Source organism: Nymphaea colorata, chromosome 1 (genome assembly GCF_008831285.2).
Source record: "Nymphaea colorata isolate Beijing-Zhang1983 chromosome 1, ASM883128v2, whole genome shotgun sequence".
In the NCBI taxonomy this organism is placed as follows: domain Eukaryota; kingdom Viridiplantae; phylum Streptophyta; class Magnoliopsida; order Nymphaeales; family Nymphaeaceae; genus Nymphaea; species Nymphaea colorata.
In genome coordinates, this window is record NC_045138.2 from 19,387,468 (window position 1) to 19,503,077 (window position 115,610).

The 115,610-nt window shown below is 37.4% G+C and overlaps 8 protein-coding genes across 12 annotated transcripts; 3 read left to right on the forward strand and 5 right to left on the reverse strand.

The window, feature by feature from the left end:
• Positions 1-4,447: 4,447 nt before the first annotated feature.
• LOC116255416 (myosin-12) lies at positions 4,448-15,907 on the forward strand. 2 transcript variants are annotated; one of them, XM_031631221.2, is made up of 40 exons: positions 4,448-4,575; positions 4,662-4,790; positions 5,950-6,093; positions 6,231-6,376; positions 6,460-6,616; positions 6,733-6,791; positions 6,879-7,038; positions 7,201-7,350; positions 7,477-7,613; positions 7,701-7,847; positions 8,210-8,311; positions 8,394-8,451; positions 8,534-8,635; positions 8,743-8,780; positions 8,918-9,044; positions 9,195-9,365; positions 9,468-9,599; positions 9,706-9,812; positions 9,928-9,988; positions 10,183-10,360; positions 10,449-10,654; positions 10,833-10,952; positions 11,041-11,139; positions 11,223-11,438; positions 11,686-11,825; positions 11,893-11,994; positions 12,109-12,232; positions 12,312-12,368; positions 12,467-12,526; positions 12,627-12,800; positions 12,916-13,071; positions 13,156-13,362; positions 13,539-13,685; positions 13,832-13,902; positions 14,053-14,152; positions 14,356-14,412; positions 14,496-14,552; positions 14,660-14,740; positions 14,864-14,946; positions 15,524-15,907. In XM_031631221.2, the coding sequence occupies exons 1-40, from the start codon at positions 4,573-4,575 to the stop codon at positions 15,645-15,647; spliced, it is 4,689 nt and encodes a 1,562-aa protein (XP_031487081.1). In that variant the 5' UTR covers positions 4,448-4,572; the 3' UTR covers positions 15,648-15,907. The 2 variants fall into 2 exon arrangements, with proteins under 2 accessions (XP_031487081.1, XP_031487089.1); XM_031631229.2 differs by lacking the exons at positions 4,448-4,575; positions 4,662-4,790; positions 5,950-6,093; ... (2 more) ...; positions 6,733-6,791; positions 6,879-7,038 and having other exon boundaries at positions 7,238-7,367; positions 15,524-15,906.
• Positions 15,908-20,498: 4,591 nt separating this feature from the next.
• On the reverse strand, positions 20,499-29,783 carry LOC116262145 (casein kinase 1-like protein HD16). Of its 4 annotated transcripts, none has more exons than XM_031641281.2 (19): positions 29,449-29,783; positions 28,920-28,962; positions 28,648-28,706; positions 28,177-28,514; positions 26,177-26,302; positions 26,033-26,106; positions 25,870-25,939; positions 25,734-25,789; positions 25,585-25,656; positions 25,378-25,472; positions 25,087-25,153; positions 24,877-25,006; positions 24,570-24,788; positions 24,278-24,408; positions 23,030-23,204; positions 22,858-22,948; positions 22,511-22,668; positions 21,288-21,476; positions 20,499-20,806 (listed from the first exon to the last, which is right to left on the reverse strand). In XM_031641281.2, the coding sequence occupies exons 3-19, from the start codon at positions 28,661-28,663 to the stop codon at positions 20,747-20,749; spliced, it is 2,067 nt and encodes a 688-aa protein (XP_031497141.1). In that variant the 5' UTR covers positions 28,664-28,706; positions 28,920-28,962; positions 29,449-29,783; the 3' UTR covers positions 20,499-20,746. The 4 variants fall into 4 exon arrangements, with proteins under 4 accessions (XP_031497141.1, XP_031497149.1, XP_031497123.1 ...); XM_031641289.2 differs by having other exon boundaries at positions 29,390-29,783; XM_031641263.2 differs by having other exon boundaries at positions 28,177-28,706.
• Positions 29,784-35,811: 6,028 nt separating this feature from the next.
• On the reverse strand, positions 35,812-40,359 carry LOC116245953 (protein MET1, chloroplastic). Its single transcript, XM_031617591.2, has 7 exons — positions 39,858-40,359; positions 39,379-39,485; positions 39,058-39,149; positions 38,626-38,702; positions 37,464-37,584; positions 36,437-36,496; positions 35,812-36,356 (listed from the first exon to the last, which is right to left on the reverse strand). The coding sequence occupies exons 1-7, from the start codon at positions 40,223-40,225 to the stop codon at positions 36,213-36,215; spliced, it is 969 nt and encodes a 322-aa protein (XP_031473451.1). The 5' UTR covers positions 40,226-40,359; the 3' UTR covers positions 35,812-36,212.
• Positions 40,360-43,920: 3,561 nt separating this feature from the next.
• LOC116245690 (uncharacterized) lies at positions 43,921-51,764 on the reverse strand. The gene is made up of 6 exons (XM_031617200.2): positions 51,527-51,764; positions 48,737-51,003; positions 48,460-48,622; positions 45,089-45,252; positions 44,700-44,958; positions 43,921-44,596 (listed from the first exon to the last, which is right to left on the reverse strand). Exons 2-6 carry the CDS (start codon positions 50,785-50,787, stop codon positions 44,477-44,479), a joined length of 2,757 nt encoding a protein of 918 aa, XP_031473060.1. The 5' UTR covers positions 50,788-51,003; positions 51,527-51,764; the 3' UTR covers positions 43,921-44,476.
• A 7,009-nt stretch (positions 51,765-58,773) lies between these two features.
• LOC116263543 (protein transport protein SEC13 homolog B-like) lies at positions 58,774-63,503 on the reverse strand. The gene is made up of 2 exons (XM_031643284.2): positions 63,305-63,503; positions 58,774-59,966 (listed from the first exon to the last, which is right to left on the reverse strand). Exon 2 carries the CDS (start codon positions 59,922-59,924, stop codon positions 59,001-59,003), a length of 924 nt encoding a protein of 307 aa, XP_031499144.1. The 5' UTR covers positions 59,925-59,966; positions 63,305-63,503; the 3' UTR covers positions 58,774-59,000.
• Positions 63,504-63,581: 78 nt separating this feature from the next.
• LOC116263550 (NADH dehydrogenase [ubiquinone] 1 beta subcomplex subunit 8, mitochondrial) lies at positions 63,582-69,973 on the forward strand. Its single transcript, XM_031643291.2, has 5 exons — positions 63,582-63,730; positions 65,813-65,970; positions 66,102-66,188; positions 66,528-66,623; positions 69,656-69,973. The coding sequence occupies exons 2-5, from the start codon at positions 65,830-65,832 to the stop codon at positions 69,710-69,712; spliced, it is 381 nt and encodes a 126-aa protein (XP_031499151.1). The 5' UTR covers positions 63,582-63,730; positions 65,813-65,829; the 3' UTR covers positions 69,713-69,973.
• A 24,515-nt stretch (positions 69,974-94,488) lies between these two features.
• Positions 94,489-96,014, forward strand: LOC116261200 (probable WRKY transcription factor 2). Its single transcript, XM_031639842.2, has 3 exons — positions 94,489-94,630; positions 95,099-95,236; positions 95,532-96,014. The coding sequence occupies exons 2-3, from the start codon at positions 95,103-95,105 to the stop codon at positions 95,764-95,766; spliced, it is 369 nt and encodes a 122-aa protein (XP_031495702.1). The 5' UTR covers positions 94,489-94,630; positions 95,099-95,102; the 3' UTR covers positions 95,767-96,014.
• Positions 96,015-102,284: 6,270 nt separating this feature from the next.
• LOC116261179 (probable serine/threonine-protein kinase PBL16) lies at positions 102,285-106,418 on the reverse strand. The gene is made up of 6 exons (XM_031639814.2): positions 105,903-106,418; positions 104,958-105,268; positions 104,735-104,870; positions 104,134-104,270; positions 103,896-104,019; positions 102,285-102,970 (listed from the first exon to the last, which is right to left on the reverse strand). The coding sequence occupies exons 1-6, from the start codon at positions 105,964-105,966 to the stop codon at positions 102,603-102,605; spliced, it is 1,140 nt and encodes a 379-aa protein (XP_031495674.1). The 5' UTR covers positions 105,967-106,418; the 3' UTR covers positions 102,285-102,602.
• Positions 106,419-115,610: the final 9,192 nt, after the last annotated feature.

A 115,610-nucleotide genomic window follows, 5' to 3' on the forward strand; every position in this document is an offset into this window, starting at 1 on the left:
CTTATATTTTTAGATTAAATTCATATTGGAATCTAAGTATGAAGTTCAAAAATCAGATTCAAGTTAAGGAATTGGATTTTAGATTTGGATTCATATGTATCTTTTTTTTATTTGCATTGAATATAAACTTCAATATATTCGAACATCAAAAATCTGAAAAAACGGATACAGTCATGAATACAAAGAACTCGAATGGGATCAAGTAAACACGCCTATTTGGTGGCAAAACATTTTCTTCGTACTGAGACTAGCAGGAGAAAACAACCGATTGTACGCAGAATTTTTTTCTTTTTAATCAAAATGTTGATGCTATGTGGGTCATTCATTTTTTATTATTATATAAACATTATTAAAGTCTTAACAAATGATCAACTAAATACATGTTCTGCATAAATATACTCTTAAGATCATAGCAAATATCAATAAGGCTGGATTGCAAAAAGAACATTTTAACGTTTGATTTCAGATCTCATATAACTACGTCAGAAATAAAAACTAGACCCATTAAGTTATTTGCTAATGAATTCCCTAGTACAAATATCCTAATATGTTTACAAAGAACTAAGTTAATATAAACCATGCTTTAATTTAAGTCGTTTATTGAAAACAGTTTATCTTTCTATTACAATCTTGATGTTAATAGGAGTCATTCAGTTTTTGTTATTATAAATAAAAACATCATTAAACTTAAAACATGATATAAACACCCTTTCACCTTTCTAACTCAGTTTGGTAAACATTAAAATTTTTAATGAGTTTTTAAAGTTTTGTTTTGTTTTTTTTGTTAAGATGACGCATTGAAAACTGGTTTTTAAATAACTTAAAAGGGACGAGGTTTTTCACTATCTTTTACAAAACTATGTTTTGTCAAAACTGAGTTTTAAAAAAAACTCAGTTTTGATGGCACCCAAACACTCCAAAATCTTGTTTTGTAAATGTCAGCCAAATGCCCCCTAATGTGTTTGTTTCACTGCGGACCTGAGATACACGGTGGTGATTATGGATTTAAGGTCCTAAACTTCTCCTCCACCCCTCAAATCCGACCTTAAATTCAGGGTTTTTAACATGTTACAATCCTTCATTTATTTAATGAGGATCTCTCAAAACACACCTTTTAATGTATCCTATCACACATAACTTTATTGTACATTATATAGCTGATTCAAACCGGGGATTGGCACATCTAACTTTATTGTACATTATATTCCTCCTTCTCCCTGCTTCCTTCTCCCACTTTGCCTTTTTCTTCCTCCCTCCTTCCCTTCTTCCTCTCCGTTCCTTCTTCCTCCCCAACGGTAAAAAAAAAAAAAAAACGGAAAAACTGTATGAGAACCTATGACCTACTGCTTACTAGCCTAAACTCTTAACGGTGCACTGACGTCAATGATTTCTACTTATCATGCATCAACTCCACAAACTTATTAATCAGCTCCAAAATCACATACTTCTCTTCAAATATCTAAAATTATACGTCAATGAACTTTTGCACAATTAATTTTTGGATTGTCACATAATTTAATTGGCATAACAAAGGTCATGATTCAGGAATACAGCTTCATATTCTTTCTAAGCACGTAAAGGCATGTTTTTGTGGCTAACTTTATACACAAAGAAAAAAAAAAAAAGCTCTGGTCAAATCCATTTAAAGTAGGATTTGGAATATATAAGCGGTGATGTAAATGTCACAAACTCAAACACAACTCAATTCCCTACAAGTCGAGTCACAATCAAAGTGGTACCATAGTACAAGGGAAAAAGGAAACCAAGTGTAAGGGAGAAAGAGAGAAAAAGAGAAAGAAAAAGAGCCCTGATGCTCCAATTGGATTACCGCTTGGTAGGCTATTATTGGCTGGTTCAAATCTCATAAGTACTTAGCGGTGAACATTTAAATAATCGAGTTGGGTTCGAGCTCAACATATAACTACCGAGTCGAACTCAAGCTTTAATCGAGTTTGTCGAGCTTTAATGAAGTCGATATATTCAAACGAGTTTACCAGTTTGTCAAGCCTTAATCGAGTCGATCTCAAGTTCGACACGTAACTATGAATATCAATTCCATTCAAATGAGTTTGTAGAGCCTTAATCGAGTCAAACTCGAGCTCAACATGCAAATATGAATATCAATTCTATTCAAACGAGGTTGTCGAGCCTTAGTCGAGTCGAGCTTGAGCTACTTCCGTCGAGCTATTCTCGAGTCGAGTTTGAGGTTTCATTAGTCAAACCGAGCTGACTGAAATCGAGCTCGACTCAGCTCGTGTGCACCCCTATAAGTACCTGCCAATCACCGGTTATTTTCTTTAAAATCAAATAGTGGTTGGTAAGCAGTCATTCGGGTGAGAGGGAGACTGATTGTATCACTCGAATGAAGGTCGAAGCCTTTCTCCTGCCTCATTCTCCCATAATAAAGGACTGCTTTAGATGTCTCAAGATGAAAATTTGGTAGGCAGTCATTGGGTGATTCAAATTTCATAAGTGTCTCCGATTATTTTCTCTAGTGTGTCAGGCTGCCATTGCAATGCCAAGAGGTTAGCATGATCAGAGATCTGGTATTACTTAACCAGTTATCCAATGTGGGAACCCAACCCGACCCGCTTTGATATCATTACCGGCCAGGTAGAACTTCGAATTGGGACCCGGTCCATTAAGAGCCGTGGGACCCACGCAGGACGGAAAAAGCAAGGCTTGAGAAAACATATAGTGAATAAAAAAATTCTCAAATAACAAAAAGAATGCTTGGTCGGCAAGGCTGGCTTTTTCCAGCCACCCACCACTTATAAAATGGACCGGGTAGACCCCCAAGTGGGCCGGGTCCTGGCCGCTCATTTGGACCGGCTTGGCCGGGCCATGGTTTAGGCAGCTGATCGGGTCAAAACCGGCACTGCCCATTTGGGGACCCAATCTGCTTTAGGACTATGTTTCCACTGACGTAAACACTTTGGATTCATTGCCTCCTTGCGCTCGGAGTCACATCTCGTAATCGGATTTGGTTTCAGCTACTGAATTTGGATCTGATTCAGAATTCATGAAAAAAACCGGGTTTTAAAATTTCTCCTCTATTGACACCTCATGATGCCAAATCCAATTACGCACGATTACAAAATTCCTACATCCAGCCCATTGCTTTCGTATATTTGTCGTGTTCCTAGTGCAGTTAGTCGAGCAAGGGTCAAATGAGGTGCATTTTTTGTTCGATTCTTGTGAGTATTATTCTTTTGCGTGACATTGAGATACCTCCCACCCCATCTGAGATCCAAATCCAGGCTTCTCAATTTGATTTTAATTCAAATCTGAGTCTAATCCAACTAAAGAATGGAGATTCTGGCTGACCTCGATCCGGATCTTGCAAATCTGAAAAACCTGTGGCTGGAATGGTCAGCCGGATCCTAATCATCAGATCCATCCACCACCTCCCCCCACCGCCCCATACAAAGTTTAAAGATGAAAAAGCAGTGAGACGTAGGGTCCATTTTCACACCGCCCACGTCCGACTCCTACCTTTCCAACTCTTCGAGTTTTGACTCTTTGAAATGACCGAAATACCCTTAAATCCGATTCTTAATCTCTGATCAATGAGTTCGGTAGGTTTACGCGAAAGCGAGTTAAATTGGATAAACCTGACCACATATGGGAGAAACCTGGCCAATTGGGCTCGAGTTGACCTTCTTCGGGCTCGCTTAAGCTCGGCCCAAGGTTCAAAAACCACAGCTTAGGTCAAAACGAGGCTGAACTCGGCTCGAGTCCTGAAGACTTATTTTCTACTGAAGTGAAGGGCAGTAGTGTAAATTACTCCTTTTAAGTTTCCATGAACGCTAATGATGCGTATCATTACAGAAATTCATAGGTTTTAGGGGTTTTCGAGAGGTTTGGTGTAATAACTAAAATTTTGTATTTTACAATTAAGAGAGGACACCCTTTACAGAGAGACAGAGTTCTCTTAGCTCTTGTTTCAGAAACCACCTAAATATTTTTAAAATTACGAACCCACGACTCAGAGTTGTAAATTTTGTTATTAAATTCAACTACTTGGATGTGATGCAAATCGAATATCCAAAATTTATATATATTTTTCAAAAATAATATAAAATTCACGTATTTATTTTTCGTAAATGGGTTCCTAAAACCTATAACGTTATTAAGAAAACTACGGATATATGAAAAAGGAAAATCTTGAATGTAATAAAAGAAGGAGCAAAAATGAAACAGTGAAAAAAGGGAGCGCTTTCCTGAAATATTCGTCCTAAAACCTTATGCTGCAAGAGGGCGATAAATTATGTGCCAAGTAAAAAATGTGCCATCTTGAAGCGCCAGGTCAGCGTCCTATGTGGACACCGAAAAGTTGGCAGCCCGCCTTTAACTTTTTTTTTTTTTTTTTTTTTAGTTAACCACCTGTGGTTCCTCCGCTTTTCTGAAAAATACTATATTCTTTCTTTATAGCTTCCTTTCCAGCAATACAGCAAGACAGGATACCTCCATTTCCCGTCTGCAAGCGCTCTCCTTCAACCATTTCACGCCTCAGGCCTTCCCCCGCTGATGATCGCCGGTCTGACTCGTCGTTGAAGCCCGTTTCCGATCATGGTAGCTCTGATCGCCTGAAACAGTTGCCTCAGCCATACTGTAACTGTCAGCCAACTACTAACTGTCGGATGTTTTTCTTGAAACAGGGAACTTCTGTTAACATAATTGTTGGGTCGCATGTCTGGACGGAGGATCCAGAAGAGGCATGGATCGAAGGAGAAGTCGTTGAAATCAAAGGCGAAGACGCCACGATCGTCACTACGGATGGGAAGACGGTAAGCTCAACTCTGTAACGAGATAAACAGAATTGCTTCTTGGTTGAATATGGATCCACTTAAAGTGACTACAGTTGGTTTCATCATGAAATGGAATCAGATGAATCTTCAGTCTGATCATATATATGTAAAATAACAAAGCAACTCAGTTTGAAATTGATGATAAATTGAATCAGTTCCATTCTATAAAGAGAAAATATTTCCAGAGATTCAGATGGAAATTAGACTGTTTATGTTTTACTAGCTGGTGCTGATAAACTATATATATATATATATGAGATAATCATGATCAGGAAAAGCTATATGATTATACAGGAATTAGAAACAAAAGCTTGTGGAAGTAGACTCTGGTTGAAAAGATCGAGGAGGAAATTTATCTCTCTCTCTCTCTCTATGTGTGTGTGTGTGTGGGTGTGTGAGTGTGCGCCTGTGTGCGAGTGTCCGTGGGGAGAAAGACAGAGAAAGTACATGTAGACAATATCCTTGCAGTTACAGATGGAAATAAAAAATTGGTGGTTGTTCTGGTTGGCAAAATTCTTACTGTACTATGAACGAATATGTGCTCAAATTGCTCCGACAAACGAATATGGCTAATGGGAATAAGAAAAATATGTAATCCCTGTAGAAATAGAGGATGAAAAATGTTGCTGTGTGTGAGTGTGAAGATTTCTGCCCAAAATGTGCGCGATTTGCTCTTACCAGCAACATTCTTCCCATCTTCAGTGAAAAAAACAGCCATCTGAATTAATAATTTTATAAGGGTGATTGCAAACACTGAAAACTAGAGAAGAAGAATAATGCTTGGTCCAAGGAAAGCTCGTGTCCATCAGCTTCCTGGAATCAAAGAATAATTCACTTTCTCTGCAGGAGTAATGCACGCTGTTGAATCAATTATTGCTAAAATTCTCCGAGATCGAGATGTAAACCGAGCCATGAGAGAGGGAGAGAGAGAGCATGTTTGACATCTTAAGTTATCGCAACAAAAATGAAGCACGTCGTGATAGACGGCTTCTTCTCCTTTCAGACATTTTTCGCTGAATTTTTGTGGTTCTGAAAAAATGATGCGTTGATTTAGTGTTACAGTGTCTTTCAAGAGTGTTAAGTCTTAACAAAAGATTTAAACAAGCATCTGAAGAAAACTGTACTTTATGTCTTCCAGATTGTTGCTAAAGTATCAGGCATTTACCCTAAAGACACGGAGGCACCACCAGCTGGAGTAGATGATATGACTAAGTTGGCCTATCTTCATGAACCTGGAGTTCTGCAAAACCTCTCAGCTCGATTTGCGCTAAATGAGATTTATGTGAGTGCAAAGGGATAATAGAAGCTTAAGATGCTCAACTACGGCATTATTTACACAAGGTTTTTCATGTGGTCGATGCTGAGTCTGGGAAATAATCTAAAACATGACTTGATTTTGTTTCTCTCCGTCATCTGCAGACGTACACAGGAAACATTCTAATAGCAGTCAATCCTTTTCGAAGATTGCCACACTTGTATGATGTTCATATGATGGAACAGTATAAAGGAGCTGCATTTGGGGAGCTCAGTCCACATCTTTTTGCAGTTGCAGATACTTCATATAGGTTTGCAAAGAAGAGGAAATAATGGCCCTCGTCTTGTGGATGAAGCAGTCACTTATATGTGATTTTATTTTCTGCGCTTTCAGAGCAATGATAAATGAAGAATTAAGCCAGTCCATACTGGTTAGTGGTGAAAGTGGAGCTGGAAAAACAGAAACAACGAAGATGCTTATGAGATATCTTGCATTCATGGGTGGGCGGTCTGGTACAGAAGGAAGAACAGTAGAACAGCAAGTTCTGGAGGTGAGTGAATTCACCTATAATAGTCTTTTTTGGAGGAATCTTTGTAAAAACCATACCAAAGCTGCATGATATAGTCATCATGCATTGACGTTTAACAATTATAACCCTGTTTTCAGTCGAATCCTGTGTTAGAAGCATTTGGAAATTCCAAGACAGTAAAGAACAACAATTCAAGGTGAATACCTTTCCTGAATTTTATTTATAGTAAAAGCATGAAATAGGCACCAAAATTCAGAGAGATCGTGTCCTACTCTTTACTCAGTCGCTTTGGTAAATTCGTGGAGATCCAATTTGACAAATATGGAAAGATTTCCGGAGCAGCAGTTCGCACATACCTTCTTGAGCGCTCTCGTGTCTGTCAGGTGTCCGACCCTGAGAGAAATTATCATTGCTTTTACATGCTCTGTGCTGCGCCACCTGAGGTATGATATTTCCTGATCTTTTCTTGAATACTTGAGCTAGTCTTTTGACTTTTGAGGCAGTTGTCCTGTATCATTCGAAGAAGATGTCGCTGGCATCTCAATGAAGACTTCTGTACGAACTACATAGATGACCGTTCAAACTAAGCTAAAATTTGTTCTCAGGATGCCAAGAAATTCAAAGTTGCAGACCCAAGAACATTCCATTATCTGAATCAAAGTAACTGCTACGAAGTAGCAAATGTGAATGATGCCAGAGAATATCTAGAGACAAGAAATGCTATGGATGTTGTTGGAATAAGTCAAGAGGAGCAGGTAAGCATCCAATGAGTGTAAGTTTAGTTCTTTCTGTTTGAGTTCTTTTTCCAGTTTGAATATGAATTTTTACTGATCGTCTCGACCCTCAATCACCAAGCAGAAAATTAATATTTAAATTTACAGGATGCTATATTCCAAGTTGTGGCAGCAATACTTCACCTTGGAAATGTTGAATTCAAAAAAGGGAAGGAGGCTGATTCTTCTGAACTGAAAGATGATAAAGCAAAATACCACCTTCAAACTGCTGCAGAGCTTCTTATGTATGTTGATGAGTAAATTTTGTCATCCTCTTCATTGTGATTACGTCATTTAATTTCATTGAAATCAAAATGAGCTATTCTTATCAGGTGTAATGTCAAGCCTCTTGAGGACTCCTTGTGTAAACGTGTGATTGTCACACCGGATGGAAATATAACAAAACTTCTCGATCCAGATTCAGCAGCCCTAAGTCGAGATGCCTTGGCAAAGACAATCTACTCTAGGCTGTTTGACTGGTAAGTGCTAATTTCAGCTTCAGTTATAAGTTGCACTGAGATGTAAGACAAAAGCAAGACCTTTTCTAGAAGACATACTTCAGAATACCTGAGCTTTATTTACTTTCCTGAAGCATCATGAAATTCAAGACTGTTAGGCTACGAAGCAAAAGAATGTCTATTTCGCTGCATTGCTACAGAAAGTAGAAAAAATCAACCACTGTAATGTTTCTCCCAATAGCTGAATCCCTTAGTTTCTATCAAGCAACTGTCTTCCAGTTTCTTTCCTATTTCTCCTTAAAACTTCCTTTGGTGAACATCTTCAATCGTAGAATATAATTTTGCATAGTGATATAATAGGTTTTGCATGTAAAACAATGCAGGATTGTGGACAAGATCAACAGTTCCATAGGACAGGATCCTAATGCAGTCAATATCATTGGAGTACTTGACATTTATGGATTTGAAAGTTTCAAGGTCAATAGGTAGGCGTTGCAAAGTTTCACTGTTTTACCCAAAAAATTGTATCCAAGTGGTAGTTTAACACCTTGCTAGTCTATTTGGTAGTTTTGAGCAGTTATGTATAAACCTTACAAATGAGAAACTGCAACAGCATTTCAATCAGGTATTTTCATAATTCTTCCACCCTCTCCCTTGAGAGCACGTTTTATGCATGCCAATCTATGTTGACAAATTATCTGCTGCAGCATGTATTTAAGATGGAGCAGGAAGAGTACACAAGGGAGGAGATTAATTGGAGTTACGTTGAGTTTGTCGACAATCAAGATGTACTAGACCTTATTGAGAAGGTACATGAATGCTGAATGTTGAATCTATGATTTTAAATACAATATATATGTTCTTTAACTTTGTCAAAACTACAAAAGGTTAATCGTATGTTGTGTGTAAAATGCAGAAGCCAGGAGGAATAATCGCACTGCTAGATGAAGCATGGTACGCCTTTCACGTGTCTCGCATCTAAAAATGCTAATTTTTGGCAAATAGACGTTGTTTTTTTTCCAGAGGTTATATATAATGTCTTACAACCTGAATACTGGAACTGACTTAACACCGTCATATATTTGTTGCAGTATGTTCCCAAAGTCAACTCATGAAACATTTGCACAGAAGATGTATCAAACATATAAGAATCATAAGCGCTTCAGCAAGCCAAAACTTTCACGCACTGACTTCACAATAAATCATTACGCTGGTGATGTAAGTTTCCAAATATGATACTTCCCCTGAGTAATGTCCAAATAACAATTATTTATGCAACGGTTGCTATGCTGGTGAACCGCTGTCAGGATTTCCTTAGACCCTCCAAATCTCATGCAACGTTAACAATTGGCATATATGTTTCTTCAGGTCACTTACCAGGCAGATCAGTTCCTTGACAAGAATAAGGATTACGTCGTTGCAGAGCATCAAGCCCTACTAAATAACTCAGACTGCCCTTTTGTTGCGACCCTTTTTCCCCCTTTGTCTGAGGAAACTTCAAAATCATCCAAGTTCTCCTCCATTGGTACCCGCTTCAAGGTAAATATATCCGTTAAGAACATGACACTAATTATACATTTTTGTCATTCTATCTATCCTTGATTTTCGCCCTCATCTCTCTCTTGCCTTTAACTCACGCAGCAACAACTGCAAGCTCTTATGGAGACCCTCAGTACTACTGAGCCTCATTACATCAGATGTGTCAAACCAAATACTGTTCTGAAGCCGGGCATCTTTGAAAACTTCAATGTTTTAAACCAACTACGATGTGGGGTAGGTGAAACTTGGTGCCCCTGCATCTCTTGCTAACTGCAGCTGTGCGCAATCTTGTTATACCTCCAGAAATCTTCTCACTAAAATAACTCTGACATGCCGCCAGGGAGTGCTAGAAGCAATTAGGATCAGCTGTGCAGGTTATCCAACCAAAAGAACATTTGATGAGTTCATCTATCGCTTTGGAATGCTCACTCCAGATGTTTTAGATGGGTATAATTCTTTCAACACAAGATGCTTGCTTTCTTTGTGAACAAGTTGTGTATTTTAGTTGTATATTGCTGCTTAATGGTCGTCCGATCTAATTCTTTACCTTGCTACGTACCAGCTCTGATGAGAAAACAGCATCCGCAGCCATTTGCGACAGGATGGGATTAAAGGGCTACCAGGTTAGAAGAAACCGACATTTTCTGGCTCCAACATCGAATCAAAATTCAGAACGCCATACATAGTCGACTGTGGCACTGGCCTTTCTCAAAAAGCTGCTTTCTGCCGCAGTTCCCCTTGCAATTTTTCTTGAGAATTTTGTCAATAATAAAATTTTATGACTATTATGATTCTGACTGCCATTCCGTATATACAGATTGGCAAGACGAAGGTGTTCCTACGAGCAGGGCAGATGGCCGAACTCGACGCTAGAAGAATTGAAGTCTTGGCGAACGCTGCCAAACGCATCCAGAGACAAATAAGAACACATCTTACGCGGAGAGAGTTTATTGCCTTGCGGAAGGCATCAATTAATTTGCAGAAACTCTGGAGAGGTTTGCTTTTTCCATCTTCTCCACTGTGCCTTGTCCTAACCTTTCTGACATTCAAACTGAAGTCTTCCCACTTGAACCTTCTTTACAGCACAGCTTGCTCGGAAGCTTTATCAGTGCATGAGAGAAGAGGCAGCTTCTATTCGCATGCAGAAGCATGTGCGTGCATATATAGACAGAAAAGCTTACAAAGACCTGCAGGCGTCAGCCATTGTAATGCAAACTGGTATGCGTGCATTAGCTGCCAAGAATGAATACAGGTATAGGAGGAGAACACGCGCATCAATTGCAATACAGGTAACTAAAATGTACCTCCGAAGGGTACTTTTGTTCTATAGTAGCTTTTGACAGTTCAAAATTCAAATTTCACAAAACATCACTTCGTCCACAATAAAAAGTTCAAAATCCAAATAACTTGGTAAGGAAATTTCTCATATTTCAAGGGGCTCACTATTACATTTCTTCTTCTGTACAGACACATTGGCGCAGATTCAGCGCCCTTTCCAGTTATAAGCAGCAAAAGAAGGCCACCATTAATCTCCAGTGTCTCTGGCGAGCACGAGTGGCAAGGAGAGAGCTTAGGAAACTCAGATTGGTCAGTTGGTCTTTCTGCTTTCAAGTGTATAACTTAGTTTCATTCTCATGTTCAGTCCAAACTCTTTGCTGCTTCGTGTTTTACGTAGGCTGCTAGAGAAACAGGAGCTCTTAAGGAAGCCAAGGACAAGCTGGAAAAGCGCGTAGAGGAGCTTACGTGGAGATTGGAGTTTGAAAAGCACGTGCGGGTAAGCTTATTCAACCTTGAAAACATGATAAACAGTTTTGGCTGTTCGAGTTGGAAGATTAACTTAACGTGTGACCCATTCAGCTTGACCTTGAAGAGGCAAAGGCGCAGGAGATTGCAAAGCTGCAGTCTTCTCTCAGTGAAATGCAGGTTCAGCTAGATGAAGCCAATGCTGCAATAATCAAGGAGAGGGAAGCTGCCAAGATAGCAATAGCGCAGGCACCCCCAGTCATCAAAGAAGTGCCCGTCGAAGATAACACAAGAATAGAGGCATTAACTCATCGTAATGAAGAGCTCGAGGTACTTATGTCAAACATTACATTAAAATCTCCAGATAAAGCTGTACATAAAACATTGATTAACAATACCTCGGAAGAGTTTCAGCCACTATCAAGCTATTGAAAGAATGCAAGTACCAACTAGATTGTTGTCCTAGGTGGTACCAACTGGCAACTGCTGCAGTCTATAAAGTATAGATGATAGCTCAGTTTTACTTTTTACCATCATCATCATCTTTCCCATAATACCCTATAACGCAACTCTGCAGAATGAACTGGCAAATGTTAGAGCCAAGGCAGAGGAATTTGAGAAAAGATATTGTGAAGCCCAAAATGTAAGTGAAGAAAGGCTTGTGACCATCGAGGAAATACAGGCAAAACTTCATCAGTTCCAAGAGAATGTACAGAGGTACCAAATTAGTGTGTTTCTGCGACTTGCTTTGCTGAATCTATCCTAATTCTTATGTTTTCTTCAGACTTGAAGCTGACTTGTCTAACATGGAGTCTGAAAACCAGATTCTACGTCAGGAAGCATTGGTTGCATCAACAAACAAGGATCTCTCAGATGAAATCAAGATGTAAACTACTTTATAACTAGTATACGCAAGTTTCATCAACCAATAAGAAGGAGCTGATCAGTAAAGTGATACATAAGTTACACACTAAAATGTTTCAAAAATTTTTCCTTTCAGCCTCGAGGAAAAGATAGCAAAACTGGAGCAAGAAAACAAGCTGCTTCATGAACAAACAACAACTATGCCAGCAACAATTCCCACTCCACAGCCAGAGATATCCGCTTCGCTGACTGTGACCAAGGTACATCCATTACATCCTCTTAATCTGCTTTGTAAGTGAATCTGAGTATCTGACACTTCTTCTTCTTTTCTTGCTGAAGAGGGATCAGAACTTAGAAAATGGGCATCAAGTCAAAGAAGACCACAAAGTACAAGAGGTATGTAGTTTTTCTAGTCTTAGGGTTGAGAAAAAGCATGTATGCCTGTCAGCTCTATGTCAACTTTTACAATATCTTATTGTAAGCCACACTTTCAGGAGTTGTCACTAGCATTGCTTCGATTAAGCAAACAAAAGTCGCTCACTGACAGGCAACAAGTACGTACATCAAGGGGTTACTGAACAGTTCTAGCTTCTATATAAGATTTTGTTCAACGTACTAGCATTTACCACTTTTATTCTGTCTCTGCATAACCAGGAAAACCATGACTTGCTTATCAAATGTCTCATAGAAGATAAGAGATTTGATAAGAAGAGACCAGCTGCTGCTTGCATCATTTACAAATCATTAATTCAGTGGCGAAGCTTTGAAGCTGATAAAACCAACATATTTGACCGGATTATTCACACGATACGCTCATCTGTCGAAGCGGTAAGCATGAGACTTCCAAGTACATGCCCATTCTTCCTTACCACATTGCAAACATTGAAGTAAAGGTGACAAAAGGTTCCTGATTTTTGGTATCCAACTATGCTTTGACTTACAGAGTCAAAATAGCATCGGTGAACTCAGTTACTGGCTTTCAATGACATCCACATTGCTATTCCTTCTGCAAAATACACTGAAAGCAAACAAGGCGCCCAGTAGGGCTTCACGTAGAGGAAAGCTAGCATCAGCTACCTTATTTGGACGAATGGCGCAGGTCAGTTACTTAACTAGTGAAAATCTTCTGCCTACAATATCATTTATAGGAAACAGTTTGTGATCAATCTAATTATGTCTTTAGGACTTCCGGTCCACACAGGCTGGAATTGGCCTCTCCAGTGGGTACAGTGGAATTGAAGGGGAACCAGAAAACATATCCAGGGTAGATGCAAAATACCCCGCTCTGTTGTTCAAGCAGCAACTTACAGCATATGTTGAGAAAATCTATGGCATGATCCGGGACAGTCTAAAGAAGGAAATCGCTCCATTTCTTAATACTTGCATTCAGGTAAAGTTCTTGAAGAAAAATTTCTGCCGCTGAAAACTGACATGGGACTCAAGCATGATGAAAATGCATTCCCGAGTCCTGACGCCACCAAAGCTGTCTGCTCTTGCGGCTTGAATTTATATTAGGAAAAGAACTATCGTATTAGTCTGCTATCATTTACAAGTTTTAATTCACAGGCACCTAAAGCTTCAAGGTCTAGACCAGCACGAGGGTCATCTAAAAGCATCCTTTCAATTACAGTAGCAAAACAAGCATCCATGGTACATTGGCAAAGTATAGTGACGTGTCTGGACAGCACCTTGGGCATCATGTGTGAGAACCACGTACGTACAGCTCTAACTTCACTTCCTAAATTGGAGCTGAGGCCCCACGTAGTGGGCCTTTAACAAAAAAGTCATTTTTGGCCTGAAATTGTATGTATGTCTTTCATCGTCATACTGCTTCATAAGTAAATGTAAACAATCTGCAGGTACCTCCAATGATCATAAGGAAGACATTCAATCAGGTCTTCTCATTCGTCAATGTGCAGCTTTTCAACAGGTGAGAGGTTTCATCCAATTAATACCACGGTTTATGCATCAGCTTTCCTAGAAAAGCTTTTGGCTGCCCACTTAAAATAACTTTGTCAATGAGCCATTCAGATAAATATATGACTTCTAACATTTGGTATTACTTCTTCCTGTTTTCAAGTTTATTATTACGACGCGAATGCTGCTCATTCAGCAATGCGGAGTATGTCAAAGCAGGCCTACAGGAACTGGAGCTGTGGTGCTCTAAAGCCACAGAAGAGGTAAACTAGCCATAATCTTACATACCAAAAGCGCAAAAAGTTTTTTAACAGAGGAAACTCCAAGTAGTTTCAATCCAGAACAGTAAATCCATATTGGACACCTAGCCTTGAAATTTACTTTTCCATTTATAGTTTGCTATATCACTTTTATGAGCTCTCTTGCTTTCTTTCCCCTATCTAACTCTTATGGTCTAATATTGCAGTTTTCTGGTACATCCTGGGATGAGCTCCAACATATTCGGCAGGCTGTGGCCTTCTTGGTAATTGGTCGAAGAAATCGAAATGAAAATTCCATCTTTCAGGCAACATGTGACCAACCTAAATTTGTCTTAATTAAATGTAGGTCCTCCTCCAGAAGCCAACCAGATCCTTGCATGAGATCACCGACGAGCTGTGCCCGGTAAGTGAAGCGAAGGGAACTCCTTCAGCAGTCATTTGAACATGATAAAAATGAATTAGTCATTCACGTAATCTGTTCTTGTACAAATTTCCATGCCTTTTTTTCAGGTCTTAAGTGTGCCACAGATATACAGAATTGGGACCATGTTCTGGGATGACAAGTACGGCACACAGGGTCTATCACAAGAAGTAAGACGCCAACATGTTTTTATTTTCCATTTTATTGGTTACTGCAGGACCAATTCTTGAGAAACTATAGATATCCATGAATATGAACTTGTGGTTCTAAATTCGAAGATAAATGTCTTTCAGGTTATTAGCAAGATGAGAGTGCTGATGACAGAGGATTCTATCAGCATGCCTAACAATTCTTTCCTGCTTGATGATGATTCAAGGTAAAGATTTGGACATATTTGAGAATGGAAATATAATGGACGAAAACATGATCTATACAGGAAGAAAGGTTTTGTTGTCTTTAAAAGTACCCCGCTCTGGTACGACCAACTGATGATGGTCAACAAATTGATGGGGTTCAAGGATTTGAAACTATAATTGATGTCTCTTGGCACAAGATCAGATCAACATGTGCAATGGTCAGGGGACTCTCAAGAGTTTTTCCAGTGTTTTTGTCCAATGGTCACTTAGATCGTACGTTTACCTAGTCATACTATCCCGTATAGTCATTATCTCGATTGTTTTTCACAATATTTTCACAACTGCTTTAGTGTTTTTCGATGAGAAAAGGAAAAAATGTCTAAAATTTATGAAGCAAATTGAGCGCACTTCCTATAAGTAAAGCTTTACGGTGCTCTCATGAAAGCTTGAGACTGAATTTTTCCTTTCAGCTATTCAGAAAAAAAACGTTGTTCCAATACATTTTTGTTAAAGAATTCAAACTTAGATCTGAGCTCATCATGCGCTTGTGTATCATTGTACTTGTACTTAAGTTTTTGGAAATATGGCGTGTTGCAGCATACCCTTCTCTCTGGACGACATAGCAAGATCTGCAATGGACATACACCTCTGTGATGTTGAACCGCCTCCCCTTCTCAGGCAGAACTCGGAGTTCCATTTCTTGCTGCAACGTGCAGAGTGAAATGGCAATTTTGCTAGTATTGCATAGCAAGCGTGTGGAATTTTCCTTTCACCATGTAAAAATTCATAGTTGGTCATCTTTTTTTTTTTTTTTTATTGAATCCCATTGATTTTTTCTTCTTTTGGGGTCATTATTTTAATCTTCAATCTCCTTGTATTTGAGGTTGTGCCCTTTACTAAATAGGTCCGTGAGTGTGAATGAGATTTTACATGGACGTGTAACTGATCGTGTATTGAATTCTTTTTCTCCAATACAATAAAGGGAAAAAAGAAGTGGTTTGATTTCTGATATATTGCTGCTTTTGATCAATGAGGCGTTTGGTTTGGTGCAGCTGGGGGTTGCCCAATGCACATCGGCTTAATTTTTTTAATAAAAAAAATTGAAAGTGATGAAAAATAAATATTGGCCAAACATTGCTTTCGGGGATCGATAAATACAATCCTAGATGATATGTGATTGAGTTCATTTTCAATCGTTCCAAGAATGGAGGGATTTGGACAGCAAGCAAAGAAAATTAATAAAGAATATCTCGAACTGGTACCAACTATAGGACTAAATGACTTATATGCCCTCATTAAACTGGTAAAATCCGGCAGCTCTTCCTCCCTAGATAGAGCAGCTGCTCTCCATGCACGTGTCGTCTGCTCCAGCTCTTCTCTCTACACATCCTTCCTTCGGTTAGGAGGGCAACAGCGCGGCCATGGCTATTGGCTGCTGCCTGCCTTCACAGTAGAGGCTAAGGGCATCCTCTCTAGTGGGGAGAGACACGGTACCATCAAGTGCCTATGCGTGCAATTTCTTAGGTGAAGGTGGTTGTATATGCCACTTTAATATATGACAAAAAGCCCATGTTTAATACAATTTTTTTTTTGTAGAGATAAGAATGAAAACTACAAAAAAAAGATTCGGATATTTGATAAATGTAAAATTTATCAGTCTCAATATGCATATAGTTATGACCAATATAAGGTAAAAAAAAGTTGTCATTTTTTGTGTCAATTATAGCGTTATCTCATTATCTCATACATATTTTATTATCTCATAAATATTATTTCATACTTATATTTAGTATTATCTGATACCTCCATCTATTATCTCATTATTTCATATATATTTTATTATTTCATACTTGTGTTTAGCGTTATCTCATGCATATGTCTGTTATTTTATTATCTCATAAATTTTTTGTTATCTCATAAACATTATCTCATTCTTATGTTTTAGAAAACTTAATAACTTAAGTGCTTCAGGCCTTTATGTTTTGGGTTGGATAAGAGTGAGTTGGGTGCGCTCTCAGTGCATGCAACACAAGTATGCCAAAGGATAAAAAGGAAGCATTTTTGAAATTATTAAGGAATGTTTTTTTTTTTACTTTTTTTTTAAATTTTTCTTTTTGACTTGACAAAAAAGTTTTTTTTATTAAATAGGAGCAATTTTGTCATTAATCATTATGACATAAGAAATTTTCGTGCACCAATACGGTGTACATATACTGTTACGGGGTTGGATGCTTATTGGGGCATCGAGCCATTTGAGACCAAGTTAAGCCCTTTCCAATTCACTGCGCCATGGGACACCGAGTGAGGATCTAAATCCATTTTTTTTATTTTTATTTCATTTTGATTATATGCTCACAATAGAAATTTATCCTCCTGAACATTGAGATTAACGATTATTTTAGTATGTGATTGATGCCTATAATTGTTTTTTTTTTTTGTGGATTTTTATATCTATTTGGACTTGGTTTTGGATCTCAGTCCAATATATGATATTCATTTTAGTTATGTATTACCTATAGAAGCTTATTATGAAAGTTCAGACTAATGGTCATTGCCTACAACTATTTTTGTGGGCCTTCTATATTTATTTGGACATGGTTCTGGATCTAGTCTAATATGTGATACTTCACTTTATTTATGTTTTAACTATAGAAGCTTATTCTAGAAACTGAGATTAATGACCATTTCTGGTGCTGCTGATATTTCTACAGCCCTCGCAAGTCCTTAATTGCTATTTATATATATATATATAATCCAGACCACTTAAAATGCTTTCTAAGTCTCTTAAACATGACGTCAACATACCAGTTTGATTGCGACTACTATCTTAGTAGAAAACAAGCTTTAATGTATGATGATTTAAAAAAAACTTGATTTTTCGCTACTAAAATTTTGGTGTCCTAAGAGCTATTAATATTAATTTTTTCTTTTAGTGTTTTGAAAACAAACTTCAACTTGAAAAAAAATACTGAATCAATTTTAAGATCACACCTACAATGCAAAAAAATAAAATACTTTACATTACAGTTTGTACAATTTTAAGTGGTATGACCTCTCTCTCTCTCTCTCTCTCTCTCATATATAAATCAAATCAATGATTGGATGGTTTTCTTACTTCATTTGACAAAAATCATCGGAAAAGGTGCATTTATCGCTATAAATTGTAGCCAAACAACTAGCCTCCGGCCCCGCCACCACTACATCTTTCACGATGATTTTTAAAGGCAAAAAATTAAAAAAAAATTGACCATAGCTGACTAATTACAATTCCTATGTAAATAAATAAATAAATAAATAAACAAATAAATTATATATATATATGTGTGTGTTAAATATTGCCGGATAGTTAAAACTAAAAGTTTGTTGTCAAAAAGCGGTCGTTAAATTGGCGTTAGCCAAGATTTCTGATGCATCGATGGTTTATAGTAAATTTAGAGACGAATTATAGTTTTTAAATTGTAATTTTAATTATCTACAACTATTTGACACAGACGCTTAAACTAGGCCCAATAAAATTAATTATTAAGGTTTTTTTTACAATCTAACCTTATAGAAACCTAAATTGAGTTAATTATTCTTATTTTAATAATGTCTTCTTTAAGGGCACCAGGCCAGCTGGACTGGGGCCGGGCTCAAAAAAATGGCACTAGGACAGCTCGTGTGGGCTCGATAATAGTTTTTTAATATATATTTTATTATATATATATATATAATTTTAATATTATATTATGATTTTTAATATTTATATATTATTTTTAGTTAAAATATACATTTTATAATTTAATTGGGCCGGGCTCAGGCCCGCGTTTCGGATGTTGGGCCCGGCCGGGCTCAAGCGCTGGTTTCGGGTGTCGGGCCAGCCCGAGCCCGACTTTTTATCGGGCTAGGCCGAACCGGTAGATGCCTAGGCTTATTATTTACCAATTAGTATATATATATATATATATATACACCAAAAGCTGTTCAATGGTGAGTCGTATCAGGCAAGCAAACGATGATCTGATGATGGTGTTCTCGTTCTCTGATCATATAATCGGAAGTTTACCTACCATATGAATTCTCAATAAAGGGCTAAATTCAATTATCATGTGGAAGGATCAAGTTAATTAATGCCCCACTGTGTCCGGAACTAGCGTGGGCCCGAACTCTCTGTCTGACCGTCTTCTAGATTTTGTTGGTGTCGGATAAATACCGTGTGGAACGGAACAATATGGGCCCGATCCTGATCCATTAGCAGATCTCATTCGGAAAAAGACAAGGTCGTGCGTGCCCCGTAGCTCTCACCCATTTTTGGTACCTTAGATTAGGTAAATGATAATCCAGATCTGTGGTTGGGTCCCCCGACATGACATACAGGAGATTGACATGTCATGTGTACAACACGTGAATGATCCAACGGTCAGAACTCGCAGTTGTTGGATCACAAGATGAAGATCCTGATCATTGGATGGACAGGGATAATTTTTAAAGTGGGTCAGGGTCTGATCCGAAGCATGGGTACCACCTATAATGTAGGAGTACCCAGATCTATGGTCCAAGTCCACCTCAATGACCCGTTTGACAAAACAGGCACCAACTGCCATTAATTTTGGAGGTGGGGATGTCAATGGATCAATTGTACCGTCTACCATGTCCAGACAAGTGAATAGTTTGCATACTTCAGATTTGTAACTGAATTTGAATGAAGAAAAAATCAGGCCACATCTGAATCTGATTCTTAAAACTGCAACCAAATTCCAGAACTTTCGTGGTGGATTCGATGCATCCAAAACCCAATCATGCTTTTTGACAATAAAATTGAGATATGATTTCAAATGTTGAATTGGAGATGGACACTTAACGTCGTTTCCGGAATCTAAATCTGATCTGGCTTTCCATTTGGATTTGAAAACTTTTTCTATATACAGTTACTTTAATATCTTTCCATTGGATATTTAATCTGAATCAATCGAACCCTAGACCAGGAAAAAGGGCTTCTTATGAAACTCATATCTGTTTAGGGAGAGGAATCTTGTTGAGGAGTCCGCGTTACAGATATATCCGGTAGGTTCGACATGCACCCATTTATAGAGGCGCAATGTGCTTTTAGTACTAGATAAAGTTCGCCCTTAGACCGAGAGATTGTGAAAATTTTAATATAATGCAGTGTAAGCATAAATGCTTTAGAAGCGATGTTACAATATTTCGAATACACTCGAATACCTATCCATTAAGTCAACGAACATAAAATATCAAGGTCTAGACAAGGACGACTGGAAAAAACACCTAGCTATGTAACTTGCATAGTCAACATAAATGACAATGTTCATCACATAATGCTAATGAGATCATGGAAGAGGACATGACTTCAGCATTGGAAGTCTTCCTGGGTAAACCTAATACAGAAACTTATCGGACCAAGTATGTTCTTTGGTAAGCACCTTTTTTTTCGGGCATCATACAGTTTTTTTTTTCCTTTTGGGTTTACTTATCACTCAGTAGGGCCGCACCCACGTTAAACGAAGCGGTTGGTCGCCTGGTGGCATGGATTCCTGCAAGTCACACAATTCAATAGCTTTGTCTTACAAAAGAATTGGCCCGGGCCATGCCCAATTTTGAGCAGGTATTTTCAGAAATTCCATTAAGACATATACGGCGAAATTAGGCCACATTTACAGATTTCAGGTCCCCTAAACGGGAACAAGCATGCAGCAAATACTTTACACTTACTTTTCCTTCTGACATCTCTCTCTCTCTCTTTTCCCTATATATATTTATATACCAAAGAAAAATATCGAAAATTTTTTCTTAAAGATACCCACCGAACCAGCTCATCAAACATCAACTGACGGTTCTCCCATAGCATATGGATGAGATATAAAGGTTCTTTGACCATTTATCCTGCGCAAAAAGACAGGCTTATGAGTACAGGAAAAGAAAAAGAATAGCCAAAAACCAGTCCACGCACACAAAACAATAATATAATCCTTGGTGAAAAGTAACTCAAATGCAATCCTCAACTGAATGCATTGGATATAGTCGTGATTATGAGGAGGGCATGCACGTTTATGGGTGTCTATGTCTATGACTCTATACATAACAACTGAGAGTTCTAGTCATTTAACTCAAACACTAGATGTGCAAAAGGCTTAATTTGAGAGTGCACAAAGCAGATTGTTTTTCTTTGTTTGGCCAACTATTTCATTGACGGTCTAAGACCAACCCAAGCTAATTATTCAATTTGGGACGATGATTATCTTAACTAAGCATCAATTTAAATGAATCAAAATATATAAGGCCTCTGAAATTCATTAGAAAAACTTGTTCTTTTTACCATGTCAAATCTGCAAGATCCTGTGTTGGAGATATTGAGAATATATACCTTAACATGGGAACTTGGAAATGCAGATGTTCTAAGAGTTTCTTGTGTTTCATCTGCTATTCTACGCCTACTTGAACTCAATATGAAGGCCGCTTGATCGGATGTTGCTGCAATTGAGGTTATCCGATATCCGTTCTCCCACCGCCTGTGAATTCCTTCACTTGGATAGAGAAAGTCAAGTTCCACAACCTATGATCATTATAATCTTATATCAGATAACAGAAGAATTTGTGATTTAGAAGAGGTAAAGGTTCAATGCAGCGTCAACAATGAAGAGAGAAAAAGAAAAATAAAGTTTAATGTTGGATTTTGTTCTCGCGGGTTGCGTTTCAGCAGTAGCAGTTCATCAAATTATGGGTATGTCTGTTATAGGAGAACCTCGCTTCCAAGAGATTCTTGGTCAGTATAGAAGACTAACAATTACACACCAGGTGTCAAAGTACCTTAGCAGCATGTCGTTAGTCTTTATTTTCATTTGAAAAGAACATGTTCAAAAACAGATTATGTATCCAATTGCAAACACCATTGTGCCCCTCTCTCCCAGCAAGAACTGCTTGAAGTCCATAAAGATGATATGAAAAAGAATGCTATTACATATGGTGAGAATTACACAGTAAAAACTGTAGTTTAGATCTCAGTAACTCCTACTAAGTATTAACCATATGTTACCACTATGTCATCATTCAACAGCTATGGTCATTTATGATTAGCAATGAGGAGAAATTAATTGCTTCAACCTTTGCTTCCAGATCATTAACCAGATAGTTGTGTTTGATGACACAATGAAAGAAACGACGTTTTGTTTGGATGACAAAATAAAACGCATCGTTCATTTTTCCCTGTAAATAACTCAAATGAGGCCAATAATTCTTGTCCCAGGGAAAGCACCCCTTTTGTCAAAACTGGATTTTTCATAAAACATTCAGAACTGGATTTTTCATGAACATAGTTTTGACCATACTCAAACACACACTAATTTTTCAGACCTTTGGTTAGTCTGACAAATGGAATAAATTTGTAACTGCTGAACAACTTTGCCCAAAAGTTGAGAAAAATTCATAAAACGCTTTTAAAGTATTCCATTTACCAAGCGAACATTTAAGGTCAAGTTGGTAGTACATAGCTTAAGAACTATGTTTAAGAGCATCACCCACCTAGCCTCAAGTGCATTGTGCATGATACAATCATTCCAATGAAAAATAAGTACAAGAAAAAAGATGTACCTGATCAGAAAACCCAGAGTTTCTTGACATAACTACACACCATTTGCTGCAGGAGGTAGCCATGGATGTGACATGAAAACCCTCTTTCCACTTCTTGCTTATCCATTTGAAAGGGAATGTGTCGCTCACTTTGTACGACTGTTGGTTATAAGGGGTTCCTTCAACAACATTCACAGCATAATTTAAGAAACTCATCATTTAAAACAGTTGAATACATGGATAATAAATTAAGGGTGAAATTGTTAAGAGATTAACAATGATTTTTAAAGTTGCATGGTTTTAGGTGCTACCATGGACTGAACAGAAGAAAATAAAATTCATAAAGCATCTAAAGATTAGGGTCCAACCCTTGGACATCACCACCAAGGAACTCCCATTGGTTGCACCAGCAACGGCAGTTATGTAGTAGTTCTTTTCCCATTGCTCCATTATCCATTCCTGCGGAAAAGAAAGGTTACATTGTCAAGAAGTCATTAACATGTAAAAGGAGAAACAATTAGAATGTCCTGCAATGCAAACCTTGCGTAAGAAGGATGCTGAAATCTCATAAACCTGGGCACTAAAGTTGGTTCCTGCATCCATGATAAGAGCCCATAGATTTGCGCAGGATGCCACCGAGCTGATGAATAGACCATCTTGATTACCTTTGTGCACATGCTGAAGCAGTCTTGAATCTACAACATTGAAATGATATCTACAGAATGATGTGAAGCAGAGTTATCCATGTATGACTGGCATCCTTTGCAATATTGGCAAACAGAAACTTAAAGTTCATCATATATAGTTCTATCGTGTTGTGAAAGACTGAGAAGGAGAACTAGGTGCAGCTAGGCAGGAATAGGTGCATTAAGCAGCCATGCGCCCCATAATGTTAATTTCTAAAATTAAACAAAAGTATTTCTTTCTCAATGAAAAGGCTATTATTATCAACTTCTAACAACAAAACAATTAAAATGCACAACAAAAATCATATTAAACATTCCATAATATGATAACAAGCATAACTAAAAATTTCAAAGTTTGAAAAACAAACTCAGTAAATTTGAACAATTACGTTTAAAGGTTATATAGCATAAAAAAAGCAAGCCTAGTCATGCTTTTAATAACATAGCAATAGCCTTCAATGCAAGAGAAGGAAGGGCAATAAGTGATCAAACAGAAAAAAGAAATCCTAATAGTTTATTTTTCCAGTACCAAAATCAGGAAATTGCTTGCCACAAATGTGTGCAATGGAACCATCTCTTAGTTAATGTGGGAGCCAGTTTCAAAGAACTTGAGCAATTTATTGAAGGACCACTATCTATTCCTCGCACACATATGTTTTTGTCCAATTTATTTAAATTCAAAAATATTTCCAAAGATCCTCAAAGAAAAAAAAGTATTCTAAATCATTTTCAATTGATCCCTAGCTGAGAAAATCAGGAAACTGATATTTCTACCTATGCTTCATCCTTATGTTATGATCCTTCCTTACCACATAACTACAGGCTTTTTTTGGCAAGCAAAGCGTGTTTCACAAGCTTTAAATGGTTCCACAAGAAACCTTTTCAAGCCTTACCATCACACTGGAACTCTGATTTAGGAATAAACCACATGACCCAAGGTAGCATTTTAAACTACGAGCTCTCAAAGCCCAGACATGGAGAAAATCTAACCACATGATTGAAAATAATTATGAAAAGTAAATTCCATGACAAAATGTAAAAGGGACAAAAATCACATACAAATTAGCATGTATAAGCCAGAAAGATGCATGTATTGTTATACCTTTGTTTCATGGGTCTGCGTGCATTGTAAACTGAAATCCACTGCGTTGCAGGGTTTCCTAAACGGACCTTTTTTCTAGGTTGATCTTCATCTTCCAGGTTAACCAAAAGTCTTCCTCTTTTTTGCCCAACCTGAAACACAAAGAAAGACCTGAGATACAAGAGCCAACAAAGTAAAAAATACCAAAAAGTTCCCTGAATAAATTATGAATAGGTAAGATACTAAATCATCTACAGCTATGGTACATTGACTACATTCACCAACATCAGAAAAGAACAGTCCATGAACCAACCTTCAAAGCTCCATCAATCCTGACCGGTCTTGAGACTGCGCATGGTTCAATGAGACAATCAAACAGGCTAATCAATTTAGCATAGTTTGGCTCATCATCAAACTTCATATTAGTTACAACATCAAGAAACTGCTTAAAGGGGACTGGGCAAAAACAACAAAGCATCTCTGTAGAAGTTGCCATCTTTTTTTTGCAGACAAGGAATGACTTGTTGTCTCCCTGAAGCAACATAATAAACCATGATAATGAACAGCCTGAGTGCCTCAATAACAGAATTCTAAGACAAGGTGTTGATGCAACAAACTACCTGATATCCTTGCCAAGGAAGCCTTCCTTTTACAAGAAATATAAGTGTGTAGGCCAGCGATTCCAGGTCATCCCTTCTGCTTCCTGTCCTGCCCAGATGTGCATGGACACTTGCATAACGGATTGTCCCTCTGATGAAAGCACGAAAAGTCAGAAGCATTCCATGTAAAATGGAAATGCAACCATGACAAAGATCTTGCTGTTCCCAAACCTGAAAATGTCAGGCCTCTGGTCATAGTCTACATGATTGCCAGATGATGCGTCCTTCCACCTAGATGCTGAAAATAGCACAGGGTCAATTTCATTAGCAACATCAATCAAGGGACTGGAACTCAATCCACAAAATAGAGAACAAAAAACCATATCCTGACCACAAAAATTTCTTTATTAGAAATTCAGCAATTCCAGACCTGATCAACTAAATTACAAAGATATCCACGCAATTCTTTGATCTTTGTGTATATAATATGAAGTTAAGCTCAAATAACAAACCAAAACATACCCAAACCAAGATCAATAAGGTATAGCTTCTTCTCGTTTGGAGTTCCAGGCTGACCAAGGAGAAAGTTCTCTGGTTTAACATCTCCATGCACAAAACTGAGTCACAGTAGAAACTTTCAAAGGTCAGCAATAATGGCATAGCAATGGAACACAACATGGGTATAACTTCTTCATGATTACAATCAAAGAAGGGCTATAGAATCAATACCCTCTTAAATGAAGTTTCTCAAGAATCGAAATTGCTTCCACGGCAATGCAAGCGACCATATTTGGAGACATCCTGATTGAAGTCAACATTTTCAGAGACCGAATATATTAAACAATAGCATAAGAAAAAGAAGAAGTATGTTTTCGTACAGTTGGCCTGAGTTGTTCCAAAGGTCCCATAAACTTGGCCCAAGCATATCCATAACCTGAACATTGATGTTTTTGACCACCTCTCAGCAACCATAAATAAGGTATTTCATGGCCATTAAGGCACAAAATAACTTACCATGATATAGTAGTCTCCTAGCCGGCCCTTATGATGAACCAAAGGCAGCCCATAACATCCATTTAGAGTGCTGAAGTTGACAAGCCAGACAGAAAATCAGAATTTCAAACCAAAAATATGTTTCCTAATTTCAATTATACAAACCATCAAATATTATTCTTACTTGTAAACTTGCCATTCATAAGGAGGTCCAAAGTTACAGCCTTTACTGCTGCGATGCTCAAACTTCAAGGCCACCTATCACATTAAAAGGCAATAAAGAATTATTTTTATCTTCTTAACAAGAACACAGAATATCAAATACTACCTCCATTGCATCAGGCCCACCACGGTCCAAACCACCATTCAGTCGCCTACCAACATAAACCTGGCCAAAACCGCCTTTCCCTAATCTCCTCTCTACCTTGTATATAGGGGAATTTCCAACCTGAACCTGTGAGCAGATAGAATGTGAACAGGGTCAAAAGAAGAAAACAATAATGATATGCTGCTAAATCCAATAAGAAGCTGTTAAATTAAAAGAAAGAACAAGATCATGGATTCAAAAGCATTATTTCATTTACTATCATATTCTCTAACAGATATTTCCAGCAAATTTGAATGGGTTGGCAAATAACATGACATGCCAGTTCAGACTCCAACAAGTTGGTTGGCTAGATAAGGTATTTCATGCTTGCCTGCCTTAGAAAAGCAACCAAGTACTGCCCGTTTCAGACAATTCTGCAACTATTTAGCACCATCTTCACTAGTGCAGTGAATTGCTTTCTAGAGTAGAAATCAATTGTATAAACAAAGTTTTAGGTGATTTTAGAAATAACTCACTAGTTGAAAATTAAACAGTAATGTGATAAAATAAGCACAAATTATGCACATAGGAACAATGAAAAGCAAAAAACATCAAAGATTGTTTCATAAGCAAATTTTATGTGAAATCTACCAACATATTGATAAAGCACATACATGCAAAAGTCTCTTTATTCACTTCTACAAAAATAGAAATCCAACATATGCCGTATCAAATGGTAAATTCCCAAAATGCATCTCACCATCTTTCTCACATGGACACTGTTGCACGCATCTCACAATCTTTCTCACATGGACACTCTTGGTAGAGCATCGTACCCTTGTCGACACAGCTCAACACAGGTGTGGGTATGGGACATGGCTTTGACACCAGTGACTCACACACACACACACACACACACACACACACACATATATATATATTCATTTCCTGCACCCAAGAGTTTTTAAATTGCTTTGCACAAGTGTCTGCATGGCATAGCCACAGCCATGTGACCAAGCTCAAAATCCATGAGGAAATAAAGAATTTGGTCTTAAGTACAGTAAATTTCAGAACTACTCTATGTGACCTTCCAAAAGAGAGGAAGATGCCAATCTATAATTTTTTCAAAAATAAATTTTTTCTTTATCTGATTGCACTTACAAAATGACTTATAATCATAAAAAAGGCCCTGATCATTATCTATAGCCAAAAAAACCAATAATTCTTTTCAAATCTTCCACACAACAGAAAACATGTAGGGGAACTTTTATTTTATTGACATGCAACTAGACACATGCTCATGCCCCAGTAGTTCCAAATGTATGTATCATGTGCACATGTATTTGCATGTCAACATGCTGGTTTACTTTCTACAATCACACAGAAACCAAATTCCATGCCCAACGAACAAAAACATGAAATTCCAGAGAATCACTGGGTTGTGAACTGCAGAAGCCATGAACCAAGTTTCAAACTTTCATCTGTCCACATTGTTATTACTAACATTGCTCGATATTTAGAGTTCATGGGTGTCAACCACGAACATTCACCACTTGGAGAATAGATAAAGACCTAGAAAGGTCAAAAACCAGAAAAGAAGTTTGGCTCCAGGCAATAAATAGTTTCTCAAGAGATAATTCATGTATAAAGACACCACATAGACAGATCAGGAAATGAAGACAAGAATTGAATAACCCTACAGAAATAAGACACAACTCTCAAACGTAGTGAATGAAAAAGGTCCTAGTCTCCTAGTTGACATAAGCGTCAGAATTATTCCAGTAGGATGAGGAATGCTAACTGTCATGCTCAGAAAAAACAGATGAACTTGTAAACAAGCATTATCTAATGGAGAAACATGTTCTTGCTGATCTTTTCTGGTTGAAAAGCCTATGAAAATTTTTCTAGTAAGTTTCCAATGGACTCAGTAAGGTGTAAGCCAATGGCGATTAGTATATGCAATTCTCGTAATGTAATTCAAAAGATTCACGTACGAATACAACGAACAAAAGGAAAGCTACCGTTTCAGGAATTGGAGCCGTGCTCCCTTCTTCGTCAGCAGCTGCCACCAACTTATCACCACTTCCAATCTCGATTGGCATATCTTTATCAGCACCTTCTTCAGGAGCAGCTTGCCTGAAACCCAGATCCTGCGCACCCCTTAGAGCAACTGGAGTATAATCACACGGCTGCTCTGGATCAATCTCTATCAACACGATTCCCCGACCCCTACCACCAGCAGTAGGCCTGCTGTTCATCAACCGCCCATTCATGTCAGGCGAAGCATTGCGAGCCTTCCCCCTTCCAGCACCACCTCTTGCTGCTCTATTTGCAGGAACAGCTACTGCAGCATTAGGACCTGTCAAATCAACAGGTGGAGAAGCTGCATGAAGTTCATCTAATCTTCTTGATCTCAGTCGAGGCTGCCGGGCTCGGGTTCGGGGCTCTGGCATCCTCTCCCCATGCAATTCAAACTGACAATAATATCTCACCTCTCCTTCTCAACATCAACACCCTGACTCGCTACCGGTACTATCAATCTCTTTCCGCACTGATCAACCAATCAAAGTAAGAAGATAGGATTTCAGTATCTTCGTTCATTGTTCCACAATGCACCATAAACCGCAAAATTGATCCAACAGGTCACAATGAACAAAATGCAAATAAATTAGGTTCACTTTTCTAATTTCTTCGTCCTTAAACGAAAAAGAGAAGTTTTAATGCAATGATGCAATCAAACAGATTACTAGTCACCATATTATACCTTTGCAACACGCGATAATCATCAGAATTTGTTCCTTTTTCACCTGAAAAAGGAAACAATAGGAATGAGATTTAAAAGAAAAAACTCAAAGGACGATTCAGTTTATTAAAAAGAGAGTTCGATGATCGAATCAATTCCACAGTTTAGTAAAAACTAAAAGGAATGAAAAGGAACTAGTTCGAGAAAAATCCTTCAATCAAAATCCAGGAAAGCAATCGTCACTCTGTATACCGACAATCATCCAGCCAAGAAGCTCGAACAGATGCCACACGGCTGAAAATCCATTAAAAACATCCGAGGACAGCCGCGAATTCACGGAACCGCCACTCTACTCGACAAACAACAATAAAGAACCGGCGGTTTCCAGTCTCGAGGAACCAATCGGCGAACGATCGACGACTTTCCACGCGGAATTCAACGAAAAGAACGGGAAAAAACAAAAAAGAAGCCTTCGGAGGAACGTTACGAACAACAAACTCAGGGGGCCGAAATCTTCACGATGATCGGACGATCGGAACGAAAAACTCACGGTTTCTCACGCCCAGAAGACGATCGGATTCGGGAAAAAAGCCGCGATTCCCACCGACATTGCGCGATTCCCGAAGGCAAGGAGAGGGAGGCAGAGAGAGTCGTCCTTTTTCTTTCCTCTTCCGATTGAGCGAAGGATGAAGCGTTGAAGGATTCAGGTGGCGGAAGGAGACGATTTACAGGTGAACGAAAAAATAAAAGGAAAATAAAGATGTGAAAAGGGAGAAAAAATAGGTGAGGAAGATGATCCAGAAGGGAAGGGAGGTGTGTGCTGTAGCAGAGGGAGTCGATATTGAGCGCTCGCTCGGTCTCTCTCTCCTTCTTGCATATGCAAGCCTCAGCATGCAATTGTGCTCGTGAAATTACCACCTTGCGTGCATCACTTTTAGTTAATTACCAACTTCAAAAGGATTGCTCTGGCCGTCATGGCGATATTTTGAAAATACCGCGTGAAAATTGGATCCGAGCTGTTGTACCATCGCTACTTTGCTTTGTTTTCCAATTAATCTCGTGCCGTCCTTTTTTAAATCGCCATAATAAATGATATTCTTTTTTTATTCTTTTCAAAAGTACTCGATTTTAATTGGAATTGGACTGTCATTTTAAAATTCAACGACAAAATTACCAATATTACGCGAATATATCTCCAACAGCCAATGTACAACACTGCAGCTTTTATCATGTGAAAATAATAACGTACTTACCGCGATAAATTTCCTGCCGGTAAATTGCTATTCACCACGTTTTTATCTCTATCTAATTTAACTTTGCCATTCAATAGCAATAAACCGAAGATTTACCGAGCAAGCCTTCTTGGTGCCAACTCGAAATCAGGTACGCGAACCGACCTGATACGGACCGGGTCCTCCTAACCCGAGATTCAATGCGGGCACCCCTGATTCTGGATCTGGAGCATAATGCGCCAGTGAATTGGTAAAAGAAATAAAGAAGCATTTTAATTGTAAAAAATGCCAACAGAAAAGCTAAAACAACAAATTCAGATTTTGAAGTATGTAGCCAAGAGTCTTGTCCTCCCCAATTTGGATCTCAATTTAATTTGGATACATCATATCTAGGGATGTTAATGGATTGAATTTGAATCAGACTTTCGACGAACCTGCTTCAAAAATATTGGACATAAAAAATTTAATACATTATTAAGAATTTAATAAGATCAGATTCAGATTTTGGAAATGACATGGGGTTAGATTGAGTTTTAAGTAAATATTTGATGAGACTCAAATTTGAACTCCAATCACTTTTACATAAATATCTTATATCCAATATCCGTGCATCGGTTTTTAAAATATTGTAATATAATTTGGATAAGAGGCCGGGCTGGGATTTTTTTTTTATTTCCATTTTATTGAATGCATCCAAAGAGACAGCTAGGATTTGTTTATTGGAAAGGCTGAATTAAGGAGCCAAAATGTAATTTTTCAATTTTTTTTATATAAACAAGCAACATTTTATTAATCTGAAAATTTGACCAGATCTGAGTTTGGATTCAGTTATCTACTTAAAAGTTGGAATAGCTTCAGATGTGAGAGAATAAAAGTCGAATTCATATCATATTTTAATTGTCAGTTTAGAAAGAATTCAGATATGGCATTACACTTTTCTTTATGTGTATTTGAATCCAAATTCTAAGTAATCATGTGTAATAAAAAAGTATTTGTGATTCAAACTTGATCCATTGACATCTTTAATTATCTATATCTACTAAACAGAATAAATAAATGGGATCAATATTTAATTGATTTTCATCTGCTTTTCTCTTCTCAATTTTTATCTTCGGATTCCAATTATTTTTTTTCTCAATTAATTTTTCAACAAGGTGTTTTAGAAACCGAATCACCTTTTGTGCATACCACAGCAAAAAATGTATCTATTTCTGTAAGATCTAGTTATTATATTTGTTCATTAAATAAGTAAAATGTGATGATCAAACTAAATAAATTTGTGAAACCACATCAAAGCACTAAATGGATTGCACTTTGTACCCGTGTGGTCCAGATCCGTATATAGCAAGGCGTTACGGGCTACAATAATGGCCCCTTTAATAAATACCGGTTCAGGTAAAGCTAGGTAGTTGACATAAGATCCAAATCTCGATATGAAGTTATCTGTTATTCTTGGTTTCAGATATTTACATTGGATCAAACATGGGTTCAATTTGTGTTTGGATTTGCGGACTTGGGTTTGAGTTCATATTTCAGATATACTCTAATATGCTAATTTGCTAAGTAATGCTTTCCATATGCTAAGTAATGTTTTCCATTTTTTAAAGTTTGAAAATACGTCTCAACCAGTGTTATCAAATTCTGAATGAATCGGTATGAATTGGTAGCAAACCGGTTCATTTATGTGGCCAATACAAGAGCCCCAAGTGTTGAGTTAAACTATTTAATATTAAAAAAATATTTTTAAAAAAAATCTTATTTTTTTTTTTGTGGATAGAAGATTCTGACAACATTGTATTCAACTACTAAGCCCTACAGCAAAAAGCTCATACAAGAAACGAAACAAATTGAGACTTTACCAAAGAAAAACATTGGAACTTATAATGTAGTTTGGTAGCATGAACAATAACACAACATTCACTGAATCTATCAGAAAGATTAGGGCATATTCAGAAGCACCATAATTCAGTGTTATGAATTTATCTCATTTTTAAAAATTAAAACAGATTCATAGAACATTGTGTTGCCAAATGCCCCTAAGTGGTCGTTTAATAACAATAACATATTGTTACCATTTCATGAATATGTAAGCATATCCATAAAACACTATAATAAATGTTCCATGAATTTGCTGTATTTTTTGGAGTATATTCATGGATAGTAATAGCATGTTACTGACTTATTGTTGGCAAACGATTCGTGCGAGACCGTTTGGTATTAAACACACCTTGTGAGTGTTCCATAAATCTTCTCCAAATTTGAGGTAGATTTATCTTCATAAAACATTTGAATAAGTGTTGTGTGAATCTATCTCTACCGAAGATTAAAAGCACACTTACATGTTGTTGACAATATCAAACGGCCCCTAAGGTGCTTTCCTTGACGCCCTTCTTATTATCCTTGTTCCCATGTGACATGTAGTAATATATTGAAAATGTGAATTTTTTAATAAAACATAGGGAAATATCTGTATAATTTCATTTACAACTGCTTTTTTACCAAGATTCCAAGAATAGAAGTGACACTTATGATCATAGATGCAACTAGCAAAGTATCTCATTGCGCCTCAAGCCAATCAATATGCCTACGCAATGAAAAGACGACGGACTTATTCCTCCAACAAATTAAAGTAGCAAAAAGTATGCGTTCGTGACTCGCAGCTAGCGCCTCAATCAATTGGTCCATTCTAATATCCACACACAACGAATTTGACGAACATAAATTAAGCCACCAAAGGTGTTTGTGTCGTGGGTGGGGCTCCAAGTATCACAAAAAGCAGTCCAAGTCCAAAACTTGTGAAAATTACTAGCAAAAAGGTTTATGCTGCCAAGAATGTCGCAAACTCTCTCAATGCAGTATTGTCATACAAAAATGAAATTAAGAATGTGAAGATTCGCGAAAACGAAGTAGCTTTTGTGAGGAATTAATTTCGGCTAGTTTTTGAGTTGCCTTTATTGGTTTAAATTTAAATCTAGAGTGATAAAAAAGAGTTTGGCGTAGCTGGTTGCGCCAACGTCTAGCAAGTGGTAATTGTTAGTTCGATTTTCACGAGTGTCAACCTTCAGTATAAATCAAAGTATAGAAAGTGGAAAGTCTCTCGTCCTAACTGCGGTTTCCTCTACTTTAGCAATCAACTGACATCAATGGACGGTACGTTCCATTGAATGATAGATAAAGAAGTTTGTCATGACAATTAATCTACTCTCTGCACCGTAGATTAAACATGTCTATTTCGGATGGGGATATTGGAGACAGTTTGGGTGGAGGTCCACGTGAACCTGCATGTGGGCACCGGTGGATATTTGATGCCAAAATGGATGGACCGCGTCCATTGACAGCTCTTGGTCCAAGTCAATCTTCAAAGGAGTTCTGCGCGTGAAAGCGGTTCCGATATGGAATGGATTTTGTAAGAACCAGATCCAACCTTGATCTACAAATCCATGATCAGGCCTGATTCCAAGGTAGAGATTAATCCAAGTAAAGCACGATCAAGTATGTTGAGTTCATATCGGTTTTAGGTGATAATACTGATGCAAGCAAAAATTTGAGTTCAAAGAACTTGCATTAAAATTGGAGTAAATTCATAAAACACTCAATTTTTCTGTAAATATATGAATCTAACTGTTTCATTTGCCAAATGGGCCCAAAATGTTCAAGTTGAAAGCCACTGCTATTATTACAAACTGGGGCAATATTGTAAGATCCGTATGGGAATTTATTGTATCAGATCATGGGTTCAATTGATTCAAATTCATTTGTGGATATAGTTCTTAATGAAGTTACTTATGATGTGAGATTCCTTGGGGGCATCTTAAATCCATGATTCCAATAAACTCCAGATTTGAAATCTATGTACATAATATAAGAGAAACCATTAACCCCTCAATCGATAAATCTCTCTCTCTCTCTCTCTCTCTACATATATATATATATATATATATATATATATATATATATATATATATATATATATAAACTAAAGAGAGAGAGAGAGAGGGAGGGAGGCGTGTCCAACATGAAATGCGTGGATTAAAGAGGCAAAGGTTGCAAATTCGATCTGTAACATGCGTCATTCATGTATGTTGACCGAGATGTGCCGATTTTAATGACTCTTGAGTGCGTCCACTACGCAATGTTATGCATGGAATAAGCAATCTAATTGATTTGGAAGAACACGGAATGCTGCACTGTGCGAGATTGTAGGTGTTTCGGGGAATCAACCAAAACCCTAGAGCACATTTGCTTGCAGGAGACGACAATAGGTGTGTGGGCGTTCCACTTATTTTATAAGCTTCGTCTTATAAACCTTATGATATAAATGAATGTAGATTATATAAAGACGTGGGAATTAAAAACTTGCGATTCCGATACCTAAATCGAATTATATGGGCCAGGAAAGTGTTGCTTTAGAAAGTCTTTTGAAATTTGAATTGAATGTAGATTATATGGCTCTCCGGAAACAAAATTTCCGGAATCAGCTCCTAATTTCAGAAACAAAAATGCCCCGTTTGTTTCAATACTTGTAATTTCTTGAGCATTTTGACTCTAAAATTCTACGATTCCGGATGCATCAAAATGAACAAGAAGAAAAGAAGCAAAACGCAACAAGCTTAGGATTCTGGTGAATAACCAAATGCAAAATTCCACCAACCGTCTGGGAGCAGCTTTCAGTAAAACTGGCCTACACAGTAAGCCCAGATTCCTCTTGCTTTAGAAGCAGCAAGTTCCATGTATTCTCTTAAACTAAGTCACATGGGTATGAGCACGGATTAAGTATGAATGTGTAGGCGCGGATACAATAACTTTAGAAAATGTGGGTATGGTGTATGACAGGGTATGTATATATGCAAACCAAAAAGCTCAAAACTAGAGCGATATTTAGGTAAAAATAAAGTAATTTAAAAAAAAATAACTCTTAAAAACAAAAAGAAGAGTGAATAAGAAATAAGTTAAATCAAGTAAAAGTAAGTAGTTTGGATCAGTTTGAATCTAAAAAGTATTCACCTGTGTATAAATGCTATGTCGGTATTACGACAGAGATACATGTCGCTATTACGACACAGATACATGAATCTTATTGAAGTATCCACATGACCTAGCTGTTTTTGACAAAAAAACATGGGAAAACTTAGATCTCCAACGCTTTTATCTCCAACTCAGTCCAAAAAACTAAGCCGAACCAATTCAGATGTAATATTTTAAGTGAGGAATCCGGTGCCTACTGAACCGGCTACTTATGAGCTTCAACCCTCAGGCGGCAAGAGGAATAAAAGATCTAGAGGTACAGGATGATTGTGACTAATAAAGCATCTGTTTGCCATGGAAATGCCCCTCCGTGTATGGTCGAGAATGGGCCGCCACCAACGTAAACCACCTCGCCCTAGTATTAACACGCCTCCTGTATGCCGATTGATGATATTGAGACCGACAGTTTGTCCTTAAAGCAGAAGATCAGACCTGCAACTGATGAGGGCCTTGAAAAACCCAATCGGCTTATGAAGGCCGTGAAAATTGGGGGTCGAAAGTAATGTCCTTAGATGATGGGATTTGGGAAAGCAGAAGCAGGAAGTGCAAGAAAGCTCGAGGAAGCAAATCCTGAAAAAGAGAAGTGGGGATATCTCTTCGTCAAAAGTCCAAGACAAAACGAAAGAAAGTTTTGAGACTTGGTGAAGAGGATGGCATGAGTCAAAGTTCAGAACCAATAAATTGTCCCTTTGTTGAGTAGTTTCCATCAAAACAAAATGCGAACAGAAAAAAGAAAGGGATCCGATGATAACTGTTCCACAGAACAGTTGTTACATAACAATCATAATTGATATTGGAAAGGCAAAACGGGGAGCAAGGAAGCTGAAGCGCCAGTTAGATCACCTGGGTGATGTAATCAAAGGAAAATGGTGAAAGAAGTTCTGTTCTTGTAGTTGCTCTTTACAGAACAGATGTACATGCCAGATGATGGCCTGAATTATACAGCCGAACGTGGTTGCTGAATCCACCACCAACAATTCCCAAACTTGGCTTGGTCCAAGTTTTGCAGAATTCTGATATATCTGTGTTTGAATATCATGTCGGTGCAAGTAGAATTTCATTTATTGCCAAATATGCCAAATAGGGACTTGATGGCCTTTACTGCATTCTGATTGATGAAGGATTCATCAAATTTCTCCATTAGCCCCTCGAATTCTTCTGTATCTCTTATAGTTGCAAGGTCAGGATCTGAACGGATGGCCTGCAAAAATACAGACATTAATATGAGTTATACACCACCAATTAATAAACAAGGTCACTTGCAAGTGATTAAATTAGTACCTTGAAATCTTCATAACCCGCTTTTAGGGCATCCTCAAGTGCAGATAGACCAGCTTGTACCTGTGAAAATTTACAGCGTTTGACCATCTGTCATGCATGATTATCACATTTTTTCACAATATTGAATCTTGAGTTGAAGGCTTACATTGCATGCTTTTCATTTACAGAACTAGAATAGCTTCTTGTCGGAAGCTTGTTTCTGTATGATGAGTCCTTGTTTGTTAGTAACCTCTTAATTCCGGAGAAGCATTTTCAAGCCAGATATCGACTAATGACGACTAATACCATCCTATAATGTGAAGATCATGATGGACACATCGTCACTGGAACAGATAGGGCCAGACCAAGCCCAAACATGTGGATGATTCGAGCAGCCTCAGCTTCTAGCTGATTCTTCTAGATAATGGCTACACTAGAAAAACATGTAGCCTGACTAGAATAAATTGGGGCATATTTATGTTCCTATCTCGCGCTTACAAATATGAGTTTTCAACTACGTCATAACTCATACGGGACTATGCCATATACAAGCTTCATCATATTTTTGAAATCATCACTCGTGCATTAGCTGATATCTCTACATCCATTGCCACGTTACACAGGCTTTGATATGTTTAAGTGTTTAAGTTGAATATTGTTACTAATGTGATGTTCTGCATCACGCTGTATATATTCGGAACTATTTGATTCTAAGCAAAAAAGTGTACCTTTGGCAAGATATTGCACAATAACCTGATTAGCCAAACATATCATGTACACATCTTGCTAGAGAAGCTCACTTTGCCTTAAACAGGAAAAACATTTGACCTCCCTAAGGAGGATAAAAATTTTTTGTCCAAACTTTTTCCTTTCGGCAACAATCAAGCAGGCCTTCATTGTAATAACCCCAGATGAGGAGAAAATAAGAATAATAGTATGAAAGCCAAATCTACAAAGAAGGAAAGAACAAAGAAAAGAAGCTATAAATCCTATCCAAACGACACCATTCATACAAATGAAGCAGTTTCTCTCTTCTCTTTTACCATACCTGTTTAAGCTTAGAATAACAGCAGGCAACATTGTAACATGCAATGGAAGCTTCTCTAGGTTCAGGCTTGGACCCCAAAACGGACTCGAATTTTATCAATGCTTCTTCATATTTCGCATCCCTGTTCAAATAAAATATTGCACTAGTAAAACTCCTGGGATGCAAAAAAAATCATTCCCATAACCTCACTACCAAAAATGAACCTCATCAATACTGCTACTTTATGTTGCGTCTTAATCTATAATAAACAAAAGAAAAAAGTTATGAAGAATACTGAAGCATTATATGAGCCTTAGGTTCTCAAGCATCCAAAGCTTGGTTCAAGAAAGAGCTGGGATGAGTTTGACGACATTCCCAACATAGTCTATTTGTAGCATCAGCTGAGCCCAGTTTTTATGTTACAGCTGTCATTCCACAAGATATGAGCCTATTTTCATGGAAAACAATACTGTGGTGAGGATAGTGAAAAGAAAATTTGCCTAATCAAGCCAGTAACTACAACTTCAAAGGTCCCCGTCATTAGAATCAGAGGAAAGCTCCAGGTCAAGACAGCAGTACGTGTTTTAATGAAACACTGTTTGGAAGCCTATGATCAAACTCAGTGCTACACTCCACAATTATTATGCTGCTCCTACTTTCATCTCTCGCCACCCATTTCCAAGGGCCTTATTTGACGGTTTTCAAAACATACAAACAGAAGCTACAGGTCACATATCTTTAAGGAAGATAGTTCTTTAAACATGAGCAGATTGGTTTTATTAGAAAGAAATATGAAGATAGTTCTTTAAACATGAGCAGATTGGTTTTATTAGAAAGAAATATTTCATGGACAACCATAAGAAAAACCAAACAAATAAAAGGTTCTGCATCTAGAAGCCTAAAGTATTCACATGTGGGAGTCACATACTACAGGTTTCCCACTGTGGTCCAAGCTTCCAAATGTTTATTGCCTTAAGGAAGTGTCTTAAATAGTGAACGACTGAAAACTCTTCTTAAGTCTACACCAGCGTATGAGGCCTCTAAAGCTACAATTTTAGATAGTAATTTTTGAAGGTAAAAGATACAACCCTGAAAAACAACATGACCAAAACAGCACATTTTTTCCTTAACATTATAGCTACAGATGAGAAATTACAGAACAAGACTAAGGATCCGGGTTTACTTGTAAAGCCTTAAACCCTCCCGAAGTTCCCTTTCTCTGCGCTCCTTTTGTTCCATCAACCTTAGGTAGTTTTGCATCTGAACGTTCATTGAAGATACACAAATTGAATGAGTAAATATTTAATATTCTAGGTATCTCAAACAGATTTGGGATCCCACCCTTCTAAAGAATTAGATGGTAGAACAAAATGCATCAAGACAAAAGGAAAATCAGGAAACTGTGGGATAAAATTGCCAGACAACATGGTCAATAATCCTCCAGCCTCCTAAAAATATGGAAACATAGACCACATAATTATAATAAATCAGAAGCACAGAAGAAGCGTGTCAAGGGACTAGCAGAATCGTGCCGAAGACTAACACCACAAAAGCCAAAGAAAAAGAAAAGCAAATGAGATTTAAAGGGAATAAAGAGTTTGCCAATAGTACTTACTTGGATCTCCCTAACTCTGTCGCTGATAAAACCTGAGTTTCTTTCAGCTCTAATGATTTCTTTCTCTGTAAGTTCAACAAACTCAACCTTCCCTAGGAACACAAAAGCACAAGAGTGTGGAATTTCAGAAGCTTAGACGGAGAGAGAGGCATTCTACACGTCTCTTGAATGAAACTTTGGAAGGAAAAAGACATTTTTGGACCTTAGACAGGAAACTGTATTGAAAAGCTTTCACGGTAAAACCAATTTGAGGTAACAACTAACAACATAGCCAATTAGAAAGAGCAAGCAAAAGCGGTAAAATCTTAACTCTGAACTAACCATATCTTTTTTGCATTTTCATCAGCAAAGGCCCAATCCTCTGGCGGATTGTGTACATTGTGCGCCCATATTCAGCAGCAGGCCATATCTCAGGCCCAAACACAGCACTGTGGAACGCATTTGAAGTCTAGTTAGAACTGAAGTAGCAGCACGACCACTGTATGCATGAAATTTTTTTTATTTCTCATAGTTTCGATCTATTTTCATATTCGACATTGTTCCACCCTGATACATAATTACATAAAAGTAACTTCCGATAGTCAACACTAGAAATCATCATTCAACGTCTACAGGGTCGAAAAACTACATATGATCTACACCACACTCAACATAGAAATCACCTCATAAACAAAAATCCTGGCATTTCCTACATCATCCGACTAAAGAAAACAATCCAAAGAAAGCATGTTAAACTCCAGACAGGATTTGACACCACAAACGGAAGAGGAACAATCAACAAAAAGGAGACAGTACCCAACCTGGTCGCAAGCACCTTGTCTCCGACTGTGAACAACCCCGACTTATCGGCGGATCCACCAGGAGCGATGGCGTCAATGTAGGTCCCTCCATCCGAGCCCTTGAAGAACCTCAACCCATAAGGCTTATCCAATTCGACCTCATATTCTTCGAATTCCTCCTCGGTGGCTGGCTCAGCATCGGTGGCAGCTGCCCGGACGACCGGAACCGGGCGTTGGGCGAGATGGGTAGTCAAGAAAACTGGAGAGGACCTCAGGATAGAAGGAAATCTCTGTTGGGGATCGAAGGGGAGAGACGGGTGTTGCTTGCTGTGCCTGGAAAGGGTGGAGGAAGGGGAGCATAGAGAGGAGGCAGAAAGGGAGAGGGACATGGCGGTGGACTCTGAGACTCGATAGCAGGGGACTGCTGTTTCGACTAAGAGTGACGATGGAAAGGAAGGGTGCGGAGGGACGGAAGGGTCTTCTCGTTGCAGATGACATCTTTTGGGGGTAGCTCCTGTGGCTCTACTTCATCTGCCGTGGCGTGCGGCTGAGCGTGGTCTTATATGGAGCATATTCGGTCCACACACGCGATTCTCCCCAAAAGCCGCACAGCAACGCCCGCGTGGCTTTCGCTAGGGATTCTGGGAATCCTACGTGGGAGTGTTTGGTCCTCTCTCTCTCCTCCAGGCAATCTTTTTCTCGCGCCGAGGTACAGAAGCTTCTTTCTCTCTCTCTCTCTCTCTCTCTCTTACGTGAGAGTATTTTTGTCGTTCATTCAGGATGAACTTCTTTGCTCTCCCTTTACAAACTCAACTTTATGAATGAATGTGCACTTTTTGAGTACTTATTAAAACCTTTTGAACTAAATCATATTTTGGCACTACTGTTAAAATTTGTTTAAATCAACCCAAGTGAGCCACGCGTCACACACTACCCATCATTCTTGTTAAGTCTTTGAATTACTTTCATATTTTGTTTCTTCAAGATCTATCTAATTATTTATGTTTGTTAAATCGCTGTCCCGTTCTACGGTTCATTAAATAGCAGCTCGACCAATTTGTAACAAGTTGGATGTTATGGCATTCCGCTTACAATCGTGAAATGTCTCAACCGCTTGACTGAATGCGGCGGATTTTGACCTGTGGTGTCATGATAGAATGCATGCACCGGACCAATTTGATTTAATTCTGGATTTTAATGACATTCAATTGGTTACCCATTCTCTCTCTCTCTCTTTATATATATATATATATAGAGAGAGAGAGAGAGAATGGGTAACCAATTCAATGTCATTAATATATATATATATAGTGTGTGTGTACGTGGGTTTGTCTGGGTATTAGAATTCCTAAGATCAGGTCAATCTTAAAAAGAAAAATCTCAAATTCCAAATTTGAAAGAATCAAAGTTGGAGTCCTCCTAAATCGTTCGTAAGTCGTATCTTAATTGTCTCTATAAGATTAACGACTTTTGACATTTTTTATTGTATTTTACCAATCCCAAAAATTTGGCAACCTAAGTTTTCTACTTTGACAGTCTGTGAGAAGCAAAACCACCCTTTTCTTCTTACTACTCTCAAGGAAGGCTATTTTGTGTGTCGCATATGTCACTGTTTGCAGTTCAGAAAAGTAACATCCATGAGAATAAAAAAAAAAGATGCATCATCAATATCAGGCCGACGCCCCTTGGAGCAATATGGCTTCTAAAGTCAAAAATGACATTTTTATATTAATTTCTAGGCCTTTTAATTATGGGATCAGTGAGATTCATACAACAACATTAGAGCATGGGTCTCAACTGAGAAGTAAAAAAAAAAAAAAGAGTACAACAAGGTTCTTTGTTTCTATTCTGGATCTATTTGGAACCTAAGTGTGAATCTATTTGGTGGTGTTCCTATAATCAATCCCTAGTCAGTACTTACATTGACCTAAAAGCAGGTGTCCCAAAAACTTGAGTTGGTGGCTCATGGAGACTGCTGGTATGCAGGCCCAGCTAAGTTCATGTTCCACCACTCTATTTCACCAAATATTGGCGCTTCAACAACTCCATAAAACCATAAACCTAACTCTTTTCAGAATCATACTTTTTATCATCCTAGATCAACCAAAACTTATTCAGCACTTTTTTTTAGGTGTTTGATGGTGAGGGAAACAACCAAGTTTTTTTAAGAGTGTTAGGACCTGCTTTCCTAAGAGATCCATGTAGAACAGTTCCAGTTTTGGCTACAATGTAGAATCCTCGAGAAACACAACACTCAATCACTGTTCTGTGAATGCATGACAATTGACAAGGACACCCACAAGCAGACACGCGGACGTTGCAAGCTACGGTTTAGCGTTACAATCGACGAAAATATTGTATATAAGAAGGCAGTAAACATATGAATACGGCGTGGTATAGTTTATGTTTACAAACATCAAATTGAAGTTTAAGCAAAAGTGTCTCAAGGGTAAGGGTTTCAACATAGTAGAGGTCAGTCATTGATTCTATTCCCATGGGCATACACCCTTTTCATTAAATCATAAGGGCAGAAGTATTAGTATTCGGGCTTTGTGCTACTATGCTTGCCCAAAGTTTGGCAAGTGGGCCACAGGTGAGGCTCGAAGAGGTATGACATAGCTGGTTGGACCGATGACGGTTAAAAAGTCGTTTCATAGCTCAATTTTCATAGGCATCAACTCCTTACCCAAAGCCAATGCAGCCCTGGAGCCTAGAGGCAAGAGAATTTGGGGGGAGGGGAGCGAGGTTGGGGCGACCCTTGGCTTGCTTCTTGTCCCTTACTGGAGGATGGGATCTAATATTTGACTTGAATTTCGCTTCCCCAGGTTGGACGCTTTAAAACAGACAATACACAAATGTCTATAACGGAGTTTTGGAAAAACCTAATCAAGCACCATTTTCATCTGGGTTTCGATTTGACTCCAAATCTTTCAACAGATATCTGATTCAATTAAGGTGCAAGTGGTCCTTTCTGTGGATACAAATGGTCCAGTCCCAGGATTGCTAAGTCAATTGGATTTCAAACAAAACTGAACCATTTATATGGATCATTGTTAAATTAACATGGGTTGTTAATGGCTTCAAGGGGCATAGCATAGTTGGTCAGGCTAGGGGCACATGTCTCTAGTTTGATTCTCATGGGCATTATGCTCATGTGTCTTAAGGTGGTAGGGCGCAACATCCCAGTTAAAGGGTGCACCGTTGCTATCAGTGACACCGACACAACTCAGGACCCCAAAGGCAGGGAGAATGGGAGGCCTTCGGGCCTCGTTTCGGGCGGTGGGATGAACCGCTTAATGGATTTATTTTCTTAACAATCTGGATCGAAATTTTCTTTTTACTCCAAAAGTACTTCTATGGATCTTCTTTATGACAAATTAAGATGCTTGGCTGTTTAATATAATTCAACACATCAGTTAGGTGCACTTTCCATTTCAGTCCAAATTAGGCTTTTTGAAGTTAATAGTGGTTCCAAATGACCGATCCAAACATGATATTATAATCTTTGGAGTGGAGGTGGTATGCAAGTATTATACTCGCAATATACGGGCGCCCTTATGTGAGCAAGACCTAAATTTTAAATTCGGATCTCTAAATTCAGAAACTTGATCCGTGAAATTGTTGACCATGTGGCATCTCCCATTGGCCTTTCTTTGGAAAAAAGCTTTTTAAATTTATTTTGAGATTTTTAATTATGAAGCATATGCTTGCGAGTTATTTTATGAACTTCGGGAGTAAAAGGTTAATCCTTTAAACATTAAACAATTCTTTGTCAGTATAACACAAATTGAGCAATTTACATACGTTTCTGTTTTATTTTAAAACGAAAAATCCAACAATGAGGACATAAAACAAATTTATTATCATTTAATTTTAAGGTGGAAGTCAGAAAAATGGTCATTTCATGGGTCATACTCAATATGATCAGTTTGGAACCTACATGATCAGTTTGGAACCTTTCTCTTATTATCGCCAATTTTATGCTTGTTCCTGAAAATTTCCCTTAATTTTTTTAAGCAACATGATACACAAAGACAAGAAAGGCTATTGTTAATCGCAAGATATAAAATCTAAGAAGACATCGTACACCGTAAGCATGAGATGTTGTCATTGCACATAGAAAAAAGTATACAAGAAAAGTCTAGGTACAATATAGCAGCATTCCTTCTAGTAACAACTACCAACTATTAACACAAGTCACCTACTCCCTGTTCCTGCAAACCTGAGAAAGCCCTCCAAACAGCTTCACTTGGACAACACTCCCATAATTTACCATACACAAGTCCCAGGTTAACTTATTGAGAAACAAGTTTTTGCAGGCATAGTAACTTTCTGCCTCTACTTACAAAAGCTTTCTTCAACCTTTGCCAATGCTCCAAAATGTTCTACAAGCAAGCCCTTTTCATCTGCAGCAAAAAACCTCCTACCTCCTCGCTTCAATGATCTAGCAATGCATTTGATATTTCACAAGTAAAAGATAAACAAAACACAAAAAGAAAAAAAAGCCGATGTTTCTTCTTTATTACACTTCACATGGTCTTCTGAACTGCAAAACTGGACTTAAAAAGTACTAGCTGCATCCATGAACACCAAAAATCCATCACCAGATGCTCCTGGTGTGAAGCAACGGTCAAACCAACCTATGATATTTTATTGGTCTTCAAGCTGGTACAGGAAAGGATCCTTTTCCCATAAGGGCTACTCCTCAGAGCCGGAGCATGAGGCTTTATAGCATTTACAAGGGCAGCATGAATGGGGCCCTGGAGAAAACAAAGAACAAAGAATTTAGGTAATCAATGTACCGCAGGCTCAATTTAGGTTGGAATAACAAGCATGCAAAAGAGAATCTGATTTATCAAGAACCTTGGAATTGTTCAATGCTGACTGAACAACATAGTTTGCATAAGGATCTTGCAAAAGTTGCGGAAAGCGGGAATCAGCCATAAGTTCTGGAATAATACGGGCTGAAGCCTCCTCTGCAGCACACTTGAAACATTTCTCGACCACATTACTGCTAAATTTCTGTATGGACAAACATGCAAAATTTCCTTCCAGTTGGTCCATGACATGCGAATTTGCCCAAGGAAGATCAAGATCAAATACAAATTGCACCACATAGTTCCTGTAGAAAGTTTCAAAGAGAAACTCCATAAACAAATGCCTCGCAAGAAGAATGTAAATTTAACATGATATTATTCTTAAGAAATAACAATGCATGTTTCCAAGGCAAAATAGACTCCATGTATGCTTACCCAAATTGATCCTGTGACAGCATTAGTGCATGCACACCAATCTCACAAACTAAACGACGCCTTGGTTCACCATCAGAAAAGGTGAGGCATTTTTGCATCACACAACAACCGTGGCGATGAGTAGAAATTTCAACACAGTTGGCTACCGCAGCATCAAAGAGAAACTGTCAATCATAAATTTCAAGTTAGTAGTGATTGTCTGTCATTGATGCGCTATCATGGAATAATTTATAGTCAGAAGCAAATATAAAACGTTATAGATTATCGGTACAAAAGACAACACATTAACATAGAATCATGGACAATCAGTATGAATACACTGAACAATCATGTTACTCCCATCATAGGACATAACCATAGAGCTTCTAGTAGGAAAATTCAAAGAAATTAGAAAAAAGCCTACGAAAATTTGTTCAGAAAAAAATTGCTAGAATTTGCTTCATTTTTTACTTATGTAAGTGGTCACATCAAAATGGTAATGTGTTCCCCCCACAACCAGGTTTGCATCACAATGTTGAACTGCCCAGAAAAAACATCACATGATGAGTCTAGGAATCTTTAAGCTAAAACCAGTTTAATATGAACTTCTATTATCATTCACCCTCACAAAGGAAGAGTTACATATTTAATGAATAGTCTTTTGAAAAAAACATATATTTTTCCTGAGCACGTATAGAAACTGTAAATGTTTTACATTGATACTGTCAAAGGTAACACTTTAACAGGAACTTGCTTGTCTTTGTTATTGTACAAAAATTACTACCGGTTACAAGAAAAAATAAGAAGGCATTTCATCATGATGAAATTATATAAGCTAAAAAAATTGCAAAGTCAGCCCAATTCTGACTTCTAGTAAAAGGCTTTAATTTTTCAACCTTCAGCATGCTTATTATATTACATAGAAATTTCAGGGCACATAAGTGAAAACGGAATTTAATTTTAACTTTTTAACAACTAGCAAGAGTTAATTAATATTAAATAATCATATCATTTATTAAGGGGACAAAATAATTTAATTTTCTTTACTTCTTCCCAGTAATAGTCAAATCTGCAGTCTCCACTGCACACATGCATATTTTTCAGTTCATATTATAACATTTTTAACATTTCATCTTGATTTTTTTCTTGTCATGCTAAAGCCTTGACTAATGCAATTATGGAGGAACGTCAGCACAATGGTTAAAGTGAAAAAAGAACTAAGCAGGACAGTTCGCCAAAACAACCACATAAACCCTGCCCTCAGTATATCTCAACTGTCAAGAGAATACAGCAAGCTAGCATTCATACGGATTTAAAGAGAAAAAAAGAATTGAGTCAAACATTTTCCTCTTGCTTATGATAATATTTTGGTGCAGACAAGGTTTAGTACTTTAGTTAGCGCAAGCAAGATATGAGTTAACAGAATTCCATCAGATGACAAAGTCATTCATGCACATTCTATAATTTGCTGACTTTGTTTTCAAGGCCTCAAGCCTATTCATCTAAAAAGTAACAAAGCACAGAGAGACATTCAGAAATATAGGCTATCGAGCAAAATATATCAACAAAATACAAGATACCCTGATGTCATTAACTAAAATATTGGACCTTGCTGCAGCATCATGACTTGAAAAATCCGTACCCTAAATCAGGCAGATGCTGCTTCAGGATCAGTTTCATCCTCCACCAAGCCGATATGAAGCATCACACACAGCTCACTTATGTGTGTTTCTGTTTGCATGTGTTTAATTTTAGACATGTCCAATTTTTTTTGACTTAATTTTAAGTATATGAAATGTACAACTAAGAAATGTGCATACAAACTGCTCTAGCACATATTTACCACATGCAAGTCCATGACTGCTGTATCCTTACTGGTTCAAGCAAATGTGATTACTTATTCAGGATTTTAAATCAAAAGTCTGGCATACATTCATAAAGAATACAACTGAGACAAGGTTTGGAGAGATTGTTTGAAGCTCAGTAATTATTTCTTAATTAATGCTAGTTACCTTTTGATATCATTCCATTTAGCATTTTACATTTTTATGTAAAGATAGCTAAAGTTAACCAAAAAAATCTCATGATACACTTCATAAAAGCTGACACTAGCCAAGGCCAATTATACCAACCGTACAATCACATTTAACAAAAAGGGTACCTTCATGGCACATTAATCAACTTAAAACCATGTTAATACAGCCAAATAAGACTGGAAGGTGGCACTAAGCCCAGACCAACTAGACAATCATATAATTATTAAGAAGGCATCCACTTTTAGAAACATAGGATGGTCAATATTCCAATGTGACCTATTATTAAGAAACTTTTTGACAGTCTAATTCTCTCTGAAACTTGAAGAGTTATGGAGCACAAAAACCACACAGACTGGCTGAACTGCCTTTACCTGAAAAGTAATCTAGCTATGCAAAGGAAAAAACATATTAATTGTTGACAGTATATAAACCCATTACTTGAACATTGTGATGAAATGCCAAAATTCATGGAATGTTTATTTAATGGAAAACAAATCACTAAGTTTTCTATAAATGCAATGACTGGTTGAAATGGACCTCAATTGTCATGTCCATTCTTGGAAAGCTCTAAGGACAATAGGATAGAAAGGGGGTGGGATGGGGAGGGAACTTAGGATTGATCTAGCTCAGAAGGTCACAGCAATCGATGAACTGAGTGTATGCTCACCTGCTGCTGCTGATGAAAGTCATCCCACTGAAAGAAGTAGAATAAGTGCCCAAGGGCGCATCAAACCCAAAATCTCTGAAAGCCAATGAAGTTGCAACTCTATAAACTAGAAAATAGTTGCATCAATTTGTTTAGCCTCTAGTCATACATGTAGGCACAGACTACTATGCTTCACAATTCATTTTACATCAAACTGATAAAACGAAGGCGCTGAACTACCAACTAGCACACTGTGTTCAGGTTATTGATCTAAAATGGATTCTCTGCCTGAACGGTTTACAAACATGGGCTACCAAGGAAAAAGGCTTAGCATTCTAAATTTTTAAAAAAGAAACAAAAATGCATTTGCCTTTGGATATATAAACAGATGCAACTTTGCCAGTTTAAGAGCAGAAATGAAGGTCATATGAATAAGCAACATGCACCTTGAAAAGAGCCCATACAAAGCCAACCTGAATAGAGTAAACCACACATAAACCAAAGATTGCTATATCATCAAAAGCAAACACAAAAAATCATGGAGGAGTTCAGGTAATAAAGGCAGTTACAAGCAAATAACAAACACAATTTGGTGACTGAGTTGATAATGGAAAAAAAAGGCCTCTGCTAACCATGACATTTTACTGCTGTAATTATGACAACATGACCAAGACTCACATATGAAAATAACCATTAGCAGGCAAATTTACCTCATTGTACTTGTTGTCGAAGTATTGCAAGCAACGCTGGGCCACATGATTTCCATTTAAATCCTTCATTAATTTAACTACACCATCCTTAAGAGATGACACAACCATTACAATTTGCTCTGGGGTGTCAACAGTTTCTATGACTTTTTGCACAGCTCGAGTCCTACAGTTTGAAAGAGAAAACAGACAAGTCAGACAAGACACTAAGAAAGAGTATATTATACATCTAAGATTAATATTACTAGTATATTCATTGGTCTTGGGAAAAGAAACATACCCATGCATGTCAAGGGAGATTTGTGCGAGATCCCCAGGTGTTTTGGTAACAGCACGAACTACTTCCATCCTTTGGTTGGCAGTGCATACATCCAAGAGCTTCTGGACTAAATAATTTCCAAAAGGATCAGTCATCAGTTCAACTATGTGATCTATTATCTCAACAAAGATCTTCCGTGCATCTTCTCGGGTGCCATATTGGAACATATCTTGCAAGAACCGACAACCATGCTGATCCTTTGCGTAAGTGTAGATCTTTCCTTTAATTTCATCCAGTGAATTAATTTTCAGGAGCTGCCGTGACCTTGCTTCATGCAACTCCGACTTATCAGGGGAAGATCCTCCAGAGTTTTGGCCAGATAGTGGAAATGAGCCTGCAGTTCTAATAGATGAATTACGGTGGCAGTGGCCATTTGACAGAATCCTTCCATTTGAATGGGCATGGCATAAAGCTAGGTTATTGGGTGAAACTGAGCGGGGCTTCAAGCTATTCAATGGCTTTGCTCCATGAGACCTAGTCAGTATTTTTTCTGGGTAGATTGGCTTTGCTTCTTTTGCCAATACATCATAATCTTTCAAATCATTTGGTGAGCAGGGCATGCCACTCCTGAGTATCTGGTTCTGCCCATGAATGAATGGACAACTCTCTCCCCTACCACAGAAACCTTGAGCATAGTACCGGCAATGACTTCCACCTAGTAGCATAAGATTGGACTGGTTAAATCCTTGAGGAAGGGCATTGTCTCTCCAATACAAAGTTTGAGAGGGCTGTTCAACATGAGGAACAGGAAGTTCATAGTAAGTTTGACTGCAATTTTTGCTCAGAGATCCAATGGCTCCATTAGAAGGTGCTCGAAGCTGATTGTGAGACACAGTTCCTAGGTTCCGAAGCTGATGCAAGTAGGCACACTGCTGTTGCATTGCTCTGTGCCTATTTTCATCTACATGCTGCCATGGCATATGAGTGCCATTCAGATGTTGCACAGGCGTGTGTGAATGTCCATATTCTTGTGACTGCACAAATGGGGAACCCTGGGCATCCACAAAATACTGTTGCTGATATGCAGCACCAGGAAACTCAACCCCTGAGACAGGCACTCTTGGAAAAACTGGAAACGAGTGGATGCCTTTAGACATTTGAACTGGTCCTGAATATATGGGAAGATTATGTCTCTGCTCCCTAAAATTATTTGAAAATTCTTCAACTGGCAAACGGGGATCCACCTTATGCTTCTTTATATCATGGATATTGAGTTTCAAAAGCTTAGCATTTTCTTCCCTGTTTGCCTCTGCATTGAATTTATCCATGGAGTTCATATTTGTTAGGGAAGGAAACCTCATTCCATATGTATTGAACATCTCCAGGGGGTCTAATGTAGAATTTACAAAATTAACAGAGTTTACTCTATTGGGTGATGGAGGAACAGCTCCACCAAGTACTTCAAGGCCGGACTGTGACTTTTCAATTTGATCAGAAAATTGTCCTTCCATCGAAAATCCAGAATAAGGAAAGCCTTTATAGAGTACTGATGGTTCCATGTTTGGAATGTTATTGGCCCCGGCATTCAAGCTTAAATTAGCCAATGCAGATGTCAAAGACTGATCATCCGGTAAAGTAGACTCAATGATAAGGCTGCTAGCTTCCTGACCAACGCCTTCAGCTGGTGTTTGATGCCCTTTCTTAACAATGTCATTGGCGCCATTAAAAGTCTCTTCATTTTGTGTTTTTTGATTGAATGTGGTCTTCTGATTCAGTGCACCGTAAAAGCAAGGGAAAGAGCCAGACGAAACAGGTGAAACAAAAACAGGGGATACCGATACTGCATTAGCACCATGCTTAGATGATTGTGAAGCATGGTAGGAGTTAGTGAATGCATCAGAATGTGAGGTTTTTCGTATCGCTTGATCATTTAAAGGAGCCACAATGAAACTTGGTGATGAACTGATAATGCCAGATTCGTCTGAGTGAAGATTTCCGGCAGAAGTAGCAGTTGGAATCTCTCCCAAAAGCATCTCGAATTCTTCATCATCTTGTTCATTACCACCCCTCATCTTGTGCAATATAATGGATTACTAAATTCTCTAAAACGAATTTGCAGAGCCAGCTCTATCAATCCCCAATGCAGATCGACTCACTCAGCCTTAAACCCCTCCAAAAACCAAACTCAGAAATCTTAAAACCGTGCTGTAATTGAGAACCTAAAAAATCCTGACGTCTTCTTGTGATCAGAAATCACGCTGCTCAAGGGAGGCCAATACTTCTTCGTGCTGGAAAAAAAGAATAAAAAAATGAGAAATTCAGGACCACCTCAACCACTGCATTCAACCCAAAAAAAGCGGCAGAACAGAACAATAATCACAAGAACAACAAAACAACAATCAACTGCTCAAAAACAGTTATTATAGGCGAGAAAGCAATCGAAACACAATCAGAGTCATCGGAACCCGATCCCCACCAAGAAATTCAATAAGAAATAAGCACCAAGAAATCATAAATTGATCGCCCGAAATTTCTGCAACCAGTATTCAGAAAGTCCAATCGGACCAGCAAAAACCCAATTAACGGATTACAATCAAAATGCACCACGCATCAATAACCCCCTAAAGAAACGATCATCATCGTCAAAAACGAGAAAACAAGCGCAACCAGCAAAAGTAAAGACAACGCAACGGAAAAACCCGTTCTAGAGAACAATCGGCAGCGTCACAAAAGATTTAGATGGATTAAAAGCAAGATAGAATACAGAAGACAAATAAGAAAAAGTGCGTTTTAGATTACTACTGTTAGTACCTCCATTAGATAAGCATTTCAGGGTCCTAAGAGGCATTGAAGAGTGAGGCCCAAATAGAAAGAGACACACACAGAGACAGAAAGAGGGAGAAGGAGAGGTTTTTGTGTGACTTAATGAGCAATGCAAAGGGAATGAATGGTGGGATAGGTGAGGGTCATGAGAAGGGCGGCGTATGAGAGAAGAGGAAGGAGAGAGGATTCAAAGGAAGAGAGAGAGAGAGAGAGAGAGCGTGCATGAGTTTGGTAACTTTTGGTTTGATATTGCTTTGTCATTGGAATATAACGGCAAAATTAAATATTTAATTTCTATTTCTTCTCTGTTTCAATTTCATATATATAAACAAACGCGGACGCGTAAAAGTATCGACACATTAAAAGTACAAGAAGAAACTTAGAAACTGCCATTTTCTATCATTCGCAGAGAATACCAAATGTAAATACAGAGTTTTAAAAGACGAATTTAGAAGGTGATAAGCTCTCCAAAATTATCTCTCCCAGTCAGTTACAATTAAAAAGATTTCACAGATAAATCAAATCCAAACTACTCAACTGAACGATTTCTAATTTCCTTTTCTTTATCATTCGTTCTATATAAAATTCCAGAAAATAACGGTGGACCTAAACCTTGACGAACCCCCACATCTCAAACTCGACGAGTCTTATGCTTGTTCATTCCAAAACAATAAACAAACGCAAAAAAAAAATACTGATTTTTCATTTGGGGACTTCCGGCTTCTACCAAAAGGAATAGAACAAGTCATCTTCTTTCTAAAAATTGTGAAGATACTCTTTTTTTTACCTCTCCTTTTTCCTTTTCATGATTGATATGATAGTTTAAACCATAGGGAAATTACTCCCTTTCTCCAACAAGCTACCAATAAGCCACTTTGCTTCATTCATCCATTCATTCATGCATGCATGCACAAGAACACAGCCATTACATTGTTGTTGGTTTGGTTTATTTTCAGAAGTCCTCTTGATTTGACTGTACCTCAATTTTAACTTAAACTAATATCAAATTTGAATCATGTTGTTTCGCCGTCACAGCAACATGACCGACTCTTTTGAAAGGAAAACTCTAGGTGAGCCTTCACCGCCATGCAAACCCACCCTTGAACTTGATTTTGGTTTAGTGGAGGGAATCGAGTGATCTGTTCTTTAGTCCTGAAGTCCAAAGCTGCTTCAAAACCTTGTTCACCGTTTGCTACTGTCCTACTCTTAGTTTCACTCTTAAAAGGTTATAAATTACCTGCTTCATGTTTCACTTTCACCCCCCGCGCCAACAAACTAGGGATAAAAAATCTCATTGGGAAACTTTAAATGTACGAGGGCGTTTGATGCGTGTTGCAGTCCGAGTAGAACAAACGACGGTGTTCGTTCCGAGGGCACTGAGGAACGCACTCTCGCTAGTCTACCAAAGGGGCTGAACGAAGGAACAAAACAGATTGTCCCGTGCACATGGTGTTCTGTTCTTCGCATCAAACATCCTCATATTAGGTGTTCCCCTGCAAGAAACAACCAAAACAGTGGGGACTCCGTGGTTCATGTGCGCGTGTAACACCATGAAAGACAATGGAGTTGATGCAGAGAATTTTACGTAGAAGACAAACATGAAATATTCACTCAAACATTATGTCGGACGGACACGGACACGACACAAAAATGATGTGTAATTGTCAGTAAAATGGGATGTGAACAGATTTTTTCCTTTTTTGGGATTTAACACACTGATATATAGTGCTAAAAATGTGTTTGTATAAAATATTTTCCTTTTTTAAGTAGATTAAAATTGGTATTAAGTTCTAAAAAGTAACATGAATAAATTATCGTGCCCCTGTGATCCGGGATGGGTTGTCCGTCCGAGCCGGTCTTAAATTTGACCGAGGCATTCTGGGTCTGTTCCCACATCTTTCATAGTTAATCAGGAAATGTTCAGAAAAAATCAGCTGTTTGGAAGATGTCATGCTTTTGAAAATGATATATGCTTTTAATGCAATATCTAACGCCCTCATAATTTAAACATTACTTGTTCTTTATTTATATATTGGTGATGTCTCAGAAAGGCTTTAAAAACGTGCCGAAATTTTCATTGGAAATTTTTCGTGAGGTGAGAATGAGAGGTTTGACAATGATGTGGGTCAATTTGGATCTGGATCTGCTTCAAACCAAAGTGAGTCTGGATTTGGAACAGATATCTTTGGCTGGGGTCTTAGAGATCCTGTCAATGACGTACCCGAACCCAGTGGGATAACGTTCTCCAGCCGCTGCAGGATTTTGGTTGGAGTGATATCCAGATCCAGATCCAGACAAAAACTAAATCTGGATCTACCAAGCATTGGTTTTATATGTGTAACTTGACTTGTAGTATATTGGCCGACGCAGAAATCCATACTCACTGCGTGCTGCGTTCAAATCCACTTACTGACAGGATCTTATTGCTTGTGCGTGGAAATCCCACGCACTTGCTTTGGATTTTGATTAGATCTCAGATCATGATCTGAACCGTTTACATCACTAAGTCGGTAGTTCCGGATCTACCCCTTCTGTTGATGCCACTGGCTGTGGACCAGAATACAGTTGACGAGGATCCAATGAAGCGGATCCAAAGTATTTGTCAGAATGAAGCACTGAAAATGTCCAGGTCCATTTTAATTCCATACGTAATCACATCTGAAATATTAGCATCGTTCTCCCATGGGCGATATTGGGGTCTGAAGGGATCCAAAGTGACAGTCCGTGAAATTTGGATCTGGATCCAGGCCAAAATAGATCCATGACCATTTGTACTCAATATGTCATGCCCAAATCCATAAAACAGAGGCACATGATATGGATCTATTCATGACCCAGACCGGCGTTTCTTATCCACACTAAGGCCCAAACTTCAGTTCAAAGATTTAAAGTTCTCTTGCACTCTCCTGCCCAAAGTCACTAGGTCCAAACAGACTAACTGTAACCCAACTAACATGCTCCATTTTGGGCCTATTTCTGGACCCAGTCCTGGTCATCCATACTCCTGAATTGGGTCCTAGACTTAGAGTCAGTTTTGAACTTAAGACTGTGAGGATCTTGGATTTGGGCATAATCTCAGACCGATAAGTGCAGTCCAAACATAAGATTTTGTTTCATTCTTCTATTATCAAGAACAGAATCCAACTTGAAATGCCTGTTAGTCTCGCATCCTGAATCCAAAATCAAATTTTAGACTGAGAACTGTGACAGTTATTCCGATACAAAATCATAAAACCAATGGTAGATTCATATCCAGGGAAGCCAATGGGCCATATTTGATCCAAAAACTGATCCAAACCTACCCGCTAGTTAGATGCAGCAAATCAAATCGGATCGGACCATTATTACCAACAAACGGACAAACATCCCCCATTAGAACATCGATCCAGATCCCAATCTCAATTGGATGGGAACGGTCGGATCCGATCTATTTAGATCCGACGCAAGTCAAATTGAGATCACAGATCCGACCCGTTCAAATTGCCGAACTACACTATAGAGCCGTTATAAATGGCATGACTTGGTGCTCGTACCGCACAACTCGAACGGTCCAACAACCTCACTAATTACCGGGAACGGAACTCCATAAATTGTGTTGAAAACTGGAAAAATAAAAAGAAAGAAAAAAAATGCAGGAGTTTTTCGTTGCATTTATTAATTTTTTCTATTATTAAGTTTCTAGCCAAATAATTAAATGCTCATAAATGGCCCTTTTCTCTCTCGCAGAATTCGAACGGCTCAGTCACATTAGGAAATAATTCCTTCCCATTACATAGACATTTCTCTAAATTTCTTCATGATGTATTGATTTTAGCCGTTCGTTAAATGTGATCAAATGATACACAAACAAGGAGATGACACTTTTTATAACTACATGGTGGCTTTAGAGGGGAAGCATTGATTATTGATGTCAATACATTTTATTTGGATTTGATATCTGACTGAATTGCTTAAAAAAGATCGGATACATAACAAAAGTAACGTTCAATTGGATTTGGATTGGAGAAATGACATCTATTCAGCAACATCTCTCTCTCTCTCTCTTTCTCTCTACCTTCAGTAGCTCTCTCATTCTTTTTATATTTTTCCAAATGATCCAATTAACTAGTGAATGATCATAGACATAATGAAATCATTGAATTATAAAAGAAAAACATAGCATGTAGCATGTTATATATATATATATATATATATATATAAAGAGAGAGAGAAAGAGAAAGAGAAAGAGTAAACGAATCACCAGGTCAGCTGATTCTCGACCAATTCAAATGAGTCTAAGAGGAGTCTTGGCTTAGACCTGAGCACTGAGCCGGGCCCAACATAGTTGGTAAACTTGAAAATCAGACTCGAAACGTCTGTTAATCGGGTCAGCATGTCAGTGGGTGGGCTTGGACTCGGTGGATCAAGTATTTGGACTCAGACCAACAATGCAACTGAGTCACCGGGTCCCAAACTATTGGCAACATCTCTCTCACTACCCTCAGCTCATTCTTTTTATTTTTTCCCAAATAATCCAATTAACTACTGAATGATCAGACATAATGAAATCACTGAATTATATGTATATATATATATATATATATATATATATATATATATATATATATATATATATATATATATATATATATAATTGTGACCTAAAAAGTAAAAACCTACCTAATAAAAATGGAAATACTCGTCTACGAAGTAGGAAAGAAGGTAGGCCAATGGGCTTCGACTAACTGCCCAGTTACGACAAGTGACTACGTTGAAAACAGAAGGCGTAGAAAAAAGTTACTTTTTCCTTTTACTCATTCTTTTGTTTTCTTTTTCTTTTGTGGAAGGAAGGAGCATTTCTCACAACTTACAATGATGAATAAGGTTTGAAAGTCACATAATTTGACGTCTTGCAACATGCCGAGATTTGACTTGCCATTTATGTTTGCCGAAAGTGAGGCTCATATCAGAAAAAAGAAAAAATGTGAAGTTCATTTTTGGATTTATGCCCTCGAAAGTGGGACCTGAGCTGGAAATGTCTCTGACTGCCTTTTTATTAGTTACTCCTTCAAGGCATAACTGTCCTTCTACTTGTTCTTAATAACTACCATTAGGACCCGCTTGATTGCCTAGATAAATTATCTCGAGCGCCCGATATCTTGAACCCTAGCACACTAGTGGCACAACCAGGATTTTTTTTCACTAAAAAGCACTTGAGTTGGGGACATAAGTTAAATTTGGTGTCAGCATAGCATGTAATTTTTGAGTCATGAAAATGAGACCTTGGGACGCTTTAATAAGATTTTTATTGGGTTGATATGGGCAATTGCCCACACCAGCCAACAAGTGGCTCGGCCATTAAAGCACACCATACCCACTCAAAGTTTGAAAATCCTTGAAACTTTTTTCAAACTAAGCTGCCTTTTTTGTTTTTTGCAATCAAACACGTCCTTAGAATGAGAATTATGAGATGGGTGTTTACGTGGATTCTTTTTGCAACCATTAGCAAAGTAAAACAACCAATTCGCAGTGGCCGGTTATTGTTAAGCTACTGTTTTCAGGATTCTTTTACAAACCATTAACAAAGAAAAAGAAATACAGTAATCGGCAATAATCGAATGGTGCAAGCATCATTTCGTAATATGAACCGTAAACGTACATCACATTGAAAATAAGGTAATATTACATGTCATTTGCATTTGTTGGATCGAGTTCAAGATCGTCAAGTTTCATGCCGAATTGGGATTGAATTTTAGTAAAAGAAGGAAAAGGAACTGATGATCCTCATAAAAAATAAATAGACGATCATCCTTGCTCTCTTCAAACCGAACAAACAGTGACAGATAGAGTCGAACCCATTCCCCAAAAATCCTTCTGGATATTCCCAAATGTCTTGGTTATTCCTGGAACGTGAAAAAGCAGAAGAATAATCATTTGTTTCAAAAAAAATCGATGAATTTCTGGGGAATCCTACAAAAAACAATTGGTTGCAGGAATGAAACTTGGATACGATTCAGATCCGACACACTTGGATTTAATATGACTGTTATTATTTGGATTCATAACCTAATTTCAAAGAAGCCGAAACCCTTCCCCTTGGCCTAAGGGTCCAAGGCTGATTTGGGTTATAGTTGAACTCATGGGTACTCTCTTCAATTTAGTGTGCTACTCTCTTCAATTCTGTGAATAGCACTTGTCACCATTTGTATCGTAGAGGAGTAGTGTTCATGGGAATCGAAACTGATGACTAGTCTTTCATGAGCTCATCAACCCGACCAACTATGCTCTTCTCCTTCCGGCATTCACAACTTAATTTGAAGGAGTGGTTTTGTAAAACTTGATCTGATCCGAGGTTGACTAACTTGAGATCAGACACGCTAAATTGAAGTTTTGTTAGGTTTTGGAGTCGGTTCAAACTCAAATTTCAACGTCGAAGTCCACAATGCGTCAAGAGCAAACCGTAATTGGGTCCCATATTCTTTGCCAAATCCTGCTACTGGCGTTCAGATTTTGATCAATAACTGGTAGGATGTGGAAGAAAAACTGGTATCACCGGTGCATTCCATTCATTGACTGAAAAGTTAGGTGCATTCTGTTAGAAAAACAGGTAACAGCGACGCATCACATTCATTGTCTGCAAATTTAGGTGCCTTATGAAGCAGCAGATAAGAAAAAAAAAAACGAAGAAAACTCTCATTTCCGTTCCTTCTCTAGGGCGGGTTGCATGTTTTACTGTTTTTGTCATTTTCCAAAATCCATTGGATACTTTGGTTATTTTCTAAAATATCACTTTCATTTTTCTTTCGTTGTTTTGTGGAGAGAAGTCCTCCTTTCGAGTACAATATCATTTGTAATTTTGAGCTCTTACCATGCAGATCCTGGCTCAAAAATATAAACTTCTCAGCCGATTCTCTGGGTCTGATTCAAAGTAGCAATACCTCTAGCGGCTACAGTTCATTTGCTAATGGTTATTATATACTAAATATAAAAGATTAAACCAAAAAGTATAAAGTATATGATACTTCACATTAAAATGTTCCCACCTGCTGACCAGATCAGCAAGAGTTACTCGACTTTAGCGTGTCGGTTAGCAAGAAATTTATTTCAGGCAGATCTTTTTTGTCTGTACGGTCGTTGAAAATTTTAAGACAAATAGTGACGCCCCGACTTTGTTTTACTGGAATTTTCAAGGCAACAGTGTGACGCGTGAAAAAATTCACGTGGAAGGGTAAAAGTTCATCTGTGGAAGGGTCACATGATTCCTAATTCTCATCATCTTCCAAATGGTGAGTAAACGTATAATTTCAATACTGAACTAAGCCACAAAACAAACAGTTAGTCCAGCAAGCGCAGTGTCAAGAGAAACTAATTAGGCAAAGCCAGCCATCCGCAACTTACCAACGACAGCAAGAAGAAAAAGGAGAAGACAGTAGCAGAAGAAAAAGAATCGGAAAAAGAAGCACTCGAAGAAAATTAGCTATTTCTATGGCTCCACTGTCGTAACCTGCTGCCATTGACCATCTACTGCTTCTTTCCACAGTGAGACTTCATTATTTCCGTTAGCAACGGCCAATATATTCCCAGTCAGTGACCAAGACACCCTCCAAACCGGTGTTTTGAAATCCTTCAGAACCTTGCCCTCCCACTGGTCACCTTCCTTTCCCGCAGTCCATATCACCACTGAGCCATCTTGAGAAGCACTAGCAATTGTCGACTTTGGGAGCCCAAGGTTAGGTGCCCAAGCTACATCTCTGACCCAATCCGAGTGCTTTTGGAGTGCAGGAAAACAATCCATCTTCCACGCCCCATTGTACAACTTCCATATCTTAACAGTATTGTCACAACCCCCAGATGCTAGTTTATGCACTAGATCCAGAGGACTGGAGCCAACCAGTGTGCCTGGAGCTGTGGCAGGAGCCCATGAAACAGAAGTGACACCAACAGCATGTGCTTGATCAATCCTGGCAGTATCCCAGCCACCATCTGCACGAGCAGTGAAGATGGAGATATTTCCATCAGAAGAACCACAAGCCAAACAGAGGCCTAGCTCATGGGGTGCCCACGAGATGGAATTAACAGAGGCCTTATGGTCCGTAAAAACATGAGCTTGTACCCATTCATTCTGTTGAGTTGCTTCCTTCCAGATGATAACACGGCCATCATAAGAGCAAGATGCAAGAATAGGTCCGAACTTTGGGTGTGCCCAGGCAACTTGCCAAACGGGGCCCTGGTGGCCACTAAGTGTTGCCAAGAGCTGCTGAGAGGAGGTAGAACCGGAACTGCTGCTCAGGCCAAAGATTTTGATGGTAGTATCTGAAGATGCAGTTGCTAATCGCTTGCCATAGTAATCCATGGCAACGTCATGCACAACATCCTTGTGACCAGATTCAATCTTCTGAGAAGACATCTTTACTTCAACCAACGTATCAACGAATCAAAATTACTGTTTCTGAAAAAGCACACAAACAAGTGGATGATCAATAAAAAAGAAGCATTGCAAAGAAAAAAAAAAGATTGTACATTAAAGTTTTTAAGAAAGAAATGAAGGAGGTATTAAACAAATTTAAACTAAATTAAAAAAATGTAACAAATGTGATCGAACTTCACGCTACCAACACACAAGACAGAAGGATCATCCACATAATTCTGATAGAAAACTATTTATTAGATCAGATATAAAGTTACATGGTAAACGACAAACGGGAATTTATGAAACTACCTAAACCTTGCAAGAGGAAGTTCTTTCTTTTGAATTCTAAAAGGAAAAATTATGAAAACATACTTCTAATTTCCTTTGCAATGAACACCAAGGACAACAATAACAGAAAAATTGATTTTATTATTATATGTCAAGAATGAGATGAAGGCGAATAAAATTCCACATAACTCACATGTTGGAAATTAACTAGATAAGAAAAAGACAAAAAGAAAATCATGAGTCTGCATCTTGAGAAAATTCTTTTGTTATATAAATACATCTATATACTCATTAGGTTTTTCTATGAGAATGAGGAGATGGCTCCCTTCCTTCACTAAAATCAATTGAAGAATGAGGAATACAACAAACGAAAATTATTTATATCTGACCAGGGAACAATCCTGCAAGCAATGCAAGGATCTCATTCATTCCCCAAGTTTTCTAGCTGGAAGCCCTAAGTTTTGGAAACTGCAGGTCCATCCTGATCCACCAGATCACCAATCTATTTCATTCTCTCTCCTTCTTCTGCATGTCAATATCGTGCTAAGAAACCACCAACCTTGAGAAAAATTCCTGATGTACCTGCTATAATCATTGGTTGTGGCACTCCAGGTAGGCATTAACAGAAATGAAAAGGTCTGCCCTTTCTCCAAAAGCCTTCTAATAGATGGGCAAGAACACAAAGGATTTCAGCTGGTAAAGCCACCCTCAACAAAGGATTTGAGCTGTAAAGCCACCCTCAACGGGTAAGTTACCATAGGAAAACCATCACAGCAGGAACTAAACCTTAAGCATTACTTGACAAGATGAAACTATTAATTATCATGTCACTTACATGTAACTATGTAAGTGTAGTTTCCAGAGAACTATGGCTTTTCACCTAAAATTGGTGCCATGAATACTTTGAAAGGTTTGCTTTTGGGACAAAAATGTTTAAGGTTTATTCACTATGCTGCTCCCCATCCGCTAACACTTCCAATCTTGTAAGGTGGTGTTTCTAACCCTTGTCTCTGACTTGGTAGCACACTTAACCTGATTCACCAGCTTACTTAAATATAACCATATATTTCAATAGATTCCTCATTCTGACCAGTCCTTTTTGCACCTTCAGTTCACCTGCCCAAGAAATTAGTGATGGAAATTCTTACGCGACACATACTTAGTCAAAAAGATAACAGGTATGCCAGGTCAAAACTGAAAGGCAAGACTAACACCCTATGTATATGGAAGGACGTGAAGACATTCCTATATCAAAGATTTTGAGAAATCTTTAGTGCCTTATATAACTGTGTGTCATACTGCTGATGGTCCTTTTAGGTGCGAAAAAAAGCTGGCTATGGGGCAGGTTGGAATCAGCCAATCCAAACATTGGAGTCAGTTTTAGATCGTGTCACTATAATTGTCTAATCGATATCAAGGCGAAGTTCAACATCCAGATTTGGGTCCCACATGCACAGACACTTGTGACATAAGGAGTAAGGACTTGAAAATAGTCCTGCTTAGAAAATTCTAACAAATCCTCATGCGCTTAAACCATACTATGAAGTGTTCTAAAAAGAGTGACATGACGTGACCGCTTTCAGCTTCTTAGCGAAGAGGCGGAGTCAATAACGCCTATAGGTCAATAAATAAGGAACTTATCAAGCTACAAGTGCACCATGAAGTGAGGTGCTTACATATCCATTTATTGCAGTGATTCTATATTCTCTGTAAACTCCACTTTTCATCTACTTTTGTGCTTTAATCAGTTTGTAGTTTGTACCATGTCATTTTTTCCTTTTCTAACTCATTTTTTCTGTACATTTTTTATTAATTTTGTGGTATGCTCCCCGTACATTCTTTGTGGCTAATACTCCTAAATATTGGCATAAAAAAATAATACAGTAGTAATGGAAAAAATAAATGAAAATGATGAGTCGCATTGCTAGGAGATGGACTAAGAAGTAAGAACAGTTTTTCTTGTCCTTAGTCGCTATAGTTGTGCATGTAGTTATTGTATTCAACGAGTATACATAGCAGCCAGCACTGGCTGTTCCCCAATGAGGTCAGAATTCTAAAAATGAAGAAAATAAATATTGAAATTCAAATTCCAAAACAAGATTATTTCTGTATTTAGCATTGATTTTTATACTTAAACCCTCATTTCAAATGAATGGAGCACGTTTATGTTAACCACTAGATCCGGTCATTTTACATAGTCAAGCGAAAATGATGGGAACAATAATACATAGGAAAGTTAAAATGACATGAAATGGAAACAAGCATGACATCTTAGCACATGGATATTATCTTTGAGAAGAATCAATTTGCAATAACACAGCTGAAAAATCAGTGCCATCTGAATACAGAAGAAGCGGGAAAAGAGGATTAATTGTACAAAGTTAATTTTGCACATTCTCAAGTCTTGCAGTTAATCAGTCCAAGAACCACAGAAGAACTAAGAACTTCACAGATTACAGAATCTCCGAAGGCCAGCTAAGAAAGACTAGAAAACATCAACATGGATATACAGCAGAGATCGAGAGGAAGAAGAGAAAGCAAAACAGAACTGACTGAAAAAAAAAAAGACGAGAAAAAGAAGCAAGTCTGGAAAAAAATCAATACTCCAACACCCCAATCCCCAAATCTTGCAGTAGCTACCAAGATCTGCAAATCGACTGAATTTCATTATGTGAATGTTCAATATACTTTCTCGTTTCAATATACATTCACATAATGAAATTCAAATTATGTCAACCAAATTATTTTCCAGATCTGCAAATCGACTGAATTTCCACAGTTTCCTCACCAGCCATAAGCATGACGAGGAAACACGAAGTGCCGCTCTAAATCAAATCAACAACCGATTTCCCGACAATCTATCAGTTAGAAACAGAAAATGACCTACATACAACATTTTAGATACACAATCATGAAAAATACCGACCGCCCACGGCTTGTATTCAATTTACGAAAGATCAAAAGCCAGGGCCTATCCAGGACCAAAAACAAAAATGCAAAGCACATGCACAAACACAACACAAAAACGCGAAAAAAATTGCAGTATATAGATCAAATATCAAGTGATCCGAGCAGGAGAGAGAGAGTACCCGTCTGTGATAGGAAGGTATCGGAGAGGCTGGATGGCCGAGAAGATTTGAGAGAGAGTACCCGCCTTTGATAGGAAGATGCGGAGAGATGGCCGGATTCCCGCGACGATTTTTTGGGGGAGAGAGAGGGAGAGAGAGAGAGAGAGAGCAAAAGGGGAGAGTCGGAGAACGGAGACGCACGCCGGGCCTGTTGGCAGGGTCAAATGGGTCGGGTCATATATCTGGATTTGGGTATGAGTGGAACAGGTAGACACAAATCGGATCCGATCAAAAGCTCTTGTCGAGGCCAGGGGCCAGAGGGACGTGAAACGGTCCGGGTCGGTTGGATTCAAGTCCTGACCCGTATCATTACCTCGATATGGAGCCTGCTCCCTTCAGCGTTCACTCGCTCGTTCGTCGGCCCTCTCTCTCTACTTGCCGGCAGAGGTATCTCTCTCACTCTCTCCCCCCCTCTATCTGACGCGATTGATTTCTTTAAGTCAGTTCCGAAACGGTAGCGTTTAACCAGGGATTGCCACGCTTAGTGTTTGATAGACATGCTTCTTTCAGTTTATGTTTGTGATTTGGGGATTAGGGCGTCGTTTCGAATCTGATTTCATTTCATGAGCTGTGGCTATGGAAAACGTATGTTTTATCACTTTGATCTGGTTTCGTTAAAAGGAGCGGGCGCCAGTTTCTGGTAACTTGTTAATCATGTGCTTACTCTTTACACACTTTGATTCTAGCTGGTGATCGTTTGTGTGGTGTAGGCAGGGTAATGCCGTCTGCATTTACAGTGTTTCTGATGTCAATTGTGGGAAAAGATCCGTATTGGCGCCATAAGATGGGAAAGATGAGCAAAAGGAAATGAGAAATGATTATATATCAGACCGACTAGAAAAACTGCCCCTTCCCTGTACATGGGCACATTTGAAAATCTTCGCACGATTATGAACAATCAAGGATTATGGTGAAAAGAAAACGAAAAAATTGGAGAAACGTAGTCCCGTTAAGTGTATGGGAAATGCTGCTCGCGGAAGTTGGTCTAAAAAGCAAAGAAACTCTTATTCAGCCGTCCTGTGATGTGCTCCACTCTGATTTTAGCTTTTTTTTTCTTTGATATATTTTACTTATTTTGTTATTATATTTTGTAAATTTGAATTTCATTATGTGAATGTTCAATATACTTTTTATTGTTCTGGTTTTTAAATTTTTTACTTGACTAGATGTTCCTGATATTATCTATAACTTATTCCGAAAGCTACATTATCATGAAATTTCACTTCGTGGAGGCATAACCCAGATTGATTTCCCGAGGACCTTTATTTTATCCGCTATTCTGGCTGATTTTCCAATCCTTTTGAGTAACAACTGCATTGTCACATAAAAAGTGTATTATTAAAAAAAAAACGCGTATAGTACCGCAATAAGTCAGCCATATAAAACGACAATTAGACGTGCCTTTTTTTTACAAAATGCCAGAAAATAAAAAACGTGAAAGAACACAATATATGCGTTTTTTTGTATTTTTCCATATTTTCATTATTTTTTATTTTTTATAATTTACAGGATTTGTTATATATTTTAATTTTTTTTTAAAAAATTTGCCAAGATTTTCTCGAGATATTCCCGAGATATACAATTTTGCAGCATTATACTCCATAAATTCCTCGCCGTATAATACCCATATACAATATATGTGACAATGGTAACAAGTGGATGCATAAACCGATTCGTTTAACTACATTGTGGTTATTGCAGGACCAACTTTCATTTCTGAACATATAGTAATGATCTTGTTGTTGTGTCACATTTTTGGGAGTTTTACTGTTGTTTTCTTCTGACTTAAATTGAATTTAAGTTCACTTGGACTGTCTGTCTAAATATTTTTAAAACCTAATTTAAATTCATGGAAGTTGATTTATAAACAATTATTCCGACTATGTTTCCCCTTTTCATATTTTTCCATTTTCGTTTCTGTTTAATATTCAACTGCTTTTTTCCAGATTCTGTTTGGAAACATTTTTTAGTTAGTCTTGTTGGAACTTGGAAATGATTAAATTTGTTTTGATTCTGCATAATTTGTCAGTAAATTTTAATTGGATAATGATTTTAGTTACATTGGAGGGCATCACGTAGCTAACTTGTTTCTGAGATTGATCATGCTTGTCTGAACTCTGAACATGTTTGAAGTCTAGTTTTATGTAGCGTTTAAATTCTTTTCCGTTTTATATGCAGCTAATGTCTCGGTGACATGAATTTTTTTTCTCCAGCACTCATTTTCTCTCTGTTATCTAGAACCAGGTTATGTTAGATGAACTGCTATCACTGCTATTCACCTTTTTACTGGCTACATGTTTATTTCCTGATAAAAGCCAAGTATATTATTTCTTAGTTTTTTCAAATGGAAAACTTATGTAGTTTTGACTTGTTTGCCATCAACATCTCTCTCTCTCTCTCTCCCTACACCCCCCCCCCCCTGTGCTACACACATATTATTTATGTCTATTTTATATGTGTTTCTTGCAGATTATTCTCTCCCAAAAATGGCTGGGAAACTGTGTAATATGGCTACACGGATCATGGGTGGCAGTAGTCTGGTTGGGCGGTCGTTGTCCTCATCTTCTCTGCATTTTCGTTCTGGCATGGGTCTGCCCGTTGGGAAACACATAGTTCCTGATAAGCCTGTACGTTTGATTAATGAAGATTAGACAAACCTGTCCGTTATATCTTATATGTGTTTTGGCCTTTTAAGGCCTTACTGTGTATTCATGTTTGTCTTCTTTGATTTCCTTTTTCTTTATCCATTTTGTTTCAGCTTCCGGTGAATGATGAGCTAATTTGGGACAACGGAACCCCATTCCCAGAACCTTGCATAGATCGTATTGCCCCCACAGTTGGAAAGGTAAAATCTTGGTTTGCTTCTATAAGACATAATTGTTGAAAAGTGGACCGTTCACCGGTTACTACAGCCCTTGTTGCACATTTAGACCCTTTCAACTCTTGTTGTGTTTGAGTTTGACATTAGGACATTCAATGGACATGTGAACCTCTCAATTGAACCTATGATATTCCTTCTCTTTCTTCTATTTCCTTTATCCTTGGCTGAGGTCCTCTGTCTTTTTGAATTTATCAGTAGATTTGCTTGCGTGTTTTTGAAATTACAATTATACTTTATATTTATATATTTATTTCTGAATTTTCACTTTTTGTTTTTTTTTAATTGTTTGATAATCTTCATCAGTACGAGGCTTTGGCTTGGATGTGTGGAGGTTTAGGCTTTTTTGCAGGCCTTGCACTGTTAGCTGTCTGGAATGACAAGGCTTCAAAAATACCCTTTGTAAGTTTGGTTGTTCCTCAATTTTTAGTTTGTGTTGTGTCATCTGTTTTGTGCTTGTGGAGTTGGCTGTTTTTCTCTAATTTTACATCATCTATATGTGAGATAGTAACACCAATTCTACGGGATGTTAGCTGTTTGTTTAAAACATTAGTGTGATGCATATAGGTGTTTGTTTATGGGATAAATGCAGCTTATATGAGTTTTCCTGGTGAAGCAGGAATCTGCTTTTTCACCGAACAAACACATGTATGGGTGACATACTATTTCTATTATTTGGTAGAGAGCTTGTCATGCTGTTCTTTATAGACTTTATTATTATTAAGTTGAAACGTGTGAATGACAGAGGGACTACAACTGCTGTTTTATCAGATTTGGGGTGATTGGTTAGATGTTCGTCGGCGAAGCTGGTTAAGCTAGCCTTGTAAATGGATTACATTAGTTGATGCCTGGTAATTACAAGTGGCCTATCGAAGACTAACTTCCCAACTTGGTTGACAATAGCATCTCAAAATGATTGTTTCATGCTTTTAATATACAAATATATGTTATGTATAGTAATGGTGGACAATATTGTGTGAATTATGTTTTAAAAACTGCAGCTTCTTTTGCAAGTGTATGAATGTAGGCCACGCATGCCTTGAGGGGCATAGGGTAGCTGGTCGGGCTGGTGGACGGGTTAGAGCCTGATTGTCAACTCATTTCCCATGGATGCTGCTCCTTTAGACTGAAAATAGTGGAATCATGACATTAAAGTTGATGAGTGTACTGTATGTCTTGAAGCAGCCTTGGATCCTGGGAACAGGGTGAAGAGAGGAGCGCTTTGGCCCTTCTTTAGGCAGCTCCAACTTACCTGAATGTAGGCTGGGTATGAAAATTAAGGAGCCTGTTGTACTGGAGCCTCTTTGTACCCAACTTTTTCTTTACTGGTGCCAGAAATGGTCACACTGAGTGGATCTGTAAATCAAATTTTTAGACTAAATTAAGTTTCCATGCTTGAATATAAGAAACTGTCTTTAGATTTCATCATACATCACAGTGACAATTTGAACTAATTCGTATAGATGAACCCACAAATCAAAAGGAGCCCTCTCTCCTTTTTCAGAGTATTGTTTTTCTATAAGAGTACTTAACCTGTTGACTTTCTTTCTTTCTGGGTTTACACATGTCTCTCCATCCGATGATTGAAAACTAGTTGATATACTTGACACTATTAAATGGTTAGCACAATTTACATACTCTCTCTCTCTCTCTATTATATATATATATAAAGATTCATTGATTCAGCACCTCACTTTGTATTGGTGTCCGATTAGCTTTCTGAAATCTGACTTAGATATGAACTTAGAATGTCAAAATCTATAGGTTTGAAAAGAAATGTATTAGATGCACATATTGGGCATTCTAGTTTTTTTAGAATGGCTTTAAGTTTGTCAGAGATTGAGAGGTTATATCTGTTCATGGGATATCAATGGTCCTTGTTCTTTCTTTACCAATAAGTTTTCAAGTTCATGGGTGGAGTCAGATTTCAAAAAATTTGCCAAAATCTTCCTGAAATGGCAGGATTACAAAAACCAGATACATGCTGAATATACATATATATATGATATAGGATGTGGATTTTTCTTTCTGTCCAGATGCTCTGGCCTGTGACACACACAGCCCAATGCATTGCATGACTGTGTGTGAGAGGGTGGAACATCATATATATATATATATATAGTCAGTGAACAACGACTCTTGTAGATAGACGGTTGAGAAAAAAAGCAAGGAGATAAAGGTGTAAACTAATGTTAGATTACAAAAATGCCCGTCACTTTTTTTCCTTTTTTTTTTCTCTTAACCGTCCATCATGTTGGATCGGGCAGTGCATATTAGATGGTGGGGTGACTCTAAAAAGCTAGAGTCACCATTTACCTATATATATATATATAATATAATATGGACGGTTGTCTATGGCTGAATGGTGACTATGCCTGAAAAATCCAACCTTGTAGAATGTTCAAAAATTTATATGCATAAGAAAAATGTTGAGTTCCAACTTGTGGATGTGATTCTGTGACCCTTCAATTGCAACCAATATAAGCCAGTGATTTTGATTTATTATAAAATCTGATCTATTTTTGGATGACTTTATATGCATATAGATTTGGGACTTTTACATCCATTCATACAATTGGATTTCATAGAAACCTGCTAATGAATGGCCATGGCCACTAAGGGTAGACAACTGAATTCATTTATCTCTCTCTCTCTCTCTCTCTCTCGCACACACACACACACACACACATGTTATAACGTTGCTATGGTGCTCTTTGCTCCTTGTTTGATAACCACATCCATTCTGGGTCCCATCTCAAAACTTGAGTGTAATCTTGGTTCGAGTAGCATTAGTTATATTGGTAAGTTGTCAAAATAGAAAGTTGAGCCTTGGTCGTTCCAGATCATAAAAAGAGTTGGTCCAAATCAGTCCAATTTAACTGACTAAAAGTAAATAAAAATATGTATACAGAAACAGATACAAAGTTGACACACTCTCATATGTATATAATATGCACACACAAAGAATGCCTATGTTTCAGGAAGTAGTTGGCTGACAGACGGCTAGGTTGACTAGTAGACTAGTCTGACCAACTAGTTGTTCGTTTGACCACACAATTTGGTTGACAACCGATACAACTGACTAAGTCAATATCTTAACTAAAAGCTTTCGGGTTACTTGGGAGATTACTCTTGCAGCATCCCGCCTACATTAATCCTCCTTTCTGTTTTAAGTAGGTCACTTTGCAATTTGTCTGTTTTCCTGTTGGATCCTCTTTGGTCTGATGTATCAGATAGTTTACTTTTTCCATAGGAAACACATTCTCCTTTGGAACTGAAGTAGTTGATGGATTTACCTTTTCCTTCAAAAACTGTGCGTTGTTTAAATGTTAATCATGATTACTGTGAGCATCTTGCTGAATGTGGACTAAATAGCCAAGCAAGTTTTTCCATCATCAGCTACTGAGGTGCTGTTTGTAATTTTCTACATGCAGACACCAAAAGTCTATCCATTCGACAATCTACGGGTGGAGCTTGGAGGCGAACCATGAGCTTTTAGTTTTGAATCCACAATTTCGCAGATGATATCTTAGTTCATTTGAATTTCTTCTGAACTGATGCAGGTGAAAGAATATAGCAATCCGATCAGCTTTATTATGTGTTTTTTTTTTTTTTCTCTTTGGTTGATTCAGGTTCGACTGGACAAGGGTTGTTTCCAAAAGTTCTTTGCTTGTTAAAAGATACGAAGATCCTGATTGTGAATAATGAAAACGGAGTTTAATAAAGGGATGCTGGTCTCTGATGTTGCTCTAGGATCTGTGTTGGACGGAAACTTGTATTCAAATTTATATTTGGATAGGTATTACTATTACCCAGTCAGGTCTGGGACTTCTATGCCATCTTTCTTTTCATATCTCTTCTCAGTGGACTGCTCTGAGGGCGAGAGATAGCAAATAATTCTTTTTATCTTTTCCAGACCATAATCTATAGTTTAACAACTTGGTTGCGTTGGATGGCCATTCATCTTTGAAATTTATGCAATCTAACCGTGATGGTTATATGCGGTTCCGTCCCATAGTTGAGTGGGGAAAGTAGTCCTCACTTTGAGCTGATCCCCACTCAGGCATCGTTTAACTCACTTTCCAAGGAGCTCCAGTGACAGTAGTGTAATTGAGAACTTAAAGCTGAAAAAAGTTTGAATTCGCCTGTAATTTCTCTGTGCTTAGGACTTGGAAGGGATCTTTTTATCCTTACCAACTTGATCTTGTCCCCCCCTACTCACGCATCGTTTAACTCACTTTCCAAGGAGCTCCAGTGACAGTAGTGTAATTGAGAACTTAAAGCTGAAAAAAGTTTGAATTCGCCTGTACTTTCCCTGTGTTTGCATGGGCGAGCCGCATTACGGAAAGGTTCTTCATCCATGAAACCTTTTTGGCTACTGTCTGTTTTTGTTATCCTTTCATGAGCCTCTAGGAGGAAATCTGGACATCCGTGGTTTTCACTTTATTTATTCGAATATAAATAGGTAGCTAATATTTTTGGATTTGGCTTTTCTGGGTGTACTGAATTTGATCTAGTCCAACTCTTCTTTCATGATTTGAATTACCTAAGTTCGAACTGTTTACGTCCTCAAATTATGCCTACCGAGATCATCATTGCTTCATAGTATATATGACCATGCTGATAGCAAACAGCTCTACGGGACCAAACTATCTACGGGACCAAACTATCATATAATGTAATGCTCGAAAAAGTAAAAGAGAAATAATGAGTAAGTTCCATAAAAACGGAGAAATAGTATGAAGGTGGGAGAAAGGAATAGGATGACCGCCTGAGCATCTGATAATTTTCCTTGTCATGTTCTATATTACTATTGTTTCCAATTTTCTGCTGAAAATCTTTGCTGACTCCATACATGACATATGTGGAGTGAAACAGTAATAGTAGCTCAAGCGGGACGATTGGAACTTGTTATGCACCACGTCTCCAGTTCGGCCTAGCAGAGCCAGAAAAATTTGTTGGAGGGGCACTTGTTTAAAAACTCAAATCTGGTGGGGGCATTTATATATACATATAAGAATAAATTAAGATTCTCATTTAAAAATAAAAAACATTTAAGAGAGTCAATGTGGCTATGCCACTGACCTATGGGAGGCTGAAGCGTCTCCAGTTTGACCTATGGGAGGCTACGCTTTTTGTACCATAAAAAATGAGTAGGTCTCTACCTGCAAGTTGAAGTACATGAAGATGTGACCCCTTGGTATCAATGGATCTTGGAGGCAAGGAAAAAGGGTAAGGAGGCTTTCAACTCTTGCTTAGGCAGTGGGATTAATCTTCATGATCACCTGAATTACATAGGTTTGCTTTCTTTGGCCTGGGCATTGATTTGTTCTTATGTTACGAAGAAATATTTCTCAATCAATTCTGTTGTCTCAGACCAGCGTGCTATGGTAGCTGTTTAGTTTACGGCGCCTCCCGGCAGCACAGCTTGGTCTATACTTGTTGATCTGCTAAGAAAAGGAAGAATGCAGAATCGCAGATCAACTACTTCAGTATGTGGGGTCTTTTGATGACCACCCCCTTCCTCCTGGCTCGTGCTTGCAATCAGACCTAGCTTACCTATGAGCAAACCTTGTTTGGGCGTGGCTCGTGAACTATTCAATGACACAAGGACTAGAGCTTGAACTCAGACCAAGCTGGAGGTTGCAAGGTTGCGAATCCGTTGCAGCTCACAAAATGAAATAAGCTCAACATGAAGTTGAACGTGAAGCTAAATTCATAGATGACGAAATTCCAGGGTGTACCCCTTAAAGGCCGGATCCTTTTTACAGCGGCTGTTCAAGATTTACCGTTCAGTTTTTTACATGGCAGGGTCGATTCATTCTGAACTTAATTTAAAAGTCATTTTTCGACCTCGATGTTTATGTGGTGCCTCCAATAACCAACTAATGGCAAATGTTTTTTTCTTGTACAACTTCATTGCACGTAGTAATAATATCATATATAAGGCTGGGCATTGGGCCAGGTACCCGTCGGGTACCATCGGGATAGGTACTAGATGCGCACCCAATACCCAGTCCTATCTGATCCCGAATTGGGCTTGAAAAGAGCGTATCGGGCAGGTTCGATAACTTATCGAGCCGAGCCCAGGTTGGCTCGATGGGGTTTGATATGTTTTTTGTAATATTATTTTTATTTTTATAATGCTATATATATATATATATATATGTTATTACGATTAATTATATTTATATATTGTTTTATATTTAATTTTTTTTATTGTGAATAAATGTTTTTTCCTTGTGAAGAATAGCAAGCAAATTACAACTTTAGTATACTACAATTGGAGAATTGGTCATTCTCACAAACCTGCTTCAAAATTGGCTTGGTTGCAAGAAGTAGAAACGATGTTGCACCACCACTTAGCTTACTAAGAGCTGGGTTTCTTTTTAGGTTGGGCTTCAAGTACGTGCATTTTTCACATTGAAGATATACATAACTTCTCACTTTTTGGGGATGATTAGATCCAACAAAAGGAGGTATGTGGCTAACCAATATTGCAATTCTTTTCATGCCAGCTGGTCACAAATATATATGACCAACTGAGGCATTGGTCATTTTTTGACAGATACTATATTGAATATTACAAATCAATTTTTTTTTATTATTTATTGGTGAAGATGTTGTTTTTAAGACCCTCAAGAAATCATGACTTTGAATACAACCCCGTGCTCAAGCGACTTCAGCTTAGCTGCGTCGAGATTGAAAAGCAGAGTGTAAAATATTTATGCATACATAATAAGCTAAGCTTGTGCGATACTCATTGGACATGATTATAGAAAACATGCATTATTTCATTTTATGTTGTTATATTTTATTTTTAGAGCATGTTAGCTTCGGTTTAAGTCAGGTGGTAGTCGAGATCATCAACCAGACCCGACAAGGGCATTATGGTAAACTCGTACCTTTTCTAACTACCAGCAGTTTTCACGGCACTGGACACATTTGCATTTGTGGGTCCCGGTGTAGAGCTCCGCCACGTGTCCCATCGAGTTGGCGGAGGTGACTGGTCACCCAACCAAAGCTCTTAAGTTCTTAACCACAGGTAGGTGCAAATCTTACCATAGGTATGATTTATTGTATCCAATTTATTGAATATTTACGCATTCAATTCAAATGCGAATAAAAAAAGTTCATATATATATATATATATATATATATATATATATATATATATATATATATATATATATATATATATATATATATATATATATATATGAAATCTGAATATGTGAATATTTATTTTAACATACTAGTTTGTATTTGAGTTCCAAATACAAAACTGAATTTGCGAGCATCATAATGTATTAAAAGCCAGCTTTCATAATGCATGGTATTAATTTAATAGCATATTTATTTGAAACTGAATATGAATCTGAATTCGTTTGGGTTCTAACTTAAAAAATTAATTTGATTGGATCTCATTTCTTAAATCCAGATTCAATCTCAATTTTTAGTTGATTTTTTTTTTTTGTTTTTCATGTTAGACTTTTTTGAAACTTGATCGGATATCTTAACCGAATCCAATCGACGTCCTTAGATATGTCAGTTGAGCATTTCAGAACACGAATAAAGAAATAAGTTTTTTTTTTTTTCGTTCGAAATCATTTGATAAAACTGGATGAGTGGGGAGACATGTGACATCGATATGGTGAAGACGAGGGACATGGTATTTAAACTAACACTAATTAATATTCTGTTGTAAAATAAACATTGTATGTCCGTAAAATGGGGCTGCATGAGACAAGTTCCTCAATATCAAGTTCATTTTTATTCTCTTTTGTTCAGTGACAAGAAACTAGTGGACTAAAGGTAACTACTATTTTGTAAACCAAGATGATTGCAGATAGAAAAGGTACTACTTGCATTCGTGATCACTTGCAGCCAATAAAGACCGCCTATGGACAAAGAAGATGCATTTGGTTCTCCTTTGAACAGGGCCTTCTCCAATGAGAAAACCTTCACATGTTCCGCTATGTCATTGATAAGTGAACTATGGGCCTTCTCCAATGAGGAAACCTTCACATGTCCTGCTATGTCATTGATAAGTGAACTATCTGGAGGAAGGTTTTTCAAGAGAACCTGCATCAAATTATGTACATAAGATAGCATACAAAAAGTCCACGTCCTAATAATATTTTTTAACTTTTTTTATTGGTCGTTTCCTCTTGTTAATAATATTTTATAATTTTTCTCTTTTTATTTTTAAGCTTTCCCTTTAGCCTCCCATCCTTTCATCTTTTCTCTTTTTGGGCTCCTCTCTTCACCTGATCAGCTCTCTAGTCTCCCTATTTTCTCCCTTTCAGACCTAATATTCATGTACGTACATTCTTCCTCGCTTACCTTATTTCCTCTCATTCTATCCCCTTTAGGTAAGTTTCATTCAGTCCCCTCTTATCTCTCTTTCCCTCTCTCTAACTCAACTCCTAAAAACCCTCCACCTAAACCCTCTGCGTTGAGGCTTAGGGTCTCTACAAACCCTTCGCCTCAGGGCTGAGGGTCGAGGAAACCCTCTGCAAAATTCCGGCGATGTTCGGGAGGCTGTTTGGCATTGAGATCACTCGCCAGAGAAGGGTAAGCCACCGTATCACCCGATTGCAAGCAGTCCCTATCTCAGAGAGACTTCGAGTCTCATACGCTCTTCCACTATCGGACTAGATGATACTTTTGTAGCAGAGCACAATGCCATATGAATGAGCCTCAGCGTGCTAAGAATCTCAGATGTGTGATAAGAAAGTCATGGTAGTACCCTTATACGACCTTCTTTTCCCTTTTTTTTTTTTTCATGCGAGATGCGACTGCTCTCTACCCAAAGCCTTACCTCCCCCGTCTAGCTTTATAAATATTACTGCATGCTTATTTTGTTTTTGCATTTCATCTCATTATGTCGACTATTCGGCGATTTTTTGCTCCATCATTCTCCAAGCCGCTGGAGCAAAAACTTATAATTCTTTTATCACTTTGCCATGGTAACACATGTGATCCAATTTTTTCTATTTTTCTACTCCATTAGATATGCTGCACAATGGTTTTTTTACTATATGGGAGGCATTGAGTTCTGTGCCAAAAAAGAAAGGAGCACTGCGTGTGAACTTTTGTCGTATTGATCCTATCAATTCTATGAGACTGTGTTTTTTTTTAATGAAATTTATTGTTTTGTTTTGTGTAAACGGGTGTAGGTAATAATTGGTATACCTTTGTTGTTGAACTTATGACTGTGTTTTTAAAGCATTTAACTAAAATATTAAAATATATGAAAAATATAATAGATAATATGAAAGAAGAGCACCGTCAACATCAAGAAGAGCACAGTCAACATCAAGAGCACAGGGAACATCAAGAGCCCAAACCCCCAATTGAAGAATCCACTTGAATAAGAGGAAGAAAAAGAGACGCTATTTGGGAGGCTGTTTGGCATAGAGATCGCTCGCCGAAGAAGGCAAGACACCACCACGATGCTACCCGATTGCAAGCAGTCCCTATCCCTAAGCGGGTTCGCGTCTCATACGCTTTCCCATTATCAGAACAGGTGGTACTTTTGTAGAAGAGCACGATGCTTATGAACAATTGTCCACTCGTGCTTAGAATCTACGCATGCTAAAAACAACACAGTGGTACCCTGATACGACCTTCTTTTCTCTTTTTTCCATGCAAGATGCGATTGCTCTCTCCACCTTTCGTCCGTCTTTATAAATATTACTGCATGCTTATTTGTTTTTGCCTTTATCTCATCATGCTACTTATTCGGTGATTTTTTGTTCTGTCCCTCTTCTCCAAGCTTCTGGAGTAGAAACTTATAATTGTTTATAAGTTTGCCATGGTAATACATGCGATCTCATTTTTTCTATCTTTCCACTTTATTGAATATGTGCACATGTGTTATTGGTTTTCTCTACTGTTTGGAGGACATTGAGTTATGCGCCAAAAAATTATGCAATAGTGTGTATAAACTTTTGTCATACTGATCTTATCAATTCTACGAGAGCTTTGGTTTTTTTAATAAAATTTAATATTTTTTTTTTGTGTTAACGGGTCTAGGTAATAATTGGTATGCCTTTGTGGTTGAATTTATGACTGTGCTTTTAAAGCATTTAGCTAAAGTATTAGAATATATGAAAGATATGAAAGATAATATAAAAGAAAAATACAATTAACATGAAGAGTACAATGAACATCTAGAGCCTAAACTCCCAAACAAAGAATCTCCTTTACTACAAAGAAGAAGAGGAAAAGTTATTTGAGAGGCTATCTGACGTGGAGATCGCTTGCTGAAGAAGGGCAAGCCACCACTACGGTACAAGACCATTGCGAGCAATCCCCATTCCTGAGAGGCTTTGAGTGTCATACACTCTTCCACTACTGGACCGGATGACACTTTCGCAATAGAGCACTATGCCGTATGAACGATTGCCTAACATGTTAAGAATCTCCGATGCATGATAAGAACGGCATGGTGGTACCCTCATAGGACCTTGTTTTCCCTTTTTTCTATGAGAGATGCGATTGCTCTATCCCTAAACCCATACCTCCCGTCTGTCATTATAAATATTAATGCATGCTTATTTTGTTTTTGCATTTTATCTCATCATGTCGATTATTCGGTGATTTTTTGTTCCGTCATTCTTCTCCAAGCCATTGAAGGAGAAACTTATAATTGTTCATCAGTTTGCCATGGTAATATATGTGATTTCATTTTTTCTGTCTTTCTATGCCATTGGATATGGTGTACAGGTGTTACTAATTTTTTCTACTTTTTGTTGGGCATTGAGTTTTATGCTAAAAAAAGAAGGAACTTTGAATGTGAACTTTTGTCCTACTGATCATATCAATTCTATGAGTGCTTTGGTTTTTTTAATGAAATTTATAATTTTGTTTTGTGTAAATGGGTGTAGGTAATGTTTTGGTATACCTTTGTTGTTGAATTTATGACTGTGCTTTTAAAGCATTTAGTTAAAATATTAGAATATATTTAGTTAAAATATTAGAATATATGAAGGATATGAAAAATATTATGAAAGAAGAGCAGGGTCAACATCAAGAAGAGCATTGTCAACATCAAGAACTCAGTGAACATCAAGAGCCTAAACCTCCAAGTGAAGAATCCACTTGAATAAGAGGAAGAGGAGGAGAAGCTATTTGGGAGGCTGTCTCGCGTAGAGATCACCTACCAAAGAAGGGCAAGCCACCACCACGATACGACCTGATTGCAAGCAGTCCCTATCACTGAGAAGCTTCGCTTCTCATATGCTCTTCCATTACCGAAACAGATGATACTTTTGTAGAAGAGCACGATGCCGTACGAACAATTGTCTAAGCGTGCTAAGAATCTCCAATGCGTGCTAAAACCAACGTAGTGGTACCATGATACGACCTACTTTTCCCTTTTTCCCATGCGAGATGCGATTGCTCTCTCCCCAAACCCTTTCCTTCTGTCCGTCTTTATAAATATTACTGCATGCTTATTTGTTTTTGCATTTTATCTCATAATGCCGATTATTCGGTGATTTTTTGCTTCGTCCTTCTTCTCCAAGCTTTTGGAGTAGAACCTTATAATTGTTCATCAGTTTGCCATGGTAATGCATGCGATTCCATTTCTTCTATCTTTCCATTCTATTGGATATGCTGCACAGGTGTTATTGGTTTTTTCTACTGTTTGGAGGGCGTTGAGTTATGCACCAAAAAATGATGGGGCACTATATATAAACTTCTTCATATTGATCCTATCAATTCTGCGAGAGCTTTGGTTTTATTTAGTGAAATTTATTATTTTGTTTTTTATTAACTGGTCTAGGTAATAATTGGTATACCTTTTTTGTTGAATTTATGACTGTGCTTTGAAAACATTTAGTTAAAGTATTATAATATATGAAAGGGATGAAATATAATATGGAAGAAGAGCACGGTCAACATCAATAGCACATGGAACATCAAGAGCTTAAACCCCCAAGCAAAGAATCTACTTGAATAAAAGGAAGAAGGAGAAGTTATTTGGGAGGCTGTCTAGTTGGAGATCGCTCGCCGAAGAAGGGCAAGCCACCACCATGGTACCAGCCAATTGCGAGCAATCCCTATTCCTAAGAGGCTTCAAATGTCATACGCTCTTCCACTATTGGACCGTATGACACTTTTGCAACAAAGCACGATGATGTATGAACAATTGCTTAGCGTGCTAAGAATCTCCGACGCATGCTAAGAACGGCGTGGTGGTACCCTGATACGACCTCCTTTTTTTCCTTTTTCCATGAGAGATGCGATTGCTCTATCCCCAAACCCTTACGTCCTGTCTGTCTTTATAAATATTACTGCATGCTTATTTTGTTTCATGTCATCTCATCATGTCGATTATTCGGTGATTTTTGCTCCATCATTATTCTCCAAGCCGTTGGAGGAGAGACTTGTAATTGTTCATCAGTTTGCCATGGTAATACAAGTGATTCTATTTTTTTTGTTTTTTTATGCCATTGGATATGCTGCACAAGTGTTACTGATTTTTTCTGGCATTGAGTTATATGACAAAAAAGGAAGGAGCACTGAGTGTTAACTTTTGTTGTACTGATCCTCTCAATTCTATGAGAGCTTTTGTTTTCTTAATGAAATTTATAATTTTGTTTTGTATAAACGGGTGTAGATAATGTTTCGTATACCTTTGTTTTTTAGTTTATGACTGTGCTTTTAAATCAATTAGTTAAAATATTAGAATATATGAAAGATATGAAAGATATTATAAAAGAAAGCATGATCAACATCAAGAAAAGCACGATCAATATCCAGAGCGCAATGAACATCAAAAGTCTAAATGCCCAAACAAAGGATCCACTTGAATAAGAGGAAGAAGAGGAGAAGCTATTTGGGAGGCCGTCTGGCATGGAGATTGCTCATCGAAAAAGGGCAAACCGCCACCACGGTACTACCCGATTGCAAGCAGTCCCTATCCCTAAGAAGCTTCTCGTCTCATACGCTCTTCCATTACTGGAACGAAAGGTACTTTTGTAAAAGAGCACGAAGCCGTTTGAACAATTGTCTAAATGAGCTAAGAATCTATGATATGTGCTAAAAACGGCGTAGTGGTACCCTGATACGACCTCTTTTTTCCATGCGAGATAAGATTGCTCTCCCCTCAAACCCATACCTTCCGTCCATCTTTATAAATATTAATGCATGCTTATTTGTTTTTGCATTTTACCTTATCATGCCGATTATTTGATGATTTTTTGCTCTGTCTTTTTTCTCCAAGCTTCTGGAGCAGAAACTTATAATTGTTTATCAGTTTGCCATGGTAATACATGCGATCTTATTTTTTGTCTTTCCACTCAATTGGATATGCTGCACAGGTGTTATTGGTTTTTTTTACTGTTTGGAAGACGTTGAGTTATGCGCCAAAAAACGATGGGGCACTGCGTGTGAACTTTTGTCATACTGATTCTATCAATTCTACGAGGGCTTTGTTTTCTTTAAAGAAATTTATTTTTTGTTTTGTGTTAACAGGTTTAGGTAATAATTGGTATATCTTTGTTGTTGAATTTATGATTGTGCTTTTAAAACATTTAGCTAAAGTATTAGAATATATGAAAGATATAGAAGATAATATGAAAGAAGAGCACAGTGAACATCAAGAAAAGCATAATGAACATCAAGAGCACAGTGAACATCAAGAGCCTAAACCCCCAAGCAAAGAATCTACTTAAATAAAAGGAAGAAGATGAGAAGTTATTTGGGAGGCTGTCTGGTGTGGAGATCGCTCACCGAAGAAAGGCAAGCCACCGCCACGGTACCAGCCGATTGCAAGCATTCCCTAATCCTGGGAGGCTTCGAGTGTCATACGCTCTTTCACTTGCAGACCGAATGACACTTTTGCAACAGAGCTCGATGCCATATGAATGATTGCCTTGTGTGTTAAGAATCTCCAACGCATGCTAAGAATGACATGGTAGTACCCTGATACGACCTCCTTTTCCCTTTTTTTGTATGAGAGATGCGATTGCTCTATCCCCAAACCCTTACCTCCCGTCCGTTTTTATAAATATTACTGCATGCTTATTTTGTTTTTGCATTTCATCTGATCATGTCGATTATTTGGCGATTTTTTGCTTCGTCATTATTATCCAAGCTACTGGAGGAGAGAATTATAATTGTTCAACAATTTACCATGATAATACATGTGATTCCATTTTTTCTAATTTTATATGCCATTGGATATGCTGCACAAGTGTTACTGATTTTTGCTACTTTTTCGACGGCATTGAGTTCTACGCCAAAAAAGCTTGGTGCACTGAGTGTGAACTTTTGTCTTACTGATCCTATCAAGTATACGAGAGATTTGGTTTTTTTATGAAATTTATTGTTTTGTTTTGTGTAAACGGGTCTAGGTAATAATTGGTATACCTTTGTTGTTGAATTTATGACTATTCTTTTAGAGCTTTTAACTAAAATATTAGAATATATGAAAGATAATACGAAAGAAAAGTACGGTCAACATCAAGAAGAGCACGACAACATCAAGAGCTTGGTGAATTTCAAAAGCCTAAACCCCCAAGTGAAGAATCTATTTGAATAAAAGGAAGAAGAGTAGAAGTTATTTGGGAGACTATCTGATGTAGAGATCGCTCGTCGGAGAATGGCATGCCATCACCACGGTACCAACCGATTGCAAGCAGTTCCTATCCCTGTGAGGCTTCGAGTCTCATACACTCTTCCACTACCGGACTGAATGGTACTTTTGTAGCATAACACGATGCCATATGAACCTTTGCCTAAGCGTGCTAAGAACGTCATGGTGATACCCTGATACGACATTCTTTTCGGTTTTTTTCCATGTGAGATGCGATTGCTCTATCCCCAAACCCTTACCTCCCGTCCGTTTTTATAAATATTACTGCATGCTTATTTTGTTTTTGCATTTCATCTCATCATGTCCATTATTCGACAATTTTTTGTTTTGTCATTCTTCTTCAAGCTGCTAAAGCATAAACTTATAATTGGTCATCAGTCTGTCATGGTAATACATGTGATCTAATTTTTTATGTCTTTCTAGTCCGTTGAATATGCTGCACTGGTGTTACTGGTTTTTCTATTGTGTGGAGGGCGTTGAGTTCTGCTAAAAAAGGATGCAAAATTGAGTGTGAACTTTTGTCGATCTTGTCAATTCTGCGAGACCTTTATTTTTTAAATGAAATTTATTATTTGTTTTGTGTTAACGGAAGTAGGTAATAACTGATATACATTTGTTGTTGAATTTATGACTGTACTTTTAAAACATTTAGCTAAAATATTAGAATATATAATAGATATGAAAGATAATATGGAAGAAGAGTACAATAACATCAAGAGCACAGTGAACATCAAAAGCCCAAACCTCCAAGTAAAGAATCCACTTAAATTAAAGAAGAGGAAAAAGAAGGGGAGCTATTTGGAAAGGTTTATGTTTGCTTTTAGTTTGTTTTGTTTTTTTGTTTGTAATAGATTTTGTTGTTTTGTTTTTATGTAATAGATTTTGTTGTTAATGAACTGGCCTTTCTAATCTCTGTCTCTCTTTTGATTACTGATCCGCTGTAATTACTGCATCTCATAGATCATGGGCATGCTTTTGACGTTCAAGTGTAATTTTTATGTTTGCATGATATTCTTTAATATATCCGCACACCTTTAAGATACTTACTAAAAGGAAACCTGATCCTTGGAAACCCGAAAGAGAGACTTTCAAGAAATCAAGCCATGGTGTTGGTTTGCACTCTCTCGCATGGGAAAATATTTTGGAGGAAAAGATTTACCAAGGGAACTTTCCGGAGAACCCACGCGGTGAAGAATTTATGTGCTACGTTGTTGGGATGAGCCATGCCGAAGCGTGTGGGCGTTATCCTGTAGTGGTCAAAGATCACCATATCAAAAACTAATTTTACATTAAAGGGAGGGTTGTAAGTCCAGCAAGTTGACATGACTACCTTCACCGTTTCTTGAGCTGTCATAGTTTTAAATAGAGAGCTGCCTCACTTTCTCTCTCTAATTGCAGAGCGTCGTGGTGGGGTTCAGATTTCTGACCTTCTTTTGAAATTTTCACTTAAATGACTACATTTTCACCATAATATCGCATCTAAGCCTTAGTAATAAGGGTGGGCATCGGGTCGGGTCGGTCCGATCTGACCCGTTGGGCCGGGCAGCCCAGCCAAGGTCTTGGCTCGGGCCGTTTAAAAATAAAAACTATTTTTTAATCATAAAATAATTTTTTAAATATAAAATATATTTAATAATAATAAATATATATTATTAAAAAAATTAAAAAATATATATATTTTAAACATAAACGGACCAAACCGGCCCGGCCGGCCTGTCGGGCCTAGGCCCACCCTTACTTAGTAAATCGATATTTTCCGGTCACTCGGCTGCTGTCGACTACTACTGTTAGCATGAAAATCACCACAAGATTATTGGCCTTTTAAAATTAATCATGACTCTTCATGGTAGACTTATCCATGTTTCCTACAAGATTGAGATTGATGATTTTGATTGATTTTTTTTTCCCATTGATTGCAATTTACTAAAAATGCTCACGAGTAGGAGTAATTACTTGCGGCAAAGTTAGTTTTTTAATTTTTAAAAAGCCCAAGCTTTTTACTTGTTCCAAAAGGTATAATGTAAATTCCGAATGATCTACTGATCCGCTAATATACTTGCGGCTGTAATGGAAATATGCAATACATTTATTACTGAAGAATAATGTCCTTCAACCTACTAAACTTCAAATTACATGGCAGGTTAATGGTTTAATGGGTTGAAAACAGAAATAATATCGTTAATGTGTCATGTATTTTAAATGGCAGGTGTACTTTAAAACAAAATCGTATAATTGTTTCAAAAACACAAAAAAGGCAAGAGCGATGAAAGATCGCTTCTATTATCATTATTATTATTATTATTATTTGGTTATTACCTAGACCATTTATTTATTTTTATTTTATTTTAATTTTTCTTATTAATAATCTAAAATTTAAGAAAGGGTCGGATTACATTGTTAATAAATTCACTATAACGAGCTCCTATCATGAACCGTTGCTCATGCCAACAGCCAAAAATTAAAATATTCATTGAAAGGTTGAATATCAACTGTCCAGCCGATTCAATTGAATTGTAGATAATAGGCAGAAGAAATTACTATATTCATGTTAAAAAAAACTTGTAAACTATTTAAGAATAACCTAAAATGAAATAAACTTTGAAAACTAAAAAAAAAAAAAACTGTGTTGATTTACAATTAAATCAAATCAATTTTCCTGCCATTCGATTTTAATGAGTCGATTGAGATCGACTTAATTTGCCACATTGGTTAACATGGGAATACATGTTCTCACATTTTATTAGAGGAATATTTTGATCATTTTACACGACGATTTTTTTTTCTAAACTGCAATTTTGCCAAATTGGGAGAACCGTCTTCCATTTAACTAGCAAGGGCGTTTTTGTTATTTGCAACCAATAATGCATGACCCTACGTTAGAGGCCACAACATATAGACAAAAGGTTGCTAAACTTTTGCATGTAGTTCTCAAACAACCTCCTCTTCATAAAAATTTATTAAAATATAAAGAAATAAAATATATAATTTCCATTCTCAAACAATTTTTCCTTAAAAAAAAATATTGACAAAACCTTATCTGATGGCAAGGGGACCGGGAGAGTTGACTGTTGTAGTTTTCCATTTTTCATATTTTTGATACATAGTTTTAAGAAATTATTTGAAAAGAGTATTTTTGTATTTTATTTTATTTATTTTAATCTTCATTTTGAAAAGGCAAGGTCTACTGGTGTCTACATGTTCAACAAAAAACAACTCATGATTTAGGTAATGTATATTAATGTGTGTAACTGGATGGGTAATGTAAATTAATAAACATGAAATTTGTTGGGTTTGAGAATATGGATTTCAGTTGTTTTATCTTATTAAAATAGAAACCCCACCTCTCATCTTCATTCTTCATTGGGGTGGGGTTCAGATTTTTTCCCCTCTTTTGAAATTTTCATTTAAAGGACTGCCCTTTCACCGTAATGTCGTATCTAAGCCTTATTAAATCGATCTTTTCTGGTCCGCCCTGCTACTGTCGACTGTCAGCACTAAAATCACCACAAGATTATTCGCCTTTTAAAATTGATCATGATTCTTCATAGTAGACTTATGCCTGTTTATTGCAAGATTGACATTGATGATTTTGATTGATTTTTTTTTTCCGTTGATCGCAATTTACTAAAACCGCTCAAGAGTAGTACTTACTTGCGGCAAAGTTAGTTTTTTAACTTTTAAAATCCCAAGCTTTTTACTTGATCCAAAAGGTATAATGTATATTCGGAATGATCTATTGATCTGCTAATAAACTTGCGGCTGTAATAGAAATATGCAATCAATTTATTACAGAAGAATAATGTTATCCCAATCTGTGGAACTGTTCTAGCATCTTCTAATCACTGATATTTCATTCCAAATGGGATGTTTTTTTTTTTCCTTTCGATAGCATAATAAGCTAGTCCGGAACTTTGCAGGATTTGTCAAATTGAAATCATATTCCTGCATCTTTTGTGAGGTCTCTGTGGGATGACAAGCTTGCTGACGCAAAGATGTTCTTTCTGGTTACATTTGCCTCATTGCAATTTATTTACTCCCTGAAATCTTCCTGTCACGTTGTTCTTTTCTTCATCAACATTTTAATGCTGCAATCTGGTCAAGCTATATATGGAGATGAAATATTTTATGGACTAAAATTTAGCTGTTGGTGCTAATTTTGCATCTAAGATTTGTCCTTTTCTGATGTATGCCAATAAAGATGGTAGTATTGATAATCTTCGTATAAAGAACTGACACTGACAATTCAGGTGGGCATGGTACACTTTTTCTCCAGAAGTATGAGTTTCCCACTCAATTCTCCTTCATTTTGTGTCTACGACACCCGAAGTCTATCTCAGGACATGAATGAGAACTTAGAAAACATTAAAGAATGGATGGTAGCAGGTGTTCGTCATGGAGCACCAGTATTGAGGTTTGATATTTTATCCATTTTGAGGACTCCCTGTTAATAAAGAAAATGCTCGCGACAGAAAATCAGATGATGCAGAGACATGTAAGGCCATTTTGTGCAGAGGACGTCAACTGGATCACTTGTTCAATAGGGTGAAGGAAGTCAATTTTGTTATATTTGTCGTGAGTGGACTGTCAGTAATAGAAGCCATGAGAAATGGTGATAATAAATACTTTGGTAAGCTTGCTAAGAACTTCAATCGCCCATACCTTTTGTTTAACGGTATCTCTCTGTTTTCTCATGTCTCTGTTGCAGCTGTTTGCCTTCGATATTTCACTGCTGGATGACTGAAACATATTCAAGTGATTATATTTTATAACAGCATAAAGAACAACTTTTTTCTTACCATTTTACTGAACACGATTTAAAGTTGTTTATATTTATATACTTCATTAAGCAAATAGAGCCATGCTGTTTGAACGGGCTTATTTGCAAATGGGAAATGAAATTGGCTGATGTTTTCTCTTTGTTCATGACTGGAGTCATATTATATGCTAGAAGGCCAACTGCTGTAATGGCTAACTCTGTTTATCATGATTCCAGACGACAAGCCAGTTCTGGTTGTCACACATGGTGACCTACTGGACATCTCTGAGCATGTTCTTGTCCGCATGCACTTGGCTTATAGCAGTAAGAAAATCCTGCAGGTCTCTTTGATTGCCTCGGACCTGGAACCTCAAACCCGTGGTGATATGAGTTTTTTGGGATGTTGGGTTGCAATATCTCAGATAATAGTATTTGAAAAAATGAAAAACTAAGTTTGAATAAAAAGATTTAGAAAAAAATAAATTGAATGAGCCTTTTTTAGCTGATGAAAAACCCTAATTTCAATAAGAAGGTACACATGCACACATACATACATACATACATATATATATATATATATATATATATATATATATATATATGTATATATATATATATATATATATATATAGAGAGAGAGAGAGAGAGAGAGAGAGAGAGAGAACATCAGCTTCTGATTAAGTATGCAATGGGCCCAGATGTACATAAATTCAAAATAAACAGTATAAATGTCTCGGTCAATCACAGTTTGTTTATAATTTAGTGAGGTTAGAAATTGTCTCTCTTCTTTGGCAACGATTGAACCAAATGTATAATGAGGTTTGAAGTTGGCATGTTGGTCTGCATATTCATTTGAAACTAGACCCATGGGCCCAGATGGACATTAAATTATAGAATATTAATACGAAGTTAAATTAGAGTTTGAAGCTAGACCCGAACCGATCACATATTCATTTGAAACTAATTAAATCTGAATCCAGTAGGATGTCAGTTTTTAAATTCAACCAATCTGATTTCTTAATTAGATATTAAATCGTTTTCATATCCGATTTTTCGAAGTAATTCAATCAAATATTCAGTCTGAATCTGATCCATTGAAATCTCTAGTCTAAACCTAACTTCGAAACAAAACCAAATAGTTTGGCACATTTACATTATTACAGCTGATGACATTAACGACCAAGAGTGTAACACCCCAACAAATTTATTTTCATATAAAAGATATATAAAAGATATCTTTTGAGAGATCTTGAAGGGCTAATAAAAGGAGTTAATAAGTTGTTGGTTGTCCTGGATTCTAGTCTTTTTTGAGTTCTAAAATTACTAAGAGAATTGGTAGGGATCCATCAGACCAAGAGCTCGAACCTGGAGGTAGGTTGGGTTGTTACAAAAGATCCATTGGCTGATGAGTCGATGACACCCAAAAGTTGCTACTCTCCCTCCCTCCCTCCCTCCCTCCCTCTCTCTCTCTCTCTCTCTCTCTCTTCATTGAATCCTGTTTTTTCCCTTGAAACAATGAAATCTGCCTTGGTTCATCATTTACGCTCATGCAAAAGTTATCTGAACAACATTGAGGGAGATGGAAGCTTGATCTATTTTTGCCCTATTTTCCCCTAGAATTACCACAATGTCTCCATGAAATAACGTAGAAGCATGTCTTCTCATGTTAACCATGAAACTTTTCTCACGTGTGAGGTCAATTTTGCAATAAGAATGACCTACGTGTTATGACATTTCACTTGTACAACACTTCATTGCAGTTAGTAATAATAAAAAACACTCACACAACGTCGTGCTTATATATAAGGTTGGACATTCGGCCAGGTACCCGATGGGTACCATATAATGTTTGGGCATCGGCCAGGTACTCGACGGGTACCATCGGACCAAGTACTCGACAGGTACCCAGTAGTACTCATCGGATCAATTACTCGACAGGTACCCAGTACCCAATCAGATCTGGCCTAAGCTCGACCCAGGTTGGTCCGTTGGGGCATATATATATATATATATAGACGTGCGTTGGGGTTACTTTCATAAAAAAAAAAACTGAATTATCTTTTTCAAAATGACGACCATACCCTTTAGGTGAAACCGTGTCCAAGGCAGCATACATCCCAAACAGGATCTGAATAGGCAGCCACATGTTGGGTCCAGGGCACGAACATGCACCATGCTCTTAAAGTGGGTGTTCGGAGCCGAACATGCACCACCCAGCACAGTTTTCCCGTTTTCTTTTCATTTTTTTTTTCTCTGACCGTGCATTAACGGCTACTTCAAGCTGGGGCTCCACGACCACAAACACACGGTCAACGGATATGGTTGAAAAGCATCTATCGACCACAAGAAGCCAAATTTGGAGTCCACCTTCAAGGTAAAAAAAGAATACAAATGGTTTCAAATCATTTTAGTCAAACAATTTCAAAGTCAGAAAAGAATGAATCCTAGTCAATCTGGGTCCAGTGGATAAAAGTCAAGAACTTGTGGTCAATTGATCAAACAAACCGGTGGTTGGAGCCCTTCTCAGGAATATATATATATATATATATATGCGGGGAGAGAGAGAGAGAGAGAGAGAGTTATTTAGCTTATTCAAGACGTCCGATTTATATGATGGATAGTTGACAAAAAAAGAAAAGAAAAAAAGAGTTTAATTAAATCACATTTTTCTTCTTATTTTTTTTCTTAATCAACCTCCTCCTTTTTCCTTATATATATATATATATATAATGTGAACCTCGTAATCTAAACGTAAATACTCATTTAATATAAGTCGTACTCTAGTTCAAGTTGGTTTTTATAAAAAAATATTTTTTTACAATTTTTTAATGTTAAGAGAACCGTTTATTTTTTTATTATTAAAACACATTATTAAATAAAAAAATGACTAAATTAGTATACATTTATCACTAAATTACTTAATTGATCATATCTATCAGGTTGAACTGCAACAAAAATATTTTCATAATTAATAGTTTAATAAGTTTGACTTTTATCCCTTATCCAAATGGCCTGATATAAATTTATATGGCTGGACCTATTGTACATTCTTTAACTCAGGTGTTGTACATACAACAAAATATGATGGCAACCATAGGATTTGAATCTGGTCTTCTTGAGTATGAACTACCTTGCTGCCCGCAGCAATTGCACAACATCCCTTGAGACTTAGCGTTTAATATTCTTAAAATAATGTTTAGTAGAAAGAATATATGTTCTTCAAAAACATGTTGCAATAATAAGTGTTTTAGGGTTGATAGGTTCTTATCTAAAAAGAACATGATGTGATGATGTTCAACATTTATTTATGGAAAACTCTGATCTCTCTCTCTCTCTCTCTCTCTCTCTCTCTCTCTCTCTCTCTCTCTCTCTATATATATATATATATATATATATATATATATATATATATATATATATATATATATAAAGACTGAGAGAAGCTGGATTGCCGTAGTGTGAGAAAAAAAAATTAAAAACATTTAAAAAATAAAAGAAAATTTATTAGTGTGTGATACACCGTCTCCATGACAAATCAATCAATTTGCTACTTATTCGGTTCTGAATTTTGCAATGAAGTCTTCAACACGAGCCCATTAAGCAGCTGGTTCAAAGATTAAGACAACTTGGACTGTGGGCCACAAATGGGGACTCGACTGGTAGGTTTTAGAACGTGCCAAATGCATGCAAATTGAGTCGAGTCAAAGACTCAAAACGACTTGGATCTAAAATCAATATCGTCCTCACCTCTCCCTCAATGACGAAACGACAGTGCGTCATTGGAATTATTCAATCAAACAATGTCACACATGCGTCAATATATACATGCCTTAATGAAATTACTTCCATGAAATCGACTTGGATTGAAAAGCATAATATATATATCTCTCTCTCTCTATTTTCCTGTCGTTGTCTATCTCTCTGTTGGCAACAAACATTAATTGTTCGGTCTCTGGAAGGAACGGATGCTCTTAGAATTCCGAGAACATGTGCTCCAAGGAACATTAAGTTCTGGTCCAAAAGATCAGGACGTGATAATGTCCAACACGTTGAACCATTAAGTTCTGTTCTGGTCCAAAAGATCAGGACGTGATAATGTCCAACATGTTGGACTTAAAATGGTAACATTTTTAGCTTTAATTATTCAACATTTGTTTGAACCGTTAATACAAAGAAAGAGAGAGTAGGAGAAGGTGAAAGTTTAAAGGCTCAGGAGCTTGGTAGGTCATTGAGAGCTCCATTGTCAATTTGATTCTGATAGGCACCACTTTTTTGCATTGTAAATGGTAGTGGTGCGACACTCTAGTTATAAGGTGTACCACTTGAAGCAGCTTTGAACCTTAGGGAAGGACTTCAATCCTACTTTGAGTGGCTTCCACTGACCCGAAGGGCAGCAACTTCAGAATATAGAGAAAAACTGGTGCAATCAATGATTTGCAAATAGAGAGGGAAATCTAGAGAGAGAAAGAGAGAAGAATGAGCTGTTTCTTAACCTCCATGATGACACTCCTAATCCCAAGCTCAACATTTTTCGAAACCATCAACATAGCACCCTCCAATAATTGAACTCAGGTTGTGGTTATAACATGCCACTCAACCCAATTGTTTGCACTACCATATATATATATATATATATATATATATATATATATATATATATATATATAGAGAGAGAGAGAGAGAGAGAGAGAGAGAGAGAGAGAGAGAGAAATGTGGTGCAAATTACGGAGGAGAAAGAGGCACCTAGTGGATGCAATTTTTAATTCCTTCAAAAAATGAAAACAAATTGTTTTTAGTGCTTCGTGCATCTTGTTCTTTGTTAGAAAGCTGCATGCCAAGGAACAACAAATTTCAGCTATCAAACACGCTCTAACTAACTGTCTACTAATAGTAAAAACTTTTTACTAAAAAAATTTAAAAGTTTGATATGAAGGCTCAAAAAAAAAAATTCAAAAGTCTGATATCAAGTCTGAATGATACAAAACCTAACCTGCTCATTGAGTTTCCATAATCTTTTCAAACCTATACTTTGCACAAGGGCAGAGCCAGAAACTATTTTAGAAGGGTCAAGAAGTATTTATCATGGGCCAAACAATGTTTTTCAAAATTTGTACATATATCAAGTTAAAATTTGTCAAGAAATATAAATATAAATTTCCTTTTCAATATGTGAGGGAAAGAGTGTGGAGGGTGGGCCATGGCTCCTGCCAGCCCCTTCTTGGCTCCGCCCCTGGTATACAGTCGTTCATTTTCCATAGAAAAGCATGAAAAAGCCAACCATACCCTTCCCTCTCGATCTGCTGTAATCCGTGGTAAATAGATTCCAATGGAAGCAGCAATTCTCTGAGGAAAGTTTGAGTCCCATCACCATCCCATGCGCGGCAATCACTTTCATTAATCTTGCAAACCATGTTTGTTTCATTTTCCACCTTCTGCCATGGAAAAGTACTCCACCCTTTCCCATGGAACCAAAGCATTCTATTGGCATCATTTTCATGAAGCCAAAATAGCAGTCAATGGATTGGTTTTCCAACTGAAAAATGTATTGAGGTAGCCGAAAGGGCAGGGTATACCCAGACAAAAACAAAAATTCCCCTGATTCGAGAATACTCTAGGTTGACTTAACTTCAAAATAAAGGGACCATAAATCGGGTTTGGCACGTACTGCTAAAGGATGGGCAAAGGGCAGGGTACCCGATCCTGATAAGAAAAACTTGTTGGCCCGAGTTGGTGTGAGTTAGAAATTGGCAGTATGATTCATTATATATATATATATATAAGTGGTTGGCAGACACTAGACTGCTACTTGGGTAAGGAATAAAAACCAGACCTCTTAAATTCATGCTAAAAAGTATTTCAAACAAAATATGAACCTGCTAATGTGTTTATAAATACTAGTTTAATGTAAAGCATGCTTTAGTTGAACTCATTTTTGTATAAATAACGGAATTTTATACTATCAAAATTTTGATGTTATAAGAGTCATTCATTTTTTATTATTCAAAAACATTATTTAAGTAAGAAAACAACTAACTTCATATATGCTGCTCATCAAATCACTCTTAAGGTTAGATTGTAAAAATAAATATTTTAATATATATATATATATATATATCCCTCAGGATACGCCAGCAGTTGGCTCACTCAAAAACTCTTGATACAACACCATTAACTTTCTTTAAAACTCTTTGAGTGTCGCTGATGGCTCTCTTAGAAATGATGGCATGCTAGCAGGGGTTTCTGAAACATTAAAATATAAAAGGTTAATTAGAGTTTTAAAAGTTGATAGTTGGACGCAACATGATAACTATGTGGTCCGTGGTTCGGCCGTGGGCAAGGGGTTTGGGCCTGCCCAAGCCCATCTTTGTCAAGCTTTGGGCCCAGCCCGGCCCAATGTCAACTTTAGTTCCCACTGGTAGAGCCACATATGGGCTGCTGTGGGCAACTACTCATGCTAACTAGTGGTCGAGCCAGAAATTTTTGGATATAAGGAATTTTAATAGAAATTCTCATTTTTGAAAGGACACAACGTATATAAATAAGCAAATAATTGTAAGAAATCTATGTAAAAATAAATAAATAAAATTTGTTGTTGGGCTACTGACACCAGCTCTTCAATGTTTTTTTTAATTTTCACAATAACATCATCAATTACTTGCTCCGTTATATGTATGAGTTCCCCTTTGGACGTGAAAATCGGTGAATCCAAAAATTTGTTATAGCTCCGCCATTGACTGCTGCCTACTTCAAAAATAAGGTCGTTGATGATTGAATAAGTTTATCGATCAGATTGAGATTATATTATGGTTAATTTGCAACTGAAGCTTAATTAGGGTGATGATATTAAGACAAGAGGCTTAATGACACAAATCGATGAATATTGGTATATATGAATGTATCAACCTTCCATTTTGCAGCTTCAGCTTCCTCATGGAGTTACCCTTAATTTGTTCTTGTAAGATTAAAGGTTAAAGGGCTGAAGTTGAGAACTAGTAAGATTTACCATTAATTTGTTCTTGCTAAAATCGTCAATGGAGTTACTAATTTCATTGCCACTAAAACGAAGAATTCTTTTGGTTAGATATGTTAGATAAGGTGCATAGAGCATATAGTCCATGATGATCCACGAGCAAAACTACTTAGTCTTCTGGTCACCCCCTTTCAAATCAATGTCACATTTTGTCAACTCTCACATGCCTGTGCTCGTCTGGTAAGTTAAAAGTCTCTTATCAAGACGGCCGCCTTAAATGAATGACCAAACTACCCCTCATAAACCTTTCTCTGGATGGTGCTTCTCATATTGCATTTTTATTAGTTTTACGTTCTACGTACTTTACACAAAATATAATTTTGTTTTGGCATTTTCAGTCGGCCTTGTTACTCCTAAGAACTGGGGTTCGCTAGCATCTATTGTAAAGTCCATCTAAAAATTTTCTTGTTTTTATCCATCTCAAATTTTTCTTGTTTTTTTTTTCTTTGTTTTCTACTTAAGCAGATATATGAGAAATTGGTAGGTGCTGGACCCTTTAGTGTTAAACATGTAAAGAATCATCTTACTTGTTGATCTTTTTTAAGATGGATAGTTAAGAGAAAAAACAAAGGAACAAAAAAAGATAGGATAATTTAGTCATATAATACTAACAATTTTTTTTTTTGTTTTTCTCTAAACTATATATATATATATATATATATATATATATATATATATATATATACATTCTCTGAATAACATATGTCAAGGGCTTGGCTAAAAAAGCACTGATAGCTTTTTGCTCTGCAAGACTGCAACAGGCTACAAAAATGAGAAACAATTTCTCTAGGTTTTCTCTTTCTAAGAGAAGCGTGCATATTGTTAGGTTTTGAAATGTTTCTTACCTATCTTCATGTTTTTCTTGTCAAAAGCTTGTGAAGATAGCAGCCCAGTTGAGAAGACATTTTCAAAGTCAAAATTTTCTCTCTCTCACAGACACACACACACACACACATATATATATATATAAAGTCTAAGGGCTATGACTGTTGGAAGCTTATGCAAGTGGGAAGTTAAAACTGGGCCCTGCATTTTAATGTCCACATTGATGATCAGCTGGGTTTTGACTGGTTCAACGCCATGTTTTCCAACTTACGAATGAAGAAAAGACCTTCATATCGGAATCTGATTTTCCAATTTGCGAATCAAATCTGATCCAAACCGACTTTTACTTTTACCTACTCGCATTGCTACCATCCTAATTTTGGTGTTGCTTGAGGTTCTGAATTCTTTCAGTCTCTCAAGATTGTGAAAAAGGGTGGTGCTGCTATGTATTTTTTACACATGTAAATCCATTCTTTCACTGTAAAACTCTTGCTTTATCCATTTCAATGTGTCACTTATCCTTGCATGTCTCTTATTCGGTTCAAAAGCTTTCGTTAAAGAACATAAGAACAAAAATAAATGTGGTCAACTTGTGCATTTTGCCTTATATCCTCATCGGCAGTCCTCACACATTCTCAGGAATTAGGTTCAGACCTTTAGATTTGTTTCGTCAAACTCTGGCCTCTCCGGCTATCCTTTGTTCCTACGAAGCACAAGGTAACCTGTCCCTGAGCGGGATCTACTTCTCCCTCTTGAAGCCCTCCATGGATTGGTTCCTCCTTCCAAAGATGGATGCTCATCTGGCGCTCATGGCTTCTCATTCTGTGGTGGGTGGCTATGGGACACTTGCAACAACTATGGTAGCAATGCGAGTACGTAAAAGTAAAAGCAAAATTAGGGCCGTGACATCACGTCAAATACGTCACCTGGAAGAAGATAAGCACCAGACGTTTGGTTTTCTCTCTTCCACAGAAAAAAAGGAAAAAGACAATGCATATTTTAAATGATTTAGAGAAAGAGAGGGAGAGTAGGGAGAGGGGGAAGATGCTGGGGCCATTAAATAGAAGCAGCTCGCTAGATATATATGCAACTGCCGCCAGCAGCCTTTTCTCCGTATCTGTTGATCTTCTTTCCCTTGGAAACCACCATGTCTGCCACTCTTCAATCTCCACCGTCGATCGAGCTCAGTATGTCTTCCCGTTCATCTTCTGCGTTTTTCTTCCCTTCTGATTGCTAGATTTTGTGTTACTGTTGCATGCTTTCTCTTGAGGTCTGCTAGAGAGAGCTAGAGCGAGAGACTGCTTGGTTCTGATCTCATGAGGAGAGCTCGGGCTACTTGTGACAAATTTAGAGCCCATGGATGACCACAGTGTTACTCAAGGCAGAAAGATTAGGATAGCCCGTGGTTGTGTCCGAGTGAGAGAGAGGGAGGGATAGAGTTTCTTGCGGTTGTAGAGAAAACCCCAACTAGCTTAGAACCAGTAGAACCCTGAGGATCGATGGTGCAGTATTTGAGCCTCTAAACCAGTTCAAGCTATCCCAAGTTGGTCCTTGTGTGACCACAATGTGTTCAATTTAGCAAGAGAGAAAGAGGTTTTCTGAATTGTTTTTTGTGTTCCTAAAAATAATCGACGCCTTTCTTCTCTTTTTCTCAGGTTGATGATTTGGAAGATCCTCATGAAGAAAGAAGATACGGTAGAGCAGACCATGAATCACAAACATGCCGTTCCAGATGATGGGCACGCATGGAAAAAGTATGGGCAGAAATTCATAAAAGCAGTAGCCATGAACAGGTAACTAAGTTTTTCAGCAAAAAGGAAGACAAGTTTGAAGTTTGAACCAGATGTATAAGAATGCCATCAAAAAGTGAGATAATTGGGGCCTTGTGTGCAATGACTGGCAGTTTTCTGTAACTGACAAACTGCTTGCCTTCTTTAATTCCTTCTTCAATTAGGTCTTCACTTTTAAAACCTTGGGTTTCTGTTGGATACCCAGCTTTCTGAGCTCTTGATTCTTGGAAGCCACAGTGACAAGAAGCTGCCAAATGAATAGCACCCAAGTTTTAAATGACTTTCCGTAATGTGGCAGGAGCTACTTCAGGTGCCAGAAGGCCAACTGTAAGGCCAAGAAGAGAGCAGACTGGAGTACTTCTCAATCATCTGTCGAAGTTCTTTATGATGGAGAACACAACCATCCACCTCCAAATTCTTCAGCTGCCGCTGATGATTCTATCTCTGGCAATCCATCAGCTAGTAGAGTGAACCAGTACAACTTGCTAAACCAAGTCTTTGGAAACGGTTCTCCCTCTGATCCCCAGGCTTAGGTTCATCAGCAAGATGCGCATATGGTTATCCTTCTGATATTTTTTGCCATATAAACATGTAGCTGTTAGTAGTACTTCATAAGAAGACTCCAGAAGGAGAGATATATTACCAGATGTTAGGTTCATAAAGTTAACAACTGGTCTTTCTTTATTTTCGTGAAAAAATTCAAAATTCCTTTCTCCTCTGTAGCGAAGACACTACGTCCATGTTGTAATTCTATTCTATTGTTCGCAAATAATAGACCATATATCACGGTTTTGCTTTTTGATATATCAAAGAAGGAAAATGCAGGAAAAGAAGTCGGTTTCATCATTAATCTAGAAAAAGCAAGTCAAAGGAAAGTTAAAGAGTGTGTCTGCAGGTCTCAAATCCAAGGTGATTTGAGGAAGTTGAAGTTTCATTCTTATTTAGCAAAGGAATAGGAATTATCTTATATATATATATATATATATATATATATATATATATATATATATATATATATATATATATATATATATATATATATATACACACTCTTTATAGTTAGTTAATTAAGTGATTTGAAAAATTAATATGGTTGAACAAACAGTGAGCGGCTAACTACCAGTCTCTCTCACTACTAGATAAAATAAACACCAACACCGCAGCCTTGACCGAGGAGGACAAGATAACCGGCAGCTTTAATAACTCAGATGGGCCCCCAAGAAGCGTGGGACCCAATTCGACAGAGAGGGGTCCCCTGGTCAAAGATGACAATAAATTTTTTTCTGCAATTTAATTTATTCATTTTTGTTATTTTATTAATTATTTAAATTGATTTAAAAGTATTATATATATATATAGTGCCCAATATTGTCACCCGATTTGCTGTATCGGTGTATATACAGCACCGATACCGATACAGTTTGGCAGATCGGACCACCTTTTATTTACATTCCTACAAAAAGCGGTGCCGTCGTTCCGGACCACCTTTTATCTACATCCCTACAAAAAGCGGTGCCGTCGTTCCGGACCACCTTTTATCTACATCCCTACAAAAAGCAGTGCCGTCGTTCCAAGGGCATGTAGGTTTTCTCTTTCAAGTGTGTTGTTGCTCCGACATGCGATGTCCCTTTAGCTAGTAAGTGGCGGGAGCTAAAAAGATTTTTGTATAGAATCATAGTCACAGACATCGTTTTCGGGTTTTAAACGATGAAGTTTTGTTTGGATATAAAAGGACAAAGTTGTTTTCATAAAGAAAACAGAAAAAATTTGAACAATTTGCAAACAATTAATCTTTTGACAAGGAAAAGAAAGGTGGTCAAAACCTTAAAAATAAAATGCAGAGAATGTGAAAATAAAATCTGGCAACTAAAACTAAAAAAGGCATGAAAAACTGAAAAAAGAGATAAACGGGACACGTTTTTTTTAATAAAAAATGCGTTTTTTTTCGAGTTTTATTCTCCTGACTAGTTTGTACCATTTTAAAGATGCTTTTCCTGAATAATACACAGAAATCTCATTCCCAAAAAAAAAAAAAAACCGATGCTAATATTCTCACAGACTTCAGACCCATCTCTCTTTGTACAAGTTTATTGATAGAATCATTCTTAGTAAATTCAAGCCTCTTATGGGTGGCATAGTTTATCAAATTGCACGGTTCATTGACTCAATTCATTAAAGATAGGACGATTCAAGATAATATAATCCTTGCACATGAGATTTTCCACTCTTTAGATAGAAACCAAGCTGCCAGTATGTGTCTTAATCTTGATCCATCCAAAGCTTATGATAGATTAAACTTGTCTTTTCTTTATAATAATCTTGTCCATTTGGCATTCTCTTCTTCATGGATCCATATAGTTATGACATGTATTTTGTCTGCAGAAGCCAACTAACGGTAGAGTAGGTGAATACTTCCCTCTAATTAAAGGAAACTTAGTCAAAGAGATCCCTTGTCACCTACCCTTCTGTGCTTGCAATGGAGATTTTTACTATGCTATTGATATAACAAGATCAAAGTTCCTAATGTGATGTTTGGCAACACATAGTTTACTATTTGGTGACGACATTCTTCATTTTGCTAAAGGTGAGAAAAAAAAAGTTTTATGGAGACTTGGTGTCAATAAAGGTTGTACTGACGTTTTATTACAAACGTCAGTAAAAGTGGTGTCGTTAATCTAGCATACCATGTCACAAGTCATTTAATATTGGACCAGCGTTTTTGCTATCCCTATATATCTACCCTAAAGAATGTTCAACATATGATGGCTGCATTCCTTTAGGATGATAGTGACTCTGACCATGATATTCATTTAATGGCTTCGAGCAGTCTTCGTAGACCCATTGTTGAGAGGAGTGTTAACCTGAAGGACTTAAAAGAGATGAAGATAGTCTAGCATCTCAAGCATTGAGATTGAGGAGGAAGAACACAATCAGAAGTAACCATCTCTCTAACTAAGGGTAACTTCTATCAGATATCCAACCAAACAGCTCCGAAAAAATCAGGTTTGGAAAGAAATTTAATATATGATTAGGAAATCGAATCAGATTCGGATTTAAGAAATGCCATCTGTTCGGGTTCAAATTCCGATATACACAAATACCTTATCAAATTCAAATTCAGATTCTAGTTGGGATTCAGTTTTAAATAAATACAACATATCCAATGCTTTTACACTTTGAAAATCAGCCAGATTCAGTTCAAAATTCAGATTCAGATTCAGGACTTCAGACTATCGTATTCGAATTTGAGTCTGTGAATATCCGCGAAACAAATATAGTTAAGAGTACGTCCGATTCGAATCCGATCCGTTGACATCCCTAACCTTAACAATTATCATAAGTTTCATAGTTTGTAGACGTGTAAGAGAAAATTCAAGGATTCTTTTTGTTCTGTAGAGATGGCAGCGTATCTGTATAAAAACTTGTGTTGAAATATCAAGGATGGCAAAAATGCTAGGTTCTGGATTGAAACTCAGCCGCATGTTATTCTTCTTAAAGTGGCTCGTGGTTGCACCAAAGAATGGATGACAAACTGCATATATTGATACCAAAGCATATTAACATTTCAAAGTTGTGGGCATCGGAACAGAGAAGAATCTGCAGTTAAGAGATCATATTCGTAGCTTTTGACAGAACTTATTTATTTCTAATCATTATGAAGACAAGCATTTTAATTTACAAACAAAAGGCCGTGCCTCGTCAAACTCACATCCTTAGAGGAGCAGTCCTCTTCTTCGCTTCAGCAAAAGGATCATCATTGCAACTAAAATACTCAATCTAACTCCATCTGTCTGTGTGGGCAATCTCTTGTTCATACCTGTGTGTAGGATTTCTAAAATGAAACGATCCAGGCATCCTGAAGAGTTAATTCGGGATTAAAACTTTTGGCTTTACTGTCCGGTGGACTAAGGCTGGGCACCAGGCCGGGCTGCCACCATGTACCTGGTACCCGACCCGTCTCAGGCTCGGCCCCAGGAAAAAGGAACCCGGGCCGTCCTGACTCGTTATCAATGGGAATTCCCTGTTTGTTTCTTCGGAAAAGGATTTTGTACATTGACGGTCACAAGCTTCTAGTCAGTTAACAAATTTTCATTTGGCCTTAAGGCAGTAATCTAAGTCTTGTGAAGCTGTCATATATAATTGGACTTAAGTCTACTTAGGTCTAACCTGTGAATTTAAGGTTTTAGATTGAGTTTCATGGGGCATACGCCGCACCCAGAACCCAACGTATCTCTGCTCTTGGTTGATGGTACATTTAACAATGGTTTATGGTGCTTTCAGTGGTCGACAGAAGCAGAGCCACATACTGGCTGCCCACACCAGCCATTCAATGTTTCTTTATTTTCGTAATTTGAAATATTTGTTCTGTAATATACATACTGCACCTAGATATAAAAATATGTGAATGAGTGTCCATCCAAAAATTTTTTCTAACTACACCACTGATAATGAACTTTTTAATTTTTAGCTATCCGACAACATCCACCATCCAAAAAATTTAGATCCTTTTATTTATCTAAGTTTGAGAGGACCAGATTGTGGCCCCTACCAGCCCATGTTGGCTCTGCCTCTGCATGTATGCATGTAAGCTGTCGGCCTTCGGCTTGAGTTTGATTTGAGTACCACCTGAGCACTATACACCTGGATTTCTACATCTCTACCGTTCCTTCTCGAATAGCCTAGTGGGCGATTCACCAAGCTTTTCCCTAAATCCGATACTCCTTTTTGTAAAATTAATAACCAGAAATAATTCTGCAATCTTTTCGTCTTCTTGGCTCGAAACATTGAATAACTAAATTGTTTTAGATATCTCCACGATGGGAATTTCAATTATTTTTTTGTCCTTATTTGAGCCCCAGGATATTTGGGGTCACCGGGACCTGTTTGGTAAGTATTGTTGGGAACAATGGTAAGTGTATTCATTGTGTCGTTCATTGTCTCACATGTTAAAGGGGTATAGCATAGCTGGTCGAGCATGAAGAACACGTTGGGTGTACCTCTTGTTCGTTTTGATTCCCATAACCCTACTCTCCTAATGGCATTGGGAGCTGGGCTAAGGAGTTCTATTCAGTAGTTTTAGGACGGTACCAAACCCATGATACCCCCATTGTTTGATCATTTTGTTGGTCAATTTGGTCATATTTCCTAAGGTTTCTGAATGTAAACATGTTTGGATCCTTATATTTTACTTATTAAGGGGCAAGCTATCTTTGAGACTACAAGTAGATTTTTAGAGCTAATGTGATTCTAGAGGTTCACAAGTATCGGATCAGTTTTGAGGTCTATGTAACTCACTTTGGGACACCTGTCTAGCCAGCATAAAAATTGCCATGTGGAGACGTTCATATTGTTCCAAAGCTTAGTAATGTAATGATGTGATACTTCATGTTTGTGTATATCAATAAGATTTTAGACTTCCAAAATCTTAGAGATTTTGTATATTTGGATTTTATCCTTATAAAATTATATTTGCAAATCAAAATAAATTAATCTACAAACAAATTTCACATGTTTTGAGTCAAGCAGATTGAGCCCATATGGTTAAGAACCAAAAAAATAAAGAAAAGGTGTTTTGCAGATTGCAATTGCAGAAAATGGTGCGAGTGCATTGCGCCCGATAGGTCCATCGATTGAACTTTTTCTAGCCACTGGGTCAAGCTGGGCTCAGTCGGAAAATATATACTGTGTTTATAACATATGTTCTTATAATATATGATTTATAAACATTACGTTTTTGTTCTATCAAATGGGACGTGGTTATGGATATTATTCTTAGATCCCATAAAAATTCAACATAATAATGCAGTGTTTCTTGGAATAAAAACATTGAATTTTCAAAACATGAAAATGTGTTCCTTGTAGAAATAACAAACATTGCATTTTTAAAACATGAACATGCATTACAAGAACATAACATTCTTCTTACCAAACACTAAGACTTCTTAGTGGATGAGCAGATCACTTTGACCTAGTTGGATTCCTTCTTCCAGAGGGTGTTCCTTGGCTTTGACAAATGTTTAAATGTACCAGTAGAACACTCTGTCTTTGATAGTACAGTGCAAAAATTGTACTCGCAATCCATATTTTAGTCAACTTTTTATCCTTTTTTTTTTTAATCCCAATACCATTTCTTCTGAAAATCTCAGTCTCACCTACTGAGGTAGGGTAGGAGCCAAAGGAAAAAAAAATGAAATTAGGTGACAAGTTGTCCTAGATAAGGCATATTGGACAAAATGTCCTTTGACACCCCATTTCAGCATCTCAAACAACTGATTAGACTTTAACTTGGCAACCTATGGGTGTCTTGGGCTGTCTCATGCTAAGTCACACGGGCAGCACCGATGCGGGTGCGGGTGCAGCACAACACAACACTCAACTTGGTCAAACCGAATCGAGTGCTGCTGACCATGCCTGTTGTTCTTTTCTCTTGTTTTTTATTTTTATTTTTTTCCCTTTTCCTAGCTTTCATTCTTTTTTTTTTCATACCCGTTGTTCTTTCTCTTTTTTTTATTTTTTTTCTCTTTTCCTATCTTTCTTTCTTTTTTTTTCCTCCTCTCACCCTTTATCTTATTTAATAAAACTTTGAATTTGTATGAAACTAAGATAACATTGATAAAAAAAAGTTTAAAAATATAGACAAATAAAATTACTTATATAACAAATAACATATATATATAATATAATATATAATATATATATATATATGTGTGTGTGTGTGTTCTCGCCACACCCGTATCTCATCTTTTTTGGAACTTGCCGCATCCTGCACTAGCACCGGAAACCCGCACCCTACACCCATGTGACATAGGTCTCATGAGCTCCACCCATTTCACATGGCTAGGGTAAGTGGCTCGTAGATGGCCGGTTGTTCGTTTGAGTGACATGGGCATCAAGTGCAAGCCTATGCAGCCTAGGAAAAGGGGAGGAAGCCCTGGACCTTCATCAAAAGTTAACAAAAATAATGAATAAATAAAAAAAAGACTAGCATGTCACCAGATCCACTCCCTCCGTATACTTCAAACACTGAGATAAAAAGAATTTCGTATTTCAATATTGACTTTCCAAACAAAGATATAAGCAAGGAATCAAACAATTTAGTTTGTATGCTGCAAACATAGACACTCATTCCTAACTCAATAAAGAACACCGCAGAACCTTGCACTCTGACCCATTCCCATGGTGTTGCCCTCTTCAAATGGTGCAGCCAATGTTCGTATGGCATTGTCTCTTTCAAGGAGCAGGTACCTTGGAGTTGTTGTAATCAGTAAAGAAGCAAAATAGAGCACTAATGGAGGATGTCAGGTTCTCCACTCTGAGGCCAACATTTCTATGTAAGTACCAACTTTGCATTAGATATCATTAGATCTTTCTAATGAGCAGCTAACATTGGCAGTTCATCAGATCTTTTAGAAGGATAATCTGGAATCTCCACTGTCACTTGCAGTGGCTCTAAGGAATCAACCACATCCCTCATCAATGGCCGCGCCTTTGGGTTCTGGTTCAGACAGTGGTAGGCCAGAATTGCTGCCTTATGCACACTCCTGACTGGGTAGTCCCCTCCTAATCTTGGGTCTATGATCCCCAGAAGACGCCTTCTCTCTCTCAAGAGCGGCCGGGCCCAATCAGCTAAACTCTGTTCTCTGCTAGGCCGGCTCTTGTCGACCGACCGTCGACCAGTGAGCAATTCCAGCAGAACAACACCATAGCTATAAACATCACTTCCGGCAGTAAGATGACCTACTCAAGATGTGGCTTTGTCAGTTTTGGTTCTTAGTGCATGTTATTGTAGAAGTGAAACCAGGCAGCATCACCAAGGGAACTACAGAAAAAAAAAAACGAAGTAGATTCCAAGACTAAAACTACAAAGTATTTCGACAAAGAAACGTTTAACAAGATTGCCGATTGACATAAGCATGTCTGACTATCCTCTTACTGTAACATATAAAGAAGATGTGACATGGTATAGCATGTGCCTGGAAACAGAATTTATAACATAAAGCAGTTCATCTATGACAGAAGCAAAGCTAAAGTTCAAGTTTTAGACTTTTAGTCACCATCCGGTTTGAGACCAATTTCAAGCTTTTGAATTGAGGCCAAGACTTGGGAGAGAAAATGGCAGGGTTGGGACTTGATCCTGGGTCTTCAACTTGACATCCTTCATATTCCTTTCCTGTTACCTACTCATCACTTGTGTCCAAAACATCCGATGCAGAAGAAAACGCCAGAGTGACATTTTACTTCCAGTATTACAACTTGTTGAATTCCATGTTTATTTGAGTGTATTTTTATGTTTTTCTGTCATTAAGGAGGCCATAGACAAACTATTTTATTGGAATTATATCAGAGAGAAGGACAGATGGCAGGAGATGCAGCCCGGATTTTATGGTAGCATCAAAAAATGCAATCACACCCAGAAGAATATTGAACTTGTTGGAACTTAGGTTAGCAACCTCTATTGAGCTCATTTGTTCAGACCCAAAAATAGATTAGCTGTAGGTAGATCAAAGCTACCATGATGTCTCAGCTACATTACAGAAGGTTTGCAGAACAATGAAACAATTTCACCAAACCTGTCATCAAAGTTAATGGCATATCCTAAGTCATGAAGCATAAAAAGAGGAAAAAGTGCCATTAAAGTTGATAACTAATGGTATAAGAATACCTGTCCTCACGTATTCGGGAGCAGCATAACCATAAGTGCCCATTACTCGAGTAGAAACATGCGATTTATCACCAACTGGTCCATCTTTCGCAAGTCCGAAGTCTGACAACTTTGCATTGTATTCCTGAAGCACCATCACTTTTATGGATGTCATTACGGCTCACAGGAAACAACAGGAACCTCCTTGTTCAAAAGTTTTTATAAAAGAACACTAAAACAGAACGTGCAAAGCACTGACCATGTCCAGCAAGATATTTGATGTCTTAAAATCGCGATATATAACTGGTTTTTCGGATTCATGGAGGAAGGCAAGACCTCTTGCGGCTCCCAAAGCGATCTTCATCCTGGCTGCCCAGGAAAGCGGAACCAAAAACCCTGCAGTAATGACAGAAGCGATCAGATTAGGTGTAAGAAATTCTACTTGCAGTAAATCCAGCAGTTTGTGTGTAGAAACGTTAGAAAGGAAATCGTCGGTGATCACAAGAGCTAGAAATGGTAGGTGAAGGTGTTATATGGTCATCATAACAAATATTCTGTAATAGGAGTGCTCAGGAACATGTAATTATTCGTGGCTACATCAACAGAAGCTGGTATTTCTGTAGTTCTGAAGAAAAATAATCCCATCTACTTGGTCTGCTAAACTATCGCCACCATAAGGAATTAGAAGATAATCATGTTGGCTGGTGATCAGGTAACAATATGGATCGAGCAGAGACTATGTCCTGTAAAGGGAATTTCTCTTCCTAGTTTAAGTTCAGAATTTCAGCTTTTACAGAAAGAACATCCTAATTCTGCGCAACAAATTGAGATAAAAGAGCTAGACAAATGATGGCAATTACTTGAAAATAAGATATTTTCGACACTTCCACGAGCCATGTACTCATAAATCAATACCCTGTGATCGTCCTCACAGCAGTAGCCAATAAGTTTCACCAAATTTGGGTGTGAAAACTGCCCCAGAAATATGACCTCTGCCTGCAACTCAAAAGGAAATCTGCACTTCAATACACTTAGAGAGCATAGGCAGACTTGGAAGATGAAAAAAATAGCATAAAAACGTACCAGCCATTCTCTATGGCCTTGAAAACTTTTCTCCCCATCATGAACCTTCACAGCAACATCCAGTGGCTCAAGCCCCTCCCTCATGCCTTTCGGGATAGATCCTCTGTACACACTCCCAAATCCTCCTTCACCCAAAACCCGATCTCGCTTAAAATTTGCAGTGATATTCTTCAGCTCAATGAATGTGAACACAATCAAAGGGTTAGCCGCTGAGTTTTTACGCAAATCTTCAACTTCTTTGGGATTGGTTGGGTATTTCTCGTCATCCTTCTCACCTGTCACCTGTGGTGAACTCTGTATTGTTGGAGATTCTGCAAACAGGAAGGTTCTTCAAGTTACTTGAGGCAGATGTGTATTATACAAAGAAAAAGGCAATCATAAACCCTCATTTTCCCTCTGACACGGTATAATTTCAAAGCTCAAAACTTGCATCCACTACCAGGGTCAGATCTTAGTTCTTTCTTCTTTTCAAGAGCTATACATAACTGAATTTTGTTCAAAAACGAGCGACAACGCTGCTGCAACTTAATTAACCAAAGGAGAAAGCAAAGACTGGTTAAGGAGCTAGGTATGACGATAGGACAGGCATGAGAAAAAGAGGTCTGGAGCTCACAAGGATTGCAGAAGAGGAAAAGAGGAAAGGTCACTAGAACAACTGAAACTTTCAACTTGTTTCATTAAAAGGTATATTGGAAAAAAACCAACTAAGAGAAAGGAAAAGCCGGAAAATAAAAACTAAAAAACCGAATTCAAGCGGATTAGAACGAAAAGGGAGGAAAAAGATCCGAAGGAAAAAAAGGACCAGAAAGACTGAAATTCTAACTTGTCACAGTCCAACGCATATTAGACAAAACCAACTGCCAAAAACATCAGAAAAGAACAAAAAAATCAAAATCAAACTAAAACCAGAAAGAGAAAAAAGGAAGAACAAGAAGAATAGCTCACCTGATTTTGGCTTAGAAGGTGCACCCCAAAGATAAGAATTCAACCCAGAAAAACAGTTTCCCATCAAGAAAGAGAAAGAAAAAAGAAAAAAAAACACCGAACACTCTCAAGAACTCGTTACAGATCCTCACTCCCCCAGTTCCTGTTTTTCCTTTGCTTTTGGTGAATACTTCAACCCCACCAACGTCGTCTTTTACACCAAGCATGCAATTCTTTCTCCTCAACTGAAGTCACGAGCCATCAGGAGAACACCACTTGTATAACTCACTAAAGGACTCTGAGACAGTGCGTTTGCGTTTCGTATCTAGTAGGAAATAATGATGGTGGCAATGGATATGCGTCATATATTCACAAGACCGCGAGGAATCAAAAGCCTCCGCTGATCTTCGTTCAATATCAGTACCGACGTCAAAAGTAGTAGAAGATAAATGACTTGTAAAGGAAAGAAGAAGGAAAAGGAATAGAGAGAGATTGTCTTCCGTAGAACAATTTTCTACGGCAAATTTTGAATGTTTCAACCTTCTTCATTTGCAGATCTGACTTTAAAATTGAAGTTTTGCTTTTCCTAATGAGCTTTTTGGGATTCTTCATGGGAAAATTGCATTTTTTGGATAAAAGAAATTAATGAATCTTGATATTAATGTTTTATATCTCTGGTCATCGCGGAGGAGAGACATCGAGTCCTATAATTAGGAATCGCGTCGGGAGATCCAACTAGCATTTGGGTCGAGATTCTGGTCACTGCCAATTATATGAATTGCTATTTGGATTAAGACCTAGGATTCAAATTATTATATTTGTATAATTCATAAAATAAATTGATTAAGTAAATATAAAGATCATGTAAACTGATTATAAGGAGTTAAATGAGTTTGAATGATAGTTCATAAAATGTCACATACAAAATTACCATTTAGAAAAGTGAATAATACGTATTTTTGAACTTTGAAAAATTAATTTACATGTCACCCGATGTAAGTTCTTAGATAATTTACAAGTGTTTTATACATAACAGCTTAAAGTATGTGATTTGTTTATTAACTTAGTTGGTGGTTCATAAAATATACAAAATTCATTTTTAAAAAACTGAATTATACTTTTGTCGTCTGTATTTTTAGAAAAAAAATATAAATGACAACAATGAAGCATCAACAAAGTTGTTCAAAAGCTCACAATCAGTTTACATAGGTTAAAATTTGCTAAGGTCGTGTTTTCTTAATAAGTAGACTAGATAAATATCAAACTATGTAATTCCTAACTTGTGCAATAGTTTATAAAATATTATGCGCAACTTTCTTTTTCTATAAACAAATTATAGCTGGTGCTTTCACTTTCAAATGTAATTTTACATGTGAAACATTAGAAATCGCACATCATTCAAATTTGATGGAAATTCACAGGTCACAATTAATCTATATACTCCATATTTCTACTATTTTTTTAAACTTTTTTACCACCCACAAGAAAAGATCTCTCAACTCGGAAGGCATGCATGCTTAAGACTAAGATGCTTAAGTTGGTTTTGAAATCAAATTGTGCTCTGAGGGATTCAAAAAAACTGGGCCGGATCACATCAATTTAGTTTCATTTGTTAATGAAGCAATTAAAAATTGAATGTATATATACATATATAAGAAAATTAAACAATGATTTTACCTTTTTAGAGTCACCCAGCTATCTAATAAAGACCATATGATCCATTATGATGAACAATTAAAAGAAAAATAAAAAGAAAAAGTTGATGAACATTTTAATCATTAGTATTAGTATCAGTTTTAACCTTTTTCTCCTTGTTTTTCTCCCAATCATCCATCAACATTAAATGGTATATATATATATATATATATATACACACACACACACGTTGATTCTAGCTTTTTAAAATTACCTAGTCATGTAATCAAGTGTTTGATTCAACATTACGGACAATTAAGAAAAAGACAAAGAGTAAAATGTAATAAGTATTTTCACCATCTATTATTAAATCACACATTTTTTTCTCACTATTTTTCTCTCAACCATCATCTACTTCAGATCAACGGTCCTGGTCTATGGCTGGAATACATATGCATAAATGTGTGTGTGTATATATATATATATATATAAATTTCCACTTTCCACACATTTGGTGAAGAAAGCATGACTTTCTCGAGTAGCGTATGGATGACCGCCAAAAAACAAAGTATTTTGTGAAATTCAAGTTTTGAGAAAAAATAATTTTTCTGGCTAACTTGTTTAAGTGAAGAATCAAAACTCCCAATTTTATTTGAAGAACCCAGGAGGAGAAAGGTTTTCGAAACAAGGCCCTTCGACTTCGATTGGAAGGAAGCCGTCGTTTGGGCTGCAAGAATACTGTTTTCCCATGGAAAACTAAACCAGTACTGGCAAAGGACCCTTTTTCCTATTCAGTTGTCAATTTCCATGGAAATGCTCGGAAAATGACAGACCTGACATGAACAGAATCTGTGTGCTAAAACCCTCGAAACGAGCATGCCCTATTACAATTCCATGAAGATATTTCGGAGGTGGTTGATATCAGTATTGCAATCTACAAGAAACTTATTCTTATTATGATTATTATATGATATAATAATAAGATACGTACCCAGCAGGCGATACTGGTGCAACTTGATGTTGTACTCGTCATATTCAAGTACAAAAGTTCGAATTAGGAACCATACGTCACCATGCAAATTTCACAGACATGGTGTCAACAATGGCCCAACAACCATCCATCAAATGCATGGTTATGTCATGTTGATGTCAGACTCTTTGTTTCATTTCATATTACTTTCTCCTTTATTTTTATACTCCAATTTTTAGGATAATTTTTTAATTTTTTAAAAGTTTACTATATTTTCACTTTTTTCCTCAAGCTGGTCATCATATAGCGGAGAAAAACCTTGCCATTTAAAATGGAAATATGATATTTATGACTATGGTTGAAACAAGATCCCAAACACAACTTGACTGTGCTAGACAAATGTTATTCACATTTCTTGCAAGAGCATACATGATCTTAACTTTTCAAGAACGGTGTACATTCACTTTGTTTTCTAATTCCTAAGGAGCCAATCGGCCTTAGTAACTTGTGCAAGTGTTCTATAAATCTATCTTAAATATTGGGGCAGATTTGTAAACCGTTTGCTCAATTGATCATGAAACTGCTCCAAATGAAACACACAGACATTATTCCTCATGCCAAATGGCACCTACATATTCCTATGGTTTCTCCTCATAATGACTATTTAGGAAAATGGAAGACTATACAGACAAGCAAAAGCAAAAGTGTAGCATTCTTTTCTTCGCTACTTCCACTAACATTAAGGATCAATGAAATTAGGGATGTCAAGAGAACTGATTTTGATCAGAATATCCAATGAAAAAGCTTCAAAATAGTCAGATATGAAAAAAAAAAGAATGGAACATCTGATAGAGAAATCTAACTTTGTTTAGACTTAAGAAATGACTTCTGATCAGTATCCAGATTCAATTTTAACTAAATATCTGATGTGAAACGGATTTCCCTCCAAATTTGGATTTAGTTTTAAATTAATAATTTTTGTCCAATATACATACATTTTGAAAGCCAGTTTTCAATCTATGATAATGCGATTTGGCTTTATATTTAAAGTTTGGATCCAAACTTGGTTGTGGGTTTAAAATTCGGATTTTAGATTACATGCAAATTCCAAATTTGAAAATTGGATTTGGAAATGATATATAGGCTTTTTCATTCACATCCAAATCTGGATCTGTGAACATCAAATAAATCAGATATGATAAAGGAACAGGTACATCAACTTAAAATATGGCAGGCAATTATTGGTCCAGATTCCTTAATTTGTAATTTGTCGGCGTTACTTTGCCGGATGAATAATGGCTCGAGGAAACATTTCTTTCATTTGGCAAGCTGGGTTAGACAGACTCCTATCATATTATGCCAACAGAGCACCACTAGGTATCCTTTGATCCTACATTGTCTCAAAGAGACAGGTAGCAATATTTTTTGTTTCTAACATGAACAAAAGTGAGCTCAAAGGTGAGATTTGGTTGCACTTCAGACTCTGTAAAACCCCGTGGCTAGTTTAGCTCACCTAACGATTTGGCATTAAACTATAGTCATAGCTCTATATATTGAGGAATATTTCAAAGCTGTATATATGCCCTATAGTATACATGGTCAGGCTGAAAGTTTGGTCATCAGTTTGATTTTTGTAGTTGCTGAACTACAAACGATAACATAGCAAGTGTTACTCTCGAGTACGTTCACCTGTGCCCTGAAGTAGCCTGGGACCCTAGATCAAGCAAGGGAAGGAGAGGTTTTAGCTTTTTCAGAGTATCTTTTTCTTAAAGGAATGTATGTATTAACCAAAAGATGATCCAGACTTGGAAGTATTAACGTAGAACAGTTTGGAAGTCATTTATGATCAAGCCGCCATTGATAAATGTTTGGTCATGTTCTTTTGTGAACATGGTCTGCAGTTCTGGTATATATTAACATTTAGTAGGTTGGACGCTGGGCCAGACCAACGACAGACTTCAAGCTGTAGATAGTGGAACAGGGCCAAGTCACAGTACATCTTTTAATGAGCCCTGGTCTCTGGTCTGACTCGATAAGAGTCCATAAGTACAAAGAGAAGTGGCCCATGGCCTCATAGTAAGCATGTTGTGCTGGGACCAGGACCAGGACCAGGACCAGTTGTGTTGGTTAGATGAGTTCATATTCAGCATTTTTCAATTATATAAGCGCGGCTGAACCAACCCACTGTCAACTCCCTTCTGGATCAATCCGAGTTCCTATCTTCAGTGGCAGAACTAGGTGTGAGCATGTGGGGCAGCTGCCCACTCGGATCCACTTGTTTTTGAAAGTTGAGGGAGGGCCTACCCAAGAAAGGTCATGTTTGTTTGGGATCCATTGTGAAAGCTTATGGAAAGAAAATAGCTAGAAATGTCCTAAATGATCTGTGGTGTTTGAGTCAAATTTAACCATAGCGATCAACTGCATATATTGATGAAAAAACAATCTTTAATCATTAAGGGGTTGTTTGATAGCTGAAACATTATGTAAGTATTTTATGAATCTGCTCAAAAGCAGATTCATTGACTTCTAAAATTAAAGGCAAATTCATGGAATACCTAACAAACGATACCAAAAAGCATCATATCTCAAGAAGGAACTACCAGTTATTATAAAAATCGGGCTTCCAAACATTTCTTGAAATGCTAACTTATAAATTAATTCTTGGTAGTTGGAATGTGCTTATTAGATTTAACAACTAGAAACCAATAAATGTGTCATCTCTCAATAAAAATTCAACAACTTCATATCTTTTTGAGCTACTGGCCTGAAAACGACGTGCCGGAGAAACATGGAAGCAAACAAATTAAACGAAAATTTTGTCATCCGATAACATTCGGTACATAAACTAATATATTTGATGTGTATTACATTTTGAATAATTAATTTTCAAAAAAGGTCCCGTGAATACACTGCATTACCATGTGTTGTTAGCCGTTCACACGAATACATTTTTGAATACATGGGATGGTAGCCAAAGAATGGCATATATGCCGTCGAAACTTCAAACTCCTCTACGTGTCCAACATTCAATTCTTAATGATCTACATGATGCATGCATCTAATTAATGCATATCTACTCATGAAATTCAAAGATAGTTGAACGGTCGCCAGGAATAATTAATGAGAGAGAGAGGGGGAGAGAGAGAGAGAGAGAGAGATTAGTTTTTAACTAGAAGGGGATGATTACTTTATAAATTAATCTTAGCAAATTGGGCAATGCGGCGTATAAGATGATGCAATTGCTCCTATAAAATATTAACTTCCACAGTCTTAAAAGCGATGCTTGTAACATTCATGGTGCCCTCCACCAATCTTTGTTAAATAGTGAATTAACATGACTAGGACATCGACTCATAGATGGCTATTTCGGGGAGTCGGTGATCTTCTCAAGATCTAGTGGGAAGAAAACTTCAGGATTTCCAAACAACTGGCGCATGTAAGCAGTAAATTCCTACTTGCTAAAGCCAACATCACGTGATAAGATCTGCCAAATTGATATGGCATCACGAGTTTGATTCCACATGCATCATAATTCGCAATTTGAAGCAGAAGACGGCGGCTTACTGTTCTTATAAAAAGGAGAAAAAGTCTGTTCAATTACCGCATCGTCTCTGCGGGAGGGAGGATAGTAGAACTTTTTTCTACCAATTGGGTTTGATGACTTGATCTGCCATTGTACGAGCAGTGATAATCCCTACGTAAGAATCAGGGAAGGATCCTTTTGAGCAGATCTTATTCTACTTTATTCTAACTGCTGAGAGACGAATTATTTATCTAAACATAAAAAAAAAACACAAGTCATGAAACGAAACTGCATGTTTATCTTTTCCAACTATTGTAATATGTGTGATCATAAGCCAAACTGCCCAATTAATTATTTCCAAGTTTCATGGTTTCGCTTTCACATGCACATCTACTTGTGAATTTAATGAAATTTCTATTCGAGGGTGCAATAATTCTCTTGACCTAGGTGTGATTACCTGCCTACTAAAAAAATCATGTCTAATAAAGAAAGACGGGGGGACCTAGTGAGTGTGACAATCTAAACCTGAATTGCTCATACACGATTTAGTTCAGATCCAGCTGAATCTCCAACAAGTGAAACCATACAATTATAATATAATCAATGTAATACAATGACAATACAACGAATTTGATTTATTTTTCACATTTTTGGACTTAAACTAGACATAGAGGGGCAGCCAAGCAATTTTCTTTCGTTGCGTTTTTGTATGACAACTAAATTTAAAGCACCTTTTTCGAAATTTTTTTGTGAAATAATCTTCTTTTTTTTCTTTTACATTAAAAAGGTCAAAATTTAAGAATAATTTCAGGTTGAGAATTTATCTAATATAGGCTTTCGTAAGCCATATAAATGTTTCTGATAAAGGCAGGAGATCAACCGAGCACCGACAGGTCGGGAAAATGATTTGGCTTCCTTTGTTCTGTATATGCATCGACAAATAAACTAAGAGAATGTTCATAGGCAGTGCTATCTTCCTTGTAGCTTCTGTCATATCCTTTTGTTTTGCTTTGTGCGTGCTTCTTTTTTTTTCCCCTTCTTTCTTTCTTCAATCATATCATGGGTGAAATCTTGACTTAGTTACTTCGAGAATATTGGGGATCTTGAAGGCATAAACAAACAAATATGCTATACATGCCAAAAACATAAAAATCGATTGTGCTTAATGTTGACTAATTCGCGAAAGCATACTATGTCCATCACAAATGTGGAAAAAGACTCAGTGGGCCCTTTAGAGCTTGCAAGGGTTTGGCACTAAATCTTTTAGGATGACATAGAGGAGACCATACAATAGAGTTTTTCCTAAGTCATGTGCCTGAGGGACCATAACTCTATTTATAGACTTAAGAGGTCCAAAAGATGGTTTTGTCTATCATATACCAGATATAAATCCTCTTTGGTTTTATACACAATGATCTATACTAAATGAGATGATACAAATCCCTACTTATTAGATCACCTTAAATTGGTTTTATTTATCTATATAACCTGTAATGTACGATAATCAACATATGTATAGGCTCACTATATAGATTTCTTGCAGATCTCTCTCTCTCTCTCTCTCTCTCTCTCTCTCTCTCTCTCTCTCTCTCTGACCTTAACATAAAAGCCTTCATCGGCACTTGTTTTAAAAGGGCTGCCGTTATCTGCAAAACAGAAGCAGGGAAGATAATGTTCAGAAATATATTGCCATGATCCATAAGGGCGGGGCCGGAGAGGATCAGGGGGCTGAAATTTCGAAAAAGTGAAGGGAGATTCTTGCTACACAGTTAGGGAGGGACAAGCAATTCTGATAGGGCGAACAGTTAATTTTGTTTTTCATATAAAACTTCTTTTTCCTTTTCTTGGAACAGAAATTTGAAGTTATTATATGTCAATGCAGCCATCAAGAATCATGTGCAGCGTGTTTAGGTTTCTCTGATACATGCATGGCTGACAAGAAGGATCAAACAGGCATAAAAAATTAATCTTCGGTGGCTAATGTCCAATAAGTCGAAGAATTGGGTTGAGGAATCAAAGTTTCGAATCCGTTTCTTGACCCATATATGGATCGTCCCAATCCGTCTAACGGTCCACGTAAAATTATCATGTGCCCAACCTAAATCCGGTTCCATGCATAATCCAATACTTTTTAATGCTTTGAAAAATTCTATGTTGCACATCGTCAAATATCAAACAATTACCCAGTGATCCGGGTCACAGGAATGTACAACAAGTTCGAGTTCGGCTCAAGTCACATACTGCTCAGTTCAAACTCGACTCGAGGTTAATGGGCTCACTCAAGTCACATACTGCTCAGTTCAAACTCGACTCGAGGTTAATGGGCTCACTCAAGTCACATACTGCTCAGTTCAAACTCGACTCGAGGTCAACCCATTAACCTCGACCCATTTATAAACTTTTTTTTCCTTAAATGGCAATGAAAGCCATGAAAAGAGTGTTAAAATTAAGAGCATGCCCCCAAAGATTAACAAACAGAAAAGACATGAGCTAGCGGAGTTTAAGTCATATAACTCAAATTTGACTTGTTTATAACTCAAGTTTTATGTCAATCTCTCCAGTTGAACTTCACTAGAAAATTTGACTGAGTACAAGTTGGCTCAACTCATTATACATCCCCACTGCGTGACTCTGCTGTCAACGTTTTTTCTAAGCAATGTTAGACTAGATCACGATCCAATCCGTACACCGATCAAGTCGTACTATTGTTTCTGCCTTTCTAACACTCGACTCGGTAAAGAAGGCATGACGAAGAAGGAGAAAGCTGACGTGATTGTGCTAGAAGACACAGAGAAACTAGGGGAATGAGAATGTGGAACAGAAGGGATGACACTTTTCTGATACCATGGTTCAATTTTATAAAGAACCCAGTATCCTCTGCTTTATGCCCATGATTGCACCTTTTGGCTAGTGGGGATATGTGTGTGGAAAGCCCTAACCAGAGTTGGCCCGCCGGATAAAAGAAAGCTTGCTAAATATGGGCGCTCGTTGTTTCAACAACAATTGGCAAAGGTTAGTTGAATCCAGAAACAGATCCAGATAATCATCTCTTCCAAATTTGGATCCCCAACTTGAGAAAATGTGGTAGATCTTCAACAGAATTTTGATATAAAATCAATTCCTGCAAATTCAACCTGGAAATTCAGGTCACTTCTGAGTTCTGACCCAACAGCTTTCCGGTTCTGTTTCTGAATCTGAAATGAACCTCATAGTGAAGTGCAGGCCTAATTATGATGCAAGTATTCTATAGTGGAGTACCTGATCTAGCGTACACCGGATATGTATTCTTTTGGGGTACTTAACACCGGATATGTATTTATATAGTTGAGTAACCAAGATATTACGGATACAAAAAGCGAATGCATAAATAATGGAAAAAAGATTCCACTCATGGATCTTCATTCATGGAATTTTCTTGAAAAAAGGGAAAATCAAACAGCGACAATGGAATTAATTTTTAATGAACGCAGAATGTATACAACGAAATGACAGATAACAAAGGACGCTAACTGCGCTTCAATGCCAAAAAATGCCGTTGTGCACAATAAAGAAACTGTGTTATGTCCAGAAAATGAGACAAAAATAAATATGAGAACCACAG

Coding starts and splice junctions, on each gene's coding strand:
- LOC116255416 (XM_031631221.2), top strand. Junction 13,072..13,155: donor TATTTGGACGAATGGCGCAG/GTCAGTTACTTA, acceptor TTATGTCTTTAG/GACTTCCGGTCCACACAGGC. Junction 13,363..13,538: donor TTCTTAATACTTGCATTCAG/GTAAAGTTCTTG, acceptor TTTAATTCACAG/GCACCTAAAGCTTCAAGGTC.
- LOC116262145 (XM_031641263.2), bottom strand. CDS start 28,608: ATGCCAGAGCCCCGAACCCGAGCCCGGCAGCCTCGACTGAGATCAAGA. Junction 25,657..25,733: donor TGGAACAACTCAGGCCAACT/GTACGAAAACAT, acceptor GACTTCAATCAG/GATGTCTCCAAATATGGTCG. Junction 24,409..24,569: donor GGATTGATGGAGCTTTGAAG/GTTGGTTCATGG, acceptor TTTGTGTTTCAG/GTTGGGCAAAAAAGAGGAAG.
- LOC116245953 (XM_031617591.2), bottom strand. CDS start 40,225: ATGTCCCTCTCCCTTTCTGCCTCCTCTCTATGCTCCCCTTCCTCCACC. Junction 39,486..39,857: donor GACAAGGTGCTTGCGACCAG/GTTGGGTACTGT, acceptor TGCGTTCCACAG/TGCTGTGTTTGGGCCTGAGA. Junction 37,585..38,625: donor GAGGGTTTAAGGCTTTACAA/GTAAACCCGGAT, acceptor TTATTTGAACAG/GGATGCGAAATATGAAGAAG.
- LOC116245690 (XM_031617200.2), bottom strand. CDS start 50,787: ATGAGGGGTGGTAATGAACAAGATGATGAAGAATTCGAGATGCTTTTG. Junction 45,253..48,459: donor TCGACAACAAGTACAATGAG/GTAAATTTGCCT, acceptor TATGATTGACAG/TTTCTCTTTGATGCTGCGGT. Junction 44,959..45,088: donor CTGTCACAGGATCAATTTGG/GTAAGCATACAT, acceptor AACTTTCTACAG/GAACTATGTGGTGCAATTTG.
- LOC116263543 (XM_031643284.2), bottom strand. CDS start 59,924: ATGTCTTCTCAGAAGATTGAATCTGGTCACAAGGATGTTGTGCATGAC.
- LOC116263550 (XM_031643291.2), top strand. CDS start 65,830: ATGGCTGGGAAACTGTGTAATATGGCTACACGGATCATGGGTGGCAGT. Junction 66,189..66,527: donor TTGCCCCCACAGTTGGAAAG/GTAAAATCTTGG, acceptor AATCTTCATCAG/TACGAGGCTTTGGCTTGGAT. Junction 66,624..69,655: donor AGGCTTCAAAAATACCCTTT/GTAAGTTTGGTT, acceptor TTCTACATGCAG/ACACCAAAAGTCTATCCATT.
- LOC116261200 (XM_031639842.2), top strand. CDS start 95,103: ATGATTTGGAAGATCCTCATGAAGAAAGAAGATACGGTAGAGCAGACC. Junction 95,237..95,531: donor AAAGCAGTAGCCATGAACAG/GTAACTAAGTTT, acceptor GTAATGTGGCAG/GAGCTACTTCAGGTGCCAGA.
- LOC116261179 (XM_031639814.2), bottom strand. CDS start 105,966: ATGGGAAACTGTTTTTCTGGGTTGAATTCTTATCTTTGGGGTGCACCT. Junction 104,871..104,957: donor AAGGCCATAGAGAATGGCTG/GTACGTTTTTAT, acceptor TTTGAGTTGCAG/GCAGAGGTCATATTTCTGGG. Junction 104,271..104,734: donor CGAAAATATCTTATTTTCAA/GTAATTGCCATC, acceptor TCATTACTGCAG/GGTTTTTGGTTCCGCTTTCC.